The sequence below is a fragment of the Euprymna scolopes genome, chromosome 46, assembly GCF_053919585.1.
Source record: "Euprymna scolopes isolate OS-2025 chromosome 46, ASM5391958v1, whole genome shotgun sequence".
In the NCBI taxonomy this organism is placed as follows: Eukaryota; Metazoa; Mollusca; class Cephalopoda; order Sepiida; family Sepiolidae; genus Euprymna; species Euprymna scolopes.
In genome coordinates this window covers 64122289-64266467 of record NC_136527.1, presented here as the reverse complement: position 1 = coordinate 64266467, position 144179 = coordinate 64122289, and the positions used below count along the sequence as shown (strand labels likewise).

Below are 144179 nucleotides of genomic sequence, written 5' to 3'. Positions count from 1 at the left end.
ACGAAACTGCGAATAAAATATAAAAAAACTCGTAATTTCTCCTTTTAAAGTGGGTTGTTTATTTTCTTTATGGAATATACTTCCAAAAAAATTATTAAAGTTGTTTAAAAAATAATAGAAATATTATTTTTTAAAACAAACAGTGTTTACAAAATGCCGGCGCGCTTCCATGCAGCCATTTTTTATGTAATGAAATCAATTGAATTTTACGAGTTAATTTTTTTTCAATTTTTAAATTAAAAAATCTATCAAAATTTTTCTATTGGTTCAATTTTTACGATATTTTCAGGGTCAATGTGAAATTTTATGTTCTTTCCAATCAATCGAATATAATATTTTAGACGAAGTTTTTTTTTTTAATTCACCCCCTCATTTTGAAATGTTTATCAAAATTTTAATAATTAATTTACTCACCAAAATCTTATATATCACAAATTGAAGATAAAAGATCAATAAATAATATATTGTAAATTAAAACACAAAAAGTGTTTTATTGAAATTTACCTGTAAAGTCCAAAGTGTAAAACCTTTTTTTTTTTTTTTTAAACACGATTTTTTTTTAATTGGAAGCCTATGTTCTGCTTATATTGTCCAGTAAGTAATGAACGATGATGACAATTTTTTCTATTTCATTCCATGTTTTTTGCTTTTTTTTAGATATTTAAAAAAAAAAAAAAAAGTCTCACTCGACAAAAAAAGAATGAAAATATAATAAATCAAAAATTTATATATTTCTTTGAGAAAAGAAAAGAAAAAATTCCTTGAGTGTCTTTTTTTTAAGACAAAAACTTATAAGTAAAATTTGACTATTTTTAATACTATGGGAACACATATTTCTTCACGGACAAGGCTAGACGACTAACGACATAGTTTTTACTTCTTTCTGTCCATCCGTACTTCAAAACAATAAAAAAAAAACTACTTCCGGTGTTCGATAAAAATATAAAATTCTTGCGTCATGGTGCCTTTTACAAATAGGCATTTAAAAAATTCTTTTATTAAAAAAAAATAAATGGATTTTAAAATATAAATATGGATAAATTCTTAACAATGAAGAATGGAACTATACATTGATTGGTAATTTTTATAGGTAAGTGATTTTTTTAATTTATATCGATTTTTTATGATTGACTTAAGTTAAATTTCGTTTGTTTTCTTCACATCTGTTTTAAGGAAAGCTGATTTCAAAAAAACAAATATTGCATAATTTGTTATTAAACCTGTTATTTTTTAAAATTTGGTCTTTGCTCCTTTAATTGGAAAAAAATTAGGGTTTGAATTACATTTTTCAAGTAGTTATAAGCTTAGAAAGATAGGAGGTCGAATTATTCACTATTTTTTCACGCATTCGTAAGGTCGGTTTCTGACACACCTAGTGAGTCAATGTTCATTAATTCATAATCGTGATCTTTAATTTTTAAGATTGTAGTTGCAGGTGCAGGAATCTCTAGAAGTTGAAAGCAATAGACTATCAACAGGACCATTAAAAGTAAATTTAACATAATCTCCTATTTGCAAAAGGTTTTCAACAAAAGTGTGAATAACTTCAGAAAAACAACGACACTTGACAAAGAACTTAATCGCTGTATTCAAATGAAATAACAATATTTATTTACGTGTTTAAAAACATTTGTTGCAGGACCGGCTGTCTGGGGTCAATCGACCCAAGAACTAACAAGGTAGACACGGACAAAAGTAAAAAGGCAAAGAAGAATGACAGACACAAATTGTTTGGTTAAAGACGAAGGTTCACTTTTTATTTGTCAAAGGAAGCAAAAAATCATATGATCTGGATGTTGGTTTGTCCGGAAGGTCGTACATCACTGGAGGCTAAGGTCTGGAGGTCTGGAACAGGTACTCTAGACATAGCATGATTTAAGGTCGCTCACTGGGTCTGGATGATCAGCTGGCCATCAGGACAATTCGAAACGGTTGGTGGACACTGAGAACATGGGGTCAGTGTTAATGAACGGACGGTAGACACTGAGAACGCAGGGTCAGTGTTAAGGAACAGATGACACTGAGTGCGTAGGGGTCAGTGTTAAGGAATGGATGATTGGTATGGAGCCAGGTGCAGGCGAGGTTGCAGGCTGGAGGAGCAAGGTGCAGTCGAGGTTGCTGGAAAGCTGTAGGAGGAGCTGGAAGGCTACAGGAGTAAGCAGGAGTCGCTGGAGACTGGAAGTGAAGTTCGCTGCTGGTGGGTCTCAGGTGGCAAGCAGTAGTGAATCACATTAGTAGAAAAACTTATTAGCCCTGGTAAGGGCTGTTTGAACTGCTTCTGAGATGGCTGCTGCTTCTGGGAATCCTTCGGTTGGTGGATTTGGTCAACATGAATGGTAGTGGCAGTTGCACTTTGGGAGCCTCCTCCTACTCCCCGGCCAAGCTGACAGAATTTATTTGCTTCCCCACTGAGCAAATTAGGCACATGGCCGTTTTATAATGTGGAGAGATTGGGGAAATGGGGACCAGATCCCCGGGGAGTAGGGGAGCTGGATAGTAACAATTGGTATGAAGGGTTTCCCCTACATTGACCAATAACTGATTGCCACAAGGGCAATGGTCTTATATGTGGGGTTGTCCCCACATATGGTCTTTGATTGCAGAATCTACCAGAACAGATCACGACCCAGGAAGCACTCTACCTTAAAAATATCCTGAAGACTATTTTAGAGCCAGAATTAATTACAAGCCCCGTAGTAATTAATTGTGATAATCAAGCCAGTATATGTTCACAGTTCGTACACTGCAGAAGTTATGATTTAATGAATTTCGGAGTCATTCTTTATTCAGTAATGTTTATTCAAAATGAGATCCTGTTGTGCCCATGTAGTCACCAGTTTCCGGATTCACATCCGGATTTGAAGAGAACTTGCACGCAGGCTGGAAATGTGTGATCATCGGGTTAGGGTCAGATTCCAAACTCACATAATGGTCATGACTTATAGGTTATCGATGTGAGTTGATGTTCACTAATTCATAATCGTTATCTCTCAATTTTTAAGACTGATGTTACAGCTGCAGGAATCTCTAGATTTGGAAAGTAATAGAGTATCAACAGGACCATTAAAAGTAAATTTAACGTAATCTCCAATTTGCAAAAGGTTTCCAACAAAACTCACATGTATAAAATTTAAAAAGTGTGAATAACTTAAGAAAAACGACACTTAAAAAAGAAATTAAGTGCCCTATTGAAATGAACAATATTTATTTACGTGTTTAAGAAACAATAATTAAAATCCCTCCAATGTTATTTTTTTTTTTCTTGCAACGAATGGCCATAAGCCACGCTTAGCTAAATGAGTGAGAAGAGCATGACGTTTCAGATTACTGATTTTCATGAAGATGAGGGACACACGTGGTATTTTTTGAGGGGAAAGAAAGCCATTAAATCACGTAAGCATCATGTGTGTGTGTGTGTGTGTGTGTGCGTGTGTTCATCACATACAAAAACAGGGTAATGAATCGTGCGTCTCTCAATTTAAGTATGGAAGCACAGAATCGATACAATTTTCAATTAATTTTATGTTTATTTTCTTTAACCCCCTTATAACAAAAATATATAAAATACGTAAACTTTTTATCAAATTTTAAAATTTATACATAACATATTAACTTAATGAAACACAATTCTTTAAAAAGATATGCGATAAAATATAAAAAAATAACTGATAAAAAAGTTTAGGCAGTCTTGCAGTTAAGTCCCGGCAAAGTTCGACAACTCTAGAAGGGTCACATCAGTATTTTACACCGTCAAATCACGAATATTACGAATTATTAGTGTTAAATGAGACATGTTAAATGTATGTGGCGGTCAGTAAAAGAAGGAAGGTCCACACACGGAGATAGGTTATCAACGTCTTTATTTTAAGAAGGTTAACACCGGAAAAGGAAGAAACATGACTCCTTAAGGGGAGAGTTCTAAAACCAAAGGGGCATAACTCAGGATGCTAAGCTTACTCTCTTAACACCCCCCCCTAAACTTTACATCCTGATAATTTTAATTTTACACAGTCCATGCGGAGCCTCGTCAGGGGTTTTGTGAAGCAAAGCACTAAGCAGTCTGCCGTATTTTTGCCAGTAGGCACATAGTTCAGTTCGATTGTACCATTGTTTATTTTGTCCCGTATGTAGTGATATTTTATGTCTATGTCGTTTACCCGCTGATTTGTGATAATTTTTGGCAATGCAGATTGCGCTCTGATTGTCAGAATATATTGTTGCTTCCATTCTTTTGTATTGTTCATATCGTTTATTAATTGCAGTAGATATTGTGCTTCCTGTATGGATGGTGTCATTGCCGTATATTCAGCCTCACATGTAGATAGAGCTACAGTAGACTGCTTTTTACTTTTCCAGGCAATAACAGGTTCTTCTTCATTTAGGGAAAAACAATAACCCGACATCTTTTCCTGTCTTCAGAGCTTCCCCAATCAGCATCGTTAAATCCTGTTAACTTCAGGCCGCCTTCACATTTCCTGAAAGATAAACAAAAATTTAAAGTCCCTTTCAGATACCTGAATACATGCTTCACTGCATTCCAGTGTTCAATTGTGGGGGTTTGGTTGTACTGTGATAATTTATTTACGACCCATGAAATATCGGGTCTGATGCAGGTAGATAAGTAAACCAAACTTCCTATAGCCTTTCTGTACCTTGTGGAATCAAAGGATTTTGCTTCCTTAGAGAAAGTTAATTTCTTTTCACATGGTGTTAGTCTGGGTTTGCAGTCTAGCATATTAAAATTTTCTAATACTTTCTCAGTATATGTCCGTTGATTCATTTCTATTTCATTTGGTTTGACTATGAAGTTCACACTAAGAAATCTTGAAATTTGACCTAAATCTTTCATGTCAAGCATTTGCTTGAGTAGGGTCTTGACTTCCATTACTGTGTCTAAGTTATTTGCGGCAATCAAGATATCATCAACCCATACGAGAATAATAATTCTTTTAGTTTTATCAACTTTTTCAAACATGCATGGGTCGATAGTGATTTTATTAAATTTTTCTTGTAGAAGTTCTTTACTCAGTAGATCGTTCCAATTTTTACCGATCTGTTTTAGGCCATAGAGTGATTTGTTTCATTTCCAAACAAGCCCATCATTGTCTGGAGCAATGAATCCTTCAGGTTGTTGGGTGAAAATAGCACATTCTATTTTGGCATTTAAGTGTGCTTATTTGACATCCATCTGGTGAATTATCAAATCATACTGCACAGCAAATTGCATTAGAATTCGTATAGTCATCATTTTTGTGGTGGGTGCATATGTTTCATGGTAGTCTATGTCTTTTATCTGACTGTACCCCTTGGTAACATATCTAGCTTTGTATTCTTCGTTATTTTTGTCATCTTTTTTTATATTATACACCCATTCCCCCCCCCCCAACTATATTTTTGTTTTCAGGGAGGGTTGTCAGAGTGAAAGTGTTGTTTTCCTTTAAGGAATTCATCCCCTTCTCCATTGCCAATTTCCATTTGTCAGCCTCCGGTGAATTTATGGCTTCATGATATGATCCAGGGATAGTTTTATTTTCACAACAATTTATACATTCTTCATCTTCATCACTTAAGTTATTGCTACTGACGTAATCTTTTAAATAAGTGGGTGGTTTTCTCTGTCTCAGTGGGTACCTTGGATTTCTGTTTTCGGAACTGTCATTTGTTCTGTTACTAGTCTGTCGCTATTATCTATATTTCCATCGTAAGGATCAGGTAGTGTTCACTGAAATGGTTAGGATTTATTGATGGAATTAAAGTTGGATTAATATATTTATTTTGGGTTGTAATATCCTCAGTGGTTTCCTTTGCCTCGTTAAATTCATTTGTAAAAGTATATTTATTTCGGTTGGTGTTATCCTGAGTGGCCTCCCTTGCATCGTTAAATTCATATTTAACCGTATTTTTTTTACAGATTTCTTTTCATTGAAATATACAAAATAGACTAGACTATATTTGTCATATCCTACAAAAATTTCTTTTTCCGCCCAAGGATCTAATTTTGTTGTATTTTGCACATAGGCGTAACACGTTGTACCAAAAATGTTCATATTTTTGGACATTTGTTTTTCTTCCCTTTAGTGCCTTATAAGGTGTCAGTTTTATTCAGTGATTATAGCACCTATTTGAGAATTTAGGTCAATTTGCTTGACGTGCAAATTTAAGAAGGGAATTTTAACGCCTTCCAAGGTGAGCATATTTTTATAAAAAATATAATTTAAGATTTAACAATGAGAACATATTTTTATAAAAATATAATTTATTTATGATTTAACAATGAGGAGAACATTTTTATTAAAAAATATAATTTATTTAAGATTTAACAATGAGGAGCATATTTTTATAAAAATATAATTTATTTAAGATTTAACAATGAGGAGCATATTTTTATAAAAATATAATTTATTTATGATTTAACAATGAGGAGCATATTTTTACAAAAATATAATTTATTTAAGATTTAACAATGAGGAGCATATTTTTATAAAAATATAATTTATTTAAGATTTAACAATGAGGAGCATATTTTTATTAAAAATATAATTTATTTAAGATTTAACAATGAGGAGCATGTTTTTATAAAAATATAATTTATTAAAGATTTAACAATGAGAAACATATTTTTATTAAAATATAATTTATTTAAGATTTAACAATGAAGAGCATATTTTTATAAAAATATAATTTATTTATGATTTAACAATGAGGAGCATATTTTTACAAAAATATAATTTATTTAAGATTTAACAATGAGGAGCATATTTTTATAAAAATATAATTTATTTAGGATTTAACAATGAGGAGCATATTTTTATAAAAATATAATTTATTTAAGATTTAACAATGAGGAGCATATTTTTATAAAAATATAATTTATTTAGGATTTAACAATGAGGAGCATATTTTTATAAAAATATAATTTATTTAAGATTTAACAATGAGGAGCATATTTTTATAAAAATATAATTTATTTATGATTTAACAATGAGGAGCATATTTTTATAAAAATATAATTTATTTAAGATTTAACAATGAGGAATATATTTTTATAAAAATATAATTTATTTAAGATTTAACAATGAGGAGCACATTTGTATAAAAATATAATTTATTTATGATTTAACAATGAGGAGCATATTTTTATTAAAATATAATTTATTAAAGATTTAACAATGAGAAACATATTTTTATTAAAATATAATTTATTTAAGATTTAACAATGAGGAGCATATTTTTATTAAAATATAATTTATTTAAGATTTAACAATGAGAAACATATTTTTATTAAAATATAATTTATTAAAGATTTAACAATGAGAAACATATTTTTATTAAAATATAATTTATTAAAGATTTAACAATGAAGAGCATATTTTTATAAAAATATAATTTATTTAAGATTTAACAATGAGGAGCATATTTTTATAAAAATATAATTTATTTAGGATTTAACAATGAGGAGCATATTTTTATAAAAATATAATTTATTTAAGATTTAACAATGAGGAGCATATTTTTATAAAAATATAATTTATTTAAGATTTAACAATGAAGAGCATATTTTTATAAAAATATAATTTATTTAAGATTTAACAATGAGGAGCATATTTTTATAAAAATATAATTTATTTAGGATTTAACAATGAGGAGCATATTTTTATAAAATATAATTTATTTAAGATTTAACAATGAGGAGCATATTTTTTATAAAAATATAATTTATTTAAGATTTAACAATGAGGAGCACATTTATATAAAAATAAGTTGGAACCAGATGCATGCTATGTCACATCTGTCCGTTGGCCGCAGAATCCTAGCTTCAACTGTTTATAACAATAGAATTATATTTAATTCTCTCTTTCAATGAAGAAAGAGAGAAAAGGGGAGTGAAAGAGATAGAGAGACACGTTCCTACATAACGTTTAAACATTGTTTTGTTCTTGTGTTCATCATGAGTTCTTTTGGGTTTGACCCTTCATTTTCTAGGATCTCAAATCGTTTAGACTCAGTTGAATATTAAGAAACGACTATCATTCAAAACCAGCCGACATGCTCTTACTTTGCCAAACCCACAGAGCATCTGCGTAACACATCTGCACTTAACAAGTACAGACAAGTGAGACACAACGTTCATCAATGTAGAAGTCCCCAGACCCCCCAAAAGGTGCGCTTTCCATTGTGCCACGTTTAGAAAATTAAAAGAACCTTGTTCCTATCTGATATTAACTGAAAACGGAAATTGTTCAAGACATAACTTGCAACACTTGTTAAAAATAGGACAAGAACAACAAACAGAAATTGATTTTTAATAAACAAAACAGAGAAACACAATAAAAACCTACACATAACAAACCAGTAGAAAACAAAAAAAGAACAATTAACATATCAGCTAGATACAATAAAGTAATAAATATAAAAATAATAAATCAAAGATGTATATGGTCTATCAGGAGTAATCTCCCATCCTCATCACTGCTCTTTTTGCCTGCAATCATCTCCCAACAGTTACTCCTACCAGTCAGTTAATAAAAGTTTTTGTTGAATACTCACGCGTGTCCTACTATCATTGCGTCTCGTTTTATTGTTAACACGTATTCACTTCTTAAGTTGATTCTATAAAGAATACAAAAAGAACTTCGAACAAAATTGTTTTTCCTTTTTCTTTAAAAAATATCCAGGCAATATCAAAATCGGTACTCATGCAGAGAGTGATCCGTGCTGAAATGATAACGTTATTATTTAAAAAGCCATTCTTAGCATGCTGAGGGGAGGCTTTTTTTAATTTATTCTGTACTTTAACCTTACAATTGAATAAAAAAGAAGCATATCATAAAACTTTAATTAAACATGGAAATATGATTTAAAAAATAGTGCGGATCACTCTCTACATTAGCACCCAAGATTCTTTGCAACTCCAAAAAAATTTTACAATGACGACTTTTACAGATTTTCGGGGTTGCTGAAGACAGATATAACATAAACTAAAATAAAGTCCACCAGAGACATTTTTTTCATGATATGAAGAAATTAATTCACAAAAAGGGGGAATATTTTTTTTTATATAACTTTAACGTAAAATTAGCACCCACTATCTAACTATTTAGTGTCACAAATATACATGCACTTGCACGTACAATAATGGCACACGTCTGCTAACATAAGTAATTACTTTGCTTAATATCAGGAAACTACTTGTTTCCGGCAAATTTGAATGCAGTATTCATTTTCAGCATACCCGAAAACATATAAGTCGTCATATTAAAGGTGATTGGTAAGGTGAAAAGTAAGTAGAAATTTACCAAAAAGAATTTCACACACAAACAAAAAACCTAAAAAAAAAATATCACTAGGTGGCCAGAAAGTGGGTGGTCATTTTACGTTAAATGTATATAGAAAAGTGCTCTTCACTTTTTGAAAAAGTAATTTCTTTATATCACGAAAACTATTTCCCTGTGCCACTTCTAAATGTTATATTCATTTTTCAGCAACCCCGAGAACCTTTAAAAGTCGTCAGTGTAATTTTTTTTGCTAGTTGGAAAGAAACTTGACATTTACTGAATAAATAGCAATATTTGATTAATATTTTTTTGCAAATGATAAAAAATTTATTATTCAGCTGTTTTAAATTTGTTTTTATTATTATAAATTTATTTTGACTTTGCATTAATTTATTGTTTTTATTATAAAAATATATTGTTTTTATAATAAAAAATATTTTGACTTTGCATTAATTTGTTGTTTTTATTATAAAAATATATCACATTAAGATATATTTGTTGATTTCATTAATTTATTGTTTTTATTATAAAAATATATCACATTAAGATATATTTGTTGATTTCATTAATTTATTGTTTTTATTATAAAAATATATCACATTAAGATATATTTGTTGATTTCATTAATTTATTGTTTTTATTATAAAAATATATCACATTAAGATATATTTGTTGATTTCATTAATTTATTGTTTTTATTATAAAAATATATCATATTAAGATATATTTGTTGATTTCATTAATTTATTGTTTTTATTATACAAATATATCACATTAAGATATATTTGTTGATTTCATTAATTTATTGTTTTTTTATTATAAAAATATATGACTTTAAGATATATTTGTTGATTTCATTAATTCATTGTTTTATGATAAATATATATCACTTTGAGATATAGTTATTGATTTCTTTAATTTATGTTTTTTTTATTATTTATAAAAATATACAACTTTATTTGTTTAATGATTTCTTTAATTTGTTGTTTTTTATTTTTATAAAAATAGAATAAAATTTTTTTTTTTTAGAAAAAAATGATTAAAATGTTTTTGTATTAATTTATGTTTTTGTATTATTAAAATGTGTTTAAACAATTGTAACAAATTACATTAAATGTAACATGGTCCTATTTACTTTGCCTCCCCACGAGGTTGTTTTTTAATGTGGAGAAAGGATCTAAAATTAAAAATAAAAATTGTCTCAGTCGTGAAGGATTTCCCCTCCAATAACCAAGAACAAAATATTGGAGTGTAGCAATGTGATCAGATACTCCACTTTGATCTTGGCCCAAAGGTCAAAATGTTGTTGAAGTAATTTACTTAACTCTGCGACGCTAGAGGAATTCCTGAGGGTAACTTCTGAAATTTCGTGCGTGCACTAGTTCCTCACATCACTGGGAATTTGTTTTTGATATTGTTTCATGGGCCATTCCAACAATTGGTGTGTACAATTCTGTCGTTTGTGGTCTACTTAGGAAATCCAGTTAGTAAGTGGAACATTTTTATATAAATGCTTTTTTTTTTCTTTTTTTTTTTATCTGACACCGTTTGCTGCGGACTTTGAATCGTCTGTTCTTCTGATTTATCAACAGAACATCGATTTAAATATGATTTTTTTTTTAATAAATAATATTTTCCATTGTAATCAAGAAGATCGGTACTATATACGAAATATCTTCATTTTAACTCCATTTAATTTTTTTTTTTTTTTTTTTTTGCGAACCTGCATTTGAGTCGCCATTTCGAATTTACACTTAAACCCGTTTTAAAGCAAACAACATATTTTTTTTTTTTTAAATTCTATCGTTGTTTCTTTCAAGCAAATTATAAAAAGGTAAGTATTACTTGAATTTCTTTGTTTTACGATTTTCTAAAAAAATATATGCGATGAATTTTTTGAAAATATCACATTAAGGAGATTTGATCTGTATTATCGAAGATGAATGTATTTTAACAATAAATGGTATATACCAAGCAGTTTTTTATGTATTGTCAGCAAACCTTGAAAGAAAAAATATAGACAAAATGAGAACATAAAAACATATTAGTACTAGTGTACTTATCAATCCGTGCTGAAATAATAACGTTATTATTTAAAAAAAAAAACATTCTTAGTTTAGTAGGAGGGTGTTTTGTAACTATTACTTTAATCTTACAATTGAATAAAAAAAAACATATCATAAAACTTTAATTAAACTTGGAAATACGATTAAAAAAATAGCGCGGATCAGTAAGTGCATTACTAGCACCAACATATTAAATGCTGTGAGAAAAATAAGTTAAACAACTCACTTGAGGAGGTTGGAGGGAGGAAGAGGGTCGGGTTCATTTTGGATTGAACAAACCTAGTGACGTTTTAATTCTAACTTATATTTGCTACTTATGATTCTGATGGAAATGATTGCATATGTATGGCAGTTACTTGTTATTTATAGGATTGCTTTTGGGGCTGGTTTTTCAGATAATGGATACTTCAAACGAACATTTTTTTTTTTTTTTTTACCAATTCTAGAATTCAGACGCACAGGTTTTGTTTTATATCTTGTGTTTCTTGATACCTAACAGAGCTGGGGGTTGCGATCTTGGAAAATTTTGCAAATGTTATACCAGGCCCAACTCTGATTTATCCACTATCTTTGGTGTCGGAGAATTTTCGACAATGTTAAATGTCGAGATTTGAGCAAAAATATTTATTTCTTTATTAAAATAAAAAGTAATTTCGCCTAAAAAGTAAAAGTAAGTTTGTTGTGGGGCCGGTCGTCCAGAGACAATCGACCCAACAACTAAGAAGGTAGACACAGGCAAAAAGCAAACAGTAAAAAAAGGCAAAGAAGAATGACAGACCACAGGTTGTTTGGTTAAAGATGAAGGTTTGCCTTTTATTTGCAAAGGAAGCAAAAAATCGTATGATCTGGATGCTGGTCGCCTGGAAGGTTGCACGTCACTGGAGGCTAAGGTCTGGAGGTCTGGAACAAGTACTCTAGACATAGCATGGTTCAGGATTGCTTGCTGCGTCTGAAACGATCGGCATGGGTCAGTGTTACAGAATGGACAACACTGAGAATGGAGGATTAGTGTTAAGGGATGGACAGTCAGTAGGGAGCCATGTATGAGCGAGGTTGCAGACTGAAGGAACAAGGTGTGAGTGAGGTTGCAGACTGGAGGTGCAAGAGAAGTTGCAGGTCGGAGGAGCGAGGTTGCAGGCCAAAAGAGCAAGGTTGCAAACTGGAGGAGCGAGGTTGCAGTCTGGAGGAGCAAGATTCAGGCGAGGTGGCAGGAAGGCTACAGGGAGGAGCTGGAGATGCTGGAGGCACCAATGCTGGAAGGCTGCAGGAGTGAGCTGGAAGGCTGCAGGAGTGAGCAGGAGGCACCAAAAGCTGGACAGGCTGCGGGAATGAGCAGGAAACCGTTGGAGTGAGCTGGAAGTCACTGGAGACTGGAAGTTGAAGTTCGCTGCTGCTGCTGCTGCTGCTGAAATCCTTCGGCACTGATGGATTTGGTCAACGTGACTGGTAGCATGTCATCTCTTCGGGAGTCTCCTCCTATTCCCCTGGCCAGGGCTGGCACCCGGCTGAAACTGGCCCTAGTTGGGTCAAGGCTGGCTGTATTCATTTTGCCAGCATGATGTTCGTGATGTCACACCCAATAAGACAAACAAACGACTCTAATTAATTCTAGAACGAAATTTATGCAATCAAAAGTAGATTGTGAGTTTGTTGATTCCATTTAAATTAATTTCGCCTAAAAAGTAAAAAGTCAATCGCCTGTCTTATTGGCGTTTTGTTGATATATTTAAATTCCAACGTGCATAGTGAAAGCGATGATGAAAAGAGAAAAGGTAGATGAATGAATTCACTGAACTCTGATATGTTCATGCGTTAGTTTGCGTTTAGCCAATTGTGTCCTTTGTTTTAAGGTAAAGGAAGCAACGGGGACGAAGAAAGAAAGAAAAAATGGAGGCGGTGATTTGAAACTGCGACAAGTTCTACGGAACAAAAAAAAAACGAGTTTCGACTTCAGTATCCCAAATCCAAATATGTGTTTTTTATTTTTTTTGTTTTTTCGCAACCAACTTATATTTCGAACACAAATAAGAAAACATTACAAGGTTACTTATATTTCAAACACAAATAAGAAAACATTACAAGGTCACTGAGCAAAGGTTTCCCTAGACAAAATTTCCCGGACAAAACAAACAAAAGCCCACAATAAAAAAAAAATTAGTTTTATCAAGGATTTTATTTTATCAGTTATGTTTTACAGGTTGTCCACCACAATCAAGCATTTTTTGCGCATGATTTAAATCAATTAATCATGGCGATTGTGATGAATCTGCTACCAAGCAACAGGGAACAGAAAATAGCCGAGAAATATATCAAGTGTATTCTCTCAACTTCAACCCCCAAAGCAATGAGAATCGATGACGTTGCAGTGGAAACTGCAAAAGACAAGGCATTCAACACCGTCATTCAAGCTATTCTCACCAACAAATTGCATGGTGTCATTGATGGCATAAACAACGCCACATTTCACACCTTGCACACACACAATGATGAAGTATTACTAGCACACAAGGACAGCATTATTCTGAAGGGGTGCCGAATAGTATTACCTGAAACTCTACAAAACAGAACTGCCAAAATAGCACATGCTGGCTATCAAGGCATCATGAAATCTATGGCCCTCCTTCGGGAAAATGTCGGGTTCAAAAACATGCAACCTTTGATAGAAGAAAATATCAGGAACTGCCAGATCAGTACCTACAAAACGGCAAGGGAGCCACAGCAAATGTCTCCGCTACCAGCAGCCCCATGGACAGAAGTCAGTGCTGACTTTGGATCTCCAGAATGGAAAGTATCTTCTTGTTCGCACGCTACATTGTTGTTGACATCGCAACAAACTCAGTCATACCTGATTTGGGTAAGATATTTGCCGAATTTGGGGTACCAGTATCTCTTAAAACAGACAACGGCCCACCCTTCAACAGCTATGATTTCAAAGTCTACACCTCCATCACCGGATTCAGATACAGGAAGGTAACACCTCTATGGTGCCAGGCTAATGCTGAAACATAATGCATTATGCGCACTGAAGAAACATCCATCAAACTACCTTAATCAAAGGTCAAAGCTGGAGGCAGGAGCTATTCAAATTCCTGGTAGACTACTGAACAACACCATACTGCACCGGTGTTTCCCCAGCCTCAATCCTATTTGGCTGAACCATAAAAAACCGCCTGTCACACCTAGTTGCACCTATAGCTGGAGACTGTAGCATTAGGGAACGTGACAGCCAAGCCAAGAAAACAATAAAGAAATACACTGACAGAAAAGCATATGCAAAACCCAATAATCTGAGTGTGGGCGACACAGTCGTCATAAAAACAACATCACCTCAAAAGCACTCACACTCTACCAACCTAATCCGCTGACTATAACAAAGAAAAAAGGGATCCATGATGCCACTGGTTGAGTTCTATTGGTTATCTTGAATGCAGTTCACCAGTCGGTGACTGGTTTGTGCTTGTGGACATGGGAGATGATTTGTTCTCCATTGTCTATCCTCCTCATTTAGTTTTCTGAAACAGACAGACATGAAATGTTCCTATCTCCGGCAGTAAGCACATATGCTCTGAAATGCAGGGCAAGACATCGGTCCTTGTTCATGTGGATATTTCATGTTGCAATTCCTGCACCGAATTTGCCGGGGACGGTTGCATTACTGTTGCTGTTCTTATGCGACTTTGTTTACTACTGCAGTAGTAGTTCATGTTGTAGCATCCTCTAAGCACATTTGTTGTAAGTGCACTGTTATTGTTTCCGTAGCATAATTCATAATGTAGTGACATGTCTAAGTTTATTAAACCCTTTTGGCGAACCTTTTTTGATAAACAGCCTGTTATCAGTTGAGATTTATCTCCTTGTTCACTGGCATGCAGCTGCTGCTTCTTTTAATTTTCAGTAAAAATCCTCTACATTAGGTGTAGTTTGTTTGATTTTAAGAAATACAAACCGGTTGTATTCTGTGTTATTTTGTGGGTTAAAATGATCCTGCACAGCTGAGGCGAGTTTGTCAAAGTGGGTTTCACCTTTCTCCTGGTGTGGTGTGTTAGGCTGGCAGTTCGTCAATGAGGTCGTTCATCACTCACAAACGTTAGCAGAATTGCTTTTTGTCTTTCATCACTTTCTATGTCATTGAACGATGAAATAGTTCCTTAATCTGATGTATTTTGTCCATCTTGCTGCTTTGGCTTCAGACTCGCAGTTGAATTCTGGGTTGTGTAGCCATATTTGTTTTTTAACACATGGGACACTGATTTTTTTTTGTGTTTTTTCATGTCCTCTATTTTAGTCGCCAATGTGAGGATCTGTGTAGTAAGTAATCGATACTTGCTAAATATCGATTATTACTGCCGTGAGTTTGTGGGATGGTCGGTGATTAAGGAGAGAAAGAAAAATGGACCCCCAAAATCGTGCCTGGTAAAATTACAGAGTGATCATACTCAGATGTCCCCAGGGGCCATAACTCCTGTGGCACCAGAGGTTATCTTTTTTTATTGTTTAAGACATCATCTGAAAATCATTTGATCTGAATAAAAAAGTCAATGTTATTTTTACAACTGTGCTGAATATTTCAAACTATTATAATTTTAATATGTGTGATTGCATTGAATATTTAAACCTTTATTATAATGTAAATATTTGCAAATTTACAATGTTTTTCAATTGATACATTTAATCTTTTCTGTTCTTAGACAATAGAGGAGAAATCCTTCTACAGTCGAGCAATTTTTATTTTGCTTTTTTTAAAATAACAGTCCATCACAAATAAAAATAAATGAAAAATTTCAAAATCTACAAAATAATTATATTTCAACATTTAAATTTGTGATGCTTTTATCAATTTTGAAACTGTATCTTTTGTCTTTACTCAACACAAAATTAATTAAATTTATAAATACATGAAGGTTTTTCATAACTAATTTAATTAAATTTATAAATACATGAAGGTTTTTGATAAGAATTTTAGTTCAATTTATAAATACATAAGTTTTTTCATAACAGATTTTTGTTGCAATTTTTTTTTGCTCCCCAGGGCTGTCCACCAATGACAAGGATTTAAATTAATTAATCATGGCAATCATTTGAAATTTGTCTGCTCTAAATATAAAAGTACAATCAACGCTTTTTTTACGTTTGAATATTCTAACCTTTATTATTCAATTAAAATATTTGCGAATTTTACAATATTTTTTGTATCTCTTTTTATAATATACTTATCTGTTCTGCTCTTTGACAGTAAATGAGACATGTATACAATGTATCATTTTTTTAATTATCCACAGTGCTCTTTTCAGGGAAGATGTATTTTCCAATTAAAAGTAAACCTAAATTAAATACAGACTGTGTGTCTGACTCTTCTATCGATTTACATATTTGCTGATTTTACAATATTTTTCTTTGGAATATACTGAAATGTATTTGTACTTAACAGACTAACATCTTTCATGTATCTGCCAAACATTCTCATGCAATCAAAATAAGAAAACTCCAAACAAGATTAAATCTGAGGGGAGAACATAGATTTTCTCTCGGGTTTATAAAAGTAGTCATCGATGGACAAAATCTCCAGCACAAAATCAATGTTGTTGTGCCACAAGGATCTTTTCTATGTTCAACTCTCTTCCTGATCTTCATTGATGATATCCCAAATCACATTGAGTATCCAATGTTGGCTACTTAATCACAATAACTGTTTAAATATTGTTCATATGTATTTATAGACATATGTAGCATGACAAAATTAATGTAGTGGGCGTGTACATAATGGGCGTGTTGTGTACGCATGTATATATTCTGTATGTATGTAATGGTTGTATGTATATATTCTATATATTGTATGTATTTAATGGTTTTATGTATATATTCTGTATGTAATGGTTGTATGTATATATTCTGTATGTATGTAATGGTCGTATGTATATATTCTGTATGTATGTAATGGTTGTATGTATATATTCTGTATGCATGTAATGGTTGTATGTATATTATATATTATATATAACTTGTGTCATCATGGAATATAACATGTCAGCATCTGCTGGAGATTGTAACCCTGCGATAAAAATAAGGCATTTAAACTGGTCCTCTGTGAGTGATTTCAGTCGAAAAATTTCACACTGAACCACTCTAGCATAATTTTCACACTTAACCACTCTGGCATATTTGATCAAATCATCATTAACGTTTTTTGTACACTTCAAACAATTGTATCGGATATTAAACAATGATGATGGCTCACCAAAAATGTCTGTTAACTGTGCTACTGTTTCATCAAATATGAAATTCTCTGGTTTCTTTGGTAGAATAAAGTTTATATAACGTTCATGTTCAATAGAACACAGTTTTCTAAGCAATAACCGTCTTTTCCAGTCATTGTTTTTTTCTTTAAAATCATTTTAAACATATTTTTCCATCGGTCAAACCAAAGGGAAAATGTCTGTTTTAATTCCAGATTGAATTGAAAATCGCTGATAGAATTTATAATATTATCAAAGGAGTTACTTACAGTTGACGAAGCCAATTGTGTCTGATACTTGCTGTCTTCTAAGCATACTTTCCAGTAAATTTGGATCCATGACAAAGAAATAATGCAGTTGTTTTTTCTGGTTTTTTTTTGTGCTGTGTACAAAAGGGAATTTTTTTTTTCAAAGAGACAAGTCCATTGGGTTTTTTTTCTAAGGCACCATGTGGTTCGTCCGACCAGATCTTGTTTATTTTTTGTTAATCCAAGTTCATCTCATCCTCGTCGCCAAATCTATTATGTCATCACAGAATATAACTGGTTGTTAAATGTGGGAATTACAAGAAGACATCATTTTGGCACCAATTTATTTATTTAAACAGAAAAATAGTAAAACATTAGAGCAACAGATTATGTTGAAAAGTCTTCCACCTTTCCATCCAGGGGAGATAACTTTTTGCTTTTCGGTTATTTCCCTTTATAACAATAACAATTTTTTTTTATCCTCATTAGTTGGTTGTTATTTTGTCTAGTAAAATGCATATAAAATGGAGCTAAATTAGTTGTAATAACCGTAAAATAATTTTAAATTAAAACCATTCCATCTAATATTATAGTGGTTTGTGCAATTTGTTTATTCCATTAAGTAACGCCCGATTAAAAAAAAATCTGTTCCATATAGAACCTATCGTTTCTACTCTAATAACTCAATATAGGTGGATGAAGTTTTTCTACAATTTTCTATAATTGGAGTCATTTACTTTACTTAAGGTGTTCTGCTACTGTCTAGACACATCAGATGTTTTTGGGCTAACACAATTCTTATCAGAAAAATTGGGCATAATTTTGGATTCTAAAAACGATTCTTTTCAAAACTTATTTTTCGATTGCTTGTACTAATTATTCTTTATTATCATTTCTTGTTAATGAAAATACATAAAATATGTATATATATCATCAAAGAACGTTGTAAATGTATTTTACTTGTGTAAGAAATGACAAAAACTTGGATAAATTCGCTAATTAACCTTTAAAAGTATGCAGTGTATTTCAAAGTTCTGGAAAACGTTTACAAATGAAATAAAACATGTTTGTCAAGAAAAATATTGACAAACTTAATAAGAAATTTGTAGGACGTATCTGAGTAACCCCTAAAAGCCAAGAAATAGGACAAAAATAATACCATTCCCCCAAAATAATAGTTTCTTAGCCTTTCTCTTTCTTTCTTTGTTGTTTAGCAACTAGCAGGAGTCAGGTCGAAAAGTAGGTTGTGACCGAGTCAGATGTCAACCTGCATGTTAAAAGACTTTTCCTCACCTCTCTCTCCTACTCCTATACTGTTTCTTTCTTTCTTTCTCCTTAACCAATCCCCAGCCAGCATGACAGTCAAGCAGTCAGTACACCTTTAGCCACCAATTTAACAAGACACCAACCTTATTAACAAGAGGTGTACTCTCTCCAACATGTAAAAAAGCAAATAAAGTTCTTTCTTTTTAAGGTTAAACATTGGTATTACTTTTATCATTCCAACTGCCACTAATAAAGACAAGTGCCAGCCAGTGTCACAAGTTAAATTAAAAGTAAAATGTATGAAATCTTTTTTTCTAAATTTTACCTGGTGAAATTTTGCCTGTTCCTCAGCATTCATAACCCTATGAGAAATAGCTAAAATTGTAACAAAGTGTAACACAAGGACACGTTTTTTGTTGTATCTGACGAAAAATAAAACGTTTTTATTGTATCTGACGAAAAATAAAACGTTTTTTGTTGTATCTGACAAAAATAAAACGTTTTTTGTTGTATATATAATATTGACAAACTTAATAAATAATTTGTAGGACGTATCTGAGTAACCCCTAAAAGTCAAGAAACAGGTAAAAAATAATACCATTCCCAAAAAAATAAAACGTTTTTTGTTGTATCTGACGAATGCAAACAATAAAAATACAAAAAAAGAATATTGGCCTGAAATCCATGGATATTTCTGCTGACATTTTACATGATGTTGCTCCCTACAGTCGTGTTCATAGTTTTTATAAAAAAGAAAACAAGTGATTGGAACATGCAAATCTGACCAATCTACTGAATACAAAGTCATCACTAAAGATTGGTTGGTTGGTTGTTTTTGATTTACGGCATATCAACCCTTTTCAGGTTATTTAATGCCGAATTCAGTTATTTTGAAGAAAAAGTTTTTAAGAATATATTTGTTCTTTTTCAAGTCAGTTTCTATTTAACCCATTATTGGGACCCTAACAGGTACTGCCACTCTGGGTCAGAGTGGACCTCGGAGCAATGGCAATTAAGGGGTGACTCCACACTCCCCAAAGCCCGCAAGCTGGGGACTCACCATCAGATATAGTTTAAGGTCATATCCAGGATCCATCACTAAATTGACAGTTTCAGAATCCGTGAATAATGAAAAACAAAGAAAAATCATTAAAATTGTATCGATTGCATATGATAAAAGAAATTGAAGAAAACGTTGACTTCCGATCAAGTCCAAATCATGACACTTGCTTGTGATTTGTGGCCTTGTCAATATTGTTCCAAATTGGTTAATGAGTCAGAGTATGTTGTTCAAACTAAGTGAACTGAAGAACAGTGACAATTTTCTCAAAGCTTGTTTCTAAAAAAGGAAAGGAAACTCTTCCCAGAAACAGTAGAACAAGTATATACATGTATGAAAATGATGAATACAGCAGTTAAATGTCACATAAAAAGGACTATGTTGTTATTGCGAAAAATTTGGAGATGATAGAACCTGCATGAATGTTGCTTTTAAACAGAAATATCCAAATGTAAACATAACGTTTTTACAGTTTCTGCATTTTGTCCAAAACGATGTAGTTTCCCTACAGCTACTGCTTTTGTGTGTGTGTTGCATATATTAGAATGTTAAGCACTTTTATATAACTTACAAGCATTACAATATCAGCAACATCATGTTCATGCACCATCTTGAATCATGTGAAAAATTCTATAATAAAATTACATATAATTATTATTTATTTCTGAGCAAATTTTACACTATTTTTAGATTCGTTGAATCAAAATCTGAATCAATTTTCAGGGTCACATTGTTTCAAACTTGCAAATATTCAAGGAAATCTAATTTTTTAAATGTTGTTTGTGTGACATGTTGCACAATTTATGCAAAATGAAACTGCTCTACATCAGATAATGTCTCGAGTTAAAAACTTAAATTATCATAATTTCTTAGTTTTTATGATGTCCATCTTTGGTGCAAATAAAACAAAATCTGATTTAAAAATTCTAAATTTTTGGATTATTTGACGTGGAATTATCCAAGTTAAAAAAAGTTTGTTTTTTTATTTACCATCAATAATCTTCTTTGAAATGAATGGCGCTTTCCTTCAAGAAGGCCATTTCTTTGATAATCTCCTTAAACTGATTTTTACAACAAACCACAAATTGGAGTCTTGCATAGTGTTGGGACGATTCCTAATTTTTATACGATTCCGATTCCAAGAAAATATTGATTAATGATTCCGATACCAAGTACGATTCCTATTCCAATTCCTAGGGAATTATTGTTTTGAAATATACCAGGTAGTTTTATACTTATGGTCGGATAGTTCCCAAATATGTTCCCTAACTTTGGAAGAGATATTTTATGTCTCCACCGTCGTGTTTTGGTTTAAATAAAATTATTATATAGTAAACTAAACGGAAAAATTAGCAAAATTTATTTTAGAGAAAATTTATTTTACTTAATTGAAATACAGAAAAAACCCCAAAGAAAATAGAATTTATCCTTTAGAGCAAAAACAAATAAAATAGAATTTATATAACAGAACAAAAACAAGAAAATTAGAGAATAAATTAACACGATTCATTATTTTGGTCCTCATAATTAACAGATTTAATGAATTAAATAAAAAAAAATATAGCGGAAGAGAAAGAAAATATATACTAATTAAATACAAAAAATTAATATTTAATTCAATAATTTATAAATGAACGTGCATAATGAAAAAACAATATACCACGTGACATGGCGTTGTAGATACAAAATAACCCTTCCAAAGTTAACGACCATATTTGAGAAATACCATTAATCAAAAGTTTTTGTGTTTTATACCAAAAGGTAGGTATAGTGAAAAGTTACAATTAAAGGAATCGTTTGTATTTTCAAGTAGTTTGTTTTTTATTTCATCTCAAATATTAAATCTTTCTAAGACATTTTAAACTTTGCCAATACAAGATGGCGTCATTCCGTAAGGATAGCATACATCAGCCTCGTTTTGGTTTGGGAAAAATGGAGGAGATGGTAGCGAATTTTAAACCGCTATAACATTCGAGATGAAATAAAACGCATTTAAAACTACTTAAAAATACCAACGAATGATGCAGGTAAGTTGCAAAGTAACTTTTATTCACAATGTTAACATTTATTTGTTGTATATTTGCTTTCAACTACTTTTTTTCGAGGGTCCGTGTATTGTAAAACGTACCCTGTTTTTTTTCCTGTTTCTTAATCATGATTAAAATGTAAATGTCTCGTATAAAATAGCTAACGAAAAATTCACTACCGTCTCCTCCATTTTCCCCAAACTCAAACGAGGCTGATATGTGCTTTCATTACAGACTGTCGACATTTTATCATGGCAAAGTTTAAAATGCCATAGAAAGAGTTAATACTTGAAATGTAATAAAAAACATTTAAAACTACGTAAAATACCAACTTTCTTCAAAGAAAACCAATTAAAAAAATATTGCATTTTTATTTTCAATTTAAAAATCTATCAAAATTTTTCTGAAAAAATGAAGAATGGAACTGGGGGAATTCAACGTCCGCAGTAGTTTTAAATGCGTGTATTGTAAAACTGTTTTTTTTTTCCTGTTTCTTAATCAAGTTGTTTTTATTGAAAATTGGTGACTGGCTATTAAGTTGAACGTTTCTCTATAGAGAGAGAAAAAAAAGGGCAACTTCCAGATGGATTTTTGGTAAAAAGGCCGACTTCCGCATGGATTTTTAATTATGTTGTAATAGAAAACTGAACAAGGCGTGAAAAGTCATAAAAAATGTTTAAAAAATTCTTTTTTATTATATGATACATAAGTCTCTATTGGATGATATTAACAAGAAAAAAGTTCCAAAAAGTGAAAATTATAGAATTTATAAGGGCAGGCGGTGAAAGCCAACGTCCGCCGAAAAAAAGTTTTTAAAAAATTAACTTTATTTTATTTTACAAAACCCAAAATGAGATTAGAATTTGGGACCCCATCGCTTCAGGAGGACCTTTTGGTGCCATTTTTACCTACTTATTCACTTGTGCCATTTTTACCGAGCACCACATTTTTGATACTGCGAGAAATACGAACCATGCTGAAATAATGTTATTATTGAAAAAGCTATTCTTTAACTGTTCACCTAACAAAAAATACCATAAAAATTTAATTCAACTTGGAAATCCCATCTAAAATATAACACGGTACGTACACTGCACAAGCACCAAAGTAAAATCCCAATTCTCGTTGAATGGTTCCAATATGGGATCGGTTTGCTATAACGTTGTAACTAAAAACTAGCACCCCTTTCAAATGTCAAAATACTTTAGCTTGTTTTTTTGTGAGATAATCTGGTAAGTGTCCAATCAATAATAATCCACTGTTCTGTTCGGTTTCTTACAGTTTTTCAAAATTGCAAAAAAAAAAAAACAAACAGAAAAAATATAGACGGGGTGATGCTCGTTCGAGTATACTCCAAAAATGTATCTAATTGGGTAAAAAAGTAACTTAGTTTGTCTTTAATAACATTTGCTTTTTTGTTTATTCATTGTTTCACCCATTTTTTTGGCATTATTATTCTCAAAGATTATTCAAAAGAAACGTGAAGGTATTGTGCAATCATTATAAGAAACTATCTTATTTATTCAATAAATATATTTTTATATTTGAAAATTAAAAAGTTATTAGAACTAGAATATAGTTGAAACCACAAAAACAATTTCTTAGTTATTTCATTTCATAATTAGCATATTCATTACAAGCACAGACTAGTTAAAATTAAATTAATTTTCAATTCATGAAACACATTTTGACTGTCTTTTAAAATAGTTTAAAAGTATACACTTACATTTTTATCTTGGAAAATTTACACCGTCTTTTGTGTGTCTTGTCAGTAGCTGAGAAACGAGAAAACTAAATTGTCAAACGATATTAAAGATACCAATTAGCAGAAATAATTTCTATCTGTAGTTTGGTATTTATGGCTTTATATTTATTGCTCCGTACAGACACATGACGCCAATACGTGTTTTTGCATAAAGGTGTGAAAACTTTTGGATTCACTAATCCCTTTAATGTCCACTTTCTCTGTCGCTAACATTTTGAAATTATTAGATTTTTTCACACTTTGTTACCATTGGCTTGCCAATGCTGGCTAGGTGACCCCGGATATATATATATATATATATATATATATATATATATATATATATATATATATCGTTTCTTTCTCATTTTTACACAGTTAAAAAATGAAATGTCATCAAATGATTTCAAAAGTACAAAAGTTTTCAATAAAAATCGACAAAGGATTTTGCAATGACTAATTTTTTAAAGAGTTTATAATATTCTAAAAAAAGATTTTAAATTAAAACTTAAAAATTCCATAATATATAATAAATAAATTCTATTTCCGACTATTTTCGCACCTAAGCTTGGCTGAAAAAATTTGGGGGGGGGGAATTGTCACCCCTCTATGGCTGTCACGCGGAGCTGACCGCCCCCCCTAGCTACGCTAGTGGGTATGAACCCCTGAACCCTCAGACTATTTACGGTCATTTTACAGCTTTCATTAAGGTACGCTAGAGTGCACACTAAGGCTATTCGTGTGCCATATGTGCACCCACACTCGTATTAAAGTGACATAAGCGTAGTAATCTTTCGTAGACAATTTAAAATTAGATGGAAATTAACTTTTTAAAATTGCGGATGATTTTGGAAAGGCAATTGTTTTTTTTTTTTGTAAATGTCGATAATACACTATCACAGGACTTGCCTTTAAAATTTTAATTTTCATATAATTTCGGGTGTGTTATAAACAAATATTACATTCAAAATTGGGGCCGGCAAATAGTTTTTAAAATATGGAAGGAAGCATCTAACACGTGTTCTTGTTTGTTTATAAAGTTCATGGTGTTTTTTTTGGGGGGGGGGGTACAAAAAACATAGGCCCCATGTCTTTTTTAGAATAAGTTTTTTATTTTTTCGGGATAAAAAGAAAATTCGAAATAGGTATTTTATAGAGTCACTCGAGAATGGGGTGGCGTTTTCAGCACACCTAAATCTACTTTAAAAAATATATTTTTCTATACGAACGTGAGACAAGCCCTAAAGTAAAATAATACCAAAAATGTTATCTAATCTAAATTAAAACCAATATTTTATTTTTTTTTTGGGGGGGGGGGAATCTGAAAAGAAGTTCCAAAAATTATATCTAATTGCTTCATGAGCTGAATATTTTAATAGAATGTAAATTAAAAAAAAAAATTTGAAAATTAATTTACCCAGTAGTAGCTTAAATTAAATATAAAGCTGTATTTAAGAGATAGCAAAATAATTGTTTTGTTTTTTTAATTTTCTGACGACCTTAACTGCAAACCACCACTTAGCATGTGTAGTTCTAATGTTATTCCAATGATATTCTTTTTGAAACTTCAAAAGAAGCTGACTACTGTCAAAATTTTGCGAAATAATACGTGATCAATTTCATTTTACAGATATTTCTTTCAAAAGCCTTCTTTTAAAAAAAGAAAAAAAAGTATATTGTTCTATTAAACCTTTTACTGTTTAAATAATTTGACTTTGCTCGTTTTATTTTAAGAAAATATAAGTTGAAAAAGCATTTTCATTCACTATTAGAAGATTTTTCAGTAAAAAAAACAGTCGCCAAAAAGATAAGCGTTTTTTTTTAATTTTTACTCGCAATGTAGAGCCCTGCATACTTCTTTTCAAGTTAACTCTTTTGTAGTTTTAATTACAATAGATCTGAATGAATGAACCTTGTAAGGGAGGGGGCACTAAGCATTGCCCTGTTAATAATGAATTTCTTTGGTTTCTTTTTATAGCATGCTACATTTCTCTCCTGCAGTTAGAAATATCAGGAAATATTTTTATTTTTTTCAACATCAGACTAAAAGAATCGTAATGAAGGAATTGGAGAATTAAGGTATTTTTTAATGATGCGATTCCGATTCTGATACCTCCCAAAATACACGATTCTTGCGATTAACGATTCTGATTAATCGTCCCACAACTAGTCTTGCATCAAATCTGTTGCTAGATTGCTGGAAAAATGTTTGGATCATTCAGCCACTGCAGAAAATGTTTTAACACAATCATTTACTTTTATAAGAGTCATATACATCCCCAGTTGAACTACTGTTACAAAATCCGATGACATGTTGCCCTTGACAACTTTCATTGCTTTAACAGATTACACGAGCAGCATTGAAACTTAGTGGGGAATGTCCTCTTCCTTACATTTCTTTATCATAAAAGAGACAGGTTGCTAAGCTTTCTCTATTCTATCATTTTTGTATATATTATTATATATATCATTTTTATATATATTATTATATATATCATTTTTATATATATTATATATATCATTTTTATATATATTATTATATATGTCATTTTTATATATACTATTATATATATCATTTTTATATATATTATTATATATATCATTTTTATATATATTATTATATATATCATTTTTATATATACTGTTATATATATCATTTTTATATATATTATTATATATGTCATTTTTATATATATTATATATGTCATTTTGATATATATTATATTATTATATATATCATTTTTATATTTGTAGCTGCTCGTTTACAACTGGAAATATTGTTTTTCTCCCCTCGTAAAAGTAAATGAAACTTTCATGAAAAAAATTATTACCAATAACAACCTGTTGGTATCTCTAACGATTATGCCTGTTGTACACCAATAGATAATACTGTAATTGTTCATGAGTGAATTGGCTGACATTAGTACTGCAGGGATAACTTAGATTAATGTGTCTGCTGCACTGACATGCCCAATTCTGAATAATGATCATTAGAAATATATCATTCTTTGTCAACATCTCATACGCCTATCTAGTTTTCTGTCTGAGTCAATAAGATGCAGATATCATTAATCACTTGGAAGCTTTTTTCTACAAGTATGATTCATTGTTCTGCTGCCTGATAATGATTGTAGAACTAGTCATTTTCTGCAAATGTGCATTTTGGACATCTTTAAAAGTTAGTGAAACGTGTAAAAAATTTATTTTTGTGAAATCTTGTGTTAACTTGTAACACAAAGAAAAATACTTTAGAATAAAATGATTATTCTTTGTATAACATCAAGTTCAGATTTTAAAATCTAACATAAAAACATTTTAATGACAAGTATTGATGAGTTCCTTTTTATGAAATAAGATTCATCATGGTTGTTAAACATACTCTCTGGCGATTTCTTTAGTATTTTTTTATTCTAATCTGAATCTTTGAAACCATAAGGAATAGAAGTAAAAAGTATTAAGTGAAACCATTAAGTAAAAAGTATTAAGTGATGCCAAACTTAATGGATCCATGGCATTTGTAAGACCTGTTGTTATATTCAACTAGGAAAATAAAAACAAATATGTACTTTTGCCATAAATTAATTCTTTTAAAAACATCATGTTCTAATTGCTTTGTTTATGTAAATAAAGCATTGGGTAAATATTATTTAACTGCTTTCTCATGAGACAAAGATTTACAATATATTTTACTTTTTTAAAACATTGGATTAAGATTATTAAAGCGAATAGCACAAGAAATATTCCAAAAACTTCTGTTCAATCTCTGGTGATGTATCGCAAAAACATTGGAAACATTCTATATAAACAGATTCAATGCAAACGTTTGATTACTTTTCTTATATTTTCTCTTATTAACGGAAATCACTTGTTTGTGATTAATATAAGAAAACTCAAATGAAATATTTAAGAAAGACTTTGTTATCAATTGTTTATATATGTAAATTATATTTTGTCATCACTAATTCTTTTAAATCATCATTCAAAAAATATTAATGGAATCTTTTGAAGAATTTCTTTGACAATATAAATGATGTGATTTCAATTTCATGATTATTTATGCACAATATTTCTTATAGTAATGATTATTTATTAATATTTCTTATAGTAATGATTATTTATTAATATTTCTTATAGTAATGATTATTTATTAATATTTCTTATAGTAATGATTATTTATTAATATTTCTTATAGTAATGATTATTTATTAATATTTCTTATAGTAATGATTATTTATTAATATTTCTTATAGTAATGATTATTTATTAATATTTCTTATAGTAATGATTATTTATTAATATTTCTTATAGTAATGATTATTTATTAATATTTCTTATAGTAATGATTATTTATTAATATTTCTTATAGTAATGATTATTTATTAATATTTCTTATAGTAATGATTATTTATTAATATTTCTTATAGTAATGATTATTTATTAATATTTCTTATAGTAATGATTATTTATTAATATTTCTTATAGTAATGATTATTTATTAATATTTCTTATAGTAATGATTATTTATTAATATTTCTTATAGTAATCTTCAATCTAAACTAAGAATAAAAGTATATGAAATGGAACAATAACAGAATAAAATATTATTTTCTATAGAACATTAGACACCAATATTTTTGTTTATGTAAATAAAACATTAACTAAGCTTTGTTTAACTGTGATTTTTACATCAAGCATAAGGATTCAAAGTATATTTTAGTTTAGTTAAGTTTTAGTTTATTTAAACATATTGAATTATTTTTATCATAAAAATGATCAAATGATTTGCATTTCTATTACTATTTTTTCAGAAACAATGTCGACATGCATGAAAAATAAAAGAAAAGAAAAAAAGGGGAACCAATTTTCCTGTGAAACATGTGGACACTCATTTTCATCAAAATCAAATTTAAACACACATATGCGTATACACACTGGGGACAAACCATTCTCCTGTGAAACTTGTGGGCGTTCATTTTATCGAAAAGCACATTTAGAACTACACATGTACAACCACACTGGGAGAAAACCATTTACATGTGACATATGCAAATCATCATTTTCTCAGCGATCATACTTGAAAGATCATATGACCATACACACTGGCATCAAACCATTTTCATGTGAAACGTGTGGACGTTCATTTTCTACGAAATCAAATTTTACCACACATATCCGTATACACACTGGGAATAAGCCATTTTCCTGTGAAACCTGTGGATGTTCATTTTATCGGAAATCACAATTGAAGCAACACATGTACAATCACACTGGGGGAAAACCATTTGTCTGTGACATATGTGATTCTTCATTTTCGCAGCGATCACACTTAAAAGATCACATGACCATACACACTGGCATTAAACAATTTTACTGTGAAACATGTGGCCATTCATTTTCTACAAAATCATATTTAAACAAACATATCCGATTACACACTGGGGAAACACCATTTTCATGTGAAACTTGTGGACGTGTATTCTCTCTAAAAGAAAGTTTGAAACAGCACATGTATAAACACACTGAGAAAAAAAGATTCTCTTGTGAAATATGTGAATCTACATTTTCTCAGCGATCGCACTTGAGAGATCATTTGACGATTCACTCTGGGGAGAAACCATTTTCATGTGAAACGTGTGGGCGTTCATTTGCCACAAAATCAAATTTCAACAAACATGTCAATAAACACACATATTCCAGTGAAACATACAATTATTCATTGTCTGAACATTTCAAAGCATATGTACACACTAAGGATAAAATCTTTGCTTGTGAAATATGCAAATTTTCATTTTCTGATCAAAAAGATTTGGAAAGACATGTCCGTGTACACACTGGAGAAAAACCATTTTGCTGTGAAATATGCGAATTGTCATTTTCTCGACAAGAAAGTTTGAAACAACACATGCATAAACACACTGGAGTAAAACCGTTTACATGTGAATTATGTGGATCTTCATTTACTCAGGCAGGAAGTTTAAGAATTCATGTGCGTATACACACTGGAGAGAAACCATTTACTTGTGAAATCTGTGGCTCATCATTTGCTCAGAAAGGAAATTTAAAAGGACACATGCGTATACACACTTCGACTTCAGTAAAATGAAACTGTGGAGGAAAAATGAGTTTGCCTAAAATGCCAAAAAGATCAAATATCAGGACCACAAGAATATAAAAAAAAAATTACATGGTTCCTAAAATAAATAAACATTACACCACTTGTAGAAAGTAAATTGACTTAATTAAAAAAAAATGAAATACTTAGACACAGTCTCTGGAAAACCAGATTATAGCCAAATACAAATAGCAGACAATGGCAGTCGTAAAAATTTAAATGATAATGCAATCAAATATTTATGCCTAAAAGAGTCCATGGATTTCATAAAACAAACTGATCAAAATTAAAATAACAGGTAGACACCATCAATTCGGTAAAAATATCGTAGCACACGTTCAACACCAGAATCCATGTTATTTATATGATAAATAAAACATGAGATATGAATAATATGGGGAGTGTGAGGCATGTATTGATAAATGGGGAGTGTCAGGTGCGATTGATAAATGGGGAGTGTGAGGCACAATCGATAAATTAATCAGTTGAAATAAATTATCTTTTGCTATATTAAACTTTTTCATCAAAGATGAGAGCATATTATAATGCATAGATTGCATATGCTCGTTATTATAATGCATACATTGCATATGCTCGTTATTATAATGCATACATTGCATATGCTCGTTATTATAATGCATACATTGCATATGCTCGTTATTATAATGCATACATTGCATATTCTCATTATTATAATGCATAGATTGCATATGCTCGTTATTATAATGCATAGATTGCATATGCTCATTATTTTAATGCATAGATTGCACATGCTCGTTATTATAATGCATAGATTGCACATGCTCATTATTATAATGCATAGATTGCATATGCTCATTATTATAATGCATAGATTGCACATGCTCATTATTATAATGCATAGATTACATATGCTCATTATTATAATGCATAGATTACATATGCTCATTATTATAATGCATAGATTACATATGCTCATTATTATAATGCATAGATTACATATGCTCATTATTATAATGCATAGATTACATATGCTCATTATTATAATGCATAGATTACATATGCTCATTATTATAATGCATAGATTACATATGCTCGTTATTATAATGCATAGATTACATATGCTCATTATTATAATGCATAGATTGCATATGCTCATTATTATAATGCATAGATTGCATATGTTCATTATTATAATGCATAGATTGCATATGTTCATTATTATAATGCATAGATTGCATATGCTCATTATTATAATGCATAGATTACATATGCTCATTATTATAATGCATAGATTACATATGCTCATTATTATAATGCATAGATTACATATGCTCATTATTATAATGCATAGATTACATATGCTCATTATTATAATGCATAGATTACATATGCTCATTATTATAATGCATAGATTACATATGCTCATTATTATAATGCATAGATTACATATGCTCATTATTATAATGCATAGATTACATATGCTCATTATTATAATGCATAGATTGCATATGCTCATTATTATAATGCATAGATTACATATGCTCATTATTATAATGCATAGATTACATATGCTCATTATTATAATGCATAGATTACATATGCTCATTATTATAATGCATAGATTGCACATATGCTCATTATTATAATGCATAGATTGCACATATGCTCATTATTATAATGCATACATTACATATGATCATTATTATAATGCATAGATTACATATGCTCATTATTATAATGCATAGATTACATATGCTCATTATTATAATGCATAGATTGCACATATGCTCATTATTATAATGCATACATTACATATGATCATTATTATAATGCATAGATTACATATGCTCATTATTATAATGCATAGATTGCACATACTCATTATTATAATGCATAGATTGCATATGCTCATTATTATAATGCATAGATTACATATGCTCATTATTATAATGCATAGATTACATATGCTCATTATTATAATGCATACATTACATATGCTCATTATTATAATGCATACATTACATATGCTCATTATTATAATGCATACATTACATATGATCATTATTATAATGCATAGATTACATATGCTCATTATTATAATGCATAGATTACATATGCTCATTATTATAATGCATAGATTGCACATATGCTCATTATTATAATGCATACATTACATATGATCATTATTATAATGCATAGATTACATATGCTCGTTATTATAATGCATAGATTGCATATGATCATTATTATAATGCATAGATTACATATGCTCATTATTATAATGCATAGATTACATATGCTCATTATTATAATGCATAGATTACATATGCTCATTATTATAATGCATAGATTACATATGCTCATTATTATAATGCATAGATTACATATGCTCATTATTATAATGCATAGATTACATATGCTCATTATTATAATGCATAGATTACATATGCTCATTATTATAATGCATAGATTACATATGCTCATTATTATAATGCATAGATTACATATGCTCATTATTATAATGCATAGATTGCACATATGCTCATTATTATAATGCATAGATTACATATGCTCATTATTATAATGCATATATTACATATGCTCATTATTATAATGCATAGATTACATATGCTCATTATTATAATGCATAGATTACATATGCTCATTATTATAATGCATACATTACATATGCTCATTATTATAATGCATAGATTACATATGCTCATTATTATAATGCATACATTACATATGCTCATTATTATAATGCATACATTACATATGATCATTATTATAATGCATAGATTACATATGCTCATTATTATAATGCATAGATTACATATGCTCATTATTATAATGCATAGATTGCATATGCTCATTATTATAATGCATAGATTACATATGCTCATTATTATAATGCATAGATTACATATGCTCATTATTATAATGCATAGATTACATATGCTCATTATTATAATGCATAGATTACATATGCTCATTATTATAATGCATAGATTACATATGCTCGTTATTATAATGCATAGATTACATATGCTCGTTATTATAATGCATAGATTACATATACTCGTTATTATAATGCATAGATTACATATACTCGTTATTATAATGCATAGATTACATATGCTCATTATTATAATGCATAGATTACATATGCTCATTATTATAATGCATAGATTACATATGCTCATTATTATAATGCATAGATTACATATGCTCATTATTATAATGCATAGATTACATATGCTCATTATTATAATGCATAGATTACATATACTCGTTATTATAATGCATAGATTACATATGCTCGTTATTATAATGCATAGATTACATATGCTCATTATTATAATGCATAGATTACATATGCTCATTATTATAATGCATAGATTACATATGCTCATTATTATAATGCATAGATTACATATGCTCATTATTATAATGCATAGATTACATATGCTCATTATTATAATGCATAGATTACATATACTCGTTATTATAATGCATAGATTGCACATTTTGTGATCTGTAAGGATGTTACATGAGGGAGAAGAAGAGGATTTGACTTGAAAACTTTACTTTAGGGATACTGGTACCCTGGTGATGACGTGTCCATTTTACTAATGAAGAGAATAAGTTTACGACGATGAGAGAGAGAGATATTACAAGTGTTAAGAGACGAGAGAACGGGACCCAAGATCCCTTAAACCATTTGTCTAGTGGTTAGGACACTTGTTGTGGATGTATGTGTTTGAATTAAAGAAGATTCATACCTGGTCCGCTGCTCTGGGAGAGTCTTCATCTGGGTGGAGCTCTCTTGCTGTTTTCGCCGGAATACACAAGATGAAGAGAAATGTTGGGTTTTCAACCTTTTATTCTCCCAGGCATGATCTGCAGATGTCGCCATCGATGGTCTCCACTGTGGGTACCTACCACGTCCCACGTCTGGGGCGCGCATCTCCCCCCTTACTTAGGAGAAAACCATTTTAGACTTCTGCTCGGCTCGGCATTTTCTGAGAGACTCAACGTTTCACCAACCTTGCCACGTAGCATCACATGACATCCGGTTAGATGAAACGTCACTTCCTGCAACGTGGATTAACTACAAAAATATCTATCTGACCTCCTCCCACCCTCTCCCTCTCTCTCTCGATCTACTATCTAATAGAGATACAGAGAGAGAAAATAGAGAGAGTATGAAAGAGCCAGAGAGAGGAGAGATGCTCTTTAACAAGGAATCAAGAATTAAGTAAATAAAATGTTCTCATTTATGTGTTTGGTTTATGCAAGAGAAACGTTGCTCATACGTAAGGTTTTATTTGGAGAGAAAGTTTACTAAGGAAAAGAGATACTAATTGCCTAAATGATTATAAACTTATTAAAATTACTTTAAATCTTAAATCACACCAGCTAACTCAATCGCTATATAACACATAAACAAACTTGTATTTGTTATGGAGTAATTCAAGTTTTCCCATATTTAATTGGTGTGGTATTACAAATTTTTTGGTTCTCATAAGATACAAGGTACCTTCAAGAAGTTTCCAAACTTATTTGTACAGGAATTTAAAATTGTTGTTTTCAGCATGTTATTGTTATAGGTCTCATGAGATAGCTGACCAATTTTTATGATTTCAGGTTCAAATGAACAGCTGCAGCAGGAATTGAAATACACTTTATTAAAGCTTGATTTTCACATCTCATGAATTTAAAAAATGCAATTTTAGAAAAACGGTATGGAATAAAATTCTGTTTTGATCTTGGATAAAATTCCACAGAAATGTATGGAATGCTTCAAATTGCTTTTGGGCCATCTTTTATGAATTGAACATCAGTTCTTGAGGAAGGCTGGGAGTCTGTGAGGGATGACGAGAAGTGTGGGATGAGTAAGGAAGTCAGAACATTAAAGCATTTCAGGAATAAGTACCGTCTTATGTCTATAGAGACAATAAGTGCACATAAGTTTTATGTCAGTGTTGGAAATGTACACACAATTATTGGTGTGGATGCAAAAGATTTGCGTTAAGTTTGTCCCAAGAGTCCTCCATCCTTGTCACAAACTATTTGATGGACATCAAGACACCTCACCTTCCCTATAGTCTTGATTTTGCACCCTGTGACTTTTGATTATTCTTTAAGCTCAAGCTGTTGTTATGAGACAATTGAGATGAAAGAGGCTGTGATGAGGGTCATTGACATACACAAGTTAACTTCCATATTCGGTACTAGGATTCCATTCTCTAGTAAGTAACACGCTCATTCAAAAGGCCAATGCAATAATAAAAGGTCGATAATTTCCAAACAATAAATAAAAATGACTGCTTCAGGCAAAAACTTTCCAAATTAGATGTTAAAAAGGCGATATGACTGAAATGTCACCTTCCCTAATAGTTCCTTCTTTGCACAGGAGAGCGGTTATTTTATCGCCGGTCACCACAAACAGATAAGCTTAATCACATTGATATTTGCATGCTTTTACCTCTTGAGGTTCGTGGTAGTTAAATTGCTACAAACAGTCATATCTAACTTTGCTGTAGTGGAAGTGTAGCAGCAGAAGTGACACTTTGTGGTTTATTAGTTTAAATATGTTTTGTTTAGTACTCAAGGCTGATTGGTATTATTATACAAACACCGTGACAGCGTTAGGGTTAGGATTAGGGTTAGGGTTTAGGGTTAGGGTTTAGGTTTAGGGTTAGGGTTGGGGTTAGGGTTAGTGTTAGGGTTAGGGTTAATTCGCTGTCACGGTGTTTGTATAGTTTTACCGGCTGATTGGCGCATGCATAAAACTTACCTTATGCCTGCCCAATCAGATGCCATCTCTCTAGCGAACTGAGCATATGACTAAATTGATAAAAAGGCATTTTTCTCTCCTTTTCTGCTCCTGGGTTGATAACTTGTTTCTCTTAGGGTCAAGGAGAGCCCAGCAGACCTGTTGGCACTTGGTCAAGTAAGAGAAAAAAATCCATCACAGTATTAACAAACACACACACACACAGAGCTTTCTTTCTAATATAAAAAATGAATACTGACTCTTAAACAACTTTTAAAGAAATATATTTTGTATAATTAAGCAGAAAAAAATTTGATACGATTTTAAGACTCTTGCAATGTATGACCTTTAATTTTTGAATTCTCTTCGATATCTCAGCTAAAGAATATCCCCCTTTTCTACAAAAAACTTTAAAATATTTATGAACATTTTGTACGTTCTATTACTATAATCTTCTATTTTTAAACATATATAAACTATCGCTTTTTTAATGTATGCTTCTAAAATTTTATTTTATTTTGTTATATCGTATAAGATGTTTTGTCTCACATTTAAAAAACTTATAATGAAAAGAAGATTGTTGCAAAAGGACCACAAACCCTCATCAAAAAGGCCAACAACAACAAAATGCATTCTTTGGATTTTTTTCTCTGGATATTTTAATTCATACGGATTTCATATTTGTTACAAAAACAATTATTTTAATGAATATTGTACGTAATATATAATACTGCTTTCAAAAGTTTTAAAAATGACTCGGGTGCCATCAGCTAGAATCAAAAGAAGTCAAGACATGTAAAGCTACAGCTGGTTTCCCTACCAATGTTGATATTGAAAGGTTTTAAAAAATTATATTAAACGACTTGAAATTAATTGAATTTTTGTATGCACAGAAAAAAATAGAATATGTTGGCAAGTTGAAATGAACTTTTGCGTTTCAACTTGCCGATATAGGTTTCTACACGTTATACATCCATCCAAACATATTTTACTTTATAGGTTTCTACACGTTATCCATCCAAACATATTTTACTCGCTAAAACCCATCCTTGATGTATGATTAGTATTTCCTGTAAATTTTAGTATTATGTGACCAGGAGTTTAAGAGTTGATCGGTGAAGTATTTTCACACAAGCAAACATATACACACATAATACATACATCTACTGTTTTATCTGTGTCATTATATATTATGCCTAGTCCAGGTTTTAAAAGGTTTTTAAAAAAAGCAAATGACTTGGATACTATAAGCTAAAATCAGAATCAAAACATTTACGACTCCCCTCGGGTTCCTTACCAATAGAACTATGGAGAGATAGATATGAAAAGATTCCAATCAAACCACTTCAGAAGTAATAGAAATATATCAGCATATTGAAATAAAGATTTTGCTGACACATTTCTGTACACGTTATTCACATACACATACACGTTATTCACATACACATACACGTTATTCACATACACATACACGTTATTTACATACACATACATGTTATTTACATACACATACACGTTATTTACATACACATACACGTTATTCACATACACATACACGTTATTTACATATACATACACGTTATTTACATACACATACACGTTATTCACATACACATACACGTTATTTACATACACATACACGTTATTCACATACACGTTATTTACATACACATACACGTTTTTTACATACACATACACGTTATTCACATACACATACACAAATACCCGTTATTCACATACACATTCACAAATACACGTTATTTACATACACATTCACATACAAGCTACCTTAAATGAGTTTTCAGACTTTTTTCTGTGGTCACTTTTATTGATAGTGCACACATGAATGGTCACTTTTATTGATAGTGCACACATGAAACTGGTTCTCTTCAAAGTAATCTCCTCCGGCTGCAATGCACTTGTTGTACTGTTCCAACAACTTCTGAAAGCCATGGAAGTCCTTTTGTGAGCCAATGGCCTTCATCACAACCTCTTTCATAATAACAGCTTTTAAGGTTTTCTTTCAGCTTAGGGAATAACCAAAAGTTACAGGGAGCAAAGTCTGGACTTATAGGGAGGGTTGACAACTGTCTTGATGCAACATCTTAAATTGTTCGTAACAAGGATGCAGTTGTGGACTGCACCCTTGGAACAAACTTCACACAAATCTTTCGCATCTGCAGTTCTTCGCAAATAATTGCATATTACAGTTACCCGACTGACATCAACTGTGCACTTATTGACTCCATAGACACGACGGTGTTTATCCAGGAAATTCTTTATTTGGCCAATCAACTCTGGTGTTCTGACTTCTTTACTCCTTCCACGCCCCTCATCATCCCTCACAGACTCTCTGCCTTCCTTGAATCTCTTATGTCACTCAAAAACTGATTCTCGATTCATGCAAGATGGTCCAAAAGCAGTCTGAAGCATTCCATACGTTTCTGTTGCATTTTCCAACATTTAAAGTAGAATTTTATTACATATAATTCTTATAAAGTGTGCTTACGTCCAGACTGCATTTTTGAAGTTCATCAGCTCTGAAAATCAGGCTTTAGTAGGGGGTATTCCAATTTGTTTCTGTGGGTATTCATTTGAACCTGCAATCTTAAAAAATTCGTCAGTTTATAAATTATAATTTATAAGATGTAGCAATAACAGACTGAATTTGCGACAGTTTTTAATGCCTGGACAAAAACGTCTGGAAACTTATTGAAAACACTTTGTACATTCATCTACCGTTTTATATATATAGAATGCTCCGAGACAAGTTAAATATGCATAACAATAGAATAGCAACAAGCAAGGAGATAATTTTGTTTTAAAAATCTTGTTTCTTTCATATTTGACTTGTTTTTAAGAAACTGGTAAGCAATATTTTTTTACTTTACAGATCAAACAGAAATATATTTAAAGTAGATTATTAAAATAAGGTAAAAAAAGAGGGATATTTGAATGCCTTTTATAAAATAAAAAGCCAGAAATGAAAATAAGCCCCCATCTAAAAAAAAATTTCTTGTGAGGATGGGACTCCCACAATGTTGAACTTGAAAACAAGGCCGACTGCGGTAATTCTTTTTTGGCATGCCAGCACGCCAAAAAGTATGCCAGTGCGGCAAATTTCATTCCGTCATAAAAACAACTTTCTACAGAAAAAAAACACCTTATTTTTACATTTTTATCTAGCGATTAAACAAAATTATATATGAAAAATTAAAATCCAACAACGGAGTTGAAGTCAATGTTTTTGATTATAAAACAAAACTAATTTTTTTGATAAATCTCTGTGGCGTACCGCTGAATTATTTTTTCTAAAGTATAAAATTGAATGAAGTTTATTTTTACAAGAATATCTGTACATTTGTCTAGCGAGTAAACAAAAATATATCTGGAAAAAAACACGTTTGATTTTTTTTTTTAAATAATGAACGTGTTTTTTTTTCATGAATATTTTTATGTTTAATCGCTAGATAAATGTATAAAAATTCTTGTAAAATTAAATTTTATTATGTAGAAAAAATAATTCAGCAGTACGCCACACAGAAATTTATAAAAAAGAAAATAGTTTAACATATGTAAAACTAATTTGAATATAGAAACAAAATAATCCAACATATATAAAATTAATTTGAATATATACAAAAATAATCCAACATATATAAAATTAATTTGAATATATACAAAAGTAATCCAACATATATAAAATTAATTTGAATATATACAAAAGTAATCCAATATATATAAAATTAATTTGACTATATACAAAAATAATCCAATATATATAAAATTAATTTGAATATATACAAAAATAATCTACATATATAAAATTAATTTGAATATATACAAAAATAATCCAATATATATAAAATTAATTTGAATATATACAAAAATAATCCAATATATATAAAATTAATTTGAATATATACAAAAATAATCCAATATATATAAAATTAATTTTAATATATACAAAAATAATCCAATATATATAAAATTAATTTGAATATATACAAAAATAATCCAACATATATAAAATTAATTTGAATATATACAAAAAAAATACAATATATATAAAATTAATTTGAATATATACAAAAATAATCCAATATATATAAAATTAATTTGAATATATACAAAAATAATCCAATATATAAAATTAATTTGAATATATACAAAAATAATCCAACATATATAAAATTAATTTGAATATATACAAAAATAATCCAACATATGTAAAATTAAATTGAATATATACAAAAATAATCTAACATATATAAAATTAATTTGAATATATACAAAAATAATCCAACATATATAAAATTAATTTGAATATATACAAAAATAATCCAATATATATAAAATTAATTTGAATATATACAAAAATAATCTAACATATATAAAATTAAATTGAATATATACAAAAATAATCCAACATATATAAAATTAATTTGAATATATACAAAAATAATCCAATATATATAAAATTAATTTGAATATATACAAAAATAATCCAATATATATAAAATAAATTTGAATATATACAAAAATTATCCAATATATATAAAATTAATTTGAATATATAAAAAAATAATCCAATATATATAAAATTAATTTGAATATATACAAAAATAATCCAACATATATAAAATTAATTTGAATATATACAAAAATAATCCAATATATATAAAATTAATTTGAATATATACAAAAATAATCCAATATATATAAAATTAATTTGAATATATACAAAAATAATCCAACATATATAAAATTAATTTGAATATATACAAAATAATCCATCATATATAAAATTAATTTGAATATATACAAAAATAATCCAACATATATAAAATTAATTTGAATATATACAAAAATAATCCAATATATATAAAATTAATTTGAATATATACAAAAATAATCCAATATATATAAAATTAATTTGAATATATACAAAAATAATCCAACATATATAAAATTAATTTGAATATATACAAAAATAATCCAATATATATAAAATTAATTTGAATATATACAAAAATAATCCAACATATATAAAATTAATTTGAATATATACAAAAATAATCCAATATATATAAAATTAATTTGAAAATATACAAAAATAATCCAATATATATAAAATTAATTTGAATATATACAAAAATAATCCAACATATATAAAATTAATTTGAATATATACAAAAATAATCCAATATATATAAAATTAATTTGAATATATACAAAAATAATCCAACATATATAAAATTAATTTGAATATATACAAAAATAATCCAATATATATAAAATTAATTTGAATATATACAAAAATAATCCAACATATATAAAATTAATTTGAATATATACAAAAATAATCCAATATATATAAAATTAATTTGAATATATACAAAAATAATCCAATATATATAAAATTAATTTGAATATATACAAAAATAATCCAATATATATAAAATTAATTTGAATATATACAAAAATAATCCAACATATATAAAATTAATTTGAATATATACAAAAATAATCCAATATATATAAAATTAATTTGAAAATATACAAAAATAATCCAACATATGTAAAACTAATTTGAATATAGAAAAATAATCTAACATATGTAAAACACATTTGAATATTAGAAAAAATAATCCAACATATGTAAAACTAATTTCACTATAGAAATTAAAAAAAAAAAAACTCAACTAATGACAAAAACATAAAGGAAAAATGGTACATACACAGTTTAATCTAGATATTAAAATATGAAAATATTGAAAAAAGATTATAGTGTACGTATCTGTTTGGGACTGAAGATCTCCGGAAAATAAATTCACGTAATTTGATCGAGTAGGTTTTTTTTTTTACAGCAAAAAGACACGTTTTTTTAAAATAGCTGATCGAATTTTGGGAACACGCTATGGGGAAATAACTCCGATAAAAGCGCCGACACTCCCTCCCCATCTTTTTGTTAGTTTTCTTCCTAAAAATCGAACCTTTTGCTCGGTATCATAACAAATTGTTTTTTCGCTTTAAAACAAAACTACTTGATGAAATTAGGTGAAGTTTTTGGAGAACTTCATTCCATAACAGATACGTATAATATAACCTTTTTTCGATATTTTCATTTTTTAATGCCTTGATTAAACTGTACAAGTACCGAAAAAAAACAAAGATAAAATATCAAGCGTGAAAACAACATATAAGTGTGTTAAAAAAATCTAAAAAAATGTGTATTTCTCAAGTGGATTTTAGTTTATTTTGTCGTCTTCATTTGAACATATTTCTTTTTTATCATGAAATGTTACTAAACCGAATATTAAACTTTGTAAATATTTCTTTAATATAATTCGTTTTAATTAAAAAAAAATTTTGTCATGAAATAAATTCTAATTTACTGTTTAATGTTCGTAAATATTCTATTATCGCAATTATTTTATGATCGACTTGAATATGTTAAAAAACAAACTTTACATATGTTAGATTGTTTTTTTCTATATATTCATTTTTGTTATATATTCAAATTAGTTTTACATATGTTGGATTGTTTTTTTTATATATTCAAATTAGTTTTACATATGTTAGATTGTTTTTCTATATTCAAATTAGTTTTACGTATGTTAGATTATTTTTTTTCTATGTTCAAATTAATTTTACATATGTTGGATTATTTTTTATATATTCAAATTAGTTTTACGTATGTTAGATTATTTTTTTTCTATGTTCAAATTAATTTTACATATGTTGGATTATTTTTTATATATTCAAATTAGTTTTACGTATGTTAGATTATCTTTTTCTATATTCAAATTAATTTATGAATATTGGATTACTTTTTATATATTCAGATTAGTTTTACATATGTTGGCTTATTTAATTATTTTTATATAACCAAATTAGTTTTACATCTGTTAGATTTTTTTTCTATATTAAAATTAGTTTTATAAATGTTGGATTATTTATACTATATTACAATTAGAAATATCGGATGTTTTTGTAATAGTCAAATTAGGTTTACAAAAGTTGGATTAATTTTGTGTAATATTTACATTACTATTACAAATGTTGGATTTTTTCCTATATTCAAATTAGTTTTTCTTGTGATGTATTATTTTTTTGTAATAGTTAAATTATTTTTACAAATGTTTGATTATTTTTGTAATAGTCAAATTTGTTTTACGTATGTTGCATATTTTTGTAATATTCAAATTAGTTTTACAATTTTTGGATATTTTTTTCTATGTTCAAATTAGTTTTTCAAACGCAATTATTTGTTGTAATAGTCAAATTAGTTTTCATATGTTAGATTATTTTTTACTATATTCAAATAAGTTTTACATATGCTGAATTATTTTGCTATATTACAATTAGCAGCAGATATGTTGTATTATTTTTTGTAATAGTCATATTAGTTTCACAAATGTTCGATTTTTTTCTGAATTAGATTTGCATACGTTTGATTATTTTTGGTAATATTCAAAAGAATTTTACATACGTTGGATTTTTTGTATTCAACTTAGTTTTTCATATGTTGATTATCTTTATAATAGTCAAATTAGTATCACAAATATGTTGATTATTTTTATAATAGTAAAATTAGTATTCCAAATATGTTGATTATTTTTATAATAGTCAAATTAGTATTACAAATATGTTGATTATCTTTATAATAGTCAAATTAGTATCACAAATATGTTGATTATTTTTATAATAGTAAAATTAGTATTCCAAATATGTTGATTATTTTTATAATAGTCAAATTAGTATTACAAATATGTTGATTATTTTTATAATAGTCAAATTAGTATTACAAATATGTTGATTATTTTTATAATAGTAAAATTACTATCACAAATATGTTGATTATTTTTATAATAGTCAAATTAGTATTACAAAAATTTAAATTATTTTTATAATAATCAAATTAATATCACAAATATGTTGATTATTTTTATAATAGTAAAATTAATATTACAAATATGTTGATTATTTTTATAATAATCAAATTAATATTACAAATATGTTGATTATTTTTATAATAGTAAAATTAGTATTACAAAAATGTTGATTATTTTTATAATAATCAAATTAATATTACAAATATGTTGATTATTTTTATAATAGTAAAATTAGTATTACAAAAATGTTGATTATTTTTATAATAATCAAATTAATATTACAAATATGTAGATTATTTCATAATAATCAAATTAGCATTACAAATATGTTGATTATTTTTATAATAATCAAATTAATATTACAAATATGTTGATTATTTTTATAATAGTAAAATTAGTATTACAAAAATGTTGATTATTTTTATAATAATCAAATTATTAATATTACAAATATGTTGATTATTTTTATAATAATCAAATTACCATTACAAATATGTTGATTATTTTTATAATAATCAAATTAATATTACAAATATGTTTATTATTTTTATAATAGTAAAATTAGTATTACAAAAATGTTGATTATTTTTATAATAGTCAAATTAATATTACAAATATGTTGATTATTTTTATAATAGTAAAATTAGTATTACAAAAATGTTGATTATTTTTATAATAATCAAATTATTAATATTACAAATATGTTGATTATTTTTATGATAATCAAATTACCATTACAAATATGTTGATTATTTTTATAATAATCAAATTAATATTACAAATATGTAGATTATTTTAATAATAGTAAAATTAATATTACAAATATGTTTATTATTTTTATAATAATCAAATTAATATTACAAATATGTTGATTATTTTTATAATAATCAAATTAGCATTACAAATATGTTGATTATTTTTATAATAATCAAATTAGCATTACAAATATGTTGATTATTTTTATAATAATCAAATTAGCATTACAAATATGTTGATTATTTTTATAATAATCAAATTAGCATTACAAATCTGTTGATTATTTTAATAATAATCAAATTAATATTACAAATATGTTGATTATTTTTATAATAATCAAATTAGCATTACAAATATGTTGATTATTTTAATAATAATCAAATTAATATTAAAAATATGTTGATTATTTTTATAATAGTCAAATTAATATTACAAATATGTTGATTACTTTTATAATAATCAAAATAGTATTACAAATATGTTGATTATTTTTATAATAATCAAATTAATATTACAAATATGTTGATTATTTTTATGATAATCAAATTAATATTACAAATATGTTGATTATTTTTATACTAATCAAATTAATATTACAAATATGTTGATTATTTTTATAATAATCAAATTAGCATTACAAATATGTTGATTATTTTTATAATAATCAAATTAGTTTTACAAATATGTTGATTATTTTTATAATAATAAAATTAGCATTACAAATATGTTGATTATTTTTATAATAATCAAATTAGCATTACGAATATGTTGATTATTTTTATAATAATCAAATTAGCATTACAAATATGTTGAATATTTTTATAATAATCAAATTAATATTACAAGTATGTTTATTATTTTTATAATAATCAAATTAGCATTACAAATATGTTGAATATTTTTATAATAATCAAATTAATATTCCAAGTATGTTTATTATTTTTATAATAATCAAATTAATATTACCAGTATGTTGAATATTTTTATAATAATCAAAATAGTATTACAAATATGTTTATTATTTTTATAATTATCAAATTAATATTACAAATATGTTGATTATTGTTTATAATAATCAAATTAATATTAAAATATGTTGATTATTTTTATAATAATCAAATTAGTATTACAAATATGTTGATTATTTTTATAATAATCAAATTAGTATTACAAATATGTTGATTATTTTCATAATAATCATATTAGTTTTACAAATATGTTGATTATTTTTATATTAATCAAATTAGCATTACAAATATGTTGATTATTTTTATAATAATCAAATTAGCATTACAAATATGTTAATTATTTTTATAATAATCAAATTAGTATTACAAATATGTTGATTATTTTTATAATAGTCAAATTAATATTACAAATATGTTGATTATTTTTATAATAATCAAATTAATATTACAAATATGTTGATTATTTTTATAATAATCAAATTTATATTACAAATATGTTTATTTTTTTATAATAATCAAATTAATATTAAAAATATGTTGATTATTTTTATAATAATCAAATTAATATTACAAATATGTTTATTATTTTTATAATAATTAAATTAATATTACAAATATGTTGATTATTTTTATAATAATCAAATTAATATTACAAATGTGTTGATTATTTTTATAATAGTCAAATTATGCTTAATTATGTTTATTAATTGTAAAATTTGTGTTACAAAAGTCTAATAATTTTTTAATTTTGAAATTAGTTTTACAAAAGTGTCAAATCAGTTTTTAAAATGTTGAATCAGTTTTTTTTCTATATACATAAAGAATTGTTTCATATCTATAAATAAGTTCCAAATTAGTTTTACAAATGTTTAATAATTTTTTTAATATTGAAATTAGTTTTACATATGTTTGATTTTTTTCTATATAAATTAATGTTGCATATGTTGGATTAATTGTTTTTTTCCTTCATGTTTAAATTAGTTTTACAAACGTTGGATTATTTTTGTAATATTCAAATTAGGTTTACATGTATTTGATTATTTTTTTCTAATAGTGAAATAAGTTTTACATATGTTGGATTATTTTTTTGTTTCTGTCCCATAAAGAACACAGTATTATGCGAACGCACATATTCAGTATACCAAATTCAATGCAAAGTTTGTAATGAATCATATATCGGAAGTTCTATAAGACCGTTACATATCCAAATTAAGGAACACATTATCACCAAAATATCGTCATTCTTCAAACATGGTTCTATAGAACATAATCCCTACAAAAACATAAACGTGAAAATTTTAGCAAATGATAGGAATCAGGGAAACCTCAGATTAAAAAAATCAATACTGATTGAAACATTGGTGCTAAATGCACTTACTGATCTGTGCTATTTTTTAAATCGTATGTCCAAGTTTTATTAAAGTTTTTTTTTATTCAATTGTATGGTTAACGTACAGAATAGGTACAAAACACCCTCCCCTCCTCATGTTAAAAATGGCTTTTTTTTCTTTTTTTTTTTTTTTTAAATAATAACGTTATTATTTCAGCATGGATCAATAAGTGCATGAGTACCGAAAAATTAAAACCAAAAATTAATAGTAAAACAAAAAAACAAAAATAATATATTTCTAATAGACACAAACAGACTAACTATTTTCCATATACGGTCTCAGTCATAATTTATACAGAAAAAAAAATGAAATACTCACATTTACAACTACAAAATCTAAACAAATTAGCTAATGAATAAATCGGTATAATGGTTTCCTCTTTCTAACCATATTTAAACAAAATTTAGAATTACTTTCCCCAGGATCATATATCTATAGATAAGTGAAAAAAATAATTACCTCCATTAACAGTGTACATAATTCTTACAAGAACATTGGAAAAACAACGGCCATTTAAACAGAAATTTGAATTAAAATCTTACGAAAATATTAAGACAACAACGACCAGTTATTAAGCATTTAAACAGAATATGAATTACTTCCCTTTGATCAGAAAATCTGTAGACAAGTAAAAAAAAAAAAAAAAAAAAAAAAAATAGAAGTATTTCCCCTGAACAAACTGCATTAATTACTCTTTGAGCGTCTGGATTTAACACTTAAAAAAAAAACAACAAAAAAAGCACATAATTTTACAAAAACATTTAAAAAAAAACAACAACCAGTTACAACAATATTAAACAGAATTTTGAATTAAGTCCCTTTGATCAGAAAATCTATAAACAAGTAGAAAAAATAGAATTATGCATGTAACGGAATTAATTAATCTTTGAGCGTTTGGATTTAAAATCCAAACAAAACAGCCACTTTACAATTTACAGTTTTAGTTTTTTTTTCTATATTCAAATTAATTTTTCATGTATTGGTCTATTTTTAATTACTTTTTGTATATTAAAAACATTTTTTTCCATATTCAAATTAGTTTTCCATATGTGGGCTTATTTTTTTTATATTCAACTTTGTTTAACGCATGTTGGATTTTTTGTCATAGTTAAATTAGTTTAACAAATGTTGGATTATTTTTTCTATTTTCAAATTACTTTTACAAATGTTGGATCAATTTTTTAAATTAGTTTTTTAATTAAATATTTCTTTTTGTATTAAAATTAATTTTCACAAATGTTGGAGTATTTTTTCTTTATTCAAATTAGTTTTACAAATGTTGAATTATTTTTTACTGTATTCAAATTTGTTTTGCACATGTTATATTGTTTTTATTGTATATTCAAATTATGAAATGGTCTCATGTCGATGAGGCCATGTGTAGAGAGGCTTATAACATGTAAAGCGAAGAAATACTAGATAATTTTGAAACATTTTCAGAGGATGTTCATGAAAAATATGGTAATTTAAAAAAATCTCAATAAGTTTTGGAGAAAAAAATATTTTGATCAATTGAAATTTTATTTTTTATTTTTGAATAAAAAATGATTAAAACAAAAACAGTCGTCTTCTCGTCGAGTAGTATTTTTTTTATTATTATTCAAGAAAATAAAACGTACTCATTAGGGTCTACCAAACGATTGTGACTGCATGTTTCCGTGGTGTCAGATTTGTGTTAACTATCTGGCGATAAAATAGCTGACAAAAGTCATGTTTATATTAAAACTTAATATTAAAAAAAAAAAAAAATTATACACAATTAAAAATGTATGTTGTAACGGAACATTTTGAAATAATGGAATTTTACTTGTTTTAATCTTTTAAAAATTAATTCATTTTTAGGAAGTTTCTTTTTCTTAGCAATTCAACTGATTATAGTATATATTAATTCGAAAAAAAAACGCTTTAAAAAAAAGTTAATATTAAATTCATATCATTTTTTTTATTGCAACTTCAAGGTAATTTTTTGTTCAATACATGTATTTAATTTTTTTTTAATAAATGTGTTTTACTTATTAGAACTCTTATGTTTCATAATAAATAGAAATGCCGATAAATTTAAATATATTTCGTTCAAATTTCGAAAAAAATAAATAATGGGGAGGGGCACGCACTAAAAAATTTTTTCCCCTGTATATTTTACGGAAACTGCATTTTATATGTAATTTCATTCTAAAATGGATAAATATCGAAAATTTCACGAAAATCTGATCATTAGTTGATTTTTGCTAGATTTATTAAACACGGGTATGTTTTCACGTTCGAAATGCTTACTACATGGGATCGTTATTTTAAAGCACCAATTATGTAAACACGATTTTCGTTTCACAATTTCATTATTTTCGTACGATGAAAAAAATTTAACAAAATCATTACTAGTTTACTTTGCCCTTCTTTTAAATCGTACAAAAGTTATATTGGTAATATTAACTCATAATAAAGTTATAGCGTTTTACATATGGAGGGGATAATTCTGTGATGACTTTTAGAGGTGCCTAGTATACATGCACGTATTGATCCGTGCTGAAATAGCGTTATTTAGAAAGCCATTCTTAACATGAGGACAGTGTTGTGTACATATTCTGTATTTTCACCTAACAATTTAATAAAAACAGATATCGCAAAACTTTAATTAAACTTGAAAATACTATTTAAAAATACCGCGGATAAAGTGCACTAGCACCAAATAAAATTTCCCTGTTTTTCGATATGATATAGGGGGTTTGTATTACTGTACACATAGATTCGAAAAAGTTGTCAAAAAACAAATATATAACAAATAAATGTTATCAAAGGCAAGATAAGTTACTTTTCTACCAAACTGGATATTTTTTCTTGTTTTTATTCAATGTAACATAATTTATTCAGCTCGAAAAACATGCAGTGTTTACCGATGTATTGGACAATTCAAAATGGCGGCCGACTCTCTCTTAAACACGGTAAGTTCGAGAAAAGGTGTTATATATAAATTAGACAAAATACTGTTAGAAATTCGCTCAATATATATTACCGTGACATAGGTTGACATATATTCGGTGTTTTTTAATAGTATTTTGTTTAGTTTATGATTTATAACACCTTTTCTCGAACTTACCGTGTTTAAGAGAGAGTCGACCGCCATTTTGAATTGTCCAATACATCGGTAAACACTGCATGTTTTTCGAGCTGAATAAACATGTTACATTGAATAAAAACACAAAAAATATATCCAGTTTGGTAGAAAAGTAACTTATCTTGCCTTTGATAACATTTATTTGTTATAAATTTGTTTTTTGACAACTTTTTCGAATTTATGTGTACAGTAATACAAACCCGATATAGGAAAAAAAAAACAAAAAAAAACCACTGACGACATTCCGTGACAGGTTTTTGTTTATCGCCACAAGTGCTAATCTGGACTTGCACTAATTTTCCTGTTAACAATTACCAATAACTATAATCTACGACTGAAAAGATTTCCTTAAAAAAAACAAAACAAAAACATAACAAAATAATCCGGAAAGCGCAAAGTTATGATATACTGAGCAAAAAAACGTTCGACTTTTAACAACAAAAAACATAAAAATAAATAAAAACACACCAAAATTCTTTCCTTTCTTTTTAGATTATTAATCTGAGATAATAATAGCTTCCGCGAAGATGCTGAGTTCAACATCAGAGCCGATGCGTAGGGGCCTGACTAGTGTACGTCAGCCGGTCATCGCGTTGTTCGACTTTTCATAACTGAAGAGTACAATTAGTTAATCGTCGATATTCCCCAAAGCGGAGAAAGTGATGTGATCAGTTTCAGCCATCACTGTTTTCTCCTTCCCCCAACACCTCACCTCGTGTTCACTCGGTTGTCGTTAACGTAAATAAAACATGGCGTGTCATTTCTATTTTCACCACAAAATATTTTAAATATTGAATTATTAATGATAATTTTTTTTTCACCTGTAATCACCAAAGAAATCGGCAATACTACGAAATTGTTTTCCGATGTTTCTTTTTCATTTTCTGCGAACTTGCCCTACGCCATCTTGCATTTTTCTTTTTTACGTTTAATGTGAGAGGAAGTTGTTTTTATTTCCATTCGTTTCTTTCTTGAAAGTAGATTAGTCATTCGAAAACAGATTGGAAACAAAAGTAAGTATTGAATTCCTTTTATGATTTTCTAAGAAAAAATTATGAACTGAGAAATCTTGTAGTCAATTCATTAATGCAGACGAGTCATTCGATAGGTGTGGCAGAATTTTTAGGGAATTTTTGACACCCCTAACATGAAACTGCGAATACAATATAAAAAAAACTCGTAATTTCTCTATAAAAAACTCGTAATTTCTCTTTTTTAAAACAGGTTGTTTATTTTCTTTATGGAATATACTTCCATAGGCACCGCCAAAAATGGCCGCAAAATCAAGTTGTTGTTGTTTTTTAAAACTAAATTACATTTATTAAAATCCATTATTTCTGAGTAACTTTTTTTTTCCCAGAAAGATAAAACCCTGAATTTTATCATAGAGAAAACAGAATAATGTAAAACTTTTTTTTACTATTTTTAATTCAATTTTAAATGTTAAATTTTCCCAAAAAGTTAACAATTGACATTTTTTGTCTTGCACAAAAAACGTACTTAAATATTAAAAAAAAAGGGTTTTTGAAATAATTAATTTATTTATTTATTGTCTAACTAAGATTTAGGATGATTTTCTAAGAGAATATGCAAAAATATTATAATATAAGTACCTGAATTTCAAATAATTCCACTTATTCATATAGGTAACTAGATATTTCGCGTCGACGTAGAGTTCAGATCGACTCTGTTTACGTTTTCTTTTGATGATAAGAAAACTATGGAAGACCAAACAGGCCAAAAAAACTTATTTTTCAGTGACGAAAATTTCAATGTATTATTAAGCTGAGGCTGGCCAGTACCAGATGGGTGACCATTTGTATGAGTTTGGTTTTTAATGTGTATGTGTGTGGTGGCCAGGCTCCCCAAAATGGGGGGGGGCAATTTAAAGCAGAATAAAAAAAAAATTATTTCAGCGCGTTTGGTCCACCGTAGTCGAAAGGCGGCAAACGTTTTCAAACGAGATCGAAAAAAATGATGCTATTTTTAACACAAAGGGCACAATATTTATCGAATTTTTTTTTTTTGTATCGATTATTCAAAGCATGCCCTGTTTAATAATGGTCATGCATTATTCGGCTCGCTAAAAAAAAATTGTTAATTTATTTATCAAAAATTTTAAAATGGCTTTTTTCGTATAAATATTAAAAAAATTTTTTTTTTGTTTTGCTTAACTTAAATTAATTATTTTACTTAACATATTCACCGAATTTCACACTTCAAAACTCAAAAGCAGGATAATTAAACACAATCGAAGTTCTGATATTCAGACGTCAAAATAAGGTATGCAAACAATTTTTTTTTCTTTTTTTTTTTTTGAATCTATAATTCTGTCCCTTACAACAACACAATATGTTTTGTTCAGTTTCAGATGATTATTTTAAGCATATTTGTTCCCACTTCAAAACAAGGGGGGTTTTGTAAGCAAAAAAAAAATATATATATAAATATCGTTTATGAAAAATAAGTACACTGTTATAAAGTTCATTCTTTTCCTAATAATCGCTGAAAATTTCGTATTGATCGGATAATTACCTGATTTTTGGTAGATTTTTAAAAAGACGGTCTGTCAAAAAGTACTGACCTGCCCCCCCAGTTTTGGCGGTGCCTATACTTCCAAAATAAACTATCAAAGTTGTTTAAAAAATAATAGAAATATTATTTTTTATTTAAAAAAAACAAACAAAAAAAAAACAGTGTTTACAAAGTGCCGGCGCGCATTCATGCAGCCATTTTTTTACGTAATGAAATCAATTGAATTCTTTTCAATTTTTAAACTTTAAAAATCTATCAAAATTTTGTTTATTGGTTCAATTTTTACGATATTTTCTGGTTCAATCTGAAATTTTATGCTTTCCAATAAACCGAATATAATATTCTAGACAAGCATTTTTTTTATTCACCCCCCATTTTGAAATGTCTATTAAAATAAGAATAATTAAATTTTTCACCTCAAATTTATATATCACAAATTGAAGATAAAAGATCAATAAATAAATAAGCTAATTTAAAACAACAAAAAAGAACAGTTATTTGCAAATTTACCTGTAAAGTCCAAAGTTTAAAACCTTTTTTTTAACCCATGTTGAATTTTTTGTTTATTGAAACCTTATAATCTTGTTATATTGCTCAGAAAATTTCGTAGAGTTACGACAATTTTTTTTCTATTTCATTCAATGTTTTTTTTTTTTTTTAGATATCAAAAAAAAAAAAAATTCACTCCATAAAGAAGAAATAAAATATATTAAATCAAAAACTCCTATATTTCTTTAAGAGAATTAAAAAAAATAAAAAATCGGTTGACTGTTTTTTTTTTTATCGGCAAAAACTGATAGGTCAAATGGGACTATTTTACATCTATGGTGGCCCATATTTACTAACTTTTGTTTACAGTCGAAGTTGTCAACAGGAAGAAAAGGCGGCGTTTGTCTCCCTTAATTCCAGTTGTGAAACATCTTATGCTGCAGTATTTTTTTAATACTCGCTTAAAAAAGTATTTTATTTAAAAAGGACATGGAATATAAATATGGATAAATTCGTAACAATAAAGAATGGAAATACCCATTGAATAGTATTTTTTATAGGGAAGTGATCTTTTGGAATTTATATATACATATATTTTATCGAAGTAAGTTAAAATTCATTGATTTTCTTTAAATCTTTTTTTAAAGAAAACTGATTTAAAAAAACAAATATTGCATAATTTGCTATTAAACTATTTACTTTTAAAATTTTGGTCTTTGCTCCTTTAATTGAAAAAAAAATATGGCTTGAATTACATTTTTCAAATAGTTATAAACTTGGAAAGATAGGTCAAATTATTCAATTTTTTATCACGCATTTTGATGGCGTTTTCTGGCACTGCTATCTATTAGATAATTGATGGCATAGAAAAGGACGAATTTTTCTTTAATTTTTTTTTTACACATTTTAAAAAAGATTTTGCTTGGATAAGAGCAGTCTTTTATAAAAAAAATAGCAAAATGACTACGAGTGGATGTTATAAATAAAGGAGGGTAGGCGAAATGGAAATTCTTGTAAATGTGAGGAGGGTAGGGGGAGAAACCACTTTTGTTTATGGGGTTGTCGATTAGATAGATGTATAAATAAATAATGATATAATTGTTTAGAAAGCCATTCTGGTGAATATAGGGATATATCGACCACTTTAATTTGTTTTGTAATCGAGGTCGCTGACAACGAATCTGATAATCTAACCCGTCGCAAATTTACCGTTTGCATGGTATTGACACCTGACCCCACGAAATACTTTCCGTTATTTTACAGCTTTCACAATCGCGTGGTGACATAAATCTTTTGTGGAAAATTTAAAATTATATGAAAAAGAAGAAAAGCACTTCACATTGTGGGGGGGGGGTTAATGTTGGAAAGACATTTTTTTTTCAGAACAGAATTAAAAAAAAATTTTTTTCATTAGCAGATAATTTAAAATTTGAAGAAAAAATTGTCTAAAACAATTTTAAAAAAAAAAGTATTACAGTACTTTTTGTCTTACGTAGTTTTTAATGCGGTTTACAAAAACATAAGCATTTTATGTTTTTCGTTCTTTTTGGGGGTGATTCAATTATAGAACTTGTGTGGCTAAACAAGTGCTTTTGAAGTTTAATTAACCGTTTTTAAGTAAGTAACGCACCAACATTTACCGATTAGAATACATTTTAACATTTTTAGGAGATTTGGCTGTTTTCTGTTTACATTGGAAGGAGGCGAGGGGGCGCCCGCACCCCGCCTCCTCCCTGATATAATTTGTCAATTAGATGTATAAATAAATTCTCACAACTTGTCCTGAGCTATGTTAATCTTTTGTTTGGTCTCCACTGGGATCTTCCGACCACCCGGTTGTATCAGGTAAGATAAAAACGAAATGTAATAAATCCTCAGACGCACCTCTCCATCGTACAGTATATTGATCCTCTATAGCATTTATATCTGATTTACCTCTGCATTCCATGTTTTAAAAGGATGTGTCCTCTACAGTATCAGACCTAATGGAATGGTTAATTGTAGGTATAGACCATTTCATACCCTCCAAAAAATTCCAGCAAAAACCTAACAGCCTGCTGTGGTTCTCTCCAGAATGTGCTGCTGCCATTGCACACAGAAATTACTTTTTCCATTGCTTCCAATGTAATAGATGTACTGACACTAAAAGCCACCTTCACACAACCACTGTAAAAGAGTAATAAAAAATGAAAGAGAGTTGTACGTTCCGTCCGTTAAGTCCAAAGTAGCTGAGCAGCGGCTTGGTTCCCACCAGTTTTGGCAAATAATAAACAGGGTCCTTAACAGAAGCGTGTGTTCCCAACCATCATCAATGGACCTGAGGTAATCTCGTCAGCATCAGACAAAGCCAAACTTTGCCAAGAACTTTGCAGCTAATTCTACCCTACATGACCAAGGTTATCAACACCCCGTATTTCCGCCTGTAACAGAAAACACACTATACCACATACAAATATCTGTGCGTGATGTTACCAAGCTAATCAAGAACCTTAATTCCAGTAAAGCAACTGGCCCTGACGGCATTCCAATTAGCATTACAAGTTGATTTTTTTCTTTTTAGATAATTGTTATTTTATCAACTTGCATGAAAGAGCTATGTAAAAGATGTGTAAAAACCATTTGAATTATGCAAATAAGATCAGTAGTTCAAAAGGTATGAGAATTTTAAGTGCCAAAATTTAGGCTTTTCCGTGAACATTTTTCTTTAGAAAAAGTGGGCTAAATTACGGACCTCAATATTTCAAGAAATTTGGTAATTTCACCACCATCTATTTTTCAAGCTATTCTCATGAAACTTGGCACTCTTATGTAAAATTATGTGCTCTTTCTGATTATGCAGTCAAATTTGATGTATCTCTTTACCATAAGCCACGAATTATAAATTTAGATGTACAAATTTCAATTTATTTTTAAACTGGCACATGGTATAATACAGTCATGAACAAAACTAAGTATTATAGTGGTATTTGAATATAGCTTTATTGAGAGCAGGCATTTTCCTGCCTCCTCATCAAAGGAGAGCTTAATCTGGGTGTAGCCATTGAATGCGTAAAGAGCATTCATGGCCGGTATTTATTACTCTCCTCACAGCAAAAATAATATTGAGTAGATATATGAATAATCTCAGAAATAAATCGAATAAAAATTTTTCATATAGATTTGGGATTTCTGTAAAAGATTGAAATTCCCATAGTCGACCAGAACTTATGCATTTTGGGACCAGTCCAATTTTCAATTTTGTAAATCCTCTCTATCTGGCCCAAAATACACCCCTATTTCCTGAGATACAACCATAAATTGTACTCTACATGACTCCTTAATGTAGCTTTCACAATACCAGGATACCAGGAATCCTGATAAGCAACAACTATATATTCAGCAGTTGATGGTAATTTTCGTAATTTCTATGCTGTTGTTTTACTGAAAATTCAATTATGTAAACAAAGAAATAAAACGGTAATTTTTTTACCTTGTTTCTACCTTAACATTTAAAATAATTACTTTTTTTGGGTTTTGGGGTATGCTGGGAAGGAATATCGCATTTAAATTTTCTGCAAATATGCAGTTTTCCGGATATTAAGCAATGTCATTTCTTATGTTATCGCTGGTGGCCATCTTGGTATGTGTGCGTGCACAAACATAACCCTGAGAAACTATGCGCAAATGCATGTACCAAGATGGCCACATCAGTGATATAAGAAATCACAAGGCTTAATATCTGGAAAGCTACTTATTTGCAGAAAATGTAAATACGATATTCGTTTTCAGCATATTCGAAAACCTTAAAAGATAGTCATTTTTAAAAAATTTCAAGGTGGAAACAAGATAAAAATTTACAAAAGGCATCACAATGAAATTCTTTATCGAATCATCTAATTATTATTATTATTATTTAGATATCTTCAGTTAAAAAGCAATGGGTTTGTTTTACAGATTCGAAAAAATGATTTTGACAATGAGTTCAAAATAAATTTAAGTTTCGCAATATATTTAATTTTATTGTTAGGTGAAAGTACAGAATCGTTAATAAAACACCATTCCTTCCCCATGTAAAGAATGGGTTTCAAAATAATGTTATTGTTTCAGCATGCTAGCAAAAGTGCACAAGTACCTTTTATTCGTTATATATATATTTGTTTTGTTTTTGTTTTTTTTTACCACCAAAAAACAAACGTATGTACTTAGTACATTTTGTTGTTTTTAACGCTTTTTGTACATGTGTACTAAAAGCGTTAATGGAAATCAAATTTGAAAAACTTGATAATAATTTTTTTAAATTGACAAACTCAGAATAAAAAATGAAACTTTTTTCTGCTTTCGATTTGAAAGCAGAAAAAAGTTTCCTATTTTTTTAAGAGAATACAAACTCGTTAATGTAGGCAGCTCAGCAATGGTTAGCGCATAGTGAGCCGTTTCCCTTTAAGCAGATTTGAATTTCTATAAAAGATAACATTTTAAAGAAATTTCCACACAATTAATAATTATCAAATATTTACATATTATACATGAAAATAATTCTGAAACTTTTATCTATAGGAAAATGAATGATATATATCGATTTATCTAATCAATTTTGAAATATTCTTCATCAACTTTGCTCGGTCGTAACTTTTCTTTCCTGTGGTCGTAAAAATATAAATCAAAGTGCAGTAGAGATGGGCTTCTATGCTTATATAGCCAGTAAAATTTCAGCAATATCCAATCAAATTTAACCTCACGCATATGTATCCAAACGTAATGTATGAAAGAAAAACATTGAAAAAACAGTTTCCCTTTTTGCTGTCATCATTTTTTACCTTTTTTTTCATTTTTAATTTGTAGCATAAAAACATTGAATGCATAAAAGAAAAAAAAAATTGGAATGCTTATTTGATTCTCTTTTCATAAATGTAATGCTTTTAAAAATTGAGATATGACTTTTGAAGCACATTACGTATGTAAAATTGTCGATGTCCATGAAAATACAGCATACGCTTGTAATGCTATTACAATTATAGTGTTGAAAAAGCTTCAACCAGATCTAGCTCCCATACTTACAAAGCTGTTTAAACGTTGTTTTCCCAACACCCTGGAAAATCTCATCAGTATGCCTTATATTTAAGAATTCTGGAGATCGGTCATCTTCTTCTCAGTACAGGCAAATAAGTCTCCTATGTGTCATGAGAAAGTTGCTGAAATTTGTGTTAAATAGAGAAGTAGTCAACCACCTCAGCAGAAATAACCTTCTTAATGACACGCAATATAGTTCTGTTCTGCTATATCTACAGTAGATGTACTTATGTTTATATCTAATAGAATTAGCAAATCTCCCAATAAAGACTTCCTTTCTAGTGCAATTGCTCTTGACATATCAAAGGCCTTTAATAGGGTATGGCATAAAGGCCTACTTGACCAGATTTCCAGCTACAATATAGCCGGAAATGTCTTCTCAATTATTGAAGCATTTCTCTCTAATAGATCTATAAGAGTAACGGTTGATGGACAGAAATCAGAAGCTGGAGTCTCTCAAGGGTCCATCCTGGGCCCAACTCTCTTCCTGATCTACATCAATGATCTTCCAAATAACATGCTTAGATCATTTGTAGACATTTATGCTGACGACACTACCATCTATGGCAACACATCAAAGGCCCAAGTTGACCAAGTTCTCTCTGATTCTCTCTCCTCTGATCTTGAGCACATGGTACAATAGGGCAGGTCGATTTGCAACTTTTTTCAGAAAATCAAAATGGCACTGGTGATGATAGTTGGGATTTGATGTGATAAGAACATATACCAAAAATTAGATTCCTATCTTGAACAGAAAATTGAGCATTTAATTTTAAAAATCGTTCATACATTCATACCATCTAAAAAATTCCAACAAAAACCTAACAGCCAGCCATGGTTCTCCCCAGAATGTGCTGCTGCTATCGCGCACAGAAATCACTTTTTCCATAGCTACCAACGTAATAGATGCACTGAGACTAAAGCTGCTTTTAGGTCTGCCAGCAACCACTGTAAAAGAGTAATAAAAAATGCAAGAGAGCTATATGCCCAGTCTGTTAAATCCAAGGTAGCTGATCAGCGGCTTGGATCCCACCAGTTTTGGCAAATAACAAACAGGATCCTGAACAGAAGTGTGCGTTCTATCCCAACCATTATCAATGGACCAGAGGTCATCTCGTCAGCGTCAGACAAGGCCAAACTATTTGCAAAGAACTTTGCAGCTAATTCTACCCTATGCGACGAAGGCCATCAACTCCCCATATTTCCTCCTATAACACAGAACAAGCTAGGTAACATACAAATATCCGTGCATGAGGTCGCCAAGCTAATAAAGAACCTAGATTCCAGTAAAGCAACTGGCCCTGATGGCATCCCAATTATAGTGTTAAAAAAGCTTCAACCAGAACTTGCTCCCATACTTACGAAACTATTTAAGCGCTACCTTAAGGAGAAGTGCTTTCCGACTCCCTGGAAGACCTCATCAGTTTGCCCTGTATTTAAGAATTCAGGTGATAAGTCATCTCCCTCTCAATACAGACCAATAAGTCTCCTGTGTGTTATGAGTAAGTTGCTGGAATCCATATTAAATAGAGAAATAGTCAACCACCTCAGCAGGAATAACCTTCTTAGTGACACACAATATGGTTTCCGCTCTGCAAGATCTACCGCAGATGTGCTGACGGTTATATCCCACAGGATTAATGAATCTCTTGACAAAGGCTTCCTTTCTAGGGCAATTGCTCTCGACATATCAAAGGCCTTCGACAAGGTATGGCATAAGGGTCTGCTTCACAAGATTTCCAGCTACGGTATAACTGGAAATGTTTTCTCAATCATTGAATCATTTCTCTCCGATAGGCTCATAAGAGTAGTGGTCGATGGACAAAAATCGGAGGCCTGCAATATAAATGCGGGAGTCCCTCAGGGGTCAATCCTGGGCCCAACTCTCTTCCTGATCTACATCAATGACCTCCCTAAACACATACTTAAATCATTCATTGACATCTATGCTGATGACACGACCATCTACGGCAACACATCAAAGGCTGTAAATGACAAAGTTCTCTCTGATTCTCTCTCCTCTGATCTCGAGCGCATGGTTCAGTGGGGGAAGATGTGGCTGGTTACCTTTAATGCATCCAAAACCAAACTCCTATCCTTACATCATCAACGCTCTTATCCCCATCTGGCATCAATTGTGATGGATGGCTCTCGTCTGGGTGAGGCCCCGTGTTTTGACAAGCTTCTGGGTTTGACCTTTACTCCTGATCTTAAATGGAACACGTACATCAAGTCTGTTGCCAAGGTCGCTGGAAAGATGGTGGGATCCTTCTACCGCTCCAGAAGATATCTCACTACAGATGCAATTCTCTATCTATATAAAAGCCAAGTACGTCCAAGGATGGAATACTGTTGCCATATCTGGGCAGGAGCTGCCAAAAACAGCCTATCCTGCCTTGATAGAGTACAAAATAGACTTCGTGGCTTAGTGGGGGATGCCCTTTTCTCTACCCTGCAACCTCTCTCCCACAGAAGAGACGTTGCGAGCCTGTCCTTGTTTTATCGTTATTTCCATGGCAGATGCTCGTCTGAACTCCAATCTCTGGTCCCCCCTCGCCAATCTTTCACGAAAAACACCCGTCTAGCTGAATCCACTGTGAAAAATTTCCCCCACTCTATATCTGTGCCTAAATCAAAACGCAGATTCCATGAACAAAGCTTCTTTCTTAGAACTGCACGCCTGTGGAACTCTGTTCCGTCTGCCTGCTTCCCTCCGGACTACAACTTGGATGTCTTCAAGTCCAATGTTAACAAATTGCTAATGAACCGCCCCCTTAAGTAAACATTTCAGCAAATCTCCTCACTAACGTAATGTACTTGCAATAACCCTTATCCCTGAGTGGCTTCCGGGCCTTGATAAGTGGTGATCACTGTGTAAAAAAAAAAAAATGCATGAATTATAATTTTAATTATGAATCACAACTAGCAAAATATCTCTTTTACTGCATTGATTAAACAAAAATTGTAAAAAAAGCTAATTAGCAACTAAGTCTTTTAAATTTCACAATTTCATAAGATATGTGGAGATGTATTACACAAAATAACAACATGATACAAGTTACAGAACCATGTATTTTATTTTTTTTTTAAATGCAATAATATAAACTGTTATAATAGAACTAAATTGTTCTGTATAATTTCCTTTTGAGGAAAATGAAGGTCTAATTTGCTGGCACGATGACTTTGTAATAATGTGTCTGTCTTGCTTCCTGCCCATATACAGCTTTTTGAGAAAAATCAATCAAATTTGACCAGTGTGTGGCTGTAAAATTGATAGCAGTAATCTTTTAATTTTTTTTTTTGGAGTTGTTCACTATTTCTGGAAAAAACAACACAAAAAAAATTATTTGAAATCACTTATTTTTTTATATTTTGCGATATAATAAGAATAAAACTAACTATTGTTTGGGCAAATTAAGAAAACTAATAAAATTTAATGGATAAATATTTATTTACTTAATGGACAAAATCGTTTGAATGCCCTCTTCTCTCACATCCAATTCATCTGAGTTTATCATCGATATTATATTTTCCGGAAGTAGTGCAAAAGCACTATATTTTGTTTAAAACAGTAATTTGGATTTCAGTTAACTGTTTTGTTCTCTGAATCATATTAAAATATACTGCTGTTGGTTAAAAAAATATTGTCGGTTTTGATCTCAAACCAACTAACTTTGGTAAATTTGACTAAAATGTTTAATTTATCATAGTGTTTGAGGAGAGACAACTCTAGTCCATAAACACATTAATCTTATGGCTTATGTTAGCCATCTTCCTTGATTCAAGGGCCCAATTTTCTAAGTTAACTTCTCCACAAGAAATGCCAACAGCATACTCAAAAAGTAGACTTTGGTCTTCACATTTAAATTATTTGTTTCTTCTGCTGTCAGATTATGATGATCGGGAGGGACACTCATTTTTTAGAACTCTACTTAAGGCAAATCTTGATACTTATTGATACAAAGTTTTCCCAAAGGACCAGTAAATGTTGTTAGGCTTTTTTTTGTTCCATCAATTAATTTAAAAATTGCTGTAAATGGCAGTTCTTCTAGTGGAATCTGAAAATTGGAAAATTGTTTAATAATAGAGCCAGATTACATAATAAACACCAATATATTATTTTATTTTCCACAAAAAAGGAACATAATTGCAGATGAATCTATAGAATTAATTTTACCTTCTTGTTAGAAGGACAAGTGCAGATTATATGCCTTGTTTGAAAATTTTCTGTTTTGCACCTTAAGACAGAAAGTTTACAGCTACAAGAAAATATATCAAATATTCTGTCTAGCTGTTCCTTCATTCTTTTCACTTTGGTTGCTGAAAGAGATTTCCTGTCAATCTGTTTGGCCCTCTTATAGCAAAATATATTGACCTTCTGTTCTATGTAACGTTCCCTTAACAAGGGAAATTGTGGATTGACTGCTTGCCAAATACTAATTATTTCCTTGGCAATTATCTTAGAAATCTCACTATTTTTTAATTGGGGATAACTGTTTTCGAGGAAATAACTAAACTGAACGACTTGTTGGGAAGTTGGGGGTGCTGTTTCATCCAAATGACAAGGTGGACCAGCAAATTTTGTGAACCACGGGTTAAAACTGAACGTCATGCTTTTACTGACATTCTAATCTGAAAAGTAAAATAAATAAATGGATTATAACTGAAGGAAACTGTATTATGCTATCTTCCAGTTTCATACGTAAAGAAATAAGTGCTAGTTATAAGAAATAATGAAAAACTTTGTAGAGTTGAATTAGATGTATTGAAGAGAGAGGACCAAACCAAATCAGAGGCATAGCAATGTTTAGTTTACACATTTTTAGCAGATTTTAGCTCCGCCTTCAATAACATGAATTTATCCATAAAGAGATTCATTCTTGATGTAGCTGTGCCATTTTAAACGAGTGTTTAGTGTTTAGAGTTTGAAAAACCAGTGCTTGTGCATCTATGTTACTATGCTATTTTTAATAGTATTTTCAAGTTAAATTTAATTTTTATGAATTTTTATTTATTAAATTTTTAGGTGAAAGTACAGAATAGTTACAATACAACCTCCTTCCCATATTAAGAATGGATTTCTAAATAACAAAGTAATTTTAGCACAATACACACATAACGAAAACCCGTTAAAGGAGTTTCCTTATTTACTTGTATTAGTCTTTGTTGGTTATCTGATTTTAAAACTATAATTTTGAAAGAAAAACACTGCTTAAAAATAAAAGAAATTAAAATTTGACACTAATTTTCTGCAAAGTATTTTTATTAAGTAGAAAAACTTGAAAATTTACGTGGTTATGTTTCGTAAAGAATGTGTAGAATAAAATTGTATGGACTATATTTTTGTTGTTGTTTTGATACAAAACTGGAGTATTACCATATTTTAATAAAAATTTCAAATAGAAGTTGATGTGAAATATTAGGTTGGTGGGTGCAAATGTTTTTGACGTTCATTTGAACGTCAAAAAATGACATTGTTTTTGATTATTAATTAAAAAAGATAAAACGAATATGTTTAAATTCACTGCAGACACTTGAAATATAATAATATATATTTTAAGCTAGTTTTTCGTTTTTCCTTTCGAAATAATTAAGCCTCGTAATGTTTTCAAATTAAATAATAAACAAACGTTAATTTTCAATATCAATAACGAGCGTGTTTTGCGACGGTGAAATCTAAAATGTTTCCATCCCAAAAAAGTTCCTGAAATGAAAAAGCGATTTTTGGTCGTTATTATTTAAAAAAATAATTTTGCCTTTACGCTTAATATTTATTTTATTAATGCATTATCCTTACTCATTTAAAAATGTAGTTTAAAAATTATTTTAAATAATGATTCTATTTTCTTAACAGTTCGGATTGTTTTGATGATGGGACGTTCTTGACAGTTCACCGAAAAACTTTTAATCACTTCAATTTTTCAACTTTTAAAGTCATTTCTCTCAAGCAAAGATAACGATTTTGAGAAAAATATTTCGTGTAGGTCTTTTCTATGTCAAACCCCAACTATCATCACCATTGCCTCACCGGGGTTCCAAAATCGACCTGCCCTAATGGTACAATGGGGAATGTGTTACTTTTAATGCATCTAAAACCAAGTTTCTATTCTTACATGATCAACACTCTGATCCCCATCTGGCGTCAATTTAAATGAATGGCTCTCATCTTGAGACATTTTGACGAGCTTCTGGGCTTAACTTTTACTCCTAATCTGAAATGGAACATGTACATCAAATCTGTTGCTAAGGTCACTGGTAAAAAGGTGGGATTCTTCTACCGATCCAGTAGATATCTCATTGCTGATTCAATTCTCTCTCTATATAAAAGCCAAGTACGTCCAAGGATGGAGTACTATTGCCACATTTGGGCAGAAGCTGCTAGAAGCAGCTTATCCTGCCTTGACAGAGTTCAAAATAGATTCCGTAGCTTACTGGGGGATGCCCTTTTCTTTTCCCTGCAATCTCTTTTCCACAGAAGAGATGTTGCAAACTTTTCTCTATTTTATTTTCATTTCCATAGCAAGTGCTCATCTGAGCTCCAATCTATGGTCCCCCCTCGACAAATTTTCATGAAAAACACTTTTCTAGCTGAAACCACTGTCGATAATTTTCTCCACTCTTTATCTGTGCCTAAACCAAAAAGTAGATTCCATGAACAAAGCTTATTTCTTAGAACTGCACACATGTTGAACTCTCTTCTGTTTGCCTGTTTTCCATCTAACTACAATTTGGTTGTCTTCAAGTCCAACATAAACAAATTCTTTATGAACCGTCCCCTTAAGTAATCCAATTTACCAAATTTCCATTAACGATTACTATGATATTATTCCATTGACTACAGTACACTCAGTAACCTTTATCCTCGATTGGCCTCCGGGCCTTGATAAGTGGTGACCCCTATGTAAAAAAACAATAATAATAATAACATTAGAAAGCCATTCTTAACATGTTGAGAGGGGGCTTTTGATAAAACAAATTCAACAAGGCAATAAATTTGGTAAACATGTTTATTCGCTTATTCAAGCATGGCCAATGTAAATAGAAGGCCGTTCCATTAAGTTCAAGTAACGTGCTGACAATGAACATGTAAAAGATTAAGAACAATGGTCGAAAGACGATTACTATGAAAATGAATAATTTAATACACTTTGAAAAAATAAAACTTTACTACAATATGTTCACAGCAAAAAATAAGCCTATTTAATTGCATATTTCCAAATGTAAAATAATGCTTTATCTTTTGGGGGGAAAAATACAATCACTTTGTATTTATTTTATAAATCCCTCAGCAGTTTTTTTGAGAATTTAAACAGGAAATACCTATTCTCATAATAGTCGGCTATCAACCAACTGTAGATGATGCACTGTATTCTTTAATATCACATGATTTTAAAGAAAGAGCCTTCTAAGAATTTAAGCAAAAGATACCATAAAAAATTGAATTGAACTTGAAAATCTAATCGGAACATATTAACAGTAAACCCATATAAACAGTAAAGTTTTCAATTTCAATTCATGAAACACATGGTGAATTCCCTAGCTGCGGCTGTAAACTCAATTAATACAAAGATTAAACTTTTTAATAGTTTCCAGGTTTAAATTTAGGGTCAACGCCCTCTGTTAAGTATGTATTTAATAATTGTCTTCAGTAAAGAAAATGAATAAACTTTCTTTTGTTTTTAGTTTTTAGGAATTGTTTTCAACTTTATTTTTTTATAGTCCCCTGTGGTTAGAGTGGCTAAAATGTTTTAAACCCTAATCCTAACCTAACTTTAAGCTAACACCAACCCTAACTATTACGTTACGTTCTGTTGTCTATATTAAGTTCATTTGGGTTTTACATTTTCACGCTTGAGTGTCATCTTTTTACATTTTTCTTGTGGCTTCCAAATTGTAAGCTCTTCTAGCCTGTTTCAGTTTATTTCATTATATTTTCTTTGTTCCTCGAATTCGGATTTTACTCTAATGTACTATGTCTCTGACAGTATAGATGCAACAGTCTCTTAGATACAAGATTATACGTACATGTTTTTGTAATTTTAATGCTCGCCATAGTAATTGACTTGATTTCTTGAAGTACACAGATGAAGTACATGTTCCGAGATTGAAGTACTATAGTGAGCCCCATTCTCCCCAATTATTCAATTCACCTTTTACATCATTTCGCAAAAGCAGCATTCCATTGATTTGTTCATAAATAAATCAATAGAAGCAAAGAAATTATCGTAAGAGTAAAATAGCTGCAAGAGAAAGGATATCCAAATGATGAGTAAAAGGATATCCAAATGATGAGTAAAAGGATATCAAATTAGCAACTTGTGATTTATGAAAAAAGACACAAATTCCTCACAAATGGGAAACAAACGCATCATGCATAGATCTAAAACTCATCCTTCCTCATGTTCCCAATATAATAAAAAAAAATATAGACACCTCCCAGGCATTATTGCCTCATAAGTCTCCTCTCCCTCTTGGCTTAAATTTTTGAATCGTTAATCAAGCACTAGTTCACCATCTTATAAATGCTCAGCTTCTTTCTTAGCAACACTGGATTTAGACAAGCTTGTTCTACTGCAGATATTTCAATTGTTACCTTTGAACGCATATACCATGCACTGGATAAGGTAGGGATAGCTAGTCGTGTAGATAATGATATATTAAAATCCTTTCTAGAAGAAAGAAAAATACATGTTGTCCTCAATGGTCATACATCTAAAAGCTGTAATATTGATGGGCCTCAGGGGGGTCAATCCTTGGACTTTTATTATTTCTGGAATTCAAAAATAACCAGTGTCTCAAAGATAGGCGTATTGGCTTAAAACACGATGCTCTATAATAGACTTGAGGGAAAAACGAAGTACACATATCTAAGGTTATGGTAGAGACCTTAAAAATAATCTTGAGTCTGTAATGGAACTAATAGCTGTATATAGATGGTTGCATTTAATGCTACTAAGATTATTTTTTGTTTCCTTTAACAATTACAAGGAACTTCAACCAATGATTTCCATAACAGATAACAGCCAACCTGAGAACTAATCATTCAAAAGAACATTGTAAAGACCATTGCAAACCGAGTTTTCTTTGTTGTGTTATTAGGCTGACAAGAAAGTTCTTGCGGTTTTTAAATTTTAAATTCAGATGAATATATCTCTGTCCCAACAAAAATTTATTGATCGAAATAAGTATCATCAGAATCAATGCAAAACAAGTGTATTTATGCCAGCATCAAAACTTTCTTGCATTCGGGGACAATAAAGTTGATAAAGACATTTAAGATATCACTTTATTGAAGCATTTCTCATGCGGAAAGATGTTGAAATGCTGGAAAAAGTGGTAGTCGGTGGGTGAGAGGTCTGGAGAGTTTTGTAACGTTGAGTGGGGCATTTTCGTGAGGAGAATTGGTCCTTTTATGTATACTAATATATATATATATATATATAATAGCATTACAAGTTGGTTTTTTCTTTTTAGATAATTGTTATTTTATCACCGTGCATGAAAAGAGCTATGTAAAAGATGCTTTAAACCGTTTGAAATACCATCAGTAGTTCAAAAGTTATGAGAATTTTTGCTTTTCTGTGGAAATTATTTTTCATATTCAGCTTAGCCTGAATAAGAAAAATATGTGAATTTGCTTTTTTTATTTTGTTTTCAACATTCTAAAAAGAGGACATAATTGTTTTCACATTAGTGTAATTACAAACGATTAGATAGATGAACGCTCTTTAAAAGAATAATGTCAACAACAAAACTTATTTGAAAATGCATCTTTAAAATCTAAAATTTTAAATTCTGAAAAAAAACCTTCTTGTGGTTGACAAGAAGGTTTTTTTTCAGAATTTAAAATTTTAGATTATAGAAAATTACTTACATTAGAGAATATAATCAAAAAGCTACAATTCACTCAAGCCTGGGGTTTTGTTGTCACATTTAGGCTGGTGCATCTACCACTAATTTCTCACTCCTACACATGATCCAAAAATGAGTGTTAAATAAAAGAGATTGTGAAATAAAGGCCAAGCTCCAACTTTTGCCCGATCGTCACAACGTATCATCCTTTTGTCTGTTTTATAAGGATGCTAATAAAATGTGCTTTGAAGAACTCATAGAACTTGATCCGTTTCGAGGTAAATATTCGTGATTAACCTAAGAAGCAGCAAAACCCCACCTCTTCACTGGAAATGCCAGAAATCCTTCTACTCTAATAGTTTCTTCATTTGGATTAAATTTTAATTCCCCTCCTTCTTTCTGCTCCCCTTATTAACCTGCAAAAGATTGTAATCTGAACAAACATTTTATTGCCCAACTCCCCCACATGTGCCTGTTTGACATGATCCCAATTAGAAGCCTTCTGCATTCCGAATTACAATATTCCTAATTTAGAGTGAAACAGCATAAAAATGAAAACATTTCATAATTTGCCATTTTAAACAATTTTGATCATTTCTTAAAGATTCATCGATTGTCCATTGTAATTTTTTTAATTTGACTTATTAAGGTTTGTCATCTTTTTTTACAATGACCATCTTTAGTAATAAGTAAACACAATTTTATCAATTTGTGAAATAATAACCAAAAGGAATATGAAATGTGAAAAAGGCAAAAAGAAATAAATTTTGTCGTCATACACCACATGCAAAAAAGTTTTTTGTAATCAATTTAAAAATTTGTAAAAAAATATATAAGGAAATGATCTCATATTACAGATAACTACATCCTTGCTATAAAATTGAATTATCGGATTCTCTAGGGATTCTGTAGTTTGTGAACAAACCATTATGAGAAAATTCTATGAACTTGGATGAACAACTTAACTAGGAGTGAGCGAATGGAAGTTGCTTTGGAGCGGATTACTGCATGTTTATCATATCTTGTTCAAATGTTCTAGTGTTGGACGTTTGAGTTGTCGACTTAGTTGAATGGCTTTTCTTTACTGTTTCAATCCATTTCCAATGTTTGTGTTTCCATATAAGGTTTTATGTCCTGCATTATGTTATTACTCAACTTCTTTCTTTTGAACTGAATGGATGTAGATATGAATATATTTATGTTAACAAAATTGAATTAAAATTTTTAGATATGAATATACTAATGTTAATTAAATTGATTGTAATTTTTAGATACGAATATATTCATGTTAATAAATTGAATAAAAGTTTTTAGATATGAATATAATTATGTTAAAAAAATTGAATGTAAGTTTGTAGATATGAATATATTTATGCTAGAAAAATTACTTGAAAGCTTGTCGATATTGATATATTTATGTTAATAAAATTGAATTAAACTTTTCAGATATGAATATATTTATATTAGAAAAATTGAATGATAGTTTAGAGATATGAATTTATTTATGTTAGAAAAATTGATTGATAGCCTGTAGATATGAATATTTTTATGTTAATGTTATGTTGTAGATATGATAATATTTATGTTAATAAAATCTATTGACAGTTTGTAGATATGAATATATTTATGTTAGAAAAATTTATTGAAAGCTTGTAGATATGAATATATTAATGTTAATAAAATTGCTAAATGTTTGTCGATATGAATATTTTTATGTTAATAAAATTGAATGAAATTTTGTAGATATGAATATATTAATGTTAATAAGATTGCATAAAAGTTTGTAGATATGAATATATTAATTTTAATAAAATTGAATAAAAGTTTGTAGATATGAATATATTAATGTTAATAAAATTGAATAAAAGTTTGTAGATATGAATTTATTAATGTTAATAAAATTGCATAAAAGTTTGTAGATATGAATATATTAATTTTAATAAAATTGCATAAAAGTTTGTAGATATGAGTATATTAATTTTAATAAAATTGCATAAAAGTTTGTAGATATGAATATATTAATGTTAATAAAATTGCATAAAAGTTTGTAGATATGAATATATTAATGTTAATAAAATTGAATAAAAGTTTGTAGATATGAATATATTAATGTTAATAAAATTGCATAAAAGTTTGTAGATATGAATATATTAATTTTAATAAAATTGCATAAAAGTTTGTAGATATGAGTATATTAATTTTAATAAAATTGCATAAAAGTTTGTAGATATGAATATATTAATGTTAATAAGATTGCATAAAAGTTTTTAGATATGAATATATTAATTTTAATAAAATTGAATAAAAGTTTGTAGATATGAATTTATTAATGTTAATAAAATTGAATAAAAGTTTGTAGATATGAATATATTAATGTTAATAAAATTGAATAAAAGTTTGTAGATATGAATATATTAATGTTAATAAAATTGCATAAAAGTTTGTAGATATGAATATATTAATTTTAATAAAATTGCATAAAAGTTTGTAGATATGAGTATATTAATTTTAATAAAATTGCATAAAAGTTTGTAGATATGAATATATTAATGTTAATAAAATTGCATAAAAGTTTGTAGATATGAATATATTAATGTTAATAAAATTGAATAAAAGTTTGTAGATATGAATATATTAATTTTAATAAAATTGAATAAAAGTTTGTAGATATGAATTTATTTATGTTAATAAAATTGAATAAAAGTGTGTAGATATGAATATATTAATGTTAATAAAATTGAATGAACTTTTGTAGATATGAATATATTAATGTTAATAAAATTGAATAAAAGTTTGTAGATATGAATATATTAATTTTAATAAAATTGAATAAAAGTTTGTAGATATGAATATATTAATGTTAATAAAATTGCATAAAAGTTTGTAGATATGAATTTATTAATTTTAATAAAATTGAATAAAAGTTTGTAGATATGAATATATTAATGTTAATAAAATTGCATAAAAGTTTTTAGATATGAATATATTAATTTTAATAAAATTGAATAAAAGTTTGTAGATATGAATATATTAATGTTAATAAAATTGCATAAAAGTTTGTAGATATGAATATATTAATTTTAATAAAATTGAATAAAAGTTTGTAGATATGAATATATTAATTTTAATAAAATTGCATAAAAGTTTGTAGATATGAATATATTAATTTTAATAAAATTGAATAAAAGTTTGTAGATATGCATATATTAATGTTAATAAAATTGAGTAAAAGTTTGTAGATATGAATATATTAATTTTAATAAAATTGAATAAAAGTTTGTAGATATGAATTTATTAATTTTAATAAAATTGCATAAAAGTTTGTAGATATGAATATATTAATTTTAATAAAATTGAATAAAAGTTTGTAGATATGAATTTATTAATGTTAATAAAATTGAATAAAAGTTTGGAGATATGAATATATTCATTTTAATAAAATTGCATAAAAGTTTGTAGATATGAATTTATTAATGTTAATAAAATTGAATAAAATTTTGTAGATATGAATATATTAATGTTAATAAAATTGAATAAAAGTTTGTAGATATGAATATATTAATGTTAATTAAATTGCATAAAAGTTTGTAGATATGAATATATTAATGTTAATAAAATTGAATGAACTTTTGTAGATATGAATATATTAATTTTAATAAAATTGAATAAAAGTTTGTAGATATGAATTTATTAATGTTAATAAAATTGAATAAAAGTGTGTAGATATGAATTTATTAATGTTAATAAAATTGAATAAAAGTTTGTAGATATGAATTTATTAATTTTAATAAAATTGAATAAAAGTTTGTAGATATGAATATATTAATGTTAATAAAATTGCATAAAAGTTTGTAGATATGAATTTATTAATGTTAATAAAATTGCATAAAAGTTTGTAGATATGAATATATTAATGTTAATAAAATTGCATAAAAGTTTGTAGATATGAATATATTAATGTTAATAAAATTGCATAAAAGTTTGTAGATATGAATATATTAATGTTAATAAAATTGCATAAAAGTTTGTAGATATGAATTTATTAATGTTAATAAAATTGCATAAAAGTTTGTAGATATGAATTTATTAATGTTAATAAAATTGAATAAAAGTTTGTAGATATGAATATATTAATGTTAATAAAATTGAATAAAAGTTTGTAGATATGAATATATTAATGTTAATAAAATTGCATAAAAGTTTGTCGATATGAATATATTAATGTTAATAAAATTGCATAAAAGTTTGTAGATATGAATTTATTAATGTTAATAAAATTGCATAAAAGTTTGTAGATATGAATTTATTAATGTTAATAAAATTGAATAAAAGTTTGTAGATATGAATATATTAATGTTAATAAAATTGAATAAAAGTTTGTAGATATGAATATATTTATGTTAATAAAATTGAATAAAAGTTTGTAGATATGAATATATTAATGTTAATAAAATTGAATAAAAGTTTGTAGATATGAATATATTAATGTTAATAAAATTGAATAAAAGTTTGTAGATATGAATATATTAATGTTAATAAAATTGAATAAAAGTCTGTAGATATGAATATATTAATGTTAATAAAATTGAATAAAAGTTTGTAGATATGAATTTATTAATGTTAATAAAATTGAATAAAAGTTTGTAGATATGAATATATTAATTTTAATAAAATTGATTAAAAGTTTGTAGATATGAATATATTAATGTTAATAAAATTGCATAAAAGTTTGTAGATATGAATTTATTAATGTTAATAAAATTGATTAAAAGTTTGTAGATATGAATTTATTAATTTTAATAAAATTGAATAAAAGTTTGTAGATATGAATATATTAATGTTAATAAAATTGAATAAATGTTTGTAGATATGAATATATTAATGTTAATAAAATTGATTGAAAGTTTGGAGATATGAATTTATTAATGTTAATAAAATTGAATAAAAGTTTGTAGATATGAATATATTAATGTTAATAAAATTGAATAAATGTTTGTAGATATGAATTTATTAATGTTAATAAAATTGAATAAAAGTTTGTCGATATGAATATATTAATTTTAATAAAATTGCATAAAAGTTTGTCGATAAATATATTAATTTTAATAAAATTGCATAAAAGTTTGTAGATATGAATTTATTAATGTTAATAAAATTGCATAAAAGTTTGTAGATATGAATTTATTAATGTTAATAAAATTGAATAAAAGTTTGTAGATATGAATTTATTAATTTTAATAAAATTGAATAAAAGTCTGTAGATATGAATATATTTATGTTAATAAAATTGCATAAAAGTTTGTGGATATGAATTTATTAATTTTAATAAAATTGAATGAAAGTTTGTAGATATGAATTTATTAATGTTAATAAAATTGCATAAAAGTTTGTAGATATGAATTTATTAATTTTAATAAAATTGCATAAAAGTTTGTAGATATGAATTTATTAATTTTAATAAAATTGAATAAAAGTTTGTAGATATGAATATATTAATGTTAATTAAATTGCATAAAAGTTTGTAGATATGAATATATTAATTTTAATAAAATTGAATAAAAGTTTGTAGATATGAATATATTAATTTTAATAAAATTGAATAAAAGTTTGTAGATATGAATATATTAATTTTAATAAAATTGAATAAAAGTTTGTAGATATGAATATATTAATGTTAATAAAATTGAATAAAAGTTTGTAGATATGAATATATTAATTTTAATAAAATTGAATAAAAGTTTGTAGATATGAATATATTAATTTTAATAAAATTGAATAAAAGTTTGTAGATATGAATATATTAATGTTAATAAAATTGCATAAAAGTTTGTAGATATGAATATATTAATTTTAATAAAATTGAATAAAAGTTTGTAGATATGAATTTATTAATTTTAATAAAATTGCATAAAAGTTTGTAGATATGAATATATTAATTTTAATAAAATTGAATAAAAGTTTGTAGATATGAATTTATTAATGTTAATAAAATTGAATAAAAGTTTGTAGATATGAATATATTAATGTTAATAAAATTGAATAAAAGTTTGTAGATATGAATATATTAATGTTAATAAAATTGAATAAAAGTTTGTAGATATGAATATATTAATTTTAATAAAATTGAATAAAAGTTTGTAGATATGAATATATTAATGTTAATAAAATTGAATAAAAGTTTGGAGATATGAATATATTAATTTTAATAAAATTGCATAAAAGTTTGTAGATATGAATATATTAATGTTAATAAAATTGAATAAAAGTTTGGAGATATGAATTTATTAATTTTAATAAAATTGCATAAAAGTTTGTAGATATGAATATATTAATTTTAATAAAATTGAATAAAAGTTTGTAGATATGAATTTATTAATGTTAATAAAATTGAATAAAAGTGTGTAGATATGAATTTATTAATGTTAATAAAATTGAATAAAAGTTTGTAGATATGAATTTATTAATTTTAATAAAATTGAATAAAAGTTTGTAGATATGAATTTATTAATGTTAATAAAATTGAATAAAAGTTTGTAGATATGAATATATTAATGTTAATAAAATTGAATAAAAGTTTGTAGATATGAATATATTAATGTTAATAAAATTGAATGAAAGTTTGTAGATATGAATATATTAATGTTAATAAAATTGCTAAATGTTTGTCGATATGAATATTTTTATGTTAATAAAATTGAATAAATGTTTGTAGATATGAATTTATTAATTTTAATAAAATTGCTAAATGTTTGTAGATATGAATATATTTATGTTAATAAAATTGAAAAAATGTTTGTAGATATGAATATATTAATGTTAATAAAATTGCTAAATGTTTGTCGATATGAATATTTTTATGTTAATAAAATTGAATAAATGTTTGTAGATATGAATATATTAATGTTAATAAAATTGAATACAAGTTTGTCGATATGAATATATTAATGTTAATAAAATTGCATAAAAGTTTGTAGATATGAATTTATTAATGTTAATAAAATTGCATAAAAGTTTGTAGATATGAATTTATTAATGTTAATAAAATTGCATAAAAGTTTGTAGATATGAATATATTAATGTTAATAAAATTGAATAAAAGTTTGTAGATATGAATATATTTATGTTAATAAAATTGAATAAAAGTTTGTAGATATGAATATATTAATGTTAATAAAATTGAATAAAAGTTTGTAGATATGAATATATTAATGTTAATGAAATTGAATTAAAGTTTGTAGATATGAATATATTAATGTTAATAAAATTTAATAAAAGTTTGTAGATATGAATATATTAATGTTAATAAAATTGAATAAAAGTTTGTAGATATGAATTTATTAATGTTAATAAAATTGAATAAAAGTTTGTAGATATGAATATATTAATTTTAATAAAATTGATTAAAAGTTTGTAGATATAAATATATTAATGTTAATAAAATTGCATAAAAGTTTGTAGATATGAATTTATTAATGTTAATAAAATTGCATAAAAGTTTGTAGATATTAATATATTAATGTTAATAAAATTGATTAAAAGTTTGTAGATATGAATTTATTAATTTTAATAAAATTGAATAAAAGTTTGTAGATATGAATATATTAATGTTAATAAAATTGAATAAATGTTTGTAGATATGAATATATTAATGTTAATAAAATTGAATAAAAGTTTGGAGATATGAATTTATTAATGTTAATAAAATTGAATAAAAGTTTGTAGATATGAATATATTAATGTTAATAAAATTGAATAAATGTTTGTAGATATGAATTTATTAATGTTAATAAAATTGAATAAAAGTTTGTCGATATGAATATATTAATTTTAATAAAATTGCATAAAAGTTTGTCGATAAATATATTAATTTTAATAAAATTGCATAAAAGTTTGTAGATATGAATTTATTAATGTTAATAAAATTGCATAAAAGTTTGTAGATATGAATTTATTAATGTTAATAAAATTGAATAAATGTTTGTAGATATGAATATATTAATGTTAATGAAATTGAATAAAAGTTTGTAGATATGAATTTATTAATTTTAATAAAATTGAATAAAAGTTTGTAGATATGAATATATTAATGTTAATAAAATTGAATAAAAGTTTGTAGATATGAATATATTAATGTTAATAAAATTGCATAAAAGTTTGTAGATATGAATATTTTAATGTTAATAAAATTGAATAAAAGTTTGTAGATATGAATTTATTAATGTTAATAAAATTGCATAAAAGTTTGTAGATATGAATATATTAATGTTAATAAAATTGCATAAAAGTTTGTAGATATGAATTTTTTTATGTTAATAAAATTGAAAAAATGTTTGTAGATATGAATATATTAATGTTAATAAAATTGCTTAATGTTTGTCGATATGAATATTTTTATGTTAATAAAATTGAATAAATGTTTGTAGATATGAATATTTTTATGTTAATAAAATTGAATAAATGTTTGTAGATATGAATATATTAATGTTAATAAAATTGAATACAAGTTTGTCGATATGAATATATTAATGTTAATAAAATTGCATAAAAGTTTGTAGATATGAATTTATTAATGTTAATAAAATTGCATAAAAGTTTGTAGATATGAATTTATTAATGTTAATAAAATTGAATAAAAGTTTGTAGATATGAATATATTAATGTTAATAAAATTGAATAAAAGTTTGTAGATATGAATATATTTATGTTAATAAAATTGAATAAAAGTTTGTAGATATGAATATATTAATGTTAATAAAATTGAATAAAAGTTTGTAGATATGAATATATTAATGTTAATAAAATTGAATAAAAGTTTGTAGATATGAATATATTAATGTTAATAAAATTGAATAAAAGTCTGTAGATATGAATATATTAATGTTAATAAAATTGAATAAAAGTTTGTAGATATGAATTTATTAATGTTAATAAAATTGAATAAAAGTTTGTAGATATGAATATATTAATTTTAATAAAATTGATTAAAAGTTTGTAGATATGAATATATTAATGTTAATAAAATTGCATAAAAGTTTGTAGATATGAATATATTAATGTTAATAAAATTGCATAAAAGTTTGTAGATATGAATATATTAATGTTAATAAAATTGATTAAAAGTTTGTAGATATGAATTTATTAATTTTAATAAAATTGAATAAAAGTTTGTAGATATGAATATATTAATGTTAATAAAATTGAATAAATGTTTGTAGATATGAATATATTAATGTTAATAAAATTGATTGAAAGTTTGGAGATATGAATTTATTAATGTTAATAAAATTGAATAAAAGTTTGTAGATATGAATATATTAATGTTAATAAAATTGAATAAAAGTTTGTAGATATGAATTTATTAATGTTAATAAAATTGAATGAAAGTTTGTAGATATGAATTTATTAATTTTAATAAAATTGCATAAAAGTTTGTAGATATGAATTTATTAATGTTAATAAAATTGCATAAAAGTTTGTAGATATGAATTTATTAATGTTAATAAAATTGAATAAAAGTTTGTAGATATGAATTTATTAATTTTAATAAAATTGAATGAAAGTTTGTAGATATGAATTTATTAATTTTAATAAAATTGCATAAAAGTTTGTAGATATGAATTTATTAATGTTAATAAAATTGCATAAAAGTTTGTAGATATGAATTTATTAATTTTAATAAAATTGAATAAAAGTTTGTAGATATGAATATATTAATGTTAATTAAATTGCATAAAAGTTTGTAGATATGAATTTATTAATGTTAATAAAATTGAATGAAAGTTTGTAGATATGAATTTATTAATGTTAATAAAATTGCATAAAAGTTTGTAGATATGAATTTATTAATGTTAATAAAATTGCATAAAAGTTTGTAGATATGAATTTATTAATTTTAATAAAATTGAATAAAAGTTTGTAGATATGAATATATTAATGTTAATTAAATTGCATAAAAGTTTGTAGATATGAATTTATTAATGTTAATAAAATTGAATGAAAGTTTGTAGATATGAATTTATTAATGTTAATAAAATTGCATAAAAGTTTGTAGATATGAATTTATTAATGTTAATGAAATTGAATAAAAGTTTGTAGATATGAATTTATTAATGTTAATAAAATTGCATAAAAGTTTGTAGATATGAATATATTTATGTTAATGAAATTGAATAAAAGTTTGTAGATATGAATTTATTAATGTTAATAAAATTGCATAAAAGTTTGTAGATATGAATTTATTAATTTTAATAAAATTGAATAAAAGTTTGTAGATATGAATATATTAATGTTAATTAAATTGCATAAAAGTTTGTAGATATGAATTTATTAATGTTAATAAAATTGAATGAAAGTTTGTAGATATGAATTTATTAATGTTAATAAAATTGCATAAAAGTTTGTAGATATGAATTTATTAATTTTAATAAAATTGAATAAAAGTTTGTAGATATGAATATATTAATGTTAATTAAATTGCATAAAAGTTTGTAGATATGAATTTATTAATGTTAATAAAATTGAATAAAAGTTTGTAGATATGAATATATTAATTTTAATAAAATTGAATAAAAGTTTGTAGATATGAATATATTAATGTTAATAAAATTGCATAAAAGTTTGTAGATATGAATATATTAATTTTAATAAAATTGAATAAAAGTTTGTAGATATGAATTTATTAATTTTAATAAAATTGCATAAAAGTTTGTAGATATGAATATATTAATTTTAATAAAATTGAATAAAAGTTTGTAGATATGAATTTATTAATGTTAATAAAATTGAATAAAAGTTTGTAGATATGAATATATTAATGTTAATAAAATTGAATAAAAGTTTGTAGATATGAATATATTAATGTTAATAAAATTGAATAAAAGTTTGTAGATATGAATATATTAATGTTAATAAAATTGAATAAAAGTTTGTAGATATGAATATATTAATGTTAATAAAATTGAATAAAAGTTTGGAGATATGAATATATTAATTTTAATAAAATTGCATAAAAGTTTGTAGATATGAATATATTAATGTTAATAAAATTGAATAAAAGTTTGGAGATATGAATTTATTAATTTTAATAAAATTGCATAAAAGTTTGTAGATATGAATATATTAATTTTAATAAAATTGAATAAAAGTTTGTAGATATGAATTTATTAATGTTAATAAAATTGAATAAAAGTGTGTAGATATGAATTTATTAATGTTAATAAAATTGAATAAAAGTTTGTAGATATGAATTTATTAATTTTAATAAAATTGAATAAAAGTTTGTAGATATGAATTTATTAATGTTAATAAAATTGAATAAAAGTTTGTAGATATGAATATATAATTGTTAATAAAATTGAATAAAAGTTTGTAGATATGAATATATTAATGTTAATAAAATTGAATGAAAGTTTGTAGATATGAATATATTAATGTTAATAAAATTGCTAAATGTTTGTCGATATGAATATTTTTATGTTAATAAAATTGAATAAATGTTTGTAGATATGAATTTATTAATTTTAATAAAATTGCTAAATGTTTGTAGATATGAATATATTTATGTTAATAAAATTGAAAAAATGTTTGTAGATATGAATATATTAATGTTAATAAAATTGCTAAATGTTTGTCGATATGAATATTTTTATGTTAATAAAATTGAATAAATGTTTGTAGATATGAATATATTAATGTTAATAAAATTGAATACAAGTTTGTCGATATGAATATATTAATGTTAATAAAATTGCATAAAAGTTTGTAGATATGAATTTATTAATGTTAATAAAATTGCATAAAAGTTTGTAGATATGAATTTATTAATGTTAATAAAATTGCATAAAAGTTTGTAGATATGAATATATTAATGTTAATAAAATTGAATAAAAGTTTGTAGATATGAATATATTTATGTTAATAAAATTGAATAAAAGTTTGTAGATATGAATATATTAATGTTAATAAAATTGAATAAAAGTTTGTAGATATGAATATATTAATGTTAATAAAATTGAATAAAAGTTTGTAGATATGAATATATTAATGTTAATAAAATTTAATAAAAGTTTGTAGATATGAATATATTAATGTTAATAAAATTGAATAAAAGTTTGTAGATATGAATTTATTAATGTTAATAAAATTGAATAAAAGTTTGTAGATATGAATATATTAATTTTAATAAAATTGATTAAAAGTTTGTAGATATAAATATATTAATGTTAATAAAATTGCATAAAAGTTTGTAGATATGAATTTATTAATGTTAATAAAATTGCATAAAAGTTTGTAGATATTAATATATTAATGTTAATAAAATTGATTAAAAGTTTGTAGATATGAATTTATTAATTTTAATAAAATTGAATAAAAGTTTGTAGATATGAATATATTAATTTTAATAAAATTGATTAAAAGTTTGTAGATATAAATATATTAATTTTAATAAAATTGCATAAAAGTTTGTCGATATGAATATATTAATGTTAATAAAATTGCATAAAAGTTTGTAGATATTAATATATTAATGTTAATAAAATTGATTAAAAGTTTGTAGATATGAATTTATTAATTTTAATAAAATTGAATAAAAGTTTGTAGATATGAATATATTAATGTTAATAAAATTGAATAAATGTTTGTAGATATGAATATATTAATGTTAATAAAATTGAATAAAAGTTTGGAGATATGAATTTATTAATGTTAATAAAATTGAATAAAAGTTTGTAGATATGAATATATTAATGTTAATAAAATTGAATAAATGTTTGTAGATATGAATTTATTAATGTTAATAAAATTGAATAAAAGTTTGTCGATATGAATATATTAATTTTAATAAAATTGCATAAAAGTTTGTCGATAAATATATTAATTTTAATAAAATTGCATAAAAGTTTGTAGATATGAATTTATTAATGTTAATAAAATTGCATAAAAGTTTGTAGATATGAATTTATTAATGTTAATAAAATTGAATAAATGTTTGTAGATATGAATATATTAATGTTAATGAAATTGAATAAAAGTTTGTAGATATGAATTTATTAATTTTAATAAAATTGAATAAAAGTTTGTAGATATGAATATATTAATGTTAATTAAATTGCATAAAAGTTTGTAGATATGAATATATTAATGTTAATAAAATTGCATAAAAGTTTGTAGATATGAATATATTAATTTTAATAAAATTGAATAAAAGTTTGTAGATATGAATATATTAATGTTAATAAAATTGAATAAAAGTTTGTAGATATGAATATATTAATTTTAATAAAATTGCATAAAAGTTTGTAGATATGAATATATTAATGTTAATAAAATTGCATAAAAGTTTGTAGATATGAATATATTAATGTTAATAAAATTGAATAAAAGTTTGTAGATATGAATTTATTTATGTTAATAAAATTGAATAAAAGTTTGTAGATATGAATTTATTAATGTTAATAAAATTGAATAAAAGTTTGTAGATATGAATTTATTAATTTTAATAAAATTGAATAAAAGTTTGTAGATATGAATTTATTTATGTTAATAAAATTGAATAAAAGTTTGTAGATATGAATATATTAATGTTAATAAAATTGAATAAAAGTTTGTAGATATGAATATATTAATGTTAATAAAATTGCATAAAAGTTTGTAGATATGAATTTATTAATTTTAATAAAATTGAATAAAAGTTTGTAGATATGAATATATTAATGTTAATAAAATTGAATGAAAGTTTGTAGATATGAATATATTAATGTTAATAAAATTGAATAAAAGTTTGTAGATATGAATATATTAATGTTAATAAAATTGCATAAAAGTTTGTAGATATGAATTTATTTGTTAAAAAAATTGACTCAAGTTTTCTATGAATAGGAAATTCATCCTTTGCTCAATCAAGTTCTATAAGGTCACATTTTCTTGTTATACGAATATTACTAAGAATATTTGAAAATCTGTTTGTTTTTAAGGTTAACTAATAAAATAAAATCTATACATCATAATAATAAAAAAATATGATATAAATTCATTTTACTTATGTAAAAAAAAAATGAAATGTAACCTTTTTCTAGTCCTACATCGGAATACTTGCCAAAAAGTGTGAAAACCTTGAACATTATCAAAGACTTTGTTGAATCAGGTATAAATGAATAAGTGAAGCTTTTCATGGTTCTACACAAAATCACACTTGATGTCAGCTCTTCTTTGATTTTGAATTTCATATCTTTTAGCTAGCTGTACAAAAATTTCAATATATAAAATGGGGTAGGGTGGGGAGAGAAAGCAACAAAATCAATGACTAATAATAATGTTTTAAGTTATTAATGTTGTTGAAATCGTTTTGTCAATTCATTTTCTTTTCAAAACCAACAAATACAGAGACGTTGTAAAAGACAATTACTGGTGCTACCAGATCAGGCTGCCTATTGGCTTTCTGAGAGGAAATGCACCTACATCGATTTCTGTTTTGGTTTTCTATTCTCTTTTGTAAAACTTAATTATGTTCTACAAAAACAAAACAAAATCAACAGCCCCTTCCCCTTCCTTTCTTTTTTCTTCCCTACTTCCCGTTCCTGGATATGACCTTAAACTATATCTGATGGTGAGGCCCCATTTTGCGGCCTTGGGGAGCGTGGAGCCACCCTTTAATTGCCTTTTTTCTCCCAGGTCCACTCTGACCCAGAGTGGTAGTACCTGTTAAGGTCCCAACTATGGGTTAAATGGAAAAAAAATACATTCTATTAAAAAATTATTCTTCAAAATCTGATCAGATTCCACTTGACCCTGTTGGCAAGGGCATCAGAATATGCCAACTACCCCCCTGCAGAGAGTAGAAGTCCCTCAATGGGGCTACCTGTTGGCCATACGTAGCGACCTGTAATACCTTTAGGACGGGATCCTGGTGGTTGAGAGACTTGGAGGTCAGGTTTTAATACCCCCACTTCCCAACACACCACTTTGGCCCTTACTGGGCTAGACGGGCCATCAGAGGGGCCCAAACCGATCAATCGGCTGGTCACGTCAAGCCCCACCATATATTGCCCACCCCATAAACATATCATTAACACAATATGCCTATCCCTTCCCCACAAATAACTATTTCCTAATATATGGTGGAAAGCGGTGGCTGAGGGTCAATCGACGAAGTGAAATATCTATGACATGGCTGCAAACCCTTTAAATTACTACGTATCCCAGAGTAACATCAAAGGAAAACAGGTGATCATGAATGATATCACGTAAATCGAGTATATCATATTTGTATCCTTGTTGAGCCTGGGCGAATGGGTTTCCCCCAGGCACTTCCCATATAGGGCTCCGAGGTGGGTGGGGAGCAAAGATGATTAAAGAAACAATATTATTTGATTATGGCTTTTATTACCCCCAAACCCCCCACCCCCCAAAAAAAAGAAGCTTTTCAGATGTTTCCGGCATTTCAAGTTCAGATGATGAACAGAAATGCTCAAGGAAAACTCAATATTTTTAGTAATGGAAACACTTGAAAAAAATGAAATAAATAAAATTTCACCTTTTACAATGGAAAAAATGTTCTCTCAAAAAATAAAACCCAAAATGATAAAAAGAAATTTTCAAACCGTTAACAATATCAAAATTAACACCCCACCATACCTAAACTCTTTCAAAGGAGTCATTAGATGTAGTGAACTATCAAATTGCTCGACTGAGGAAATTTTATCTAATCTATCATCCCAAAGTGTTACAGAAGTAAAAAGAATAAGAATAAAACGAAATGCAGAAACTATATTTACAAATACATATATACTCTCCTTTGACTCCACAAATCCCCCAAGTGAGATTAAAATTGGATACCTAAAAGTGAACGTTGAAAAATACATCCCAAACCCTCTAAGGTGCTACAATTGTCAACAATTTGGACATCACCAATCCAAATGCACCAATCACCAATCTGTGTAAGATGTGGTGAAAATTCAAAACATAGTGACTACAAAAAAGACCCCAAATGCTCAAACTGTAGTGAAAACCATTCAGCTGACTTCAAAGGATGCAAAACGTGGCTAAAAGAAAAAGAAATAACAACAATAAAGTACACAAAAAATATAACCTTCTTGGAAGCCAGGAAAATTATGAACGCAAGATACTCAGAAGTAACCAAGAATGCTAAAATACACACAAATCAAAGTTGTCAAAGTTATACAAAAAATCCTCCAGAAATAGAAGCTGAAGAACTATCTCAATTGAAAAGAGATGAAAGACCTAATGAAAGAAATTAAAACACTAATCCTGAACTCTGGAAATAATCAGTCTACAAAAGAGTACAACAAAAATCTGATCAGATTCTAATATTTGTAGTAGGTAATCTGTAGACGTATCAGGAAGTTGTTTTATAAATTGATAATAGATTTGATCAGGGCCAATAGCTGAGTCATGAGCTTTGCCTGGGGATACTTTCAATTCATTTTTAGAGAATGGCTGGTTGTATAGAAAATATAATAACGAAAATCTATACATCCTTAATGATAAAACACTTATTTACACCCAGGAAGTGGTACATTCACATCAATTGATTTAACATTGTGTGATTCAACACTTGCCTTGGATTACAAATGGAGTGTACTAGGAGATTCATATGGAAGTGACCACTTTCCCATTACACTTGAAAACAATGATCCAATGCCAGAAAACAAAATACCCCAATGGAACTTACAGAAGGCTGATTGGAAAACATTCCAAAATTTATGCCGGACTAAATTAACATAGGATAATAACCCAAACCAAAATAATATCACACATTTTACTAATACACTGTATAATATTGCGGAGGAATGCATTCCAAAAAGCTCTACCTCCCCAAAACATAATAAACCCTGGTTTGATGAAAAATGCAAAGTAGCCATCAGAACTCGTCAAGCTATGCTAAGGAAATTCAAAAAAGAACCAACTAAAGAAAATCTCGATAAATATAAAAACAGTAGAGCTAAAGCTCGTAAAACCATTAAGGAATCAAAGTGAACATGATGGAAAAACTATGTATCAAAAATAAATACAAATCAAAAAGTAAAAAGTCTGGGACATGATCCGAAAAATCTCAGGGAAAAGTAACAGCAACCCTACTAAGCACCTGATCTATAATAACCAAAAAATTACTAGCAAGAAAGAAATGGTAGATTGTCTTGCTGAAACTTTTGCGAAAAACTCCTCCTCCAAAACTCTAATCAAAAATTCCAAATTATTAAGGAAAAAGCAGAAAAGGAAAAACTCCAGTTTCAGACAAATAATACAGAAAAATACAACCAGTCATTCTCTAAAAATGAATTGAAAGTCTCCCTAGGCAAAGCTCATGACTCAGCTGTTGGCCCTGATCAAATCCATTATCAATTTATAAAACAACTTCCTGATACGTCTACAGATTACCTACTACAAATATTCAATGATATTTGGGAAAGTGGCAACGTCCCTGAAATATGGAGGCAGGCCATAGTAATCCCTATACCTAAATCATCAAAGGACTCTACCAATCCCCTGAATTACTGACCTATAGCACTCACTAGCTGTATTTCCAAAATAATGAAAATAATTATTAACAGCAGATTAATATGGTACCTTGAGACAAATAATCTGATTACAGATTATCAGTCAGGATTTACGAATGAAAGAAACCCCATGGACCACCTGATCCGGCTAGAAGCCTGCATCAGAGAAGCCTTTATCAAGAAAGAACATCTTACAGCAGTCTTTTTCGATACTGAAAAAGCATACGACTCTGCATGGAGGCATGGCATTATAAAAGATCTACAAGAACTTGGATTAAAAGGCAGAATGCCCATTTTCATCACAAATTTTATAAATAATAGACAATTTAATGTACGATTAGGTGATACTCTATACATCAGTAAAAAAACTAATAACGGGGGTACCACAAGGAAGCATGCTGTCTGTCACATTTTTTAGCATTAAAATAAATAACATTGTCAAAAATATAAATGTAAGAACAAAATGTGTCCTCTATGTGGATGACTTCCTGATCTGTTATAGATCAAAATATATTACAAGAATAGAATGCCATTTACAACTGTGTCTAAACAAAATAAATGAGTGGACAACAAAAAATGGTTTTAAATTTTCAAAAGAAAAAAAAAAGCCATTCATTTTTGCCAAACTCGGAAAATGCACCATGACCCAATACTGAAACTGGATAATGAAATTATACCTATAGTTGATCAGTATAAATATCTGGGCAACATCTTCGATAAAAAGCTAACATTCATTCCTCGTATTAAATACCTCAAACAAAAATGCAACAAGCCATCCAACTCTTAAATGTAGTAGCTCATACAGACTAGGGTGCAAACAAAGACTCAATAATTAAATTATACAGATCCCTTGTCAGATCCAAGTTGGATTATGGATGCTATATCTATGGATCTGCAAGAAAGTCCTACATAGAGGAATTAGACACAATACATCACCAAAGACTAAGATTGGCTGTAGGAGCCTTCCCCACCTCCCCAGTGGAAAGTTTATATGTAGAAACAGATGAACCCTCATTATCACTTAGAAGAGAAAAACTAGGACTACAATATTATACAAAATTGGCTTCATGTCCAACTAATACAGAAACCTCTAATAGAAAACCTCTAATAGAAAAGAAAATTCTATAAAACCATTTAGCCTACGTATGGAAGAATCCATAAATAAAACCCAGATAGATATTGCAACAATACACGAATCTGTAAAACCTAAATATCCCCCCTGGCTGACAAAACAACCAAAAATAATATCAGACCTAATTAAATACCCTAAAACAAAAACTAATCCAATCATCTATCAAGAAAAATTCCAAATAATTAAAGATAAGTATTCCAAACACTCAACAATTTATACACACGGTTCAAAAGATGGAGACAACGTTGACGGTGCAGCCATACACAATAAAACAATCCTAATCAAAAGATTATCAGACAAAGCATCGAATCTACAGTGCTGAAGTATCAGCCATTGGTATGGCACTTGATCTTATAGAATCTTCTAAAGATGAAGAATTCATTATCTGCTCAGATGCCAAATCAGTACTCAAAACACTGAAAAAAAAACCCCAACGAACCCAATAATCACCAAAACCCTAAATAGATTTGATGATATTCCTAATGATAAAAACATCCTTTTTTTGTTGGATACGCAATCATATCAACATAAAGGGTAACGACAGAGCTGACAAAGCAGCAAAAGCAGCACTAAATTTAACCAAAGACATCCCTCATGCCGATCGAAAACAAATCATTAACAAATATATTAGAAACACATGGCAAGAGTCGTGGAACTCCTGTACTAAAACAAGCTATACCAAATCAAGGAAACGATAGGAAAACAGAAACAAAAGAATGACCAGAAAGGAAGAAGTTATAATAACAAGACTCCAAATAGGTCATAGCTCTATATAATACATTCCTACCTACTCAAAAAAGAAGCCCCACTTTGCATACCCTGCCAGAAACCATACACAGTAAATCACATATTAACAAGATGCGAAGACTTGAAAACAAACCAACTGAATCTATATAATGAAAAAACTGTAAAAGACATATTCACTCATGTAGACCCAACTACTCTTCTCAAATATCTGAACAGGGTTACTCAACGAAATTAAAAAAAATACCTTATCTAACTATATAAACATAGACACTGAACACCAGATACATACATAAAACCTATAACTATTAATGTATATAAAAGACTCTGGCATTAAATGACCACATAGGTTGGTATGCCATAAAACCAATCAATCAATTATATAAAAGACAATTATCATTTGCCAACATATAAATAAAAAATAAAAAAATTAGTCATGTAATGTAGTAGTAATATTATTAGTAGTAATATTATTAGTAGTAATATTATTAGTAGTAATAATATTAATAGCAATATTATTATTAAGATTATTAATAGTAATATCATTATTATTATTATTATTATTATTAATATTATTATAAGTAATATTATTATTAGTAATATTAATAGTAATGTTATTAATAGTAATATTAATATTATTAGTAGTAATATTAGTAATATTTTTAATAGTAATATTATTAATAATATATTAATATTATTATTAGTAATATTATTAGTAATAATATTAATAGCAATATTATTAGTAATATTATTAATAGTAATATTATTAATAGTAATATTAGTAATATTATTATAAGTAATATTATTATTAGTAATATTATTAGTAGTAATATTATTAATGTTATTATTATTAATATTATTACAAGTAATATTATTATAAGTAATATTATTATAAATAATATTATTAGTAATATTATTATTACTGAAAATTCCATGCTAGATTACGTCTGAACAAGCAACTTAAGTCTAATTTATTTTCGTGTTTGAATAAATCTGAATTGCTTGTCTACATTCAAAGAATATGTTGGACTGAATAAATCCAATTATTTTGTCTTTAACTATGGTTCGAATCATTACTTCGTGTGTTGTGTGATGCAAGGTATGTTCAAATAAGTGATGAGAGATGTTGATCTCCAAATGCTCACCAGTTGTTACACTAATTCTGTGGGCATTACTGGTTCGAATCTTTGTTTCTAGTGTTGTGCAATACAAGTTAGTGTTGAAATAAATTCTAAACGCCAGTGATGAGAGATGTTCATCTCTAATGCTCACCACCATTCAAAGGTCGGTAACAATCAATATAAAAACAGTATGTATTATAAAAAAATGTTTACTAAGAAAAGTAGGTTACAGAAAGTATGCATCACATTCTGTGGCCATAACTGCCATGATGCTTAATCATAACTGAATTTATTTTGTCTGTTTTCCATTTGTATTCAAACTTCGTAAATCAATTAACAAAATTGAGTTTCAAGAAAAAACTCTTCACATATCTTTTTAATCTTTAGTTTTGTGAGATTATTTACATTTTAACACAAGAAAAATTAAAATCTAGAAAACTTTTTATTTTTAGTTTTGTGAGATTGTTTACATTTTAACACGAGAAAAATTAAAATCTAGAAATCTTTTTATTTTTGTGAGATTATTTACATTTTAAGACGAGAAAAATTAAAATCTAAAAAACTTTTTATTTTTAGTTTTGTGAGATTATTTACATTTTAACACAAGAAAAGTTAAAATGTTAGAAGTAAAAAGAATAAAATCAAATTTTTCTTGTTTTTATTTTTTACTTTTATGCTTTATTAACTAAAATCTTTTTGTTTTTATTTATTTTTTATTTTTATGCTTTAGTAACTAAAATCTTTTTGTTTTTATTTATTTTTTATTTTTATGCTTATTAACTAAAATCTTTTTGTTTTATTATTTTTTTAGTTAATAAGCATAAAAATAAAAAATAAATAAAACAAAAAGATTTTAGTTAATAAGCATAAGCTTATTAACTAAAATCTTTTTGTTTTATTTATTTTTTATTTTTTATGCTTTATTAACTAAAATCTTTTTGTTTTTATTTATTTTTTATTTTTATGCTTATTAACTAAAATCTTTTTGTTTCATTAATTTTTTATTTTTATGCTTATTAACTAAAATTTTTTGTTTTATTTATTTTTTATTTTTATGCTTATTAACTAAAATTTTTTTGTTTTATTTATTTTTTATTTTTATGCTTATTAACTAAAATCTTTTTGTTTTATTTATTTTTTATTTTTATGCTTAAAATTTTCTGTGTTATTTAATTTTTTATTTTTATGCTTATTAACTAAAATCTTTTTGTTTTATTAATTTTTTATTTTTATGCTTATTAACTAAAATTTTTTGTTTTATTTAATTTTTTATTTTTTATGCTTTATTAACTAAAATCTTTTTGTTTTATTAATTTACAGAGACGGCGGAGAAAAATCATTTTATGAAAATATATAGAATAGACATATTGTTTTGAAGGATATGGAAAATCAATTTGACGTAGATCTTTACTGCGAAAAATCCGAAAAGAAAATGGAAAAAGTTATTCCTGTGAGGGTTTTTTTTTATCTTTTTGTTTTATTACTTTTTTTTATCTTTTTGTTTTATTAATTTTTTTATTTTTATGCTTATTAACTAAAATCTTTTTGTTCTATTAATTTTTTTTATTTTTATGCTTTATTAACTAAAATCTTTTTGTTCTATTAATTTTTTATTTTTATGCTTATTAACTAAAATCTTTTTGTTTTAATAATTTTTTATTTTTATGCTTAAAATTTTCTGTGTTATTTAATTTTTTATTTTTATGCTTATTAACTAAAATCTTTTTGTTTTATTTAATTTTTCATTTTTATGCTTATTAACTAAAATCTTTTTGTTTTATTTATTTTTTTAAATTTTTATGCTTATTAACTAAAATCTTTTTGTTTTATTAATTTTTTATTTTATGCTTATTAACTAAAATCTATTTGTTTTATTAATTTTTTATTTTATGCTTATTAACTAAAATCGTTTTGTTTTAATAATTTTTTTAATGCTTTATTAACTAAAATCTTTTTGTTTTTATTAATTTTTTATTTTTATGCTTATTAACTAAAATCTTTTTGATTTATTAATTTTTTATTTTTATGCTTATTAACTAAAATCTTTTTGTTTTTTTAATTTTTTATTTTTATGCTTATTAACTAAAATTTTTTTGTTTCATTAATTTTTTATTTTTATGCTTATTAACTAAAATTTTTTGTTTTATTAATATTTTATTTTTTTGCTTATTAACTAAAATCTTTTTGTTTTATTTATTTTTTTATTTTTATGCTTATTAACTAAAATCTTTTGTTTTATTATTTTTTTATTTTTATGCTTTATTAACTAAAATCTTTTTGTTTTATTAATATTTTATTTTTATGCTTATTAACTAAAATCTTTTGTTTTATTATTTTTTTATTTTTATGCTTTATTTACTAAAATCTTTTTGTTTTATTTATTTTTTATATTTATGCTTATTAACTAAAATCTTTTTGTTTTATTAATTTTTTATTTTTATGCTTTATTAACTAAAACTTTTTTGTTTTATTAATTTTTTATTTTTATGCTTATTAACTAAAATCTTTTTGTTTTAACAATTTTTTATTTTTATGCTTTATTAACTAAAATCTTTTTGTTTTATTAAATTTTTGTTTTTATGCTTTTTAACTTAAATCTTTTTTTTTTATTAATTTACAGAGACGGTGGAGAAAAATCATTTTATGAAAATATATAGAATAGACATATTGTTTTGAAGGATATGGAAAATCAATTTGACGTAGATCTTTACTGCGAAAAATCCGAAAAGAAAATGGAAAAAAGTTATTCCTGTGAGGTTTGTTGTTCATCATTTCCAACGCCATCAAAACTAAAAAGACACATGCGAATTCACACCGGAGAGAAACCTTATTCTTGTGAAATATGTTGCTCATCATTTAGAGAGTCCTCTGCACTAAAAGAACACATGCGAATACATACTGGAGAAAAACCTTATTCTTGTGATGTGTGTGGTTCATCCTTTCCAACACAATCAAAAGTCAACCGACACAAGCGAACACACACAGGAGAAAAACCGCATTCATGTGAAATGTGTGCAAAAGCATTTTCACACCGATCAGGCTTAAAAAGACACTTGCAAACCCATATGAGTGACAACAAATCATATTCTTGTTATGTGTGTAATTTAGTTTTTTCTGAAAAATCAGATTTAAAACTTCACATGCAATTACATAGTGAAAGTGAAAAGAAAGATTATACTTGTGAAGTTTGTGGTTCGTTATTTACAAATAAATCCTATCTAAAAATACATAAGCGCATACACACTGGAGAAAAACCTTATTCCTGTGAAATTTGTAATGCTTTATTTTCATCAATTTCTTATTTAAAAATACATAAACGAATACACACTGGAGAAAAACCGTATTCCTGTGAAATTTGTAATACATCAGTTTCATCAATTTCTTATTTAAAAATACATAAACGAATACACACAGGAGAAAAACCTTTTCCTTGTGAAGTGTGTGACTCAGCATTTTCAGAGAAATCAATGTTAAGGAGACACATGCGAATGCACACTGGGGAAAAACCTCATTCTTGTGAAGTTTGTGGAAAATCTTTTACAAGGAAATCGAGTTTAAGATCTCATTTGCAAATCCACACAAGAGAAAAATCTTATTCATGTGACGTGTGTGGTAAAGCATTTTTGCATCAAGCATATTTAAAAAGACACATGAAAATCCACACCAGTGACAAAAAAGATCTCTTGCATGAATCAGATGAGATAGCAGACGAATGTCTGGCATCAAGTGGCACGCTCCAGCCCCAGCTAGAACAAGATAAGAAAATTGAAAATGAAGGTGCGGCAACAAATTATATTCTAGTGAAGTATGTATTTCCAGAGAAATTAACCCCCATTAAAAAATCTTGTAAATGGTGTGGCTCTCACAAACATTAGAAAATTACATTTTTTTTGTGTGTGTTCCGACATTTTTTCAAAAACTCATTAAAACATTTTCAAACACTAGTTAAACTTTTAGTTTAAATGAGAACATAAAATTATTTAGAAGTAAAATTGCATTGACACGTATACACAGAAATCATCTTGAATACTGTATTTCTTCTTACATATTTTTTCTGTTTTAAATCATATTAAAATGTTTTTGTGAATGAAATTTAACTCCACTTCATGTACATTACTAAATATAGTTGAAAATCAGGATTTTTCTTGGTAACATCGAAAATGGTGGAAATTCTCTTATTCATAAGAGTATGTTCTTCAAAATTTCTCAAGTGTTTGATATGTGTAAAACATGAATCAACATATTATGCAGCACTGAGAAAGAAAGACACAAATCCCTTTCAAATTAATGAACTCTTATTTGCAAACTATTATTTCAATTAAAAATTATTATTCCAGTTAAAAATTATTATTTCAATTAAAATCCTGAATGAAATTTTCTGAAATAGTTGCCTATTCCAGAGTCATAAATTCGCTCAGTTTTCTGTTTGAATAAAACAAATTGTATTTTACTATGATATTTAGAAATGCATGCTAATTTTATATATGTGATTGGTATATAAGTAGCAGTATAAGTGTTTTTTTAGGTAATTGTTATTTTATCAACCTGCATGAAAAAGCTATGTAAAAAATGCTTAAAATCATTTGATTTATGCAAATACCATCAGTAGTTCAAAAGTTATGGGAATTTTAAGTCCCAATATATATGCGTTTCCGTGGACATTTTTCTTTGGAAACAGTGGGCTAAATTATAAACCTCAACATTTCAAGAAATTCGGTAATTTCGCCACCATTTATTTATTAAATTAGGGACCCGCGACTTCTGGAACATCTACAATAGTGTAGTACATAATGGGCAATCAACAATCCCCCCACTATCAAAAAATCATGAGGTTGTTTGCTCTGCAACTGAGAAGGCTAACATGCTTGCCAGTCGGTTTGCCTCCAACTCCACACTGGACCCTGCCAACCACCCCCTCCCTGACTTTCCTTTGCGGACAGACGCCACACTAGACGAACTGAAAATCACCTCTTCTCAGGTGCATGCTATCATAAGAAATTTTGACACTGCAAAAGCATGTGGACCCAATCTCATCCCGGCTGTGCTATAAAAAAAGTGCTCCGCCGAAGTAGCTCCAGTTCTCCCCAAACTTTACAACAAATGCCTTAATGAATCTTGCTTTCCTGCCTGCTGGAAAACTGCTTCTGTAGTATCAGTTTTCAAGAATTCTGGCTAAAGACCCAGTAAATTATTGCCCCATTAGCCTCCTCCCACTTTTCGCCAAAATATTTGAGACAATAATTAACCAAGCTCTACATCTTACAGATGATAAACTTCTGACCAACCAACAATATGAATTTAGACAAGTCCATTCCACAGCAGACATTCTAATTGTAATCTCAGAACGTATATACCAGTCACTGGACAAAGCGGGGGAGGTTAGAGTGGTAGCTCTAGGTATATCTAAGGCATTTGACAGGGTATATCTAAGGCATTTGACAGGGTATAGCATGAAGGTCTTCTCAGGAAAATCAGATCATATGGTATCACTGGAAGAATACTTTACATAATTAAATCTTTCTTAGATAAGAAAAAAATCCAGGTTGTCCTCGACAATCGTACATCTAAACAATACAATATAAATGCGGGAGTGTCTCAGGAGTCTATCCTGGGACCTCTGTTATTCCTAATATTCATAAATGATCTCCCTGACAAAATTGCCTGTGAGATTGGTATATATGCTGATGACACCACACTCTATAACAGACACAACAGGAAAACAAATGAACACAGATCTAAAGAAATGGCAGAAACACTAGAGGATGACCTCCAATCTGTAGTGGAATGGGGACAAAAATGGATGGTCACATTCAATGCTGCCAAGACACAACTAGTTTCCTTCAATAATTACAAGAAACCTTCTCTACCACCAATAGCAATGGCCAATGACTTTTTATCTGAAAGTGCATCCTTTAAACTCCTTGGCCTAACAGTCTCAGGAAACATGAGTTGGAACAATTACATTGAGAGTATCACCAGGACGACTGCTGCAAAGACGTTAGGTTCTCTCTACCGTGCTAGAAAGATACTAACGCCCGAAAGTATCCCATACCTCTATAAGGTTACCATTCGCCCATGTATGCAGTATTGTTGTCATATTTGGGCTGGTACATCTACCACTAGTCTCTTCCTTCTAAACAAAGTTCAAAAGAGAGTCGCCAATCTGATAGGTCCTGAACTGTCATCTAAACTTCAGCCCCTGTCCCATCGACCAAATGTTGCATCCTTCTTCCTTTTCTACAAGTACTTTAACAGTGAATGCTCTGACAATATGCCTTGTTTGGGGTGAAAATGTAATAATAATTTTCTGTAGCAAATTCATTTAAAATGATTTATTATTAATACAACTTTGTGGACAAATAACTTCTTGAGTACAGATTTTGAATATCAACACTTATGCTCTTATAGTAATAAGTGGTTTCCAGGTGATATCAGCTAAAGATAAAAAAGGGAGAGAGATATGGCCAAAACAGGCAATTCTTGTGCTCAAACATCCACGTATAACTCTTACAAATTGTAAATACATATGGACAACTCTCCCGTACTATACACTTCAGTTCACTTTTGTAGCTTTCAAAATACACCTGCGACTTCCAGCTTAATCCAGCAGATTTCAGCAACTCCAGCTTACTTCTGTAGTGGCTCCCCAGAATTAATGCCTCTAGCTACAGCATCCATTGACATTCGGCTACCTGCTACAGTACCCACTGATGTCCAGTGTCCAGCTATCCGTACCAGTGTAGAGTGATGTATGACTACACGTACCTGTGCCCACTAATGTTCAGCTACCCATAACAGTGCCCACTGACGATTGGCTTTCAGTTCCTATCTCAGCGACCCAAAAATGTCAACCAATAAAACAGGATATCCCATCATCTTAAACCAAACATCTGTGTTTGTCATTCTTCTTTCCTATTGCTGTCACTTTTGTAGGCAAGAATCTCAATGGAATATAAAATAACAGCTTCATTGATTATGTTCGTTAGTAAGTTTGTCTGAAGAAAGGTTAATTCGTTGAAAGAGTTCCTGTGTGGAGATGTAGATTAAAGATTAGACAGGTCTGTTGAAAGAGAAAGAGTTCATGTATGTGTGTATAAGTAATAGAAACATACGTTCATGTATATTGACGGGCACAAAAGATTAAAGACCGCACTGCAGGAAGTATGGTAATATTTGCTAGTATCACTGGTCATCGTGGTTCCACCCACCACCACCATAGCCCAGAGGTGATTTGATTGTGTGCGGGCAATACAAGAAAAAAGTTGATCACAATGTATTATTGAAAGAACTCTCTCCTTTTCATTTCTGGCAGCCATGGGGTAAGGACATATTTTTTGGCTCTCTGTAAATGAGAGGAAGGGGGCACCCCCTCCCTCAGCATTAGTTAGGACTACCTAGGTAGCTAGTTCGAAGTCTAATAATTTAAAAAGTATTAGTTGTTTTTGATTTTTTTTAATTGTAAAATATTTTAATATATTATATGTATAGAAATAAAATAAGATTTCTCATAAATATTACAACCTGTATTGGCCATTGTCTTGTTTTGCCTTAAATGTTGGTGCAATTCAAAGGAACTCCAACCTGTGGAAGTTCACCAGAATGAGACATCATTCTGAGAGAAGGAAGAAGCCAACCACACCCAAAACTCTAAGGTGTGCCTTTACTCTTCAACTTTGACAAAGTGACTGATCTTCATATCCTTAATTCTATGTACTGAGACTTCATGTCGCAGTCTGGAACCGTTTCGAAAACATTTACATAACACATGAGGTGGTCCTGCTATTGGCTGCCTCATAGTGTCACAGAAGATAAGAGTTCATTTATGTACCGTATTGAATTTCGATTACAATGCTGGATTATTTGTGTTCTGTTTTAGTCAAACTGTGGACTCAAACGCCAGGTTGGGGGTGTGGGGTGTCCCCATGTGGAAATGTTGCAAACTCGAGCACCTGGTAGAGAAGAATTGTTGGTTTATTTTATAAGCATGACTGACAGCTGGTGATTGGCCAAACCATAAAAGAAGTATATAAAATAAAAATTGATTAATTAATGTATGAAAGCCTTAAACCTTGACGTTCCAGAAAGAAAGTATATTCAAAATCTTGAGCCACGAAATGCGTGGTAGATGTTATATGAAGGGCAGTTATTGTGGACTTTCATATTACATGTTGAATGGCATATGACAAAGAACGTAAGGGTAGGAAAAGAGGAAAAAAGATAGTGTTTTATAAACTGTGGTCTTGCAAGGTCACGAGAAAACAGGGCACACATGCAAATGAGACAGAGTGAAAAATTGCATAAAAAGCAAGCTTGAGTGAGAGGAAGGGACAGTGTCGTTTACAGTCACAATGTTATTGTGTTACTATTGCGAGCGTTGGTGACGATTGAAGTTGAATTCGATACAAGCTGAGCTATGTTCATGTTCCGTTCTATCTCCCCTGGGATCCTCCGATCACACAGTTGTATCAGTTAAGATAAAAATGAAATACAATAAGTCTTCAGATGTACCTCTCCACCGTACTGTATATCGATACTCCATGGCTGACTGGGATAACTTCCATACATTCATATCTGATCTACCTCTGCATTCCATGTTTAAAAAGGATGTGTCCTCTTCTGTATCAGACCTAACTGAATGGTTAATTGTAGGCATAGACCGATTCATACCATCCAAAAATTTCCAACAAAAACCTAACAGCCAGCCATAGTTCTCACAAGAATGTGCTGCTACCATTGAGCACAGAAATCACGTTTTCCATAGCTACCAACGTAATAGATGTACTGAGACTAAAGCTGCTTTCAGGAACGCCAGCAACCATTGTAAAAGAGTAATAAAAAACGCAAGAGAGCTATATGCTCAGTCCGTCAAATCCAAAGTAGCTGAGCAGCGGCTTGGTTCCCACCAGTTTTGGCAAATAATAAACAGGATTCTGAACAGATGCGTGCGTTCTATCCCAACCATTATCAATGGACCTAAGGTCATCTCATCAGCATCTGACAAGGCCAAACTATTTGCCAAGAACTTTGCAGCTAACTCTACCCTCTGCAACGAAGGTCATCAACTCCCGTATTTCCTCCTACAACAGACGACACACTATGCAACATACAAATATCTGTGCGGGCGTGAGGTCGCCAAACTAATCAAGAACCTTGATTCCAGTAAAGCAACTGGCCCAGACGGCATTCCAATTATAGTGCTGAAAAAGCTTCGATCAGAACTTGCCCCCATACTTACAAAACTGTTTAAGCGTTGCCATAAGGAGAAGTGCTTTCCAACACCCTGGAAAACCTCGTCAGTATGCCCTGTATTTAAGAACTCAGGTGATAAGTCATCTCCCTCTCAATACAGACCAATAAGTCTCTTGTGTGTCATGAGTATGTTACTGGAATCCATATTAAATAAAGAAGTAGTCAACCACCTCAGCAGAAATAACCTCCTTAGTGACATGCAATATGGTTTCCGTTCTGCTAGATCCACAGCTGATGTGCTAACAGTTATATCCCATAGGATTAGTGAATCTCTCGACGGAGGCAACCTTTCTATTTCTCTTGACATATCAAAGGCCTTCAATAAAATTTGGCATAAGGGTCTACTTCACAAGTTTTCCAGCTACTGGAAATGTTTTCTCAGTAATTAAATCATTTCTCTCTGATAGGTTCATAAGAGTAGTGGTTGATGGGCAGCAATCAGAGGCCCACAGTATTAATGCTGGAGTCCCCCAGGGGTCCGTCCTGGGCCCAACTCTCTTCCTGATCTACATCAATGATCTCCCAAAGCACATACTTAAATCATTCATTGACATCTATGCTGATGACACGACCATCTACGGCAACACATCAAAGGCCGTAAATGACAGAACTCTCTCTGACTCTCTCTCCTCTGATCTTGAATGCGTGGTTCAGTGAGGGAAGAAATGGCTGGTTACTTTAAATGCATCTAAAACCAAGCTCCTGACTTTACATCATCAACCAACGCTCTGTTCCTCATCTGGCATCAATTGAAATGGATGGCTCTCGTCTTGGGGGGGTCTTCGTGTTTTGACAAGCTTCTGGGTTTGACCTTTACTCCTGATCTGAAATGGAACACGTATATCAAGTCTGTTCCCCGGGCCGCTGGGAAAATGGTGGGATCCTTCTACCTCTCCAGAAGATATCTCACTACTGATGCAATTATCTATCTGTATAAAAGCCAAATATGTCCAAAGATGGAATACTGCTGCCACATCTGGGCTGGAGCTTCTAAAAACAGCCTATCCTGCCTTGACAAAGTACAAAATAGACTTCGTGGCTTAGTGGGGGGTGCTCTTTTCTCTTCCATGCAACTTCTCTCCCACAGAAGAGACGTTGTGAGCCTGTCTTTGTTTTATTGTTATTTCCATGGCAAGTGCTCGTCCGAGCTCCAATCTCTGGTCCCCTCTCACCAATCCTTCACGATAAACACCCGTCTAGCTAAAACCACTGTCAGTAATTTCCTCCACTCTTTATCTGTGCCTAAATCAAAACGTAGATTCCATGAACATAGCTTCTTTCTGAGAAGTGCACGCCTGTGGAATTCTCTTCCGTTTGCCTGTTTCCCACCTGGCTACAACTTGGATGTCTTCAAGTCCAACATAAACAAATTCCTGATTAATCGCCCCCTTTATCAAATCTCCAATACCAACTATCCTGGGACCTCTGTTATTCCTAATATTCATAAATGATCTCCCTGAAAATTGCCTGTGAGATGGGTGTATATGCTGATGACACCACACTCTATAACAGACACAACAGGAAAACAAATGAACACATATCTTAGGAAATGGCAGAAGCGCTAGAGGATGACCTCCAATCTGTAGTGGAATGGGGACAAGAATGGATAGTCACATTCAATGGTGCTAAGACAAAGCTCGTTTCCTTCAATAATTACAAGAAACCTTCTCTACCACCAATAGCAATGGCCAATGACTCTTTATCTGAAAGTACATCCTTTAAACTCTTTGTCCTAACAGTCTCAGGAAACATGAGTTGGAACAATTACATCAAGAGTATCGCTAGGACTGCTGCGAAGAAGTTAGGTTTTCTCTACCGTGCTAGAAAGATAATGACGCCTGAAAGTATCCTATACCTCTATAAGGCCACCATTCGCCCATGTATGGAGTATTGTTGTCATATTTGGGCTGGTGCATCTGCCACTAGTCTCTTGCTCCTAGACAAGGTTCAAAAGAGAGTCGCCAATCTGATAGGTCCTGAACTGTCATCTAAACTTCAGCCCCTGTCCCATCGACCAAATGTTGCATCCTTCTTCCTTTTCTACAAGTACTTTAACAGTGAATGCTCTGACGAACTGCAAGCACTTGTGCCCTCTTGATGTAAATACCCCCGGCAAACCCAACAAGCAGCTAAATCCCACCCCTTCACAGTAGAGATCCTTAGATGTAAGAGAGCCTTCTACTCTAGTAGTTTCTTCCCCAGGACAGCTAAACTTTGGAATTCCCTGCCGTGTCCCTGCATCCCCAACTGTACTGACATGCAGAAGTTCAAGTGCAACATGAACCGACACCTTGCTGCCCAACTCCCTACCCAGTACTCCTGATGCCCATGTCCCTGATAGTAGTCCCCTACAACAAAGTGGCAATATGCCTTGTTTGGGGTGAAAATGTAATAATAAAAAAAAAAACTATTACTACGATATTATCCCATTATTATTGTACACAAAATAACCCTTATCCCCGAGTGGCTTCCGGGCCTTGATAAGTGGTGATCCCCATGTAAAAAAAAAAAAAAAAGTGGCTGGATGCTGGAGAAGCTCCACAACACTTCTCAGAACCGAAATTGTAACAAAAAAAGTTTATGGTGACTGTTTGGTGGTCTACGGCTGGTGTCATCCATCACAGCTTCTTGAATCCAGGCAAAATGATTACGGCGGAGAAGTACTGCCAACAAATTGACGAAATGCACCAGAAGCTCCAACGTATGATTGGTCAATATGAAGGGACCAATTCTGCTCCATGACAATGCTCGCCCGCATTTTGCTCAACTGATCCTGCAGAAACTGAACGAATTCGGTTACGAGACTCTGCCTCATCTGCCAATATTCAGCAGACCTCTTACCCATCGATTACCACTTTTTCGAGCATCTCGGCAACTTCCTGTGCGAAAAATGCTTCAAAAGATGAGATTATACTGAATCGGTCTTCAAAAACTTTGTCGCTTCCAGAACTCAGGATTTCTATGCTAATCGGATAAATAAACTTGTTTCTCATTCGCAAAAGTGCGTCAATCCTAATGGTTCTTTTTTCCATTAATAAAGTTTCTTATGAAAGGAGAGGAATGATCTTTTGAAGTTGAACATAAAAAAACGACATTATTTTTGCGCCAACCTAATAACTCTGATTTAAAGAATTCCAGTTAGTCAATTGCATTGGCTGTCCAGCCTGGAAAATTTCTAACATAATAATTCCTTTTGGAAGTATTACTAATTTTTGAAGCATGATGTTGTCAATGTTTACTCATCAGAGTTACTTCCCTTTAAGCAGGAAGTACAATCACTGCCTGAATGTTCAAGTTATCTGATTGAGGAAGCATTAAATCCTATCTATTCTTACTCGGACACTGTAAGCTTCTTTTTAAAACTCCTCTGTAGAGGCTGGAGTTGAAAGTTTTCGGTCCCTTGATTCCATTGGAATAGACGAATATGCTAAATTATCCGCCATGATCATGAAGATAAGATCATGTACGTGCAAAATGAATGCCAATGCTCAAAATAGAGAAACATTTTTACCTTTTTCTTTATTTAAAAATTCACCAAAATCAGGAAATTGACCAATTTTAATGAAATTTTTGGTATTTCTAAATAATGATCACAGAATGCATTATTTTTATTTGAATCTCAGTGGAAATGTATTATTTTGTTTAACAAAAAACCTTTACTAAAATTATGGTTTAATATTCAATTAAATTCAGTATTAAAAAAAAAATTTACTTTTTACTTTTTTTATGAAAATAAAGAATCTTTAATTTGTAACAATTAAAAAAGAAAAAAACAATTTTTTCAGGAACATAAAGAAAAATGCCCTAAAGTCTTTATTAAAGAATTCGATATAACTCGAAGGAAAGTTAATTTCTTGAACTACTAATATTATCATTCAATTAAGCATTGTTTATTAAATATTTTCACACAAAAACTTAAATAACAATAATATTTTTCAATTTTTGTTAGATTACACGTTTCGTATAATTTTTATATATAATATTTCCTTGCTTTTGGCATAACATAATTTTTAAATAGTCTTGAAAAAAATAATAATTTAAAAGCAGTAACACAGAAAAAATAATTTAATTAAAAAATGATAAAAATGATACAAACGTTCACGATAAGAGTGTACGAATGCACGTCTGGGGGGGGGGGAGAAAAGAAAACTAGCACCCTCTACCTCCATCAAACTACACGACGTTATTTTCAATCAGTCTCCTGACATTTTTGACATTTTGGGCTTCCAGTTAGTCAATTGCATTGATGGTACACTGGTGGTACACTGGTACAGCCTGGAAAATTTCTAACATAATAATTCCTTTTGGAAGTGTTACTAATTTTTGAAGCATGATGTTGTCAATGTTTACTCATCAGAGTTACCTCCCTTTAAGCAGGAAGTACAATCACTGCCTGAATGTTCAAGTTATCTGATTGAGAAAGCAGAAACTAGAATCCACACTTGGACGATATTTTGGTTGTTGTGATTTAAGAAGCCAGAATCTATCGCTTTTGGGGGTTAAGTAAGCTATTTTTTGTAAAAAAAAAAAAAAAGGGGGGGGTTAATTTATTTATTTAATTCAATACCTTTACTAATTATCTTTGAAATAGACCAAGAAAACTAATATTTATCTTTGAAGGGATTTTTACAAAATTTCCACGGATTTTTCAAATTTAGCTGAATTTTCTAGTTTCCGAATTTCGCCATGAAAACATTTTTCATTCTTACATTTTTCATGTGTACAAATATTTTGTTTTCTTTTGTCGAGAAACATACAGGTACTACAGAGAAGCACTAAGCAGTGGTCAGACAATTTTATTAACGTAAATATTTATTTGAGTTTGTTTTAAAATCTACAGAGATTCGAAAAGGTGGTCAAAAATCAAATACCAAAGGCAAGATAAGTTACTCCAAGTCTTCTTTTTTTTTATTGCCATTTTTTCTTATGCACTCGTCGTACCGGTTGACAAATTGTAAACAAACTCATTTGTTTTTAGATTTTCTTCGAAATAATTACATCTTTTGAATCGAGAGAGAGAAAAATAGTTATTTATTTATGCACAAACATATCTTTTACTTCAAAGCCTACTAAAGTTACCCCCCCTTCCTCCCTAAACTAGAGAAAGGGAGATAATTCAAAATCTATTTCCGGTTTTCAACCGACGAAAAAAGAGAAAAATTTTAAGCTCCTTAAAATACAACTTGCCATAAAAATTTAATTTTAAATTTACAAATCATATCTTTTACCCTTAGTTTTTTGTTTGCTTAAAGCAGACAAATTATGTGCATTTGGTTAAGAGTAAGTATCAATTCCTTTAATGTTAATAGTTTTTGTCACATTCCACTTTCGCGAACAACAAAACACACTTTTTAATTTTAGTCATTAATCCGAAAGTTATTCACTTTTTAATGATAGTTGCGTTCAGTTCCATTAATATTCCAATCGAATTTCGAACTTATTTAATGTTAATCATTTTTGCAAACTTTTTGCATAAGAGAATGTTTAGAAAAAAATGTGGCTTTGTTTTCACATTACGTGGTCCTCTTGCAGTTTAGGGAAACAGAAATATGAGGAAGAAAATGGGGCATAAGTCATGTTACACCGGTAGTAAGAATCCCACTCGATTGGATAGTGAGATTGGCCTCATTTTATATAAAAAAAAAAATATTGAAATTTACAATATTAGAAAATATTTTTTTATTAAATACTGGGCTTTTTAGCAGTTTAGTTTTTTTTTTTTTTTTATTAAATCACTCCCGCTTAATTTTATAAATAAATTGACAAACGAATAAAGATAATTAGAAATGATAAAAGGAAACGATATTGAAATGAACAGATATTTTTTTACAAACAAACAAAACTAATTACAACTGATAATGTTTTCTGCGCTCCACCTGATCAGAAATTTGTTGTCGACTTCCTTGCATTTTCGATTTTTTAGAGATAATGTTTTTTAGAAATCTAATAATTTTTTTTTATTATTATTTTAAAATAAAGTAAAATATTTCACTTTTAATAGCCAGTGTTACTTAAATATGACTTTAAGTTTTTTAAAAATTCTTTTACAATAATTATTTTTTTATACTAATTAAATACTTAGTAATTAAGTAATTTATATAATTTCAATTTTTAAATTCTATTAATATTTTATAGCAATAACGTCAATTTAACTATCCAATCAAGTGGGATTCTTATGCCCCATTTTCTTCCTCGTATTTCTGTTTCCCTAAGCTGCAAGAGGGCCAGTATCTTAATATGTAAAGTGACTTAATTTAATTCATTTAAATTCAATGTAGATGAAAAAAATAATTAAAAGCAAGTTATTTTTAGTTATCTACTTATTTGTGATCTATTTGCGTTAAAAGTTTATAAAATATAATCATTTTATTTGCCACTTGTATATTTAATCAAATAAAAAATATATTCCAATCAGAAATATATTCTGACATTCAGAAAATGTAAAAATCTTATAATTAATAGATTTTTTGGTACTTATGCACTATATAACCCGCATGCTGAAATAATAACATTATGTAGAAAGCCACTCTTAACATGGGGAGTGGAGGATGTATTGTAAACAATTCAGTACTGTCACCTAACAATTTAATAATAATAATAATAATAATAATAATAATAATAATAAACAACACTTGAAAATACTATTTTTTTTTTCACCCTTCGGTCCTTTTTTTCCGACATCTATTGCAATGCATTTTTGTTACCTTTGAATTAAATTGAAAAAAAAAATGTTTATTTGTTATGGTTGTGAATTTTTTGTTATTGCGGCCACCTAAAAGGTGGGATTTCATTCTTTTTTATGGATGATATAGCTAAGTGTGTTGCTACAAATGTATGTTACTGCAAAGAGTTATTTTTTGTTATTTGTACATTAAGAACAAAATTGTATGTTATTTGTACATTAAGAACAAAATTGCTAACAATTCCATTTCATCAATAATCAAATAATGATTAGCTTTAAATGTTTCATCAAAACTGAATGTTAAATCACTTTTTTCATTTACTTTTTTGATCTCGCTTTTATTTAATATAAATTTTAATATTCATTAATTCAATGTTACTTTTAATGCTTGGTGCTTATTTACACTTGCATTTATTTAAGAAAAAAAAAACGTTTATGGTGTTTCTACTTGTAGAATAGATAAATAAAATAACTGCAGATAGATAAAAAAAATTGATTAAGTATTTGTTTTATTAGAGAAAGTCAAATTTCACAATTTTTAGCAGGCGTTTATGAGGGATTTTTTTCTGGGGAGGTAAAGGGGGAGGTAACCGGTAATTTAAAATTTAATCAAGTATGACAACTGATTTCTGTCGTATCACGCAAGTCATAAAATCTGATTTTCTTTAATAATAATTGAAAAATCAACAAAACAGAAAACAAAGACAAAGGATAAAACGAGAAAAGAAAAATGGGAAGAGAAACAACTACATGGAAGATTCATAAGGATGACAAAAGATGAGAATAACAAAAACACTTGGACATGGATGCAAAAAGGACACGTAAACCGAGAAACTGAATAAGAACAGACCACATCAAAGTAAAGATTGACAAAACACAAGAAAAACAGCAAATGCAGACTCTGTGGACAAAGACCAAATAATAAACCATATAGTAAGTGAATGCAGCAAACTGGCCTAAAAGGAATACAAGAACAGACACGACCAAATGGGAAAGCCAGTACACTGGGAATTATGCAAACAACTGCATCTTGAATGCACAGACAAATGGTACAAACATAAGAAGAACAGTACTTGAAAATGAAAATCACAAAATTCTATGAGAGATGGACATACAAACTGAAAAACCTATTCAAGCAAGAAGACTGTCGGGTTGTAATAAGAAAGAAAAATCCTGTCAAATCGTAGACTTTATTGTTCCAGCTGACCAGAGAGTGAGTATCAAAGAAAAGGAGAAATGGAGCAAATACACAGAGCTAACCAGAGAACTGAAAGGGATGTGGATGATCAAGAAAATCAAGATAATACCTATAATAGAAGAAGCACTAGGAACAATTTCAAAAAGCTTTGAAAGAAGAATGTGAGAAAATGGAATCAGAGGAATGACTGGAAAGGTACAACAAATAATGATAATGAAAACAGCTGAAATATTAAGGAAAACCCTTGAATGCGGAAACTAATACACATGAAGCACTTACACAGGCCAAACTGATGCAGAGGCAAAACAAGAACAAACATTAGATGCAACCATGAACATTGAAGCCCCCCCCCCGTTCCCCATCCGCCCCACTCAAGAGTGATACCAAATAGTCGAGAAGGGACAAGGAGGATAGTAAGACTGAGGATAGAGCACTGACCAGACCTGCACTAGACAAGTGCAAAGAGAACTGGGACCTTGGAGAGGCTTATTGCCACTCAAATTCTAGTGGAGACCAATAGCCACTGCCATCAAGAAACCAATGGTAAGAGGCTGTTACAAAAACGCAAATATATCTGCAAATAATATCAAAAGAGGTGGAAAGTACTGGAAATTTGGGGAGACGTTGTCACTCAGCATCCAGGGAACACTATAGGTTGTTTTTAAAGAGAGATCTTTGGTAACCTGTGTGAAAGCTTGTGGTCAATAATAAAAAAATACTACACTAAAAAATTAATCAAATTACATGATTTTCAGAATGTGCTATTTTTGTTTTCTGACGGATACATTCATCATGAATGATTTTCTATATTTTCTTTACTTTAAATTTTCATTATAATTGCACGTCGAAATAAGCTCTAAATATTTTTATGGTTGATTTTAATTTCCAAGTACTACGGTTCAAAAGCTGTACCAGTATTGTAACATCAACTTTGTTTTTACACGAATTAAACTAATAAACATGGTATTTATGAGCAAAGCTGACTTAGTGTGATTGGTAAAAAGAGTTAAATCTGTAAAATAGCTAAAAAAATTAGTTAAACTGGCTTATTGCATTGTGGGTAATAATCTGCCATAGCACTTTTTTTACACATCACGTATTATGAATGAATCCTCGTCATCTCTAACCATCGTAAATTTTGTCCAAAATATTGCAAATAGTGAAAGTAGTTTTCATTATCATTATTTGTTGTACCTTTCCAGTCATTCTTGAATCAAGTTCTAAACAGAAATTTAATTGTGAAATATTTTGTTTATTTGATATCATATTCTATTTGTATTATTTTTCTTCTCATAAAAACATTTAATATCACCTTATTTTATTTTTATTTTTATTCTCATAAAAACATTTAATATCATCTTATTTTATTTTTATTTTTTTTCTCATAAAAACATTTTATATCATCTTATTTTATTTTTATTTTTCTTCTCATAAAAACATTTAATATCATCTTATTTTATTTTTATTTTCATAAAAACATTTAATATCACCTTATTTTATTTTTATTTTTTTTCTCATAAAAACATTTAATATCACCTTATTTTATTTTTATTTTTCTTCTCATAAAAACATTTAATATCATCTTATTTTATTTTTATTTTTTTCTCATAAAAACATTTTATATCATCTTATTTTATTTTTATTTTTCTTCTCATAAAAACATTTTATATCATCTTATTTTATTTTTATTTTTATTTTCATAAAAACATTTAATATCATCTTATTTTATTTTTATTTTTTTCTCATAAAAACATTTAATATCATCTTATTTTATTTTTATTTTCATAAAAACATTTAATATCATCTTATTTTATTTTTATTTTCATAAAAACATTTAATATCATCTTATTTTATTTTTATTTTCATAAAAACATTTAATATCACCTTATTTTATTTTTATTTTTTTTCTCATGAAAACATTTAATATCATCTTATTTTATTTTTATTTTTCTTCTCATAAAAACATTTAATATCACCTTATTTTATTTTTATTTTTTTTTCTCATGAAAACATTTAATATCACCTTATTTTATTTTTATTTTCTTCTCATAAAAACATTTAATATCATCTTATTTTATTTTAATTTTTATTTTCATAAAAACATTTAATATCACCTTATTTTATTTTTATTTTTATTTTCATAAAAACATTTAATATCACCATATTTTATTTTTATTTTTTTTCTCATAAAAACATTTAATATCATCTTATTTTATTTTTATTTTTCTTCTCATGAAAACATTTAATATCATCTTATTTTATTTTTCTTTTTCTTTTCATAAAAACATTTAATATCATCTTATTTTATTTTTATTTTTATTTTCATAAAAACATTTAATATCATCTTATTTTATTTTTATTTTTATTTTCATAAAAACATTTAATATCACCATATTTTATTTTTATTTTTTTTCTCATAAAAACATTTAATATCACCTTATTTTATTTTTATTTTTTTTCTCATAAAAACATTTAATACCATTTTATTTTATTTTATTTTTATTTTGGTTCTCATGAAAACATTTAATATCATCTTATTTTATTTTTATTTTTCTTCTCATGAAAACATTTAATATCATCTTATTTTATTTTTATTTTTCTTTTCATAAAAACATTTAATATCATCTTATTTTATTTTTATTTTTATTTTCATAAAAACATTTAATATCATCTTATTTTATTTTTATTTTTATTTTCATAAAAACATTTAATATCGCCATATTTTATTTTTATTTTTTTTCTCATAAAAACATTTAATATCACCTTATTTTATTTTTATTTTTTTTCTCATAAAAACATTTAATACCATTTTATTTTATTTTATTTTTATTTTGGTTCTCATGAAAACATTTAATATCATCTTATTTTATTTTTATTTTTCTTCTCATGAAAACATTTAATATCATCTTATTTTATTTTTATTTTTCTTCTCATGAAAACATTTAATATCATCTTATTTTATTTTTATTTTTTTTCTCATAAAAACATTTAATATCACCTTATTTTATTTTTATTTTTTTTCTCATAAAAACATTTAATACCATTTTATTTTATTTTTATTTTGGTTCTCATGAAAACATTTAATATTATCTTATTTTATTTTTATTTTTCTTTTCATAAAACATTTAATATCATCTTATTTTATTTTTATTTTTCTTCTCATGAAAACATTTTATATCATCTTATTTTATTTTTATTTTTCTTCTCATGAAAACATTTCTAATCATTTTATTTTATTTTTCTTTTTCTTTTCATAAAAACATTTAATATCACCTTATTTTATTTTTATTTTTCTTCTCATGAAAACATTTAATATCATCTTATTTTATTTTTATTTTTATTTTCATGAAAACATTTAATATCATCCTATTTTGTTTTATTTTTATTTTTCTTCTCATAAAACATTTAATATCATCTTATTTTTTTTCTTTTTCTTTTCATAAAACATTTAATATCACCTTATTTTATTTTTCTTCTCATAAAAATACTCCAACCACCAAATGTAAACGAAGGATACAAAATGTAAGTAAAATTTCCAATTCTTTTTTTTTTTTCACTTTTTGTTAATTTTTGTATTTTCATAAGTGAAATTCCAATCAATTTTGCTGTTTGGTAATACATGAATCTTTCCTAACTGATTCAAATTTCTGCGTATTTAGTAGAGAAACAACTATATGAATAAATATATGCAAGAAATGAATGTTATCGTAGTGAATAAAAGTTAACTTTATATCAATACCTGGTTCATTTGTTTTGCTTTTCAAGTAGTTTTTATTGCTGTTTATTTAATGTCAAAATTGTTTTACCAAGTGGATTTGAAAAAAATGGCGGCCTCTTCTTTAAGAAGGAAGCCTCATTTTGACTTCAAGGTTAATAGGTGCTTTGAATGTTTTGGTATTTTTTTACGAGAGTACCCAGCATAGTATAAACACACTGACCTCCTCGTGCTAAGAATGGCTTTAGAAATAAACACCCTGAACCTCCCTATGTTAAGAACAGCTTTCAGAATAAACATTCCCAACTTCCCCATGTTATGAATGGCTTTTGGACTTAACCCCCTAACCTCCCTATATACAGAATGGCTTTAGGAATAAACACGCCAACCTTAAAAGCCATTCTTAACATGGGGAGGTTGGGATGTTTTTACTATGCTTGATACTCTCGTAAAAAATATCAAAAAATGAAAAATGAGGCTTGCTTTTTCCAAAGAAAATGCTGACATTCTTTTTTTTCTTTCTTTTAAATCCACTTGGAAAAACTGAATTTGTGAGATAAGTAAAGAGCAATAAAAACTACTTGAAAACCGAAACAAACGAGTCACATACAAATGGCCAAACTGATGTAAAAGCTATAAAATAAACTTTTATTGGCTAACATTTATTTCTTTGTGTAGTTTTTTTTTCGTGTAGTTGTTTGTTGACTTTTCGGCTTAATTACCAAATTTCTTTTTATTATTATTATTATTATTGTTATTATATTTATTATTATTATTATTATATTTATTATTATTATTATTATTATTATTATTATTATTATTATTATTATATTTATTATTATATTTATTGTTATTGTTATTATTATTATTATTATTATTGTTATTATTATATTTATTATTATTGTTATTATTATTGTTATTGTTATATTTATTGTTATTATTATTATTATTATTATTATTTCCTGTTACTGATTTTCACATTAAGCGGACAGCATTATAATGATTGTCTGGGAATGTTCTAGTTGAAAAAAATATGCGCGTAAAATGTTTAAACAGTAAACTGGAAATGTTACAAATGCTTTTGAAATTATTCCAAAAAATATATTTTTTTCAGATTTTAAATTTACGTATTAGAAAATATAAACATCAATACATTTCGAAAATTTTATTTGTTTAATACTAAATATAAAATTTTATTTGTTTAATACTAAATATAAAATTTTATTTGTTTAATAATAAATATAAAATTTTATTTGTTTAATACTAAATATAATAGTAAATATTGAATCATGCCCACAAATAATTCGATAAAAACATGACAAATTTTATTTGTTTAATACTAACTATAATAGTAAATATTGAATCATGCCCACAAATAATTCGATAAAAACATGACAAATTTTATTTGTTTAATACTAAATATAATAGTAAATATTGAATCATGCCCACAAATAATTCGATAAAAACATGACAAATTTTATTTGTTTAATACTAAATATAATAGTAAATATTGAATCATGCCCACAAATAATTCGATAAAAACATGACAAATTTTAAAGATATATATATATATTTATAATTTTTATATTTAATTTTCAGTCAGAAAAAATAAAATTTTCAAAACAAAAATTTATTGTTTGGACAATGTTACTAACCACCAATGGCCTCTGGTTTGGAGCAACAGATGCAAAAGTACCTTCCCCTTTTGTGATTGTTTTTTATATTAATGGGTAATCATGTAATCTTGGATCATACTATAAAATGGCTTATTTTTCGCAAGCTTTTCTCTTTACATTTGGTTCCTACTACCATGGTAGTTATTCTTTTCTGATAATTTGTGGTATTTACTAACATTTTTCGGATTTCAGGCACTTAATACTTAAGGACACAACTGACGGCAATCTGTTGCAAGAGATATCCATTTAAAGAAGGTAAGACCATTTTTCTCTTTCTGTCTCTGCCAGTTGGCATTGATGTGTCTAGAATAATTCCTTGAATTTAGAGCTAATTACTTTAATTATACTTTTTGTAGCGTCCTAGCAAAGATCTGCTACAAGAAAAGGAATACAATATTTATATTAATTTCCTCAATCCATGAATTTTTTATGTAAGCTTATCTTCTCAGAAAAAAGTCATATTAATTCTGGTTTGATATAATTTTGATATTCAGCACATACATAGAAAGTATATATATGTGTGTGTGATATAAATATATATATATATATGATATAAATATATATATATATGATATAAATATATATATATGATATAAATATATATATATATGATATAAATATATATATATGATATAAATATATATATATATGATATAAATATATATATATATATATGATATAAATATATATATATATGATATAAATATATATATATATATGATATATATATATATGATATAAATATATATATATGATATATATATATATATGATATAAATATATATATATATATATATATATATATATGATATAAATATATATATGATATAAATATATATATATATATGTGTGATGTATATATGTATATATGTGATGTATTTATATATATCTATATGTAAGTGATGTATATACATAGATATCTATGTATGTGATGTATATATATATCTATATATATGTGATGTATATATATATATATATCTATATATATGTGATGTATATATCTATCTATATATATGATGTATATATATATATATGTGATGTATATATATATATATATATCTATGTGATGTATATATATATATCTATATATGTGATGTATATATATATCAATATATCTATATATGTGATGTATATATGTATCTATATATGTGATGTATATATATATCAATATATATATGTGATGTATATATATATCTATATATGTGATGTATATATATATCAATATATATATATGTGATGTATATATATCTATATGTATGTTATGCATATATATATCTATATATACACTTGTGCCCGATATTATTCATACCCCTCGGATCTTTGAGATTTCTATAAGAATATTGCTCAAACCAGAAGGTAGACAATATTAAAGGGATTTCAAACAATAAATCAAGCATAAGCATTTAATTTAAACTCAACAAATAAATAAATTATGCAAGTTTGAAACATTATACAAAGAAAAACAATAATGGCACTAGTTCAAAATTATTCATACCTCTCTTACTAATAGTCAATAGCATGCCCTTTATTCTTAATAACTGCCTGTAACCGTTTGGGATATTTATCAACAAGGTTTTTACAAGCATCAACACTGATTTTCGACCATTCTTCAATGCAGTAGTTCTCCAAATCCCTCAAATTTCTAGGTTTCCGCTTTTTAACCTCAGTTTTCAATATGTGCCAGAGGTTTTCGATAGGGTTCAGGTCGGGACTCTGGCTAGGCCATTTCAAAACATTAATTTGATTATCCTCAAACCATTTCTTGACTATTTTGGCAGTATGTTTTGGATCATTATCCTATTGAAGGACCCAGTTTGGTCCTAAATGGAGCTTCTCCGCATCCTGTCTAATGTTTTTCTTGAGTATCTCCAAATATTGCTCCTTCTTCATGGTTCCATCTATCTTGACCAAACTACCTGGACCACTAGCCGAAAAGGAGCCCCAAAACATTAGGCTACCACCACCATGTTTCACCGTGGGTATGGTGTTCTTTGGGTTGTAAGCTTCTGCTTTCTTCCTCCAAACGTAAGAAGCATCCATATGGCCAAACAATTCAATTTTTGTTTCGTCAGTCCACAAAATACTTGAGAAAACGGACTCTGGAGAATTCACATGGGTCCTAGCAAACTTTAGACGTGCTGCAAGGTGTTTTCCGGTGTGCAATGGAGTCCTTCTTGGTCTTCTTCCTTTCAGACCATTTTCATGCAGAGTCCTTTGCAATGTTTGCCTTGATATTTTTATGCCAGAAGACTCCAGATTTTCTAAAATGTCCTTATTAGTGGTGGTTGGATTTGCATTAACACTTCTTACAATATTCCTGGTGGCTCTAGCAGACAGTTTCCTTTTTCTTCCTCTACCAATCAAGTTGTTTGTTGTGTGGTGGCTCTGGAATTTTTTGATGATGCTCTGTACTGTTGCTGTAGGGACCTCAAATTTCTTGAAAATTGACTTGTAACCTAAACCATCCTTATGTGAATTCACAATTCTATTTATTTTAGTCCTAAGATCATAACTAAGCTCTTTTTTCTTCCCCATTCTAATAATTTTTATTCTTTTATTGGTTTTCAGTTGATATCATTTTAATTTCTGAAAAATGCAAAAAAACGAAATGAAATTAATCAAAGGTTGTATAAAAGCATTCAAAATAAGAATCAAACAGAAAACAAACAGTCAGAAACTCGATTAATACTGAAAAAATAAGGGGGTATGATTATTTTTGAACATTGCAGATTTTATAAATAGCTGTATATTTCTTTTATTACAAGTATCCCGAGATTTTAAAATGACGAAAATGATCAGAAGAGGTTTATTAAGAATATGTATCAATATGGACGTAAACAATAAATTCTTACAAAAGTTACACCTAATAAACTCAATTTTCAAGGGGGGTATAAATAATATCGGGCACAACTGTATGTGATGTATATATATCTCTATATATATGTTATGTATATATATATATCTATATATATGTGATGTATATATATATGTGATGTATATATATATCTATATATATGTGATGTATATATATGTTATGTATATATACATGTTATGTATATATATATATGTTATGTATATATATATATCTATATATATATATATATATATATACGTTATGTATATATATATATATATATATATATATACGTTATGTATATATATATATATATACGTTATGTATATATATATATATATATATACGTTATGTATATATATATATATATACGTTATGTATATATATATATATACGTTATGTATATATATATAGATATATATATATACGTTATGTATATATATATCTATATATATGTTATGTATATATTTATATCTATATATATGTTATGTATATATTTATATCTATATATATGTATCTATATATATGTTATGTGTATATATATATATGTTATGTATATATATATATATATATCTAAATATATGTTATGTATATATATATATGTATATATATATGTTATGTATATATATATATATATATATATATCTAAATATATGTTATGTATATATATATATATCTAAATATATGTTATGTATATATATATATCTAAATATATGTTATGTATATATATATCTAAATATATGTTATGTATATATATATCTAAATATATGTTATGCATATATATATATCTAAATATATGTTATGTATATATATATATATGTTATGTAGAAATATATCTATATGTTATGTATACATATATCTATATATATATGTGATGTATATATACATCTATATATATGGTATGTATATATATATATATATCTATATATATATATGTTATGTATATATATATATATCTATATATATATGTTATGTATATATATATATATCTTTATATATTATGTATATATATATATATATATATCTTATAGTATTCCTTGCCATAATTGCCATCATAAATACGTTGGTGAAACTCAGCGTAAATTTGAAAAAAGGCTCAATGAACACAAAAGAGATATAAAAAATAGCAATTCTCTAAGTGCATTATTCTCTCATTCATTGCAACATAACCACACCTTTGATTTTAAACAAGCAAAAGTAGTTAAATTTATTTCAAATAACCCGCGCCGGAGACTCCTTGAATCTGCGCTTATCGCAATTTCAAGCACTATTAAACAACGTGGAGGTTTCTATAACATAGCGGCATTAATAAGTGAACTGTTATTAAAAGAACATTATTTAACTGTGGACACAGGTTAACTTTCTCACACCATTCAAACACCCCCTGTAATAATTAACACATAATCTCAATCAATAAATTACATAAAACAACACTCATTTCATTCCTGTTACAAACTTATATTTAAATTTCAACAGATATATCTTTTTCCCAATAAGAATATAAACTTGCGTTCATAGTTTTAAAATTAAATTAACGACTATATGACGTCACTAAAATTTCCTTCTCTTTAACAGCGCCAGCCCCCCTTCCTTTTTGAATTTCCAACATCAATTTTCCGTTTCTCTTAAATAGAACTGCGTCACACTGTGCACGTGAAACTTTTTCAAATATTTTGTACTGGTATATTTTTTGGTTTCTTAATCTCATTCACCCAGAGGAAGTCTCGAAATAAAGACAAAACGTTGGTGAACACATAATACGGTTTGTTCCTTTTTTATTTTCTCTCTATATATATTTATATATATGTGATGTATATATATATATATATATCTATATATATGTGATGTATATATATATGTGATGTATATATATATATCTATATATATGTGATGTATATATATGTGATGTATATATATATCTATATATATGTGATGTATATATATGTGATGTATATATATATATATATATCTATATATATATGTGATGTATATATATAAGTTATATATATATCTATATATATGTGATGTATATATATATATATATCTATATATATATATATGTGATGTATATCTATATATATATATATGTTTGATTTATATATATGTATATATATGTGATGTATTTATATATATATGTATATATATATATGATGTATATATATATATATATGTGATATATATATACATCTATATGTGATGTATATATATATATGTGATATATATACATCTATATGTGATGTATATATATATATATGTGATATATATACATCTATGTGATGCATATATGTATATATGTGTGATGTTTATACATATATCTGTATGTGATGCATATCTATATATATATGTGATGTATATATAATGATATATATATATATATATTTATATATATATGTATATATGATGTATATATATATATCTTTATGTGATGCATATGCATATCTATATATATATGTGATGTATATATATATCTGTATGTGATGTATATATATCTATATATATGTGATGTATATATATCTATATGTGATGTATATATATCTATATATATATGTGATGTATATATATCTATATGTGATGTATATATATCTATATATATATGTGATGTATATATATCTATGTATGTGATGTATATATATATATATCTATATATATGTGATGTATATATATATATCCATATATATGTGATGTATATATATATCTATATATATATGTGATGTATATATATATCTATATATATATGTGATGTATATATATATCTATATATATATATGATGTATTTATATATATCTATATATATATATGTGATGTATTTATATATATATATATGTGATGTATTTATATATATATCTATATATATGTGATGTATATATATATATATATCTATATATATATGGGATGTATATATATATCTATATATATGTGTGATGTATATATATATATCTATATATATATGTGATGTATATATATATCTATATATATATATATATATATATATGTGATGTATATATATATCTACATATGCGATGTATATATATATCTATATATATATGTGATGTATATATATATCTATATATATGTGATGTATATATATATATATCTGCATAGATATGTGATGTATATATATATATCTATGTGATGCATATATATATGTGATGTGTGTATATATATATATATATATATATATATATGTGTGTGTGTGTGTGATGTGTATATATATCTGTATATATATATGTGATGTATATATATATATATATCTGTATATATATGTTATGTATACATTTGTATGTCACGTATATATGTGATATATATATATATGTGTGTGGTGTATATAAATTTATGTGATGTATACATTTGTATGTCATGTATATATGTGATATATATGTGATGTATATATATATGTGGTGTATATATATATATATGTTTTGTATATATATATATGTATATGTGATGTATATCTATATATGTATGTGATATATATATGTATATCTTATGTATATATATATGTAATATGCATATATATGTATATGTGATGTATATATATATATGTAATCTGGGCAGGAGTTGCTAAAAAGGACTTGTCCTGACTTGGTAGAGTTCAAAATAGACTTCGTAGCCTCGTAGGAGATATCTTTTTCTCTTCCCTGCAACCTCTATATCACAGAAGAGATGTTGCGAGTTTGTCTCTGCTGTATCGTTATTTTCATGGAAAGTATCTGGCTGAGCTTCAATTTATGGTCCGCCCTCTCCAAACGTTCACAAGAAACACTCGTCTTGCTGATAATGTCAATAATTCCCCCCACTCTTTGTCTGTGCCTAAAACTAAACGTAGATTCCATGAACAAAGCTTCTTGTTAGAACTGCACGCCTGTGGAATTGTCTTCCGTTTTCCTGCTTTCCAGTTGACTACAATATGGTTGTCTTCAAGTTTAACGTAAACAAGTTCTTGATGAGCCGTTCCACTTGTTAACAAATTTACCGAATTTCCATTACTAACAATTACTGTAATGACCTCTTGAGTGACCTCTTGGCCTTGATAAATGGTGATGCCTATGTAAAAAAAAAATCTGTCTTGATAGCATTTAAAAATGCTGGACGTTTTTGTTTTTTGAAATAAAATGTTTGTTTATAAGACTCATGCTTTTGCTGTAGATGATGATGATGATGATGATGACTAATTGCAACATATTACAAATAGACATAAAAAAAAGTCCAGCAATTGTAAATGCTGACCTGTTGGATTTTGTTTTTGTTTGATCTCTACGTCTATTTATTTGTAAAATCATGTGTGAAATTTATCATCATCATTGTCTGCACCGAAAGTGTGAGTCTTATAAAAAACATTTTATTAAAAAAAAAAATCCAGCTGTTTAAATGCTGTACTGTTGGAATTTGTTTTCATCTGATTTCGACGTCTATTCATGTGTAAAGGTGCACAAACACTTCAACAAGTTACTGTGCCTTCTATGAATTGTGTGTATTGGGTTATTTTCTTTTTTATTCATGTTAAATTCATTTAATCGTACCCATCATCATCCCATCCTGATCAGTGAGGATTTATGATGTTTGCAACGCTCCTTCATGTATATTCTACATGTGTATGTGTGTATATGCATATGTGTGTACATGCGTATATGTGTGCGTCTATGTTTGTATGTGTGCATGTGTGTATATGCATATGTATGTTTGCATGAATGTATGCACGTATGTGTGCGTGCATGTGTTTATTTACATGCATATGTGGGGTGGAGAGAGCTCCCGTAAGCCGTGGCGAAGGCAACCCCTCTAGGATAAGCAAATCTTTGATTTAAAAAACCATAAAGTCGAAGACCAGTACCCGCATTAAGCTGGTCTGCAATTTGACTTGTTGCTGGCTATCTTGCTTTTGCTTGTTGCTGGATCTCAACATTTTGAACCGAGAGAGAGACTTAGCTGTTGTACAAAGCCAAAACTCTGTAATAACATCTTTGTATAGATACTCCCTCAGACATTTGTCTAAAAAAAAGATAAAAAAATCCTGTGGTGATGGAACATTTGTGACACGTATCGGCCTGAAAGGATAGAAGCATGTAATAACTGATCTGCCGTCATTGTATGTGTGTGTATGTACATGTGTATATGTATATATGTGTATGTATGTACATGTGTATATGTATGTGTATGAATGTTTATATATGTATGTATATCTGTGTATATATGTTTATGTGTGTGTATGTATATATGTGTTTGTTTGCATATGTATATGTGTATATATGACTATACATGTATGTGTACATATATGTAAGTATATGTATGTATATATGTATATATGTGTAGTAAATGTATGCATATGTCTGTTTATATATATATATATGTATATATGTATGTATACCAATGACCGTCTTCACTGTCATGTCTGCTTGAGCATGTGCAAGTTGCTGGCATGATTAAAGTCATCTTCAGACACATGGACTTTCAGTGACTGAGGAAGTGGCAGTCGTCTGACAAGACGTTGTAATCATCATATATGCTATGTATATATAAATATGTGAGTATATATATCATGCATATACATCATGTATATATATGTATATATGTCATGTATACATATATGTATATCTATGTCATTTACATGTATACATATATATATATGTAATGTATATATGTATATATACAAGTCATGTACATATATGTATGTTATGTATATATATATATATATATATATATATATATATATATATACACATGTCTCGAAAAACACCACTGAACTTAGACTTAAGTGTCTGAGTAAAATGCTTTTTAGTGTCCTGAACTAACTTAAGGGAAAAAGTGTTGAAGACAGATTCCAATGGGACCGTGAAAAGATTGTGTTCTTCGATCCAGTCCAAACCAATCAGGTTTAGATCAGTGTCTGTTACATAACAGGTGCCGGTGAATATTCTGTCTTGGAAGGAAACAGCACAATTTAGTTCCCCAGTTGGATATCAGTTGGCAACATGATTGGTTTGTAATAGGTCCGATTTTTTTATTTTCGTCTTTGTTTTGCACGAAAATAGAGTAATGTCTGATGCTTTGTTGAATTGGAAACGAACTGGACACTTATTTAATCCAACACTTATGTGTTTTCTGCGAGATTTGTAATCTGTCTTAAATAAGGCAGACACTGCATTTGATTTCCTCTGCTGGTTTTTCTTTTTATAATTTTACTGAGTAGGAGATTTGGCCATTTGGGGATGACAAAAATTTTCTTTGTGGCCACGTTTATGACACACTTGGCACTTGTGTTTTCTGAAGGGACAAAACCGAGCATAGTGCTATTCATTGCAAGACCAGCATGCAGACGGTGTTTTTTTTTTCAAAACTTTGAGTCTATTATTTGAGTTGATGTGTGACGTTAGTGAACATAGCGTGTGTTGCTGCTGGACTAACATTGTGTCCTTTTTTAAGTTTAACAACCTGTTACACTCAGTTGTCAGATCCTGGACGGTTACGTTTTTATATGTTTCAAGCTTTACTAGTAGTCGGGAAAGTAATTCTGAATCTTAGTGTGACTGTAGTCCTCTATAAAAATTAGACATTTGAATTGGTCCTCAGTCAGTGCCTGGCGATGAAATCTCTCGCACTCATGATTCACACGTCCAGCATAAGTGACAAAATCGTCAGGCTGATTTTCTGAAAGTTTGAAACAGTTATAACGAATATTGAACAGGGACTGTTGTTCCCCAAAAATGTCCGTCAAAATACTGACAGTCTCAGTAAAAGTACAAATCAGAAGGTTGTTTGAGTAAAATAAAATTTACGAACCTTTCGTTTTCTTTTGTACCCAACTTTTGTATCAGTAAACGTTTTTTCCGGTTATCGTCCTTGTTAGAAAAATCATGGTAAAATGTGTCCTTCCATCATGAAAACCATGAACTGAATGTGCAGTTGTTAACGGCGTCATAGGAAAATTCTGTAATAATGTTGGTAAGCTCAACACTAGATGAATTCCCGGTGTCTTGCAACTGAAATTTTTGGGTTTATGTCGTTATTAGATTCAGTTGAGCTCTTTTAAACAGGTCTTGTTGATGCACCAAAATTTGTTTTAGAGCTTCTGTGGAAATCGACATTTTTTTTTGAAAAGTGTTTTTGTTTATTATATTTCCAAATCCTCTCATTGCCAATTTGTTATATCGTGGGATGCATTAGATCAATATAACATAAAGTACCTTATTGCAGGGAGTCCGGCCTTGACATTGGATATATAGCAGCTCATAAGGACACTTACAAACAAATAAGGAAACATTTCACTGATAAACGATGATATACGTTTATTAAGAGACATGCACACATGTAACTACAATTCAAAACAGAATAGATGAAAGTATGAAGTCCAAATATGATAAATGGATGAATGGGAAATGATGTTCATCTTTCCATTTTCAAAGTCATTCTGTTTTCCACCCATTGTCCTCTTCCGGTCGTTGATCTCATGAGAAATCGCGAGAAATTAAAGTTTTAGAACTACGGTCAAAGGGGAGCGACTTTGACCAAAGAAGCAAAGAGTTACTCCCCTTTGCATTATGAATTTGTCTGATCCCAACAGTAATACATTATATATATGTATACATATGTATATATGTAATGCATATATTTATGTATGTATATATGTATACATGTCATGTATATATATATATATATGTATACATGTCATGTATATATGTATACATGTAATGTATATACAGGGTGACCCATAAAAACGGGCCCCCGCTCTAATTAGGCCCCATTTCTTACTGTTTTGTCCGAATGAAATGAAACTTTGGTCAAAACTAGTTTATTATATTCAAAACATCACATCAAAACACAAGGGGCTTTGGCCTTTTTTGCTTTTTTTCTCCGTTCTACAGCATATGTTTTAGATGGCCTCTTTTGTTTTTTTTGGGGGGTCACCCTGTGTATCTAATATATATGTGTATGTAATTCATATATATGTAATGTATATATATATATATATGCATTACATATATATATATATGTAATGTATATATATATATATATATATATGCATTACATATATATATATATGTAATACATGTATATATATATATGTAATGCATATATATATATATATATATATATATATATATACATCATGTATATTAGCATTACAAGCGTATGCTCTATTTTCGTAGATATTGGCAATATTACATACCTAATGTGCTTCAACAAGTTATATCTTTTTTATTTGTTGGTCAATTTTTTAAAGAATTACATTGGTGGAAAGAGAATAGAATAAGCATTCTACTGAGACTAATTTATTTTTCTTTTAAGCGTTCAATGTTTTTATGCCCCAAGGTAAAAATGAAAAAAAAAAACAGTAAAATTAATGACAGCAAAAAGGAAAACCGTTTTTTCAGTTTTTACAGTTCATCCTCTACGTTCAGATACGCATACGTAGTGTCAAATTTGATTGGATATAGTTGAATTTTACATGCTATATAAACAAAGAAGTCCATCTGTACTGGACTTTGACTTCTATTTTTACGACCACAGGAAGCAAAGTTACGACCAAGCAAATTTGACTAAGAATATTTCAAAATTGACAAGATAATTCGGTATATATCATCCATTTTTGTATGGATAATAGTTTCAGATTTATTTTCATGTATAATATATAAATATTTGATAATTATTAATTATGCAGAAATTTCTTTAAAATGTTATTATTTATAGAAATTACAAAATATAGAATTTAACAGAAAAACGGCTCACTATGTGCTAATGTACTGACCAGCACTGAGCTGCCTACAGCTAGCATATTAACGAGTTTTGTTTGTATTCTCTTAAAAATAGAAAACTGTTGTTAATACTTTTAGTACAATGTACTCAAAACGTTAAAAAACAAAATGTACCAAGTACATGTGTTTTTGTCATCATGGTATTTATAACTTCTTACTTGTACTTAAAGTAGAATTGTGTTTTCTTGTGGTCAAGAAAATGCTGAAATAATAACGTTATTATTTAGAAACCCATTCTTTACATGGGGAGGGAAGGGTGTTTTGTTAATTATTCTGTACTTTCACCTAACAATTAAATAAAAAAAGATATTGTGAAACTTGAGTTTAACTTGAAAATACTATTTAAAATATAGCACAGTAACATAAGTGCTTAAGCACCCAAATAAATATTACCAAAGACAAGATAAGTTACTCTTCTACCTAGTTGGATAAGTTTTTAGTGTGTTTCTTTAATGTAAAATGTTTGTTTATTTCGACAATTAGTGTTGAGCCTTGCACAAGCACAAGAAATATAACCACATGATATCTCATGTCTTTGAAATCTTGACAATGACTTTAAAATATACAAAATACTGTTAGAAACCCAACCAATAAATGTCCTCATGACATAATAGTATTTTGTATCATTTTTTTTTATTTTTAACTCATTGTCAAGTCCATTTTTTCGAATCTGTAAAACAAAGTCGTTTTTTTTAAACAGGATATCTAAATAACAATAATAATTAGATGGTTTGATAAAGAATTTCATTGTGATGCATTCTGTAAATTTTTACCTTGTTTCCACCGTAACATTTTTCTTTAAAATGACTACCAAGTAAGGTTTTCGGGTATGTTCAAAACAAATATAGCATTTAAATTTTCCGCAAATAAATAGCTTTCTAGACATGAAGTAATGTCATTTCTTTTGTTATTGCTTGTGGGCATCTTGGTACATACATTTGTGCATAGTTTCTCAGGGTTGCGTTTGCGCACTCCAAGATGGTTACCATCGATAACATAAGAAATGACATTGCTTCATATCCGGAAAACTACGTAGTTGCAGAAAATTTAAATGCGATATTCATTTTCAGCATACCCTAAAACCTATAAACGTAATCATTTAAGATCGAAACCAGGTAAAAAATTACCGTTTTATGTCTTTGTTTCCATAGTTGAATTTTTAGTTAAACAACAGCATAGAAATGACAGAAATTACTATCAAGTGGTGAATATATAGTTGTTGTTTATCAGGATTCCTAGTATCCTGGTACTGTGAAAGCTACATTGAAGATTCATGTAGAGTATGATTTATGATTGCATCTCAGAAAATAGGGATATATTTTGGGCCAGATAAAGAGGATTTACAAAATTAAAAATTGGACTGGTCCTAAAGTGCATAAGTTCTGGTCGACTATGGGAATTTCCATCTTTTACAGAAATCCAAAATCTATATGAAAAATTTTTTTCGATTTATTTCTAAGATTAATTCATATCTACTCAATTCTTTTCTTTGAAAGGAGTACTAAATACCGGCCATAAATGCTCTAGGTGTATTAGAATTTTTGGGCAAGTCACCATTGCAAACATTTGATTAAATAGACTCTCCATGTTTACAAGCTTATAACAATATGAAAATGTAATTTCAAAACCTAATTTTTATTTCAATAAAATGAGCAAAGGACCAAATTTTAAGATCACTAAAGGTTTAATCAAAAAATATACAATATTTTTTTTCATCGGTTTTCTTTAAAAAAGATTTCACAAAATCAACAAATTTTAACTGAAACCACATCTAAAAAATATATGTAAATGCCAAAAAATCATTTACCTATAAAAAAAAACCCTAAGACATGGGTGCTTCCATTCTTCATTTATAAGAATCATATAAGAATTGTATAAGAATTATATAAGAATTGTCCATATTTTATATTCCATGTATTTTTTAAATAAAAGGATTTTTTAAAACATGGGTCCCAGAAAATCGCATTTTTGCAACTCGTTTCCGCCATAGTTACATAACTATTTCCAAAACGTAAAAACAACACATGCATCCTTATCTCCCTTTTGTATTTTTGACATATGTCATTTCAACTACAAAGTGCTGAGTATGTGCTACCATATTTGAAAATATGAACATTTCATTCATGGATTTTGGCCGATTACAAAAAATTCGCTCTACCAAATTTTCATTGGTTTTAGTCTCTTAAAGAAATACATGAATTTTTGATTTAATATATTTTAATTCTTCTTTATCGAGTGAATTTTTTTAAATATCTAAAAAAAGAAAATATTGAGTAAAAGAGAAAAATTGTCATAAGCATCTGATATTTACTTGACAATGTTTACTTAACATAAGCTTCCACTTAAAAAAAATCAACGTGGTTTTAAAAAAAAAAGGGTTTTACACTTTGGACTTTACAGGTAAATTTCCCAAAAACACTTTTTTTGTTATAATTAGAATATTTTATTTTCAATTTGTGATATATAAAACTTTGGTGCGTAAATTAATTATTTAAATTTTAATAGAAATTTCAAAATAGGGCGGGGGTAAATTAAAAAAAAAACGTTTGTCTAAAATATTATATTCGGTTTATTGGAAAGAGCATAAAATTTCACATTGACCCTGAAAATATCGTAAAAATTGAACCAATAGAAAAATTTTGATAGATTTTTAAAGTGTAAAAATTGAAAAATATTTAACTCGTAAAATTCAATTGATTTCAATACGTAAAAAATGGCTGCATGAAGGCACACCAACCTTTTGTAAACACTGTTTTTTAAAAAAATAAAAAAATATTTCTATTATTTTTAAACTCCTTCTTCCGCAAATTCTGCTAATACAGGTTCAGGGTTATGTTTTATCTCTAAAGGATAAATATTTTTTAAGGAATGAATTTGGACACACCTGTCTTTCAGCACTGAGGCTGAACGAACCCTGTTGTCCTTTCCAACCAATAATTTTACTACCTTACCCAACCCCCAGAAGGGACGGGACTTATTAGGAGCTTTGATAAGAACAATTTCACCCTCTGATATTTTAGAGGTTTCATTTTCTGTGATGTGGGCGTCTACTTCTCTAATTGAGAGCAAGTAGTCATTATGCCAACTACGTTTAAATTTACTGACAAATTCATCCCTCATTTCAAGGGAATGTAAGAGCAAATTTCTATTTGGAGGTTCTGGACAAGGTCCTCTGAACCGCTAAGATTGATAAGCAGGCGGGGATGATATCCTGTCTGCAAAAAATGGTTGGGAGTCAACCCATCAAGGCCTCTATCAGAAGCTGAAATAAATGTTAGTGGCCTATCATTTATGGCCTTTTGAACATCTGAAAGGGCGGTTAGGAACTCGAAATAACCGACCCTCCTCCTACCCAACAACTTGGAAAGACACTGTTTCACAGTTTTAATTAATCTCTCCCATACTCCACCATGCCATGCAGAGTACAGGGGAATTGTATAATGAACAATAGTAGTGGATTTGAAATGTTCTCTAAATTCATCAGACACAAATATGTCTGATAATATAATACCCGACGCTATGAAAGATTTAGCATTGTCGGAATACATGTGAGTTGGTACACCAAATAAGTTGGTGAACCTAACGAATGTTAACAAGAAGGATCTTGCGCTCATGTCCGGTACCAATTCCAAGTGTATGGCACGTAAACTCATGCAAGTAAACAGTAGGATGTACATTTTGACATCCTCATTATTGTTTTTGACAAAAAAATGTCCAGTAAAATCCACCCCTACACATTTGAAGGGCCGGACAAAATTTACTCTATCAGAAGGCAGTTGAGACCCAGAGGGTGCTTTGTACGGTAGAGAATTAATTCTCTTACATATAACACAGTCACGGAGAACCGACTTCACCGCCTGTCTCCCTTGGGGGATCCAAAAACCCGATAGCCTCACCTTGCTAAGGGTTGAATTTGCTCCTATATGACAACAATTCTGGTGAGCTTCAATAATGACCAATTTGGTCAGTTGGGTATTTTTTCCTAACAATTTAGGAAATTTCACTTCATATGGAAAAACCTCGGAGTTCTGAATACGTCCTTGAGTTCGTATCAGTCCCTCCCTATCTAGGAATAACCCAAGGGCCATAACTCTTGGGGGAGCAGCCCTATTAGAGGGTTGTTGCAAATAAGCAAGTTCTGTGGGAAAGGCTTCCCTTTGTAAATGAGAGAAGAGCAACAATTTAGCTCTCTTGACGGTGTCAGTCTTTCGGTGACGTAATTTATCACCGAATCTCACAACTTTTTCTAAGACATTAATAGCCTTAGTTAATGAGGAAAAATCAGATATTTTAATTGGCAAGTGATTCTCGTTAGAAGCAGTTTCATCCGAGAACATACATGTTACCATCTTCTTGTTAACATTGTAAGGGGGATGTGGGCCAACTGATTTCAACTTGATTAAGCCAATCTGGTCCGCAGGTCCAAAATTTGAAAAATTGTTTGAACTTAGAGGCAGTAATACCTCTGGTTAAAAGATCAGCCGGATTATCCGACGAAGGAACATATCTAAATTTAGGGTTTATCCCATATTTAAGTTTAATGTTTTCAATGAACTTATTAATGTCTGACACACGATTTTCTACAAATATATTTTTTCTCGCAGCCTTCCCATTCAAAATCCATGGCAGGGCTACTTGTGCGTCAGACACGACAAAAAAGGATTTGATATTGATGGGCGCTAGAGCACCCAAAACTTGTGGAATAACTTTAAACGCTAGAAATATAGCTAATAATTCCAAAACAGGCAGTGATTTTCCCTTGATGGGTGCCACTTTTGCCTTGGCGAATATCAAGGAACACTGAGCACCTTGTTTCGCATACACGGAAAACCCATAAGCGTGCTTAGAAGCATCGCTAAAGCAAATAATTTCAACAGGGGATTCCGCTAGGAGAGTACATCTAGGAAATGCAAAGTCCCCTATACAATTCAGCTCGTTGGCATGTGCTTGCCATGTGGCCTTAACTTCTTCAGGGATTTGTTGATCCCAAGACAACTCCTTTTTCCACAGTTGACTAATAATAATCTTCCCCTGCATGGTGACAGGAAGAAGTAAAGATAATGGATCATATCCACTTGAAACTTGAGATAATATCTTGCGTTTGGTATTGGCAATGCCATCTATTACAGATGGAGCGAGTTTAAGGGTATCCCTTTCAACAGAATATTGATACCCCAGCACCTTTTCAAAGTTGGGGGAAGAAGACGAGATAGTACCGTCTTCCATCATTTTATTTTGTATGCCCGTGCAATTGGAGTTGCAGGATTGGAGTTCAAACCCCACTTCTCCGAGTCTGTCGTGGACTTTATTATACACATGGGTTAGAGTATCTCGGTCACTATTAGTAGTAACTAAATTGTCAACATAGAAATTATTGGAAATCGAATGTGAAGCTAAATCGGCTTCATATTTTTTGGCATGATGCTTAAGTATAAAGCTTAATATAAAAGGGCTGGCATTGAACCCAAAAATAATAGTATTAAATCGGTAGGCGCACAATTTGCCATTTACAAAAAGGAAAAAACAAAATCTATTTTTATTTTCAATAGATTTTAACCTGATCTGTAAAAAAGCTTTGCGCAAATCGCCCAAAAGCACATATTTTTCTTTTTGGAAAGCTAGTAGAATATCTAGCAACAATGCAGTCATGTTAACACCTGAATAAGCAGCGTCGTTAATCGAAATGCTACCTTTACGTTTCCACGAACAATTGAAAACAGGGCGGATTTTTGTAGTTATTCCCAGACCTTCTTTAATTACTGGCCGATGGGGAATCCATTTTTAATTCTCATAAGTTCCATGGGGAACGGAGAAAGGTTTGATAATTCTGCAGTCTTCGTATTCTTTGAAGACCTGTATATAATCGTTATACAGTCCTTTTCCTTCCAAGGACTGGGCCACCCTATGCATTATTCGCAGTGAAGGCACATAATTGGACTCCACCTTGAGAAGCTTGTCATGCTCCCAAGGCAGCTCGACATAATATTTTCCTTCCTTGAGAACTATAGCCTCTTCGAAGGCATTTATTTTTTCTTTATCAATTGAAGACAACTGGTTGGCATCCTCGATGCCTATGGAGTCCAGAGAAAAAAACTTTTCTCCTCCACGTTCAACAGCAGGACCGTCAAAAAAAGGTTGCAGCACATCCTCGTAAGATGCTACTGGCTTTAATACACTATCAATTAAATATGACTGACACATAGGGAGTGTTTTAATAACTTGATCGAAGGCTGGCAATTTTTCCACAGCCCTATCATTTTTGTTTAAAAAACTTGACCCCTCACCGAAGGGAATGATATAATTGGGGAGTTTCCAAGCGGAACCTCCCAAGCACTTCATTAAACTGAGATTATGCATTCTAGGAATAAGATCCGGGCCAATGATACCGAGAATGTTAGAACCGTTTAGTTCAGAATAACCAGGGAAAAACTTATACCCTTTTTCAGTTAAATTCGACGTAATCTCGTCGAACCTGTTTACGTTAAATTTCAATTTCAAATTTTCAGCAAACAATGCAGAATGATAAAAAGGACGCTGATGTCCCAATTTAATAGACACTTCCAGCTCTGAAAGATGTAAGGACTTATTCCCCACAAGGGTATTGACGGACATTTGTACCGTCTCAGGATTTAGATTACGGTTGTGAATCAACCGGTCCAGAATTATTTTAGAGAAAAAGGATTTTTGGCTACCCGTATCTATCAGACAGAAAAAATAAACTGGGTGCCCTTTAACCTTCATAGATATCTTAAGTACAGGACTAATACTCTTGTCCTGATCCGCCACGAAAGTACGTCCCACAAAGGACCTAGAACCTTTAGGACACATTAAGGAATAATGGTTTTTTAGACCACAATTACTGCAATGGAGGGGAACCCCGTAATCCCCCTGCAACTGGACTCTGAGTGCTCACCGGGGCACCGGAGACATAATCTTAATTCTTTCGCACGAATAATTTTAGATTCCGAATTTGGAAATTTAGAACAAACTCTTGTCAGGTGACCATCAACCTGACACAATTTACAAAATTTATTTTCGCCATTTTTGACGAAAGACTTAGAGTTATTATTACTCTGAAAGGACTTGATTTGTTTTGGCTCCGAATTCATCGCCACGAGGGTTCCAGCATTCAACGAACCCAACATGTTTGGCGGGAAATTTTCGTGCCTTGACGCATTCAAAGGTGACGCCATTATTATGTCTATAACGTCAAACATATATGTTAAAATAGACTTTAAAGAAGGAAAACGTTCACAGGATTTATTCATTATTTCTCTACGAACACTGTTTGGAAATTTAGCGAACAGAATATGAGCTATTAATCTTCCTGAGGTGGATTTATCTGTAAGAAAATCCGTGCCAAAGGAATTATCCATCTCCGTCAGTTCTAGTTTGACTCGCTGGAGGAGGATTTTGATATCCCTCAAAGACGCTTAATGCTCTGGTTGCGGAATAATGTCATCGAATATTTTGTTCATAATTGCTGAAGGATTTAAATATTTTTCCTTCAGACACTCCAAAGCTGCGTCGTAATTCTCGGGAATCACATCAAACCTAGAAATAATATTAAATGCCTCTCCTGATAATTTGGATTTTAGCAATAATAATTTATCTGCACTTTTCATGTTCGCAGTACAGAATTCAAATTTCCTTAGGAACCCACGGAATTCAAACTAATTGGGAGTTGGATCCCCACTAAAGGGGGGGGGGCACTCCAACTCCATTTTCATGGGAACAATATCCCTTGATTTCTCAATCTCCGGCTGGAGCTCAGCCAGTCTGTCGTGGACTCCCGCCTTAAACATTTCGAAGTCACAACAGATATTTAGTCTTTCCTCATCTGGGGACTTCAAAATTAACTGATCTAATAAATCGTCCACTTCAGACAACCGTTTCTCGATGTCGGAAGAAAAATTATTTATACAATGCCCACCTCCTCTCTCGTTCATCCAATCCAAAGAAGCCGTTATACAAAACTTCTTAGTTTCTATTCGACCAAGGAGATTTGAATTTGCCATGTTCGAAGGACACAACATGAGAAAAAAAAAATGGCCGTTCCCACGTGGGGAAATAAAAGCAAAGGGCGTGAAAAAGATTCTCCGACGACAACAACTATTATCTGAAGGGGGTTACGTCAACAAAATTCGAAACTCTCAATGTACAAAGAATTTAAACCCATAAGGAAAGTTCAGACCGACATTACGACAACACATTTCAACAATGAATCAATTATAAATTCAAGAATTAATATATAATTGCTTTCCATACATTATTTAAACGATTACAATTATCGTAAAATATTTGAAAGACATTTTTTTTTTACTAATTAAAACTTCAGTTTAGAATTTACATGAAATAATATTTATTTTTTTTCAAATGAACTTCAGTTACAATTTACATGAAATAATATTTATTTTCAATGAATAAGTTCTTTTATGGACCATTACAATTTAATATAAGAATGAATATTCAATATATTATTTTTTTTCAAAGCACATGGTCTTTTAAGGACCATTACAAATTAAATATAAAAATGAATATTAAATATTATTTTTTTAAAGGCGACACAATGAAAGGAAAAAATCCAAAATAATGTGGGGGGGGGGATCGAAATCTTATGCAATAAGAACTTTATGTATTAATATGTATATGTCATGTATATATATGTATTGTAAGAATTTCTCTTACTCGTTTTTGCCTTTGGCAGAATGAAAGAGACACTCAGAAAAGCAACAAAGGCTCACCTTAAATTCCAAGAATATTTTATTTACAAGAAAGGTAAAATGAGTCCATATTTGCAAAAGAGTGCACCTCTTTAGCTTCGGCTAAATGGCGGGTAGTTTATGCCTCGAAAGGTGTAGGTAGTTTTCTTCTGTGAAGATGCGGGTTGAATTCGGCCGCTCGTAGAAATGGTTGAGGGTTCTTCGAAATCCTTCCAGACTGGTCAAATAAGAACAACGCACATTGCGATCGATGTTCCATAATAAAGGATGCCCTCCTGCGGGCAATGATGATGGATGTAATTAGTCCATAAAACATTTTTGCCTCAAGCTTGTATCCGCATTTAAATGAGCGGAGATAACAAATAGAATAGAACCCTGCCTTTAGTTCATTTGGCACGGAGCGAGCGACACGGAATGGAAATCTGTTTGAAGAAACACAATATTCTCGCCAATTCCTGAATCCTCCGTAGCAACTGAAACAATGCAATTTCATTGGTCAAAATAATCGCGTGATTGGAACAATCTAGCAGTTATCGTCCTTGCATTCTGAAATTTCTAACAGTATACATCATTTATAAATATGTATACGTAATGTATATATATACATTACATATACTATATATGTATATGTATATATACATGACATATACATACATATATGCATATGTATATATATATAGAGATGCATATGTATATATACATATTTCATGTATGTATATGTAATATATATATATGTCATGTATATATCTATATATGTATATATCATGTAAATATATATGTCATGTATATATATGTCATGTATATATGTATATAACCATGACATATACATATACACATATGTCATGTATATATGTTGTATATATATATATATATGTCATGTATATATGTATATAAACATGGCATATACATATACACATATATATGTCATATATATTTGTATATGTCATGTATGTATACATATATATACATGACATATACATATATATGTTTATGTGTATGTATGTATGTAAGTATATGTCATGTATATATATGTATGTCATTTATATATGTGTATATGTCATGTATATATATATGTATCATTTATATGTGTGTATATGGCATTTATATATATATGTATATCTCATGTATGTATATGTATGTCATGTATATATATGTATATGTCATCTATATATATATATGTCTGTGTATGTAATGTATGTATATGTCATGTATGTATATATGTATATGTCGTGTATATATGTATATGTCATGTATATATATGTCTATGCTATATATGTCTATGCTATATATATGTATGTCATACATATATGTATGTCCTGCATATATATACATGTATTTCATGTACATGTGTATGTCTGTCATGTTTATATATATGAGTATATGTCATACATGTATGTATGTGTATATATATGCATATATATATATGTATATATGTCATGTATATATATGTATATATGTAATGTATATGTATATATATGTATATATGTAATGTATATGCATATGTATATGTGTAATGTAATTAGTGTCAGGTCCTGTCATAAGCTACTGGTACCATGTAACCCAGTACTACCTGCCTCATGGTCGGGTCACTATTCACTAAACTGGTTTCCCCACCAGACTTGATTGTTGAGGAGGGTGGCTAGTCTCCCTGAAGGATTTAAAGCAAGACTTTTCAAAGGGCGAATGAACCTTTTTTCAGGGTCAACTGCCAACTAGCACTGTATGTGTTTGTGTGTATGTGTTTGTTGGGGTTGAGCGGGCTCCCGTAAGCCATGGTGAAGGCAACCTTTCTAGGAGAAGCAAATCTCTGATTTGAAAAACCATAAAGCAGGAGACCAATACCCTCATTTAGCTGGTCTGCAGTTGAACTTGTTGCTGGCTATCTTGCTCTTACTTGTTGCTGAATCCCAACATTTTGAACCGAGAGAGAGACTTAGCTGTCATACAAAGCTAAGACTCTGTAACATCATCTGTGTATAGATACTCCCTCAGGCATTTGTCTATTAAAATGGTCGTGTGGTGATGGAAAAGTTGTGTCGTGTGGAGGCTTGGAAAGCTGGAAGCATGTAATAATTGATCTCAATAACCGTCTTCAGTGTCATGCCTGCTTGAGCGTGTGAATTCACCAGTAGGATTAACAAAAAAGTCATTTTTGGGCCCATGGACTTTAAGTGTCTGAGGGAGTGGCACTCGTCAGACAAGACGTTGCAATCATCATATGTAACGTATGTATATATTTAACTAGCTGTACCTGGCCACACGTTGCTGTGGTTCCGTTTGGTGAAATGATTGAGTAGTGTCAGTTAAGGCCTTTTTTTTGCATATGGTTCAGTAAGTTTCCTTGCTTACAAATAGATTTATAGAAATATTTTCTTTTTTTCTTTTTTCTTTTCTTATTTTCAATTAAGGAATCTGAAAATCCTTTCTTTGCTTCAAAATAGATTTGGAGCAATTTTTTTTTAATTTGTTATATTTTTCTTTTTTTTTTTTGCTTATTGGTAATTGAGCTGTATGGTTAATTAAGAGCAATTTCTTTTTCTTTGTTTGTAGTCATGTAGTTTTCCTTGTGTCAAAATAGATTTGTAGAAATAATGATTTTTTTGTATTTTTTTTTTTTGCTTATTTTCAATTGAGGAATCTGAAATTCCTTATATAGCTTCAAAATAGATTTGAAGCAATATTTTTTTTAATTTGTTTTCTTTTTCTTATTTCTTTTGCTTATTGTTAATTGAGCTGTATGGTCAATTAAGAGCAATTTCTTTTTCTTTGTTTGTAGTCCTGTAGTTATCTATGTGTCAAAATAGATTTTTAGAAATTATTTTTTGTAATTTTTTGCTTATTTTGATTTGAGGAATCTGAAAAAAGAGAAGTATGAAAAAATATTTGCTCGATTGTTTTCTCAAATAATTAGCCTATTGAGAACTTATGTTCAAATAAGCACAATGTGATGAAATATTTTTTTTTTAATTTTCCTTTTTGTGCTTATTTTTGATTGAGCTGTAACGTCAAATAAGGCCAATTATTTTATATGTAGTTCTGTACTTCTTATATCCAAATAGATTTGGAAATAATTTTTTCCTAAATTTTCTTTTTGCTTATTGTTAATTTAGGAAACTGAAAAAAAGAGAAATCTGAAAAAGATATTTGTTTGATTTATTTCTCAATGTACTGGCCTGTCGACAAATGTATGGTCAAATAAGCCCATTTTTTTTATTTGCGGCCAAATTGGAGAAATATATTTTTTAAAAAAAGTGTTTTGTTGTTTATTTTTAATTGAAGAAACTGAAAAAAGAGAAGTCTGAAAAAAAAGTATTGGCTTCATTGATTTCTCAATTTATTTATCTGTCGAGATCTGTATGGTCAATTAAGGCCTTTTTTTTGCATATGGTTCAGTAATTTTCCTTGCTTACAAATAGATTTGTAGAAATATTTTCTTTTTTTTTTTGCTTATTTTCAATTGAGCAATCTGAAAATCCTTTCTTTGCTTCAAAATAGATTTGGAGCAATTTTTTTATTTGTTATATTTTTCTTTTTTTGCTTATTGGTAATTGAGCTGTATGGTCAATTAAGGCCAATTTAGCTTTTTATGTGGTTCTGTAGTTTTCTTTGTGTCCAAATAGATTTGGAGAAATGAATTTAGTTTTGATGCCTGTTTTTAATTGAGGAATCTGAAGAAAGAGAAGTCTAAAAAATATTTGCTTGAGTGATTTCTCAATTTATTTGCCTGTATGGCCAAGTAATGCCAATTTTTTTTATGGTAATTCTGTAATTTTGTTTGCATCCAAGTAAGATTGATTCTTTGTTTCTGCAAGTTTTTAATTAAGCAATCTGAAAAAAGAGGAGACGGAAGAAAAACATATGCTTGATAGATATCGCAATATAATCAATTGTTTGGCCAGTCAACAGCTGTATCGTTATGTAAGGCCAAGTGTTTTTTAGTAAACAGATGGCTCGTACACTATATGCACGTGAGTAAGAAAATGGTATTGATTTCCATAACACAAAAAGCAAAAATCATTTATAAGAAGATGTAATCTTTATTGTAATGTTATAAGATTTTAAGAATAATTAATAAATCGTTTAAAAAATCTGTAGGAAGCAAAAAATTGAAATAATTGCAATAGCAATATAGTAACGCCCCCACAAAACACCGGAAAAGGGTAAGGAATAAATATTGTGGACAACGTTGAAAGAAGGATTTATGTGTAAAAACTATTTGAATTGTTAAAGTATAATTGTACAATTTCTAAATGCATGTGAAAGTTGAAAAAAGAAAATTTATGGGTGAAAAAAAATGTAGAAATAAGATTGACTGCAAAAAAAAAGGAAACAGGAAATTAATTTTATGGAGAAAAAATACTTATACTTATTTGTGGAATTTTGGAATGGAGATGCCGTAAAAAAAAAAATGTAGAAATAAGATTGACCGCAAAAAAAAGCAAATGAATTTTTTATGGAAAAAAAAAGAAACTTACCAAGGAATTTGTTGAATATCCAGAATCAGTAATAATTCGTAAAAAAAAAAAATAAATAAATAAATAAAAAATAAACGGAAAGAAACGCCTGAAACACGTGAGGAAGAAAAAAATCGGGGGGGGGGGACAAAAATGCGGTAAGTTTTTACAGCAAGTGAATTCGATCGAAAAAAAATGGATGCTATTTTTTATTTATTAATATTTTAAAGAATTAAACAAATTTATTTTAGGTAGGCTTGGTTTTAATCAAAACACTTGGAATTTAAATAAAAAAAAATGTAATCTTGGAATTTAAATTTAAAAAATGGAATTTTGGAATGCGAGATGCCGTAAAAAAAAATGTAGAAATAAGATTGAATGCAAAAAAAAAAAACAGCAAATGAATTTTTATGGAAAAAAAAGAAACTTACCAAGGAATTTGTTGAATATCAGAATAAAAATAAAAAAAATAAATGGAAAGACACACGTGAGGAAGAAAAAATGCGGTAAGTTTTTACAGCAAATGAATTCGATCGAAATAATTTTTAAGAATTAAACAAATTTATTTTAGGTAGTCTTGGCTTTAATCAAAACACTTGTAATTTAAATTTAAAAAAAATGGAATTTTGGAATGCGAGATGCCATAAAAAAATGTAGAAATAAGATTGACTGCAAAAAAAAAGAAAAGAAACAGCAAATGAATTAGCACAAATTGCCGGAAAGTGGTAAGAAAAACAAAATAATTTTTAAATCCTGTAATTCGAGGTAAGTTCAACTATGAATTTACTGAAAGAAACTTACCAAGAATCACCTGTAACAGGTGAGGAAGAATAAAAATGGTGGGGGGCAAAAAATGCGGTAAGTTTTTACAGCAAATGAAATCGATCAAAGCAAATGGATGCTATTTTTTATTTATTAATATTTTTAAGAATTAAACAAATTTATTTTAGGTAGGCTTGGATTTAATCTAAACACTTGAAATTTAAATTTAAAAAAAATAATCTTGGAATTTAAATTTTAAAAAAATGGAATTTTGAAATGCGAGATGCTGTAAAAAACAAACAAACAAATAAAACTTATTTTTTGAGGGATGAAATAAACAAATTAATTATAAATGTAAATTTTGGATAAACAAATGAAATACAAAAATATAAAAATAGGAGATGCCTTATACTTAGCGATGTAACACTGAAAATGTTGTCATGTGAAATCATTCCAACGTGCATTCTACCGGAAATAAAATTTGACCACAGGTTCGCATTTAAGAAAAATATTTTTATTTATTTTATATATTTTTATAATTTGGGATGTTAATTTATTTTAATAACATATAGACTGTCTGAAGCTTTCAAATAAATTGGTAATGTACAAATATGGTTTTCTTGATAAAGAACCAACACAGAATTACATTTCTAATTCGAAATTCGATATCGTCAAATCGCCGTGAATTGACTGCAAACCGGAAATAAGATGGAACATATTTCTGCATTTACGAAAAATATTTTTTTTATTTAATATATTTTTATAATTTGCGATGTAAATTTATTTTAATAACATTCAAATATTTCTTGACTTTAAAGATAAATATTCTGAAAATTTCAATTAAATTAGTAACGTAGAAATATGGTTTTATTCACTTTGAACGAACGAAGAATTATATATATATATATTATATATATTATGTATATATATATATATATATTATATATATATTATATATATATTATATAAATATATATATATTATATATATATATTATATAAATATATATATATATATATTATATAAATATATATATATATTATATATTATATATATATTACACATATATTATATATATATTATATATACATTATATATATATTATATACATTATATATATATTATAAATATATTATATATATATATTATATATATATTATATACATACATTATATATATTTACAAATATTTCTTGACTTTAAAGATAAATATTCTGAAAATTTCAATTAAATTGGTAACGTAGAAATATGGTTTTATTCACTTTGAACGAACCAAGAATTACATTTTTATATATGTAGATGTATATATATATGTATATATGTAATCTATAAATATAAAAGCGAAAATGTGTGTATGTTTGTATGTATGTATGTGTGTTTGTATGTCTTGCAAAAATTTTCAACATGGGTCATGGATTTTCACCAGATCGGTATGATTTTAAACTTCCAACCTTCGCCCGACAAATATCGAAAAATTGGCCAAAAATGCTAATTCCTTCACCCTAAAATAAGCAGTTTTCTGGGGGGAGGGTCAGCAAAAACCATCCTTTCATGACGAGTTCGTTTCTATGCATGCGCAAATTACGTTGGAACCTGATTTAGTTTAAAGATTTTTAAAAAACGACCTAATTTTGTGGACGTCGTCTTAGCTCAGTTGATTAGAGGTCGGCCTAATTATCTAAAGGGTTTGGGTTCGAATCGTGATGTCTTTTTTATTTTTAAGTGTTTAATACTGAAACAGGGGTATTAAGCCAGTGTTTTTTTTTTGGTTTTTATTTTTCAGATTTTTTAACGAAGTTGTAACGTTCGTTTTACTGTTTCGCATTTTCTTTTGTTGTTTTTCCCATTTTTACATTTAACATCGATTGTTTGCTTTACGTTAGTTTTTTGTGTTTTTTATATATATTTACTTCGCTTATTATGTTTTGATTAACGTCTGAGCACCACACACCTCCAAACACCTGGACAACGCCAGGTACCCCCCCCGCTAGTATATATATATATATATATATATATATATATATGTAATGTATATATATGTATATAGAAAGTGTATATATATATGTATATATGTAATGTATATATATGTATATATTTAATGTATATATGTATATATGTAATGTATATATATATGTATATATTTAATGTATATATGTATATATGTAATGTATATATATATGTATATATTTAATGTATATATGTAATGTATATATATATGTATATATTTAATGTATATATGTAATGTATATATATATGTATATATTTAATGTATATATGTATATATTTAATGTATATATGTATATATGTAATGTATATATATATGTATATGTGTAATGTATATATATATGTATATGTGTAATGTATATATATATGTATATGTGTAATGTATATGTATATGTGTAATGTGTATATATATGTATATGTGTAATGTGTATATATATGTATATGTGTAATGTGTATATATATATGTATATGTGTAATGTGTATATATATGTATATATGTAATGTATATATATATATGTATATATGCAATGTGTATATATGTATATATGTAATGTGTATATATTTATGTATATATTTAATGTGTATATATTTATGTATATATGTAATTATATATGTAATTAATGCCTATATGTAATGTATATGTATGTATATATGTAATGTATATATATGTACAATGTAGTTATATATGTATATATGTAATGTATATATATGTACAATGTAGTTATATATGTATATATGTAAGGTACATATATGTATATATGTAATGTATATATATGAAATGTATATATATGTATATATGTAATGTATATATATGTATATATGTAATGTATATATATGTATATATGTAATTTAAATGTATATATGTAATGTATATATATGTATTTTATATATATATGTATATATGTAATGTATATATATATGTATTTTATATATGTATATATTTTATATATATATATATGTATATATTTTATATATATATATGTATATAATTTATATATATATGTATATATTTTATATATATATGTATATATTTTATATATATATGTATATATTTTATATATATATGTATATATGTAATATATGTATATATTTTATATATATATGTATATATGTAATATATGTATATATTTTATATATATATGTATATATGTAATATATGTATATATTTTATATATATATGTATATATGTAATATATGTATATATTTTATATATATATGTATATATGTTATATATATATGTATATATGTTATATATATATGTATATATGTTATATATATGTATGTTACGTATATATATATATGTATATATGTATATATGTTATGCATATATATATTTAATGTATATATTTTATATGTATATATGTTATGTATATATATGTAATGTATATATATATGTATATATATAATGTATATATTTAATATATGCATATGTGTAATGTATATATGTAAATATATGTAATGTATGTATGTAATGTATATATGTATATATATGTATACATGTAATATATATATATGTATATATATGTATATATGTAATGTATATATGTATATATATGTATATATATGTATATATGTAATGTATATATGTATATATATGTATATATATGTATATATGTAATGTATATATATATATGTATTGTATATATATATGTATATATGTAATGTATATGTATATATGTAATGTATATATATGTATATATATGTATGTATATATGTAATGTATATATATGTATATATGTAATGTATATATATGTATATATGTAATGTATATACATATGTGCATATGTTATGTATATATATATGTATATATATAATGTATGTATATATATGTGTATATATGTAATGTATATGTGTATATGTAATGTATGTATGTATATATATATATGTATATGTGTATATATATGTGTGTATATGTAATGTATATATATGTGTATATGTAATGTATATGTATATATGTAATGTGTATATATATGTAATGTACATATGTTATATATATACGTTATATATATGTATATATGTTATATATATGTATATATGCTATATATATATGTAATGTATATATATATGTATATGTGTAATGTATATATGTAATGTATGTGTACATGTAATGTATATATGCATATATATGTAATGTATGTATACATGTAATGTATGTATATATGTAATGTATATGTACATATGTATATATGTATATATATTTATATATGTAGTGTATACATGTATATATATATTTATATATGTAATGTTTATATATATTTAATGTATATATATGTATATATGTAATGTATATATATGTATATATGTATATATATGTAATGTATATGTATATATATGTAATGTATATATATGTATATATATATGTAATGTATATATATGTATATATGTAATGTATATATATATGTATATATATAATGTATGCATATGTATGTAGGTAATGTATATATATATGTATATATATAATGTATGCATATGTATATATGTAATGTATATATATGTATATATAATGTATGCATATGTATATATGTAATATATATATGTATATATATAATTTATATATGTATATATAATATATATATATTTATATATGCAATGTATTTATATACTTGTATATATGTAATGTATTTTTATATATGTATATATTTAATGTATATATATATACATGTATATATTTAATGTATATATATGTTTATATGTAATGTTTGGAGTAGAGAGAGCTCTCGTAAGCCGTGGTGAAGCCAACCTTTCTAGGAAAAGCAAATCTCTGATTTAAAAAAAAAGATAAAGCGGAAGACCAGTTCCCGCATTAAGCTGGTCTGCAGTGCTATATGTTGCTGGCTATCTTGCTCTTGCTATTAGCTGGATCTCAACATTTTGAACCGAGAGAGACACTTAGCTGTCATACAAAGCTAAGATTGTAAAATCATATTTGTATAGATACTCCCTCAGACATTTGGGCTCATGGATTTTAAATGTCTGAGGGAGATGCACTCGTCTGACAAGACGTTGCAATCATCATCATGTGTAATGTATATATACATGTATATATGTAATGTATATATATGCATACGTAATGTATATATATATATATATATGTATATATGTAATGTGTATATATATGTGTATATATGTAATGTATATACGTGTATATGTATATATATGTGTATATGTAATGTTTACATATTTGTATATGTAATGTATATGTATATATGTAATGTATACATGTATATATGTAATGAGTATATATGTAATGTATATGTATATATGTAATGTATACATGTATATATGTAATGAGTATATATGTAATGTGTATATATATGTAATGTATATATATGTATATATGTGTTATATATGTATATATGTGTTATATATGTATATGTTATATATATGTGTATATATGTTATGTATATATATATATGTGTATATGTTATATATATATATGTATACGTTATATATATATGTATATGTTATGTATATATATGTGTATGTTATATATATATGTATATGTTATGTATATATATGTATATATGTTATATATATGTATATATTATGTATATTTATGTATATATGTAATGTATATATATGTATATATGTTATGTATATATATATATATATTTAATGTATATATGTAATGTATATATGTATATATGTAATGTGTATATGTATATATGTAATGTATATATGTATATATATGTAATGTATATATATGTATATATATATTTTATGTATACATATGTATATATGTAATGTATATGTATATATGTAATGTATATATGTATATATGTAATGTATATATATGTATATATTTATATAATATATATATATTTTTATATGTAATGTATGTATATACATGTATATATGTAATGTATGTATATACATGTATATATGTAATGTATGTATATACATGTATATATGTGATGTATTTATATATATGTATATATGTAATGTATTTATATGTATATATGTAATGTATATATATGTATGTAAGGTATATATATATATGTATATCTGTAATGTATATATATGCATGTATATATGTAATGTATATATATGTATATATGTAATGTATATATATGTATATATGTAATGTATATATATACATGTACGTATGTAATGTATATATATACATGTACATATGTAATGTATATATATGCATGTGCATATGTAATGTATATATATGTATATATGTAATGTATATATATGTATTTATGTAATGTATATATGTGTATATTTGTAATATATATATGTGTATATGTATATATATATCCGTGTATATGTATATATATATCTGTGTATATGTAATGTATATATATATGTATATGTATATGTATATTTGTAATGTATATATGTATAGTGTATATATGTAATGTATATATGTATATATATGTTATGTATATGTATATATGTAATGTATATATGTGTATATGTAATGTATATATGTGTATATGTAATGTATATATGTGTATATGTAATGTATATGTTATGTATATATATGTATATATGTAATGTATATATGTATATATCTTATGTACATATGTAATGTATATATGTATATATCTTATGTACATATGTAATATATATATATATGTAATGTATATATATGTATATATGTAATGTAGATATATGTATATATGCAATTTAGATATATGTATATATGTAATATAGATATATGTATAATGTATATATGTGTATATATTTAATGTATATATATATGTATATGCCATGTATATATGTATATATAATGTATATATATGTATATATTTAATGTATATGTATGTATATGCCATGTATATATATATGTATATTTCATGTATATATATGCACATGTCCTATATATGTATATGTCATGTACATATATATATATGTATATTTCATGGATATATATGTATATGTCATATACAGATATATATGTATATTACATGGATATATATGTATATGTCATGCATATATATATATATATATATATATATATATTTCATGGATATATATGTATATTTCATGGATATATATGTATATTTCATGGATATATATGTATATTTCATGGATATATATGTATATTTCATGGATATATATGTATATTTCATGGATATATATATATATATCATGGATATATATGTATATTTCATGGATATATATGTATGTGTCATGTACATATATATATATGTATATTTTATGTGCATATATATATGTATATGTCATGTACATATATATATATGTATATTTCATGGATATATATGAATATGTCATGCACACAGATATATATATATATATATATATATATATATATATATATATATATATATATATATATATATATATATATATATATATATGTATGTATGTGTATATTTCATGGATATACATGTATATTTCATGGATATACATGTATATTTCATGGATATACATGTATATTTCATGGATATATATGTATATGACATGTACATATATGCATGTATATTACATGTACATATATATATGTATATTTCACGGATATATATGTATTTAACATGTACATATATATATGTATATTTCATGTACATATATATATATATGTATATTTCATGGATATATATGTATATGACATATACATATATATATGTATATGTCATGGATATATATGTATATGTTATGTACATATATATATGTCATGTATATATATGTATGTATGGCATGTATATATATATGTATTTAACATGTACATATATATATGTATATTTCATGTACATATATATATGTATATTTCATGGATATATATGTA

General features: G+C 27.8%; 1 protein-coding gene and 2 long non-coding RNA genes across 3 annotated transcripts in view; all 3 read left to right on the top strand.

Annotated features, from left to right (window-relative positions):
- The first annotated feature begins 28732 nt into the window (after window positions 1-28732).
- On the top strand, window positions 28733-30169 carry LOC145270808 (uncharacterized). Its single transcript, XM_080126392.1, has one exon. It carries the CDS (start codon window positions 28733-28735, stop codon window positions 30020-30022), a length of 1290 nt encoding a protein of 429 aa, XP_079982518.1. The 3' UTR covers window positions 30023-30169.
- Window positions 30170-50140: 19971 nt separating this feature from the next.
- On the top strand, window positions 50141-91986 carry LOC145270811 (uncharacterized). Its single transcript, XR_013865576.1, has 3 exons — window positions 50141-50933; window positions 89679-89808; window positions 90979-91986. It is a non-coding gene; the product is annotated as an uncharacterized LOC145270811 (long non-coding RNA).
- A 10542-nt stretch (window positions 91987-102528) lies between these two features.
- LOC145270812 (uncharacterized) overlaps window positions 102529-144179 on the top strand; it is a 48780-nt gene continuing 7129 nt past the window's right edge. Inside the window, exons 1-2 of the long non-coding RNA XR_013865577.1 lie at window positions 102529-102887; window positions 111071-111133. This is a non-coding gene — a long non-coding RNA (uncharacterized LOC145270812). The remainder of the gene's footprint in view (window positions 102888-111070; window positions 111134-144179) is intronic.

What these genes read in the sequence shown, in the direction of transcription:
- LOC145270808 (XM_080126392.1), top strand. Translation starts at nt 28,733, where the DNA reads ATGTCGACATGCATGAAAAATAAAAGAAAAGAAAAAAAGGGGAACCAA.